This window comes from Erpetoichthys calabaricus, chromosome 14, assembly GCF_900747795.2.
Source record: "Erpetoichthys calabaricus chromosome 14, fErpCal1.3, whole genome shotgun sequence".
In the NCBI taxonomy this organism is placed as follows: domain Eukaryota; kingdom Metazoa; phylum Chordata; class Cladistia; order Polypteriformes; family Polypteridae; genus Erpetoichthys; species Erpetoichthys calabaricus.
In genome coordinates, this window is record NC_041407.2 from 13343318 (window position 1) to 13487496 (window position 144179).

At 40.6% G+C, this 144179-nt stretch overlaps 2 protein-coding genes across 9 annotated transcripts in view; one reads left to right on the forward strand and one right to left on the reverse strand.

Annotated features, from left to right (window-relative positions):
• The first annotated feature begins 9149 nt into the window (after nucleotides 1-9149).
• On the forward strand, nucleotides 9150-103892 carry LOC114665423 (CDP-diacylglycerol--glycerol-3-phosphate 3-phosphatidyltransferase, mitochondrial). Of its 3 annotated transcripts, none has more exons than XM_051936551.1 (10): nucleotides 9150-9319; nucleotides 40549-40753; nucleotides 46105-46182; nucleotides 46457-46544; nucleotides 50360-50549; nucleotides 50980-51158; nucleotides 76338-76832; nucleotides 96211-96359; nucleotides 98075-98233; nucleotides 103351-103892. In XM_051936551.1, the coding sequence occupies exons 1-9, from the start codon at nucleotides 9204-9206 to the stop codon at nucleotides 98192-98194; spliced, it is 1620 nt and encodes a 539-aa protein (XP_051792511.1). In that variant the 5' UTR covers nucleotides 9150-9203; the 3' UTR covers nucleotides 98195-98233; nucleotides 103351-103892. The 3 variants fall into 3 exon arrangements, with proteins under 3 accessions (XP_051792511.1, XP_028675820.1, XP_051792512.1); XM_028819987.2 differs by having other exon boundaries at nucleotides 9152-9319; nucleotides 40546-40753; XM_051936552.1 differs by having other exon boundaries at nucleotides 9152-9319; nucleotides 40546-40708.
• A 2794-nt stretch (nucleotides 103893-106686) lies between these two features.
• Nucleotides 106687-144179, reverse strand: part of cyth1b (cytohesin 1b) — a 226821-nt gene continuing 189328 nt past the window's right edge. For 5 of the 6 annotated variants that reach the window (XM_051918726.1, XM_028819988.2, XM_051918725.1 and 2 more), the window contains exons 3-13: nucleotides 140391-140455; nucleotides 135588-135654; nucleotides 135206-135324; nucleotides 132853-132933; nucleotides 132655-132767; nucleotides 128243-128391; nucleotides 123677-123788; nucleotides 118317-118393; nucleotides 117700-117771; nucleotides 110412-110566; nucleotides 106687-108991 (exon numbers count right to left, since the gene is read on the reverse strand). In XM_051918726.1, the coding sequence (XP_051774686.1) occupies nucleotides 108913-108991; nucleotides 110412-110566; nucleotides 117700-117771; nucleotides 118317-118393; nucleotides 123677-123788; nucleotides 128243-128391; nucleotides 132655-132767; nucleotides 132853-132933; nucleotides 135206-135324; nucleotides 135588-135654; nucleotides 140391-140455 (1089 nt within the window). In that variant the 3' untranslated portion in view covers nucleotides 106687-108912. Of the gene's footprint in view, nucleotides 108992-110411; nucleotides 110567-117699; nucleotides 117772-118316; nucleotides 118394-120267; nucleotides 120271-123676; nucleotides 123789-128242; nucleotides 128392-132654; nucleotides 132768-132852; nucleotides 132934-135205; nucleotides 135325-135587; nucleotides 135655-140390; nucleotides 140456-144179 lie in introns of all 6 variants that reach the window. The other variant, XM_051918723.1, reaches the window with a different exon arrangement.

Consider the following 144179-nt stretch of genomic DNA (forward strand, 5'->3'; position numbering starts at 1 on the left):
CCTCTTTTCACACTTACATTTATTGCAGCTAATTGAATATTTCCCAGAATGCATACTCGGTATGTTTCTACATCCATGTTTGGGGAGCCAGAAGGTGCAACTAACTAACACCCAGTGGATACTGAATTTACAAAAACTTGATACAAATTATGGGAGTCCAGCACCGGGCAGCTCCTCATGTAGGAGGTGAATAGATTAACATATTTGGCCTCTGACTTTCTGTTCCTATTACTGCTGGTTTCAAAACAAAAGTGGTCTCATTGTTCAGTTCTGGCAATTTGCTTGTTTCATGTTCAAAAACTGAGGTTGTTGTCTTGAGACTTACTGGAAACTAAACATCAGAACATGCTAGAAGTCAAAAGGAAATTGGTTTCAGCATATTCCCTTTTATACATTCATGAGTTTCGTGCTTGTTCTATTTATTTAATTAGCACAAAAGTCAAATTGCTGATCTACCCCGTGACTAGCTCTACTTTCATTGGTTTTTTGTTATATAAATGTTTTGTGCTTTTTCATTTTTACTTGTATATATTGTGTACATACAGTAGATGCAAAGGCACTTGGCACATCACTCTGAAGACATTTGCACATGTTATATTTTAGCTCAGATAATAAATGCAGTGGGGGCAGCACGTTGGTGCAGTGGGTAGTGCTGCTACCTCGCAGTTCGGAGAGCTGGGTTCTCTTCCCGGGTCCTCCCTGCGTGGAGTTTGCATGTTCTCCCCGTGTCTGCGTGGGTTTACTCCCACAGTCCAAAGACATGCAGGTTAGGTGCATTGGTGATCATAAATTGTCCCTAGTGTGTACTTGGTGTGGGCTGGCACCCTGCCTGGGATTTGTTCCCACCTTGTGCCCTGTGCTGGCTGGGATTGGCTCCAGCAGACCCTGTGTTAGGATATAGCGGGTTATATAATATAGCTGACTAATAAATACAGTGTGGTCAGAGGTATCAGATTGGAGGTACGGTGTGATTCTAAGCAAGTCACGTAACCTGCCATTGCTCTAAATGGAAAAACATGGAAACAAAGGTTCATTGTTCTGTATATTTGTAGTTTGCTAGTTGGTTTACATGAAGATTTTCTTTTGTTTTAAACTAAATTAATACATACGTGCATAAGTATTGCAGTGGCTGTGCCATATGGTAAACTGGCACCCTGTCCATGATTGAGTCCGCCCTGGCACCTGAGTGGAGGCAGTTGAGTGTAACACTGGAGTGAAAGGGACATAAGTATACAAACAACTCGTCTTACCTTGTCACGTATGGCATGTATCAGCCGGTGACCCAATACTGGCGGCACAACAAGGAGGATATATTGCAGAAGGCTATGAAAGACAATTATTGTACACTGGAGTAGTCTGACTACAGAACTAGAATATGGAAAACCCCACGAGGCCATGAAAGCATTCCGTGTCTACAACGCTGGCTTGTGTCGGCAGTTTAATTATGTGGAGTGTTTTTGAGATACACACTGGGTGCTGGGTTAAAAATACTTTAAGGTTTTCATTCAAAATGTTGCAGAATCCTGGGTCCGGGGGGAGTCTGTGTCAGTGGGCTTTCATCCGACTTCTCCAAAGACATACAAGTAAGGATGACTGACAATTCTAAATTGTCCCTGTGTGTGTGTGTGTGTGTGTGTGTGTGTGTGTGTGTGTGTGTGTGTGTGTGTGCGTGTGTGTGTGTGTGTCTGTATGTTTGAGTAGATTCTGGCTTATAACAGCTCTCTATCTGAGGTGGGATCCTGCCCAGCATATCCAAGGATGACGGCTGCAGAGATGGATAACATTACGTTTGTTTCTAGCTAGTAGCTATTTCATCATCCGATGAGGCAACTCTGCTTTTGTGCTCTCATGCCACTAGAACATTCTCACCTATATACAGTCATATGAAAAAGTTTGGGAACCCCTCTTAATTCTTTGGATTTTTGTTTCTCATTGGCTGAGCTTTCAAAGTAGCAACTTCCTTTTAATATATGACATGCCTTATGGAAACAGTAGTATTTCATCCAGCCATCCATTTTCCAACCCGCTGAATCCGAACACAGGGTCACGGGGGTCTGCTGGAGCCAATCCCTGCATGGAGTTTGCATGTTCTCCCCATGTCTGCGTGGGTTTCCTCCCACAGTCCAAAGACATGCAGGTTAGGTGGATTGGCGATTCTAAATTGGCCCTAGTGTGTGCTTGGTGTGTGGGTGTCCTGCAGTGGGTTGGCACCTATTTCAGCAGTGACATTAAGTTTATTGGGTTAACAGAAAATATACAATATGCATCATAACAAAATTAGACAGGTGCATACATTTGCGCACCCCAACAGAGATATTACATCAGTACTTAGTTGAGCGTCCTTTTGCAAATCTAACGGCCTCTAGACGCTGTCCTCCTATAGTCTTTGATGAGTGTCTGGATTCTGGATGGAGGTATTTCTGACCATTCTTCATACAAAATCTCTCCAGTTCAGTTCACTTTGATGGACAGCCTGCTTCAAATCATCCCATAGATTTTCGATGATATTCAAGTCAGGGGACTGTGACGGCCATTCCAGAACATTGTACTTCTCCCTCTGCATGAATGCCTTTGTAGATTTCCAACTGTGTTTTGGGTCATTGTCTTGTTGGAATATCCAACCCATGCATAATTTTAACTTTGTGACTGGTGCTTGAACATTATCCTGAAGAATTTGTTGTTATTGGGTTGAATTCATCTGACCCTCATCTTTAACAAGGGCCCCAGTCCCTGAACTAGCCACACAGCCCCACAGCATGATGGAACCTCCACCAAATTTCACAGCAGGTAGCAGGTGTTTTTCTTGGAATGCCGTGTTCTTCTTCCGCCATGTAAAGCGCTTTTTGTTCTGACCAAATAACTCCATTTTTTTACTCATTAGTCCAAAGCACTTTGTTCCAAAATGAATCTGGCTTGTCTAAATGAGCATTAGCATACAACAAGCGACTCTGTTTGTGGCGTGAGTGCAGAAAGGGCTTCTTTCTCATCACCCTGCCATACAGATGTTCTTTGTGCAAATTGTGCTGAATTGTAGAACGATGTACTGATACACCATCTGCAGCAAGATGTTCTTGCAGGTCTTTGCAGGTGATCTGTGGGTTGTCTGTAACCATTCTCACAATCCTGCTCATATGCCACTCCTGTATTTGTCTTGGCCTGCCAGACCTGTTGGGTTTAACACCAACTGAGCCTGTGGTCTTCCATTTCCTGATTCCATTCCTTACAGTTGAAATTGACAGTTTAAACCTCTGAGATAGCTTTTTGTAGCTTTTCCCTAAACCATGAGACTGAACAATCTTTGTTTTCAGATCTTTTGAGAGTTGCTTTGAAGATCCCATGCTGTCCCTCTTCAGAGAAGAGTCAAAGGGAAGCATAACTTGCAATTGACCACCTTAAATACCTTTATATCTCATGATTGGACACTCCTGTCTATGAAGTTCAAGGCTTAATGAGCCAACCAATTTGGTGTTGCAAGTAATCAGCATTGAGCAGTGACAGACATTCAAATCAGCAACATTACAAGCGGACCCACATTTTTGCACATCCAGTTTTTCACATTTGATTTAATTTCATACAACTAAATACTGCTTCACTGAAAATCTTTGTTCGGAAAACACCCCAATACTCAGATGTTCTTAGGAAATGAAAGACATACCACTGTTATCTTTTTTTGTTGAAAGAAGAGTCAATTATTATGTAGGCTAAGAGGGGTTTCCAAACATTTTCATATGATTGTATGTTTTTCAACAAATGATCTAAAGGATAACTCTCACCTGCAGCCCACCATTTTAGTCACTACAGTAGTGGCCAAAAGTTTTAGCAGCGACACAAATGTCATGTTTTGCAAACTTTGCTGCTTCAGCATTTTCAGATTCTTTTTTTACATGTTTCTATGGTATACTGAAGAACAATTATAAACATTTCATGCGTTTCAAAGGCTTTCATTGGCAAATCAAATTTATGTAAAGAGTCAGTATTTACAGCGTTGACTCTTCTCCTTCATAATGTCTGCAGTTCACTCTGGCATGCTGGATATCAGAGTCTGAGCCAAATCCTGACTGATGGTGACCCATTCTTGCCTTTTTAGAGCTTGGAGTTGATCACAATTTGTGGGCTTCTGCTTGTTCTCCCACTTTTTGAGAACTGACCACAGGTTCTCAATGGGATTAAGATCTCTGTTGCTGCATTCATCACTGTGTTTCTAGTTGTGTGCATAAATTAAATTGAATATATTAATATTACCATGGTTATTTATTTATTTTTATTACCAATGAAAATAAACAAGTCAAATAAGATTTCTTTTTTATTATAACACTAGCCATGCCCTGCAACTTCCCCCACATAATAGTGAAACAGGACAGTGAGCCTCTGTCTCGGATTAACTCTTTCAGGGCTGATGTCGACTTTTGTCAAAATTCAGGAGTAGAGGACAGTAATCAGCTGTAAACTGCAAAAAAAGCCACCCTTACATTTTAGTTCGACTCTCTTTGCTAGAAGAAAAGTTACGTAGCTTTGCTGATTTAACCTTGATTCCCTACTCGTGCATGAGTAGTGAAGAGTAAACAACCTCTAAAATGGCATCGACATCTGGCGAGAGACCAAAGCGAATGAGCAAAGCAAAATACTCAGTGGACCTTTTACGTAATTTCGTTGAATAGGACTCTGACTTGTCAGACTCTGAAATTGATGCAAGAGATCTATAGATGGATATCGAAAACGAAAGTGAGGTACCGGCATCATCTAATCTGTCCCCAGCTGATCGTGGTGCTGAACACTTTCATGTAGCTGATGCCCCTACAGCAGCATTTGCCTGGCAGGACCACCACTTATGATGACAAGAGGTACAAACCATATTGTGTCACACTGTGTTTGCCACCGCTCCACCCACCTGCTGTGCAAAGACAGCCATTTAGCCGGCTCACTGTGCATTCCTGCTGACCATCGAGGTGCCCCCCTGTGCAGCCTCTGCTGCTGGAAATGCCGAACATACGCCAACAGCAGCCACGGCACATAGCAGCAGACATTTTATGTTGATTTATGTGTGAAACCATTGCTCTGTGTGCTTTTCAGAAAACCGAGTTTATTGGAAAAAACATTCAGCCCTCAAAGAGTTAATGTAAGCGAACTATGATTCTTAGCGCAATGTGAGAAGACGCAAAATCAACTGGAATGTTCAAGCACATTCTAGAAAAAAACCCGATTGAAATCCGTTAAGTAGTTCTCTCATTCGCTAGCTGAGTGGAGGTAAGATACGCCCCGAGGCTGGTGGGCGAGTGAGGAAGGCCCTGCTCCCATCCCCTCGTCCCACTGCGTGTCTCTCGGATTCGTGCAAATAAATTGGTACCACAAGCAAACTATGATACTTAGCGTGATAAAATATATATATATATATATATATATATATATATATATATATATATATATATATATATATATATATATATATACAGTATGTATACTGTATATACCAGCCATCCCCCAGAGCTCCGCCGACGTAGTAGTGAAACAGGGCAAATTTTAAAAATCGATAAACAAAACGGTATCGCTAGCTAAGCAGAGGGAAGTTACGCTCCAAAACGCAGAGGTAAACCGACTCCCCACTCCTGATGTCACGCTTCTCCCTCCCCTCGGGCGCAGCCTCTGTCTTGGATTAGTATGAATATATCATTCCTGCAAGCAAAATATGGTTCTTAGTGCAATGAGAGAAGCTGCAAAATCAACCGGAAAATTCAAGCAAATTATAGAAAAAAAAATGATCCAAATCCGTTAAGTAGTCCATCCATCCATTTTCCAACCCGCTGAATCCGAACACAGGGTCACGGGGGTCTGCTGGAGCCAATCCCAGCCAACACAGGGCACAAGGCAGGAACCAATCCCGGGCAGGGTGCCAACCCACCGCAGGACACACACAAACACACACCAAGCACACACTAGGGCCAATTTAGAATCGCCAATCCACCTAACCTGCATGTCTTTGGACTGTGGGAGGAAACCCACGCAGACACGGGGAGAACATGCAAACTCCACGAAGAGAGGACCCGGGAAGCGAACCCAGGTCCCCAGGTCTCCCAACTGCGAGGCAGCAGTGCTACCCACTGCGCCACCGTGCCACCCCCGTTAAGTAGTTCTCTTGTGAAATGCGGACAGACGTACAGACAGACAGACGTTGGATTTTATATATAGAGAGATGTGGATGTTTGCCAGTTTTCATCAGGTCAGGTTTTTAAAAAGACTGTGATGATCTGAGAGTTGAAATAATTATACTCTTATCAAACAAAAACTGTGACTTTGTGTATTAACATTAAGCTACGTTACCTTGCAGATATTGTATATTTCAGCTTTGGAAAAAGTTCAGCTTATGACTTCAGAAAACCTAATAAAACAATAACAGACAGTTATAATAAAACAGAAGACCCAACAATAACAGACAGTTATAATAAAACAGAAGAGCCAAAGATGAAAATGAAACTTTGAATATAAAGAATTGAAAGCAACAAGTTCGAAATGTAACAGACCAAACGGATGAGTCAGAAAAGAGAAACACAGATTACAATTTTAATCCTTTTATTGTGATCAATCATTTACATAGTGTCATTAGTTAAATTTCAAAACTAATTTGCTTAAAGAGAAGGTTTTTTTTTTTATGTGGGTTCTAAATCCATTTAATCTCAGTGTAGCTGCCGGAATATAAGGTGTGGTTAAGCACGGGTAAAATGCGTGTCCAAAAGTTCGTTTTAAAAATATTTAGTGAAAATTAAAAGCAAATAATCCACACAAGAATAAAAGAAAAATAGTTACACACGTAGAATAAAAGGCAAAAAAAAAGGAAAAATGTATCTTCTCTAAACTTAGCTTTTCTTGAGAAACTTTAGTTATTCCTGTACTTAAAGGTTCTTTACTTCTTCTTCTCTACTTAAAGATTCTTAAATTCTTATATACTTAAAGATTCTTAGCATCTTCTTCTGTACACTTTAAATGTATGGCACAGCACATAAATTAAGTGCTGTTTACTTACATATTTACTTCACACACTCAAAAGGCCCATAGGCCGGTTGGCACACAGGCACGTGCCCAGGCACAATCACGAGCATGGTTAAAAACCGTATGCCTCTACACCTTACACATGGCAAGGCAGTCACTAACTGAAGAATAATGTTTACTCAAAGCTGTTAGAAATGGCAAGAATATACCAATACATTTCTATTTACGGGGGTTATAGGAACTTCCTATAGATTATGCATTGTCATCTAATAAATATTCATGAATCTTATAGAGCTAGGAAAATGGCTCTTACACTCAGCGAACAGGTAAAAAATGAGTTGTCTACGAATGAACAAGATTTGTTTAGTGGTCTTTCCCTAAGTTTTATGTTAAAAAAAAATCGAAAACAAAATGTTTACTACTTGATACATGTTTGGTAATAAGTGATGGTGAATGTGGTGCCACACTGCTCTACTGCCAAGCTGTTTGCACGCTTTTGGAAACATATGATAGAGGGGTCCTTGCATCGGATTGGCCGGCCCAGCACTGCCTCAACTGTAGAATGGCCAATAGGAGGGAGGCGGCTGGTTGACCGAGGTCTCTGACTGTGCCTGGCTTGTCTGACTCCTTTTCTACAATCTGGCTGTGGTTCTGCAGTTAGCTGATGGACAGATCTTGTTGTTTTTCATTTATAAAAATTTGTTTCTGTTTTGCTTTTGATGTATTTGAAAAAATCTGTCTCCTCATATGTGACTGCTCTGCATTTAGTGAATGGTACCATCTGTTCTTGCATTTTGCCTTAAGTAGTTTGTACTATTGTATTATATTTCTGAGGTGGCCATCAAGCTCTGTGAAGAGGATCACTTGTGTTCTGTTTTGTGTGTTGTATTTGACTTGTTTTTGACACCCATTGCACACCCAACCTACCTGGAAATGGGAGTCTCACTGAATTGCCTTTCCTAAGATTTCTTCCATATTTTCCCACAAAATATTTGGGGGGGGTGGTATTTCTTATTTTCTTAAGGAGTCAAGGCTGGGGGAAACTGTCAAAAAACAGGGCCTGTTAAAGCCCACTGAGGCTCGAGGTTGTTGTTTTTGGCTTTTAAATGAATAAACATTTAGGACCCTACTCCAGTTACTTCAACATAAATATGGGAAAGTAAAAGTTTGACTGTCACTGCAATAAAAAAGTACTAAAATTTCACTAAAGCATTGTATGTGACAAATTCAAAATTATGGTTTGAAATATTAAAAAATGCTAAATATGACACCTATAGTACATTAGGGTTGTTTTTAAGAAACTTTACACCAAATGTTAATGATTGGTGTCTTACAATGGCAGCACATCCATCTCATTTACTGTACACTTTTCATGCCTTACACACAGAGGCTTTTAATATTCCATCTTTTTACATTTATTTATTTGGCTGATGCTTATATCCAATATGATTTACAACATTTGAGATACAACTGGTTACATTTTTTTTTTTGCTTTTTTCAAGTTGGAGCACAGGAGGGTGAAGTGACTTGATCAGGGTCACACAGTGTCAATGGGGGGATTTGAACCCCCAAACTCAGGCTTTGAACTCCAAAGCCTTAAACACCACACCACTGCCTGTCTGACATCTTTTTTGCATATATACTGTGTTTACATGTATTTATATATATTTTATTGATTACATATTTTCACATAACTGATTATTTTGTTATTTCCATTATTTATCTTCATATGGGTTTTGCAGATTGAACTTTTTATATAGTGGTCCACAGCCCCAAAAACTTTTAAGAAAAACTGCATTAGAGAGTTTTAAACTTCGACAAGGTTATATTTTTGCTAAATACCTATTGGCACACTATGTTTGAATAAATGGTGTTTTATTATAAAAATACGAAGTTATAAGTACAGTACTCCATTCATCCATCCATTTCCCAACCCGCTGAATCCGAACACAGGGTCACGGGGGTCTGCTGGAGCCAATCCCAGCCAACACAGGGCACAAGGCAGGAACCAATCCCGGGCAGGGTGCCAACCCACCGCAGAGTACAGTACTCACAAAGAATAAACAGCCGCCCTTTTCATTGGCCCTTTAAGCGCTCCGCTTCGCCCCGCCCCTCTCTGCTCCGCCCCGCCCCGCCCCGCCCTCCTCCTTCACTCACACTCACATTTGGTCGCCTCTTCGTGTTGATAAAGTTAATTCAAAGTCGCGTCAAGCCGGGTAGTCATGGCGGCGCCCGTTCAGTGCTGGAGGTGGCTGTCCTCTGGCACCTCAGTGGCGATCGCTGCGCTTGTCAGCCGCATGATTGACAGAGCTTGTCGCATGAGGGAGCGCAGCAGCAGGTAAGCCTGAGCACCTGAGAGTTCGGGGATTCGGAACCAAGCCTGAATGAGCAGAGGCTCACGTGCAGCGTTGTTTTAGTAAAGTCCTGATTTGACTTTTTGCCCGGCAGTTGACTTCAGCAGTTTACATGCGGGGGCAAATGGGTTGTGTTTTGTGATTATTAATGTTATTAAAGAAGCTACACGAGAGGCTGAAGGGTTCAAAAACCACGCGTCAAACCGTCAATGCCGCTCGTGCGCTCACGGGGACGCCGCATTACCCGCGCCCGCCACCGAGGGAAGCAGACGGCGCCGTCCTTACAGGCAAACCCGCGGAATCAAAATGTCAGCGCGCCTTGCCAAGCAAGTGAGCATACTTTGCTGCTCCCGATATTGGTTGCACAGCGGATCATCTTCTTCCATATCTTCCTGTCCTCGTCACCATGCTCTGTCACACTCATCACCTGCATGTCCTCTCTCACCACATCCATGCACCTTCACTTAGGCCTTCCTCTTCTCCTCTTGCCAGACATATCTATCCTTAGCATCTTTTTCCCAATATACCCAGCATCTCTCCTCTGCACCTGTCCAAACCAACGCAATCTCGCCTCTCTGACTTTGTCTCCCAACTTGAGCTGACCCTCTAATGTTCTCATTTCTAATCCTGTCCATCCTTGTCACACCAAATGCAGATGTTAGCATCTTTAACTCTGCCATCTCCAGCTCTGTCTCCCGTGTCTCCTGTGCCACCGTCACTAAACCATATAACATAGCTGGTCTCACTACCGTCCTGTAGACCTTCCCTTTCACTCTTGCTGATACCTGTCTGTCACAAATCACTCCTTACACTCTTCTCCACCCATTCCATCCTGCCTGCACTCTCTTCTTCACCTTCATTCCCCATTACTCTGAATTGTTGATCCCAAGTATTACAACCCCTCCACCTTCGCAAACTCTGCATCCTCGCCACTCCCTCTCATTCACACACATTCTGTCTTGTTCCTGCTGACCTTCATTCCTCTCCTCTCTAGAGCAACTAACTCAGCTTCTGTGTTTGCTGATTTACATGTGAGTATAACATTTATAACGTAAAGGTTGAGCTTCAGGTCTGTCTTTGTCTGCTTGCCTGCCTTACAGGTATTGCGGTCTCAGTCCCCTGAGGCAATTTTAGGGACCCTGGGGACACCCTAACTCACCCTGCCCAGAGTCTTAACAGGGTGAAATTTTATTAGAGCAAAGTCTAAATTAATAATGTCAACTTGGGAATTTAATAATCCCAATTCCTTTTTTTAATTAAAAACTGATTATATATAAATAAAGCAACACAATACGTATATTTGTATAGAAAATAGGAAAATCAAAATACTTAAAAAAAAATGTCATTCAAAGTAAATGTAAGGTCTGCCTGGTATATTTAAAAGTAATATAAATGACAGTGACGGCCAAGTCAAAACTTTTCTTTCTTTTGAATTTTCTTGCTTTATAGTTATTCCAGTGTGTGTTCAAACCAAAGTGTGTGTGATTATTTATGTATGTATTTATTTAAAGAGCTTCTGTAAAAAGGCCATATTTCCCCGTGGAGACGCACAAAGTTCTATCTAAAGTGCACATAACAGAAATTTAAAAAAAAAACAAAACATGTCTCATAAGGTAACTTTTAAAATTGCTGTTTTCATGCTTTGGCTATGGCAAATGCAGCCCCTGTGTCCTCCAGATCCAAAAACCTTTAAACAGTGGGTACTTGTGTAGTAAACGGACGGCACTATTATCGTCACGCAAATCGGTGGGGCCACCGTCCCGGTTGCTTAATTTTTAGATTTTAAATTATTAGAATGGCCTACCCCTACCACAAATACTAACTTTAAAGTTAGTAGGGGGGAGCATAGTTGCCTATAGGTCCCTAATGTTAATGTCCCCTTTGGGTGCCTAATCTTAAAAACGAAAATCCGATTTGCGTCACGATAATAGAAATGGGTACTAGTCGTCCATGCCGTCTGTTTAGTACACAAGTACCAAACCTTGCACTATATTGAAATTAGAGCATAGGACTGAAAGCCTCTGCAGGCACATGGTAGATCTCAAGTAAGGCTAAATCATCTTTAAAGGCCAAATAGTTCTCTCATCAGAGGCAGCAGTGATAGGAAGAGTCAGGAGGTGACTTGCATAACAATTAAATTTCCATAGAGGTCCAGCAGCTGAAATGGCGGCATTGTGTAAACTAACCGAGTGAACCCAGTTATCGGTTTGCCTAATTGTTCTCCGGTTCCTAATGCTATGTGCTCCATCAAAGCGTGCGTTTTCCCGACGCAGTCTAAGTTAACTATGTTTTTGACAGGTGAAGACCAAAGTCGATCATTTTTTTTTTATTACTGTTTTATTACAAAGTTTGAGCTGCTGGTTTCTTCTCTTAGTTGAATGTCGGCTTTTATTCCAGCTGTAATTTTTGTTTTACTGAAGAACGTGATTACTTTTGCACTCTGGGTAACTTTATCAGGTATTCTCCTCTGTTGCTGTAAAGCACTCCGTCCGTTCGTTTGGAGTGTGTCAGACGTTCCACTGCCTCTGCTTTCGACTCAACAGCCCCCAACTCCTCATTTCAGTTTGTACTCCCTCAGAGCATAATTAATTGAATCAACATTACTGATTCTCTACTACAGTACTTGCCATTGTCTGTCGTCTTGTTCTCCTGTTCTTGGTTTTTTTTTTTTTTCCTGCTTTTTTTCTTCCATAGTTTATGAAAACGTTTAATGAAGTAACATTCGTCGCACACAATCTCACAATGCAGACGAGGGTGGAGGGGTTTCTGGACAAATCTTTGTAGTGTGTCAGTGTTATGCTGTGTTCCTGCAGATTTGTCGTGCAGCGAGGGCCGATATAAATGGATTCCTATTTGGGGCCCCAAGCAATTTCCTGCCTTGCCTGTCCTGTCACTACGCCTCTGTTTGTCCCTAGTAGTGGCGTTTTTTGGCTTGGAAAATTCTGATGGGGTCATAGCAGAATTTTCTTTTACTTGTGCAGACTTCTGCATTGTTAACATTCACTTACCTAACTGATAATGTGTGTCCCTATTTGCTATCGTCTAGTAGTGACGAGTGAACCCTGTGAAGTTTGCTTTTCCATGAGTTCGGTGAAGTCACAAAACTGTTTTGTGAAATTTGCTGAACTCTACAAAATGCAATAAAATCAGTGGGGAGGAGGAGCTGATCTAGTTTTGAGTGGCTTATAATGGTGCCATGGTGTTTTAATTGTCCAAGATGCCTAGGGAAGGGTCTGCCAGCTATGTTGTACTGATTATTGTTGTCCAAAATTTGATCTGAACTGTGAAGCATCCGTGCTAACCCCTGCCCCACTCAGACAGAAACAAAACAAAATAAATAGTTACAAATTAGCAATAAGTAAAAAGTATAGTGGTACTTTTATCTTGACTCAAATTGTATTGTCGTTTTTAAGATTAGGCACCCAAAGGGGACATTAACATTAGGGACCTATAGGTAACTATGCTCCACCCTCACTAACTTTAAGGTTAGTATTTGTGGTTGTGGTAGGCCAGTCTAATAATTTAAAATCCAAAAATTAAGTAACCGGGGCGGCGACCCCACTGATTTGCGTGATGATAATAGAAAAGTACCAAATACAGATTATAGCACTCAGAGTTCCAATCATGGGACACAATTCAGCCATGCAATGAAGTTGTGGCATGACGACCAGCTCATTCCATTGTATGACGTTGTGGCACCACTTTCTTGTTTCTAATCTATGTGCAGATGTTTTTCACATTTTCCTTCATTGAAGAACATAGAAACACTTTGTACATATGAATAAATCATTTGTTATTAATATTATTAGTGTTTCACAGGGTTGCATGTGTTTTTCTTCTCTCTCTTACTCTTAAGAGTTGTTTTAGGTCTTGCTTCAGCACATGGCTAATTGCACGCATAATGCTGCACTGCATGATCATTGTTATATAACCAGTAGCATAATGTTCTCATTATGGTCTGCTAATGTCCCCCTCAAATGAAAATACTGCAAGTATACATATAAGGCCATTCATAATCTTGCCCCCACATATCTCTCACAGCTCCTACAAGTCATTAAACCCTCTCGTATGCTCAGATCCTCTTCTTCCATCAACTTAAATAATCCACCAGCACGTCTTGTTACGATGGGATATCGAGCATTTAGCAGATCGGCACCTTCCTTATGGAACTCCATCCATCCATTTTCCAACCCGCTATATTCCTAACTACAGGGTCACGGGGGTCTGCTGGAGCCAATCCCAGCCAACACAGGGCACAAGGCAGGAACCAATCCTGGGCAGGGCGCCAACCCACCGCAGGACACACACAAACACACTAGGGCCAATTTAGAATCGCCAATGCACCTAACCTGCATGTCTTTGGACTGTGGGAGGAAACCCACGCAGACACGGGGAGAACATGCAAACTCCACGCAGGGAGGACCCGGGAAGCGAACCCAGGTCCCCAGATCTCCCAACTGCGAGGCAGCAGCGCTACCCACTGCGCCACCGTGCCGCCCCCTTATGGAACTCATTACCTGCTTATCTTAGGAATATGACTACCCTTAACCAATTTCAGGCTAATCTTAAAACTTATCTGTTCAAATTTGCTTATTCACTGTAACTGTTATTGGTGTTTTATCTGATGTTTTATTTGGATTTTAAATTTTCTAGTCATTGAATGTTTATTTTTTAACCTGATTGTACAGTGACCTTGAGTTTTTTGAAAGGCGCTTCAAATAAAATGTATTATTATTATTATTATTTTTAAGTTTAAATTTTTTTAAATGCATGCTTGGCAATGGCCTTACAGTACACAGGCATGGCAGTTTTGTGCATGACTGCTACACCTTTGTCATATCAAACTGACCTCACAACAAATGCATCATGGGGCTCTTGTAAAACATTTTTGTCTAAGCAAGTTGCTTTACAGGAAAATATTACTTGTACATCCATGTTGTTTTTAAGAAGTTAAAAAAGCAAAAACAAAATCGTGGTTGTTGACATTCATCCATTTCAAAGGGAGACTGTGCACTCTGCTCCGCCACCAGTCTTCTTCCATGGCATCTTTCAGGACCCGAGGGGTGTGGGTTCACCTTGCAGAGACCTCCCTAAACGCTGCTATTGATACCTAATGTTGATGCCCTGGTGTGAATTGATGTCTCTGTTCTATAGACAATTGGGCAATAATAACTGAGAAAGGCACACTTATTACAATCGCTTATATTCTTTCACTTAATGGAATGAAGCTTATTTATTTATTATTTTTATTTATTTTTTTATGGAAGCTTATTTATTTCGGCGGTGATACATGCTTCCGGGTACTCCGGTCCCCCATGGTCAGAGGCAACCCGTATGCCACTCTTTCCCACCAGCTCCTAATTGCAGCCACGCATCAGGATCACAATTTCAGTTGGCACGTTTCCTACCAAGCACGCAGACTGTATGCTGTGTCTGTGGTCTACGCCTTTGTCCCCCAGCCCTTGATGCTGATACCTGTTGCTCATGGGGCTCATTTTATGCTCGTTTCTATAGATAGCACAGAGTTGTCATTCCTGCCTGCATGTTCTCCCATGTATTTACAGATAGATTGTACAAACTGTCATTTGTACAAAGTGCAATGAAACTCTTATGCGCTCTTTTCTTCATGCTGCGCCTCATTGGGAGTTTTGCTGTGTAGGCTTTTTAAAATATCACAGATTGTAATGGGCGCAAAGTAAATGTCATTTAGGAATAAGAGAACTGTATGATGCAAGTGAGCATCTGTCTGTTATCACAATCCATGACAGAACATAACTTTTAAAACCATAGAATTTCTAAAGGATAATAAGCAGAATATAATCTTGGCAGTTGGTGCTTGTTGGGTTGTCACAGCTCCACCCATAATGGAGGCCGTGAACAGAACAGCAAAAGGGAAATGTATTCTTGTCTCAAGAAAAATAGTTGCAAGAATCCATTAAAAAATTGTTTCAAATTTTATTTCATTAATGGTGCCTCATTAACACAAAAGGCATCTTTTCTTAAGTCGAAACCTTTACAACTTCAAAGTGGGCATGTGATAAAATAATATTTATTTTACATGACATCTGATGGGGCTGTGCTCCACTGGTCCCTAATGCAGGACACCGGTTGTCCCTACATTCACTTGCTCTTAACCAAGCATACCGACATCTGTCTCTTGAGGGCCAAGTCTCCAGCCTCTGTTTATTGATTTATGGTTTTGGTCTACTAGGAAAAGGGGATTTTCCCAGAAGTGGTTTATTTAACAGTATTTCAGCCAAAATAAATGTTTTGGTGACGTGGTGAGCATGCAAGGGGATATCTGACACATGGATTATGCGACGAGGAAATAGACATTTTTCATAGATAGTTTGATATTGTTCACTATTTGTTCAGTTTTAGACCCCGTTGAAACCTACTGCATTAAGACCTTTCTCTGTTCTCCATAAAAACATGAGATTAAATTTTTTTCCCAGGCATTACTATAAACGTCATTGGATAAGGAACATGAAAAAATGATCCATTTCCGAGTGGAGTATTCCTTTAAATTACCCAAGGTAGCTGAGATAGACTCAGAAATTAGTGGATGAGTAATTAGGATCTTTTTATACCAGGTCTGTTTTTTGCCATTTTACTGACAGTTCTGGGTGGTGGGTGGTTTGTGCTTTTCCTGGCAGCATAGGGCAGGTGTGGCCTCTGCCTTGCACCATATCTATGGCAATACATATAGGAAAAATAGGAAAAAACAAAAAAAAAACAACAATGCAGGGGGCCATTATTTGGCCTTTTGTTATTCCAATCAGGTTGACGTCCTATAAGATTGTTGAGCTTTCTTCATTTGCATAAATAACGTGGAAGTAATGTTGGTTTAAAGGTGTGTCTAGTAAAATACTTACCTGAACTGCTTTCGAGCCTTCCTGTAATTGTCCACTGTGTGGTGCACTTCCTTCCGCACAAAATGTTCTTTTTTTTCCAGTCACATTCATGGTATACTCATTTACTGTAATTTGTTACACATGGGGGCCATCTGGTCTAGTTTATGTCTTTAGCAATTCAGGAGGGAGTCACAACTAATTAGTTATCGGACTAGTAGTATATTAATAGAAAATTAAAGAAAACTGCTTTATTCATACCAGGAATAGTGAAGCCGATTGGTGGGAACAGGGAATGTTATTTAATTTTTTTTTTTTTTTTTTAAAAAAGTACAAGACCTTGTTTATCATTTTTAGATTTTTGATTGCAATGGTTTATTAAATAGAATGGGAAGGGAGGAATTAAAGTTAAAAATATTATACAGTTAGAACAAATGTTCTCAAAACATTTCCATTCATACGAGTTATACAAATATCAATACCTTCTCATACCCACCTAATTCAGTTTAGGATTGTGGGAACCTGGGGCCTATCCCAGCAGCACTGAATGCAATACAGGAAATCAATCTGAACAGAGTGCCAGCTCATCACTGCCCATATGCTGTGTTTGTGCACATTGAGTGTTTGTGCTTTATGCACTGCTTTATGACTAGAGAGGCACATATTTATTCACAGTTAACATAGCAGCAGCTCATCAGTCTTCACAGTGAACGGAGATTGATTATATTCTGTTTCAAGACCGATAGTAAAGGTTAGGGTCAACTAATACTGTTGCGTATAATCTACTTTTTAGGACCATTGAGATTTTGCACCAGACTGTTAATTTGATTTACCTTTGTCACCCAACTTGGCATATTAAGAATCACTCCTCAGTTAGAATTCCATTCTTAGCATTATTTAAAAGATTGCTTCTCTAATATTAATAGATAAGGTATTGCAGTATTTTTCACAATTGGGTAAATTTTATATTTTAAGAAATGCATTTCATTCTTTTTGTTCTTTTTGCCCATGGATCAATGAGTTTTGAGAATCTGATGTATCGTTTTAGTTCCTCTGGTTCATGGCAAGACTTTTGTCCAATTAGTTCGTTCAGGTTAAGCATGATGCACTCATCAATAAAAGTGGGCAGCATACACAGAGTGGGGCATATCACAGGGCTTATTTTTGGCAATGTGGCACTTCCTTTGTAATGTATATTAGAATGTTGAGGATTCATATCCACATTGTTTCATTTTGAGTTTTTAGGAATTCTTTCTTTCTGGTGTGGAGACTGGCTCGGACACAGACAGGCAGACACGTTCATGTCACCCAACACACGTTTATTTACAATATATACATTGTCCATACTGTGCTCACAAGCCCCAAAGACCCCAAAGTCCTGGCCACAACACAATGCCTTCTTCAGGCCGCCTCCTTGTCCTCCTCCTGACGTCATCCTACTTCCTCCCGACTCTTGTCCTTGACTGGAGGGAGGCGGCTCCTTTTATACACACCCGGATGTGCTCCAGGTGCTCCCCGGCAATCTTCCACAGACACTCCCCAGTGTGGCGGAAGTGTCGGCTGTGTACCCGGAAGCACTCCGGGTGTCCCCTCTTCTCTTCCCTCCAGCACTTCCTGGTGTGGCGGAAGCGCTGGGGTCCAGGGTCCCCAAGGCATCAGGGCACCCCCTGGCGGTGGCCACGGGCCCCTACAGGGTAGAGCTTCCAAGGTCTGTACCCGTGGCCCCCAATACAACCAGGGAGGACGCCCCCTCGTGTCCTGGAGGAGGCACAAGCCCTCCTCCACTCCTCCTGGGCGTCCCGGCCGGGCATGGACATCCACCGGGCACCACACTGGTAAATTGCCATGTAATATTTTACTAAAGGCACTATATGCTTTCTTTCTTTCTTTCTTTCTTTCTTTCTTTCTTTCTTTCTTTCTTTCTTTCTTTCTTTCTTTCTTATTGTAACTTGCCATGTAAGACCTTATTAAAAGCACCATATGCTTTCTTTTCGAAATTTGAACATTTCCATTAGCAGGAAAGGTAGGGTTTATAGATTATTTTAGTTTTATGGTGATAGTGTACTTATTCATTTTATGTTATAGATGTAAAGGGGATTACTGGAGATGGAGTTAGTTAGTGGAAACAATAGCCATATTTTGTAAGAAGATATTTGACAAGCAATGAGCTACAAACTGTTATACTATGGGTTATTTGTTTTTTTTATGGATGTCCATGACTTATGTTTTATTGTACAGTATTTGTATAGTACTCTATCTACTGATTGTGTACATGCAATGAAATTACTACTGTCCTTTAGCAAACAATGAGAACAGAAGAAAATGAGTTGTGTGCTTAAAAACAAAATGACAACTAAAATATCTGTGAATCCGATAAAGCAGTATAGGAATGGAGGCAGGGAGGATGAACAGCATGGGAAGCCAGGGTGAATGTGTAAGGCAGCAGTCTAGCATGATGAATGGTGAGGTTAAAGATTAACTCTTCATGCAGTGCTTGGAGAATATGAGAACCTCGTTCAAATGTAGGTTTACTTTGCGTGTTTATTTGATTTTGACTTTCTGTGACTGAGCACACACGGATACACATGTCTGTGGTCAAAAGAAGTGAAATGTGTAACAGTAGGCTAGAACAGGTCTTTGATGCTGACTACTGTGATGTGTTTCTTGTAAAGATCTGCAGGAAATACAATGAGGAGGTCATTTGATAATATTAACATTTCTAACACATCTGTGTCTGTTGGTGTTTCCTGTAAGCCACTACATTTTGAATAGAAAAGCATTCAGTGACTTTATGTTGTGACGGTTGGGTGATTGTAGTAGGATATCAAGAGTGGGTGTGGACAGACGCCTACTGTGAAAGAATCTGTCCTGAGAACAGAAATGCTGAACCATAAAACAAATGATTATAAAAAGTTAGAAAATAATTTTAATGAGAAGTGAAGGCAGAGATCTAATAAATAGACCTGATTGGTGGTGCAGTGTTCCTGAAGTTCATAACTTCATAAAATAGCCGGATGAGCTGTACTGAAGTTTGATCCTTCCATTGTAAATGCATTCCTTATCCAGGTTTTTTGCGGAGGGTTCAGAGCGAGTCCTGAGCAGGAGTGAGAGAAGGGATGTATCGGCATGCATCAGCAAAAAGGGAGAAAAACTAATTTTTTCAATTTCGATTAGCAAATAAATGCTTTGATTTGAGTCTTTATCTGCTGTGGTTTAATGTGTTCCCCACTTCATTCTCATGTCCATGTTTTCCCTGCATACTCCAATTACATATCTGCATTTCCAGGTAAAGTTGATTTTCCACCAATAAGCCTTAAAATTCATTAAATTGAATTAAATGAAATAGCACATTTCTGTACCAGTGGGACTGACAATAAATGGAATAATTAAGGATATGGTAGAATAATACAGAAGGTGCAAATTGCTAGAGAAAAGCAATGACACTTAAATGCCAAATTAAAAAATAAATACATAAATATCAGATATAAACATGCAACATGTATCAGACAAAGTATGGCAGTATGGCCGTTTAAACACATTGCTAGTTAAAACTGAATGGTAGATTGAGTTCACCAACGGATTAGGATGTTTTATATTCTACTCCTCTTAAATGTTGTTTGAGACATCTTGACTTGTGAAAGACTGATGTCCTCTATGAATTTAGAGAAACACACTGACCTTTGGTCCTAAAATAAAGGTGGTTTATATTATAAAGCAAGGTGTCTTTTCTATTTTGACAACACATTCTTTTGGTTCCTCCATGTTAAAAATACATCATCTCACTGATCATGTTGGCAATCTAACTTTACTAGCAATTCTTGTTTGTTGGCTTGCAATTCTTTTTTATTCATCCTTGCATCTTCTGTGATATGCTTGATGCTAATGCATTTTTCTGTTTTTGTTGTTCCTGCATTCTGTGTTCATGACTTAACACTCGGCAGAAGGTACTACTCTTCTTTCTATTATAGTATTCTTCATCATGTCATTAGCCTCTGCTATTTGCTTGAAGCTCAGCAAATGTTGCTCTGGTGTTCTTCTTTCTGCCACATCACTTTGTCTGCTGATCATTTTGCTTTAAGAAACCCACAAGAGCAGGTCAGTTTATCGAGGTTGCAGCTATTTCAAATTTTTGAATTTCCAGAAGGCTAGAAATACAGAACTGTAAACTCTTTGCCATTTGTTTACACACCTAAGGTCTCGCACCTCCTTCTGAATTCTGAACATGCATACGGCCATTGCATGCATTTCTCGGTCTTTGTCATTCTTGCATTCTGTATCCCGCACTTGATGTTCAGCAGAGGGTGTTGTGTTTCTTCTTCCACTTCCTGTTATGGTGTTCTTCAAGGAAACGGCCTCCGTGATCTGTTTGACACTCAGTAGATTTCGCTGATGTTTTTTGTTTCACTCCTGTCACTTCATTTGATGATTGCATTGCCGTAAGAAATCGCCAGTATATATCTGGTCATAAACTTTCGATCAGGATCAAGGTTCTGGAGCGGGTAATTGTGTGACAGCAGGACAGGCCTTAGCATATACAGTATATATATATATATATATATATATATATATATATATATACACAGTACTGTGCAAAAGTTTTAGGCAGGTGTGAAAAATACTGTAAACAAAGAATGCTTTCAAAAATGGAAGTGTTAATCATTTATTTTCATCAATCAACAAAATGCAGTGAATGAACAAAAGAGAAATCTAAATCAAATCAATATTTGGTGTGACCACCCTTTGCCTTCAAAACAGCATCAATTCTTCTAGGTACACTTGCACACAGTTTTTGAAGAACTCAGCTGGTAGGTTGTTCCAAACATCTTGGAGAACTAACCACAGATCTTCTGTGGATGTAGGCTTCCTCACATCCTTCTGTCTCTTCATGTAATCCCAGACACAGCATCCCAGCATTGAGAACACTATTAATCCTGACCAAATCTCCAACTCCATTTGCAGAAATGCAGCCCCAAACATTCAAGGAACCTCCACCATGATTCACTGTTGCCTGCGGACACTCATTATTGTACCGCTGTCCAGCCCTTCGACAAACAAACTGCCTTCTGCTACAGCCAAATATTTTGACTCCTCAGTCCAGAGCACCTGCTGCCATTTTTCTGCACCCCAGTTCCTATGTTTTCGTGCATACTTGTCGCTTGGCCTTGTTTCCACGTCGGAGGTATGGCTTTTTGGCTGCAACACGTCCATGAAGACCACTTCTGGCCAGACTTCTCCGGACAGTAGATGGGTGTACCTGGGTCTCACTGGTTTCTGCCAGTTCTGAGCTGATGGCACTGCTGGACATCTTCCGATTTCGAAGGGTAATAAGCTTGATGTGTCTTTCATCTGCTGCACTAAGTTTCCTTGGCCGACCACTGCGTCTACGATCCTCAACGTTGCCTGTTTCTTTGTGCTTCTTCAAAAGAGCTTGAACAGCACATCTTGAAACCGCAGTCTGCTTTGAAATCTTTGTCTGGGAGAGACCTTGCTGATGCAGTAGAACTACCTTGTGTCTTGTTGCTGTGCTCAATCTTGCCATGACATGAAACTGTCTTCCACAACCTCACCTTGGTAGATGAGTTTGGCTGTTCCTCACCCAGTTTTAAGCCTCCTACACAGCTGTTTCTGTTTCAGTTAATGACTGTGTTTCAACCTACGTGTGACATTGATGATCATTAGCACCTGTTTGGTAGAATTGGTTGATCAGACACCTGACTAGAATCCTACAAAATCCCTGAATTTGTGCAAGTGGACCTATAAGAATTGATGCTGGTTTGAAGGCAAAAGGTAGTAACACCAAATATTGACTTGATTTAGATTTTTCGTTTGTTCGCTCACTTTGCATTTTGTAAATTGATAACAATAAACAATCATTATTTATATTTCTGAAAGCATTCTTTGTTTACAGCATTTTTTCACACCTGCCTAAAACTTTTGCACAGTACTGTATATGTGTGTGTGTGTGTGTGTGTGTATGTATTGTCACGCTTGGGTCACAGATTTGCACAGAGACACAGGAGGTTGTAGAAAAGAAAGGAACTTTATTCAAAACACTGCAAACAAACATTTGTCTCTTTTCAAAAGTTTAAACGTGCTCCTCCATGACAATTCAGAGATGACAGTTTCCCCAGGAGGAGAGAATGTCTGGGAGAGGGGTAAGAAGAAGCAAGAAATCAGTTTTAAGCAACTGAGAGAAGCCCGTACAGGCTTTTTGACAAGGCGGAGTACCGCGCGGGAGGCAGATTACGCGACAGAGCCGGCCAGAAGGGAAAGGAGAAATGTGAAGGTAGTCTGTCTGTGTTTCCTAGGGGTTTTTCCCAGGGGCGTCTGTGTCTTTTTGGGGGTACGATTAGCTTCGCAGCTCACAGTATGTATGCATATGTGTGATATATATATTCACGGCATTCGTAGTCTGTGTCACAATCTGATTGTATGGGTGGTTACCTACCAGGTAACGCTTGTGGTTGGCCAGCAATCTGCTAGCATCCGCCACGGTGCCCTCAGTTTGTGAGGAGCAGATCATAGAATGGTTGAAATAGTTTACTGTCAAATAAATGCAAAGAGTACGCGACACGTGTTTCGCCCTCATTCTGGGCTCATCAGGTGTACACACTCCACTGCACTCCCTCTCGGGAATCGAACCTCGGACGTCAGCGCCAGAGGCGATGCCCCTAACGTTGCGCCACGGCGTGTGGTTCGTTTATTTGACAGCATGTAGATCGGCACCGTGGCAGATGTTAGCAGATTGCTGACCAACCACAAGCGTTACCTGGTAGGTAACCACCCATACAATCAGATTGTGACACAGACTACGAATGCCGTGAATGTAATTACCCCGATCTACATGCTGTCAAATAAACGAACCACACGCCGTGGCGCAACGTTAGGGGCATCGCCTCTGGCGCGGACGTCCGAGGTTCGATTCCCGAGAGGGAGTGCAGTGGAGTGTGTACGCCTGATGAGCCCAGAATGAGGGCGAAACACGTGTCGCGTACTCTTTGCATTTATTTGACAGTAAACTATTTCAACCATATATATATATATTTGAGATAGTTGAAGATATCCCCAACTCTGGTCCTGGAGGGCCCCAGTGGCTGCAGGTTTTCATTCTAACCCTTTTCTTGATTAGTGACCTGTTTTTGCTGCTAATTAACTTCTATTGAATTAATTTTATTTGACTTGCTCTTGAAGACTCAGACGCCTTAATTGTTTTTTTCCTTAATTAGCAGCCAAACAATAAAGAGGTACAAAATGAGACAAAACACGACCAGCAGACTGTGTCCGTCATACAATATCTGAAAATAAAGAAAGGTGAAGGTCTTGGGAATGCTGATCTGCTCAGGTCCTCAAAACACTTGACCAGAGCTCTTAGAAAAGAGAAAATCAACAATTTTGGAAATGTCTGCTATGTCACAATGAGAGCAGCAACAAGGCATGGAATTAAAGAGAGAGAGAGAGAAGTTCGGAGCACACGCTGATACAGTGCATTGTCATACTCGCCATATGACAAATCAGCTCAGGATCCCAGATTAGGAACTAAGTGCAGCCATGCAATGGGTGACACCTCAGCACCACACTAATTCAGATGGAATGGAACTGTGTCAGGTTTTTTTATGGTGGCTAGAGTGCCAGTTCTGCCACCAACTCCCAGGTTTTTCCCTGCAGGTTGGAGGACCTGCTTGCAGGGCTGGATGCAGATTAACATCATACCCAGGACGCAGCAATTTCAGGTTAAGGGCCATGCTCAAGGACCCAACGAAGTAGAGTCACTTTTGCCATTTATGGGATTTGAACCGGCAACTTTCCGATTACCAATGCAGATCCCTACCTCAGAGCCACCACTCCGCCATTATGGAATTAAAGAATGGGTTTAATTAACGAGAAGACTCGATACCTAATTAAGCAACTGGTTGGAGTGAAATTGGTTAGCGTTTTGAGGCCCTGACTTAGTTGCTCTTCTGTTGGCTCACTCACTTCACATTTAATTTCTGTTTGGGTGCCATTTAAGGAAAGAAATGAAGCAATTCAGGGGAACGATGAAGAAATTGGGGGAACAAATCTTAAAAAAGCAATTCAATTAAAATGAATTCACAAGAAGTTAATTAGCACAATGGTAATATGCTGTTTCTTATATATAAACGTCTATGCGTGGAAGTGTGGGCGTCTGTCTGTCTGTCCCAGGAGTGAGAGGTGAAGTCGGGGTAAGAGGATACACAAGCAAGGCCAGCACGTCAGCAAAACGAAACCTCCGAAGAAAGACAGTCGCTTAGCTGCTAATGCAGAAGTGAGGCGAGCACATCGGCAACACGAAACCTCCTAAGAGAGGAGACGCCCAGAGTAGTTCCTTTCAATTACCTGACAACTCTGCATTTCAGTTTTTCTTTTCTGATGATTTCAATAGTTTCTAGGACCCCGGGCTTTTAACAGCATGGGCTTACACAGGTAGTTTGATTATAAAAAAAAAAAAAAAAGTTTCCTTGTGATTTACTGTCTTTATTCTGTTCAATAATTAATTAAAATACTAAGGTTTGTTGGCTTGGGATAATAAATGACTGTCGAGCACAAAATGTCTGATCTACTGAGATGATGTGTAGGCCTTTCCACTTCTCCGTGATTTGTCCAGCAGGCCTGCGTTGTGTTTTGAATGCTGTCTGCGTCACATTGTCTTAAAACTAGTTCAGACTGTCCTAGACTGTTTGTTTTTAGTGGTAACGCATATCAATGGTCTGCTGTTTCACATAATAGCAAAAAAGGATCCTTCTGCATTTTTTTACTTCCTCTAGGGAACAGATGAGCTGTGTTTGAAACTATATATCCAACAGAAAGAATGAATCCTTTATGTCCTTAAAGTTGCTTAAGGGGCTCTTCCTTTTGTTTTGAGATATTTATTTTCATTCACATTTCTTTGCATTTTGATCATGCATGTTCTGCTGTATTTTTATGTATTGTTCATTGTTATTGTTGGGCCCTTTGTGCTGAGAATTGGGTCAAGGTAACCTTGGCACACTTCTTCAATTACTGTTTTGTTTCTTTTTATTGTGGCTTAATGGATCGTGATAGACATTTCAGGGGGGCAAACTGAACCTTACCTCATGAAACAAATAGACTTCAGCATTCTTGCATTTGCAACTGCGTAAAAAGGATACAGCACAATATCTCAGCATGAATAATAATTGACTCTCCTTTCAACAAAAAAGATAACAGTGGTGTGTCTTTCATTTCCTAGGAACATCTGAGTACTGCGGTGTTTTCCCGAACAAAGATTTTTAGTGAAGCAGTATTTAGTTGTATGAAATTAAATCAAATGTGAAAAACTGGCTGTGCAAAAATGTGGGTCCCCTTGTCATTGTGCTGATTTGAATGCCTGTCACTGCTCAATGCTGATTACTTGGTTAGATGAGCTCGTTAAATCTTGAACTTCATAGACAGGAGTGTCCAATCATGAGATATAAAAGGTATTTAAGGTGGTCAATTACAAGTTGTGCTTCCCTTTTACTCTCCTCTGAAGAGTGACAGCATGGGATCCTCAAAGCAACTCTCCAAAGATCTGAAAACAAAGATTGTTGAGCCTCCTGGTTTAGGGGAAGGCTACAAAAAGCTCTCTCAGAGGTTTAACTGTCAGTTTCAACTGTAAGGAAAGGAATCAGGAAATGGAAGGCCACAGGCACAGTTGCTGTTAAACCCAGCAGGTCTGGCAGGCCAAGAAAAATACAGGAGCGGCATATGCACAGGATTGTGAGAATGGTTACAGACAACCCACAGATCATCTCCAAAGACCTGCAAGAACATCTTGCTGCAGATGGTGTATCTGTACATCGTTCTACAATTCAGCGCAATTTGCACAAAGAACATCTGTATGGCAGGGTGATGAGAAAGAAGCCCTTTCTGCACTCACGCCACAAACAGAGTCACTTGTTGTATGCCAATGCTCATTTAGACAAGCCAGAGTCATTTTGGAACAAAGTGCTTTGGACTGATGAGAGAAAAATGGAGTTATTTGGTCAGAACAAAAAGCGCTTTGCATGGCGGAAGAAGAACATGGCATTCCAAGAAAAACACCTGCTACCTGCTGTCAAATTTGGTGGGGGTTCCATCATGCTGTGGGACTGTGTGGCTAGTTCAGGGACTGGGGCCCTTGTTAAAGTCAAGGGTCGGATGAATTCAACCCAATATCAACAAATTCTTCAGGATAATGTTCAAGCATCAGTCACAAAGTTGAAGTTATGCAGGGGTTGGATATTCCAACAAGACAATGACCCAAAACACAGTTCGAAATCTACAAAGGCATTCATGCAGAAGGAGAAGTACAATGTTCTGGAATGGCCGTCACAGTCCCCTGACTTGAATATCATCGAAAATCTATGGGATGATTTGAAGCAGGCTGTCCATGAAAGTGAACTGAACTGGAGAGATTTTGTATGAAGTATGGTCAGAAATACCTTCATCCAGAATCCAGACACTCGTCAAAGGTTATAGGAGGACAGCGTCTAGAGGCTGTTAGATTAGCAAAAGGAGGCTCAACTAAGTATTGATGTCATATCTCTGTTGGGGTGCCCAAATTTATCCATCCATCCATTTACCAACCTGCTGAATCCGAACACAGGGTCACGGGTGTCTGCTGGAGCCAATCCCAGCCAACACAGGGCACAAGGCAGGAACCAATCCCGGGCAGGGTGCCAACCCCCCGCAGGACACACACAAACACACCAAGCACACACTAGGGCCAATTTAGAATCGCCAATCCACCTAACCTGCATGTCTTTGGACTATGGGAAGAAACCCACGCAGACACGGGGAGAACATGCAAACTCCACGCAGGGAGGACCCGGGAAGCGAACCCGGGTCCCCAGGTCTCCCAACTGCGAGGCAGCAGCGCTACCCACTGCGCCACCGTGCCACCGCCCAAATTTATGTACCTGTCTAATTTTGTTATGATGCATATTGCATATTTTCTGTGAATCCAATAAACTTAATGTCACTGCTGAAATCCTACTGTTTCCATAAGGCATGTCAGATATTAAAAGGAAGTTGCTACTTTGAAAGCTCAGCCAATGAGAAACAAAAATCCAAAGAATTATTAAGAGGGGCTCCCAAACTTTTTCATATGACTGTAGGTGTCCTCTTTGGAATAATTCTGTTAATTATAATGAAGAAGAGAAATTGTGATTTGCACCAGACTCTGCACCTCATTTTGATAGCTCAAAATATCCCTGCAATAAGATAAACTAAGACATCTACTTGCTTGTGCTGCAATACATTTGCACCACCTTACTCTGACTAATGGCCATGGCAAAGGGAAGACCCTGTGCCAGCAACATTTGGGCACAGGGCAGGCACTGTCTGTCTTTGGAATAAATGATTCATAGAGGGCACACGCAAGCCAGTTTACAGAACCTTACACCTATGGGATGTGCCAGGAGGTCAGAGTGCCTGCACAAAACCCATGTATACTGGGAGAGAACTTGCAGACTTCTACCCAAATCGTGCATGGGATGGGATTTGATCCCAGAACTCTCTGGGTGCAGGGTGGCAGCGATGGTAAGCGGTGTGCCGCTGAGTCAACAGGGAAGCTTTTTTTATATAGTAAATTTCACAATTAGAATTGTGACAGTAAACATTTACAAAACTGTGGAGATCACTGTTGCAAAATTAAAGAAGTCAAATTATGATACAGTACTTCTAGTAATCTAGTGCCCTTTATCCAATTTTTAAATGAAACATCTCTTGCATAAGTTTTGATATGCTGTGACATTTTTCTAATACTGTCAAAAACTGCTCATTTTCTGTTCTTGTCTTTATATTGGAGCTGTTGGACAGCCAGCCTCGACTACGGTGTTCATTGCCTGTGGCATGACAGCTGGCACGGATGTCCTGTGGCACTGAATTGGGAACTCCCCATAGTTTTTCTTTGTAGTCTGACAGCATTTGACAAGGGACACGCCATTCCAGTCCCTTAAGGGCAAATAGCAGAAACGTGCAAAAAAAACGATAATCCTATTTGTTTTTTGGTTGAACTGTTTCTATTAGAGAACTTAATATGCAAATTCTGAGTGGATAGCAAAGAATGGATTATGGGTTTGTCATATCTGCTCATTCCAACACTGATGATAATGTTCATTGTTGAAATTATGTTACTGTATTGTGCTTATATGCAAATTGTCAGTGACTGAAGTGACAACAGACATGTTAAAGAAAGTAAACACCTTTTTTTTTTTTTTTAACATTTTTTAAGCTTACAAATCGGGTAAAGTAACAAACACTTCAACTACTTTTTTGTTATTTCTTAGTTTTAAGCAGAAATACGGTGTACTGTAGAGAATCTTGATTGAATACCTTAACCTTCTGAAACAAAAGCAGCTCACGGGGCAGAAGAGTGGCAGACGATGGTAGAGACGAGGCAGATTTTCACTCCTGTGGCTTTGAGACGGGTCAGAGAGGCAGAGTACTTGTCCAGGTATTGTCCTCTTAGATAACTAATTAAACTTGCATTGAAATTTCTACTTGCTCAAGCCCAGGGGTGTCGAGCTCCGGGCCTGGAGGGCCGCAGTGGCTGCAGGTTTTCATTCTAACCCTTTTCCTAATCGGTGGCCAATTTTCCCCTTCATTTTAATTGCCCTGTTTTTAAGGATTCAGTCCTCTGAATTGAGTCTTTTCTTCAATAAATGACCGCCAAACAGAAGTGAGACGTGAAACGAGCCAACAGATGACCAGCTAAATTGGGGCTTCAAACTCCCAATTTCACTCCATTCATTTTCTTAACGAGAAGCTTGCTGTTAATTAAACTCGTTATTTAATTCCATGGCTTGTTTGCTGCTCTCATTCTGCCACAGCAGACCTTTCCAAAACTTTTTTTTTTTTTTAAGAACACCATCAAAATGTTGTTGTGACCTGAGAGAGAACCCTTACTGAGACCTTCACCTTTCTTTATTTTCAGATATTGTGTGATGGGCACAGGTGAGCTGGTCATGTGGCGGCTTGTTTTGGTGCCTCACTATTATTTGGCTGCTAATTATGGAAAAAGAAATGACAAAGGGGCCTGCATCAAGTTAAATAAAATGAAGGCAAACTAATTAGCAGCAAAAAGTAGTCACTAATTAAGAAGACTGTTAGAATGAAAACCTGCAGCCACTGTGGCCCTCCTGGATCAGTGTTTGACCCCCGTGCTCTAGCCAAGAATATAAGTGCTGCATACCATGAATTTGTCGTCCCTGGCATTCCTGGTGACTGATGACCTCGTGGCATGCATGTTCCAGAGCAAGTCATGTAGCGTTGAGAGAGGAGACCACTAAATGTTCGATAATACTGGTAATATTTTTGACATCGGAACCATTATTAATACGTTCCAGCATCACAGTTCAGTCATTGCACATTCAAGACTATTGTTTGCTAGATTATTAATAGAAGTGGATTCAAAGCTCTTCAGTAGTTGTGGTATGTCACAGTTCTGTGAGATGAAACCCCACGATAGCAGGACTGACAACCAGTCCTTCACAGTATTTGTCAACGTGTGGTGGTAGGAAATCTATTATTTTGCAGGATTAGGCATATGAAGGACGAAATCAGTCTGTGCAGACCACTCCCAGAGAACTTCCATTTGAGAAATCACAAGTCACCATGCTTTCTCTAGATGGCAAATCGTCAGTAGGTGCCCTCTCCCACTTCAAATGGACAAATGTAATGAATATAAACAAAAAAATGTAAAGATTGCCTAAGCATTGTTGAACTGAGCACAGCTGGAAGAAGAGGCACACAGTGCTATCTATGACAGACGCATGCTTGGGTGGCATGGTGGTTGGCGCTGTTGCCTCACTGTACCAGTCATTGATGAATGTCGGGTCTTGGTCTTGAATGTCTGTTTTGATATTTGATCACTCTTACAGTCTCGGCATGGCAGTCTGGTAAACCCCCACACCCCAAACCCCCCGAACGCATGTCAAAGAGGTGCATGTTGGATTGGCCTGATTTAGAGGTGCTATGAGCAGACCCTGTGATGTACCGGGGCTTCATACTTTTCACCATTTGCTGCAGAGACAGACACGTGCTCTCCACCATCCTGAAGTAGATGAATTACTAAGAAGAAGTATGGCTGCACTGAATGCACAAACATTTAACTACAGAAATCGTAAAAAAAAGAAAATAAAATAATCTAACCAATCTTCATACTTCTCCTTAATTTAAAAACCGCCAACAGCATCTTAATTATGAATTGCTAAAAGTAGTGGGGAACGTTGACATTTGAAGCATTTCCTGTGTTTGAATCTTTGCACAGACATCTTAATGGTAAGGGTCAAACTACGTGAGGTTTATATTTAGAAGGTCTGGCGGTGTTCAGTGAGTGGATTCTAATTATTCTTTTAATTGGACTGACTTAAGTAGGGAAACAATTTATTTTTCACCCCTTTTCACTATTTGGATAATTTTGTGCTTAAAAAAAAAAAGAAATACTTATTTACTCAGATGCCCTTTATCTAATAAACAGATTTTGGTTGATGATTTGAAACGTTCATTTTCAAAAATTGGCAGTGATGGAGGAAATCTTGGAGGGACAAGCACTTTTTCATGGCACTACATATGAAACATTCCATTCCAATTTCAGTTATTGATTAACAGGCCCCTTTCAAACACAAGGGCTTCTTTCACAAGGTTTCATGCAAAAGAGTGTATTGATGTGGATGTTGTTTACTGTAACAGAGTACTTCAGTCTTAATGTGCCGACTGCTCTGATATTTGAATTGCGTTTCCACAGTCAGAAAAAGATTGTAGTGGGATGAATGGAGTGAAGGAGTTTTGATATTAGGTGTAACATAATCAAACCTATGATTTCAAGTTTAATGTCAATCAAATGAAAGAGAATATATAATATACAGGGGGTCCTCGGGTTACAACGTCTCAACATACGACATTTCGAGTTTACAACGCTCGCTTCCATAAAAACTTAAAATTGAGATGTGAGAAGGAATAAAGGGAAGGATTTTTTTTAACATATTTTTTGTGTTACTACAGTATAGTATATTTATGTCCTTTTCCTTTTTCTGTTGCTTAGTTGTGTTTTTATGTTCTTGATTATGATTTTTTGCAAATGTGTTAGGAATAGGTAAGTGACTTAGGCTAGGGTGTGTTTCAACTTAAACCAAAATTCAGGTTACATAACTGTTGTAGGAACAGAACTGTGTCCTAACCCGAGGACCCCCTATATATAATAAATATATACAGTGTGTGTATATATATATATATATATATATATATATATAATATACCGTCTTTTTCCGAAAATAAGACATCCCCCGAAAATAAGCCCTATCGAGATTTTCGGAACTTTTTGTAATATAAGCCCTCCCCCGAAAATAAGCCCTAGTTAAAATAATGTGAAAAAAAGAATTCGTTAAAAAATGCTGTTGATGTATTAAGTATGTTTAGCTTCCCTAATACTCGTATTTCAGAGAAATGTTTGAAATAAAATATTCCGAGAAATTGATTGTTTACCTCTACAGTTCGTTTCAAATTAATTCTTGGAATTTATCTTAAAAATACAACATAAGGCAGCATGAATACATAAATATTGTGTCCGCTCTGCTCTGCTGTGTTGTACTGCGTCGCGCGTATCGCAGAGTATGGTCGAATGAGGTGGGGAGGGGGTGGAGGGGGGCATGCATATGCGGAATGCGACGGAACGCAAGGCAGCAGTCTACATTGAGCGACAGTGCAGATACAACGTTTGTTCATTTCAGTCTTGTAAGTCTGATTATTTCCTCATACGTCATTTAATTTTTTATAAAGTGAATAATTTTTAACCGCAGTTAAAATGAGTACAGACACTTGACATTGCAATAAACAAGCCATTCAAGGATCATTTGCGGATGGAAATCAATGAATATATTGAAAACAGAATGGTGAGAAATCATCGAGGTAATTTTGTAAAACCAGGCTTACAGGAAGTTGTGAATTGGGTACAAAATTCATGGGACAAAATAACTGATAGTTGTGTTTCCAATGCACTACGAACAGGCTACTTAGACAAGAAGTATTCATTTAACGATAGCTATATTGCAAGACATGAGAGATTCGGGCCAATGATTCAACAGGAAATGGATTTGGAGGAAAATCAGAACAGAATTCAGAATTTGATTTATGACGATGTTCCAGAAGAAGATGACATGACTGTAATTGAATAAATTTTAATTTCTGTATTCTGTGTAAAATAAATAAATATTAAATACAAATATATAAATATACTTTTATTTTTGTCCTCCCCCGAAAATAAGCCCTAGTGCGTATTTTGGACCAAAAAAGAAAGTAAGACAGTGTCTTATTTTCGGAAAAAGACGGTATATATAATATAATAAGCCAAATAGCACTGACTCAATCATCACGAAGTCTCTTGAACCATGAGGATGTGGGACTTGAAATTTGGTATGTAGGTTACCCTTGGCCCATAGGTGCTCGCTAAGAAACGGTTTTAAAAAGTTCATGGTCCAAGTGCAAAATTTCTTATCGTTTTTTAGACCCGTTTGTATCTGTCCGCTTTTCATGAGAGAACTACTTAACGGATATAGATCAGGTTTTTTTCTATAATTTGCTTGAACATTCTGTTGATTTTTGCAACTTTCTCATTGCACTATGTATCATACTTCGCTTGTGGTACCGATCTATTAGCGCGAATCCGAGAGAGACGCATCGGGCTGCGGGGACATCCTCACTCACGTGTCTGCCTTAGGCCATAACCATAAGTCCACTTAGTTAGTGAACGAGAGAACTACTTAACGGATTTAGATATTTTTTGTTTCTATAATTTGCTTAAATATTCTGGTTGGTTTTGCGACTTCTCTCAAAGCGCTAAGTATAATAGTTTGCTTGCAGGAGTGATGGAGGCTGCTGGCTGAGGAGAGGGGTAAGAGTGATGTCAGGTGTAGAGAGCTGGGAAGGGCTTCCTCACTGTCCTCTTTCACTAATACGCGGGCGAAGTCGCGGGGGATGGCTAGTAATAAAATATATTGAAGAAGTGAGCATCAGTACTTCAAAATAAATACATAAAAATCAATGTGGCTGATACAATGTATCTTGGGGTTGCAGACTATTCCAACCCTTAGTAAACAGCATAACATCTTAATAGTTAAAACATCACAATTTTGTAATGTAAAAGCAACCTAAATGGTTCATAGAGGCATTGATCAAGTCTCAGTGCTGTTGACCTGAATGTTTCACCTAGACATGGAGTATAAGCAAATCCAGTATAGTTAAGGTTTTTTCTTGGATTTTCCAAGCACCTTCTCCATTGCAATGCAGCACAAAGAGCCGGAGACCAAGCCATATGGTGAGATGCTGCACCAAGTCAGTGTGAAGCTGGAGTAACGCATGAGTTGATGTCCTGTGCAGATACAAACTAGAGAGCTGTTCTTTACCTCGAGAAGGCAAACAGCAGCGCTTATATTTTAGGAGTTTGATTCCCCCCCGAAAAGGGTTTTAATTTTCATCAAAGTTGCATTATATACTTTTTACTGATGAAGGAATGCCTTAATCCCGGTGATGGTCAGCTTCTGAAGACAAGGAAAATTAAATATGGGGATATTTTACTCCTAGCGTTAAAAAGCATTTAGTTGTTGTGTGAGTTTGTTTTCCCTTTTATTCATGTTTTTGCAGTGTACTTCTTTTCAGTGCCAGTTTACACCTAAAGCATTGTGAAGAAAACCTCAGCAACTCCTTTGCACCCTTCAAAATAAGATCACAATTATAATTTTGAGGAAGTTACTTGATTATTACTGGAATATTCTTGGGGGGGGGAGTAGTGGAAGTGAAAATGCTTCATGCACAATACAACAATCTTGGTAATGACATCCTTTGTTTAATGATGGTTTCCACTGTTCTTGACAGGGTTGTCACCAGCTACGCGTTTGTGGCGGAGTCTGAGCATCTTCCCTTGTGTTCTGACATGCAGTGCATTTACAGTATTGTCACCATTTGTAAATAAATTAAAAATATTAACATCCAAAACAACTAGTGGTTCAGACAGTAACTGGATAAACAGTATAAAACAGCTGCACTTGTGTTACTACACATAACGTAGGCCAGAGTTAAAAAGGAAGATTTAATCTGGTTCAAAGGTTTGCTGGGAGAAAAAACTAAATTATGGTGCATTGTTAAATCCCCTCTACATGAAAAAATACATTAAAAGTTTATTGTTCTATTTAGTCATCAGACAAAGCTATTCACAATATTTAAAGATAACCCATACAGTAATTAGCAGGCAGTCATCTTAAGTAATGTCAGTTCTTCATTGATGGTATTTTTGCATTTGTCTTAGCTTTGTTCGCACTACATGACCTTTTTAGGCGATTTTTTTCAGTCTTGGCCTTCATTCACATAATTTTAACAAGTTATGGACAGTCATAGTGTGACCCTCGGTCAAAGTGCTGTTTGACTAACCATCACAAAATCTTTCAGGTTGTTGCAAATCAACCACTCTGCCCTTCCAGCCACCCTGTCTACTTCTAAAACACCAGCGAGGGCCACCATCTTAAAGCTGCCTGTAGTAGTAAACCAAATGCTAATCATGGATGGACAATAAATCATTAGCTTTTGTGTAACTACTGCAAAGATCTAAAACTACTGAACACCATTCCCCACTTATTAAAAAAAAAAAAAAAAAAAAAACACAGGTCTACACATACTGTTTTTTTTCTTTACTGAATATGCTCTCTTTAAATTAAATTATATTACACTTTTGATCAATTTCCCAGGTGCCTTAGTACTATTGATTCCATATTTTCTACTACAGGAACATTTACGGGAAATATAACCTTATGCTTCAGGTTTTAAAGGCCCACACTGCCTACTGCTTACTTCTAAAAACATTTTACAAATTCAAGAACTTTCACAGTTCAATACAACCAGGCAGTTCAGCACAGTGTGCATGCTTGCAGGAAAACAATGTACAGGAAATAAAAGATTTCAGCAGTTTCCAAAACCTTCATACAGTAAATCAATGAATCATCACAGCTCTGCTGGAAACCAAAAAAATGACTTGCTGTACCTTTTGTCATAGTAGAGCTTTCAACACTGGTGTTGCCAAAATAGTGCTATTAAAGTGTACCCTTTACTTATTCATACATCTTACTGGCAGTGCATTATTTAAACTGTAGTAATCTGTTGTGACTAAGGAGATTTCAATGGACATAACTGGCACAGAGGAAAGAGAAAATATTAAAATCCTCCAACTGATAAAGCATAAAAGCATTTTACTTCAGAACCAAATCGTTGCCAATTCACCCCCTACCTCTGAGTCACTGAACAAGTCAACTAAAGTAATTTAATGCAAAATTGAAGCTGGATTTTTTTTTTTTTTTATTGTAGAATAATAATTTGTCTGTGCTTCACTTATAACCTGCAACACCCTGAGCAGTGATGAACAAACCCGGCAGAGTCCGCTTCACTGTGAGTTTGGCGAAATCCTGGAAATGTTTGCGAACTTCACTTAACTCTGTCAATGGGGAAGGAGGAACTGAGCGGCTTATGGTGGTGCAATGGTATTTTACGTGATCATTTCCTGTCTGCAAACTATTGTGGAGAAAAATATGATATGAGCTGTGAAGTAGTAGTGCTAACCACTGCGCCACCATTCCACAAACTAACAATAAGTAAAAGGAGTAAAATGTATAATAGATTATACCATTAAACAGTATTAAACATTATACCATTACGGTCACAAAGTTCCAATCTTTGGGAATACGTTAGCCATACAGCGAAAAGGAATCATGTTCCATTGTTTAAAGTCTCGGCCCAGATGTCTCTTGAAGTCTTTGTCTCTGATCTCTGTGCAGATACTTTGACTTTCTTTTTCTTCCATGAAGAAGAATGCCTCGTAAACAGTAATAAATCTTTTGTGGTTATTATTTCACTGAGTCACATGGGTCTTCCTCTTTCTTGACGAGATTGCTCCTTTAAGGCTGGTATCGTAGCTGAGAACATGGCTAGTTTGTATGTATAATTAGCAATACAGAGATCAGTGTAATACAGTCATATGAAAAAGTTTGGGAACCCCTCTTTGGATTTTTGTTTCTCATTGGCTGAGCTTTCAAAGTAGCAACTTCCTTTTAATATCTGACATGCCTTATGGAAACAGTAGTATTTCAGCAGTGACATTAAGTTTATTGGATTAACAGAAAATATGCAATATGTAATATGCATCATAACAAAATTAGACCAGTGCATGCATTTGTGCACCCAAACAGAGATATGACGTCAATACTTAGTTGAGCCTCCTTTTGCAAATCTAACAGCCTCTAGACGCCATCCTCCTATAGCCTTTGACGAGTGTCTGGATTCTGGATGGAGGTATTGTTGACCATTCTTCATACAAAATCTCTCCAGTTCAGTTCACTTTGATGGACAGCCTGCTTCAAATCATCCCATAGATTTTTGATGATATTCAAGTCAGGGGCCTGTGACGGCCATTTTAGAACATTGTACTTCTCCCTCTGCATGAATGCCTTTGTAGATTTCGAACTGTGTTTTGGGTCATTGTCTTGTTGGAATATCCAACCCCTGTCAGCGTAACTTCAACTTTGTGACTGATGCTTGAACATTATCCTGAAGAATTTGTTGATATTGAGTTGAATTCATCCGCCCCTCGACTTTAACAAGGGCCCCAGTCCCTGAACTAGCCACACAGTCCCACAGAATGATGGAACCTCCACCAAATTTGACAGTAGGTAGCAGGTGTTTTTCTTGGAATGCGGTGTTCTTCTTCCACCATGCAAAGCGCTTTTTGTTATGACCAAATAACTCCATTTTTGTCTCATCAGTCCAAAGCACTTTGTTCCAAAATGAATCTGGCTTGTCTAAATGAGCATTGGCATACAACAAGCGACTGTTTGTGGCGTGAGTGCACAAAGGGCTTCTTTCTCATCACCCTGCCATACAGATGTTCTTTGTGCAAATTCTGCTGAATTGTAGAACGATGTACAGATACACCATCTGCAGCAAGATGTTCTTGCAGGTCTTTGGAGGTGATCTGTGGGTTGTCTGTCACCATTCTCACAATCCTGCTCATATGCCGCTCCTGTATTTGTCTTGGCCTGCCAGACCTGTTGGGTTTAACAGCAACTGTGCCTGTGGCCTTCCATTTCCTGATTCCATTCCTTACAGTTGAAACTGACAGTTTAAACCTCTGAGGTAGCTTTTTGTAGCTTTCCCCTAAACCAGGAGACTCAACAATCTTTGTTTTCAGATCTTTTGAGAGTTGCTTTGAGGATCCCATGCTGTCACTCTTCAGAGGAGAGTCAAAGGGAAGCACAACTTGCAATTGACCACCTTAAATACCTTTTATATCTCATGATTGGACACACCTGTCTATGAAGTTCAAGGCTTAACGAGCTCATCACACCAATTTGGTGTTGCAAGTAATCAGCATTGAGCAGTGACAGGCATTCAAATCAGCAACCCACATTTTTGCACAGCCAGTTTTTCACATTTGATTTAATTTCATACAACTAAATACTGCTTCACTAAAAATCTTTGTTCGGAAAACACCCCAATACTCAGATGTTCCTAGGAAATGAAAGACACACCACTGTTATCTTTTTTGTTGAAAGGAGAGTAAATTATTATGCAGGCTGAGAGGGGTTCCCAAACTTTTTCATATGACTGTATGTCCAGAGTCAGCACTCCTGATATTCTCATTATGGTCTGCTCAGATAACCCCAAAATGAAAATACTGCCGGGAGTACCGATTGGGTGGTGACATTACCCATACTCCAAAGCACCACCACAGTGATCTTACAGTATGCATGGTCGCTGTAGCTCTGTGATGTCACGTTGGGGGTGCATCATGGGATGCTGTTCACCTCAGCTAGCCTCAGGAAGGATTTCCTGCAAAATATGGCATATTAGCTGTTAAGTGTTGATGGGTGGAAAGTGTTTTTATCATGAGAACCTCGAGGCTGTTATGTGGCAGTCAAGTAAGAAATATGTTGCTGTCAACTTTTTTCAGTGTATTCTTCCTCATATTTCAGAGTTCTAGTATATTGAACTTTTTTTTTTTTTTAATTAACCCTTATGGTTAAAACATTTAAAGTGCTAGGAAAGAAGCAAAGTCATTCTTAAGCATACATGCAAACTCTCCAGTACCAAGAAAGGTAAAGCACTTGAACAGAAACGCCATTTCACAACACCCCCCTTTGAACATGTAAGCCATGCTTGAAAGGTAACAAATATTTCTATGGGATTAGAGAATACCTGAGATGCCTCTCAATTTATGCCAGAAAACAGAGGCGTTTGAACGGACAAAGTTTTTACTGAGGTCTAAAAGCTGAGGTGGAGCTTCTTTTAGGAAGTGAGTATGGAATGATGTCCACCTGCACATCTCAGTCAGTAACCAGAGATGAGACTGTGGAAAATATCTTCATTTACTTAATGTTGATTACTAAGCAATGTGTGTTAGATTTTCCATGTTTAATATTGGTTTTGCTTGTTTGTATTTCTTTTTACATACATAGAAAGAATTAGGTGTGCAAGCAAACGTTTTGCATTGTACCGGGTGCTTGTCCACGTCCCCAGTGGCCCATTCTGTAATTACTCTACTTGGAAAAGTTAGATAAGAATTGAAATTCCCATCTGCCCAATACATTTTATTATGTGAAAAAAGTAATTGTCTGAGCTCTTCAGTTTTTCTAATCAAGTGGCTTCTCTTACTAAAGCATCCATACAGTAAATGCCTTTTTCTATTGCCACGTGTTTTTATTTCGTCACAGCCTTTTTGGTTTACTTTGAATGTGTTTTTTTTTATTATTGTAAACTGCAAATCCCCCCATCCCAGAAGCCATGTCATCTTTATAACTTGTCTTTATAATTCACAAAGGGTGAAAAAAATGTCCTGCAACTTCAACATGAAATTTCAGAAGAAAAAATATATTCCTCTTTAGTTTTATTCAATGTAATGACAGTAAGACATGGTAGGGTAGGAGGCTGCTGTGAGCTCGGAGCAGAGGGTAAGTCTGAAAAGCTTCTGCTTGTTGTCTGACTTGCTTAACTCATCCTTCCTCCGGCAGCCACCACAGCTCAGTAGTTGCCACAACTATACATTTCTCAACTCCTTTTCCACTACATTTCATTTTCATCTTTATCAGCAACAGTCATTGCTGCACCCAGGAAATCTGGTTAATCTTTTGAAAGATTTTTGTATTGATTTATGTCGTTTTTAATCTACATGTGTGCATTTCTCACTTCTTAAGAGCCGTAGTAGTTAAGAGCAGAGTTAAACCATTGCATCTGTGTTATGTGTCTGTAAAGTTTATGTGAAAGGAATACTGCAAAAATCACCACCAAGAAAGCCAGCCCACGGGTCAATATCTTTATATATTATACGCTACCGTGGCTGTCCGTTTGTCTGTCCAGGATTTAAATCACCTATAACTCGCAAACCGTTTCAACTATTAACCTAAGATTTGGTACACATATACTACGTGACGTCTATTATCCGCTTTCAGGGTGACGATTGACCTCCAAGGTTATTCCTCTTTATTTTATTTTATTGTAGAATTAACTCTCGGCGGCGGCCATGTGTACAGGCAGCGTTCTCATCCCAACCACCTTTGCCGTCACTTCACCTATCTCTTAAATTATTCTTGAGGCAGATTGAATAATTAAGTGCCAGCTTAAATGAAAAAAAATTAAGAAAACGTACTAAGTAATTGCAACACAAACACTTAATCAGTTTTAATGTGAAAAGATGCCGACAGAAGAAGAGAAGAAGCGGGCTGCTAGGGTGGAGAAAAGAAGAGCTACTCAGGAAAGAGCAAGCACATCAACCTCTGAGCAAACGAATGTTATACGTACAGAGAAAGAAACAGGATGAAAACTAGCAGTGCTTAAGTCAAGTGTATTCGTGCAGTGCGCCGTTACTGGTTGTTCATAATGCACAGCCCCCAAATCTCATTTCAGTAGATGATTATATTAAGGTAAGCATGTAGAGAATGGTAAAGTTGACGTATGTTTTGTTACTAAGGGCCTCCATCTGTTTGTTGTAAGACACTGGGTATGCTTCTGTGTTGATGTTCTTCTGCCTGTTAAAATCATCATTGGCCTAGAAACAGTCCCCACACTAAGGTACCTACTGTCTCCTGTGCCCCCTCCACTTCTGGAGATCTAAATGCCACCCTGGCCCTACTTCTCTTGTTATGTGTAGCCCATCAGTAACTAAATGTTTGTGTTAGGAAAGTGTGTGTTTGTTAAATTTTCTGTATTCCAAACAAGAAACCTACGTATTCTACTGCATTCATTCTCACGTTTTTAAACATGCATTGTTGAGATCACTCGAAAAAAATGAAATGGTGATTAAGCTTTGTTCTCTTCTTTGTTTTTCATAGCAGGTCCTCGTGGTTGCTCTTGGCTCCTTTGTTGGGAGAGATGCGCCACTTGCCCTCTATGTCTCCGCCACATAAACCCATATCCGTCAGCCATCTAAGTATCAAGGAGCATTTCAGCTGGATCTCTGAGGAGCTGCCTGCTTTCAATATCTCGGGGAGCCAGGTCTGCGTTCTCCACTCGCCTGCCGAATTCTACCAGGTCATGAAGGTCAGATAATGCAGCTGCTCGCTTTGTAAGCAGATCTTGGTGTTTTTTGGCTTTGGGATTGGCATTTCGTCTTTTCAGTGCTTTTCAATAACATGTCCACATTTTGGAGCATTATCTGGTAGAGTGTCATTGGCACAGATGGCTGATTGTTTTCAGTGAGATTCCATGCTTACAAATTTACAAACCTCCTAATTCAAGTGGTCCAGGTGTTCTTAGCTGTTCTTATCTCTTCTTAAAAAGTACAATGTTAACAGAAAGTCAAGTTCAAGTAAACAGCCAGATGTTTAATTATGCTACTTAAATATGCATTTAACCACAGTTTTGTCTGTCGCAGGAGTTCATATCCTGAACACATCATGTGATGTTTTTTTCCTCACTTAAAAACTGTGATAAGTAAAGGAAGCCAATTTTCAGATGTAATAATGTAACCTACTTTTTTTTTTTTAATAATATGTTTGAATCAACTTCAGGCAGCATGGTGGAGCAGCATTTAGCACTGCTGCTGGCCTTCTCACGGAGAGCACATTTTCCCCATGTCTGCATGGTTTTTCACTAGGTTGGTGCTGCTGCTGCCTCCTCAAAGCTTCAGGGAACTGGTTCTCTAATTAATTTTCACCCAGTTCTTATATGTTTGCCTGTATTTTTCACTGGATACTCTGTTTTTATGACATCTCAAAAATGTGGTACGTAAATTTGTTTTTGACTGTAAGTTGGACCACCGTGCATTTGTATGCTTTGTGACGACCTGGCATCCTGGCTGGCAGTGTGCTTTGGGCACAAAGATGCAAGGATAGGTTTCTGCTTCTCACAAACTGGAAAATAGATGGAGTTGTACAGTGAACTGCTCTATGCTGCATTAAAGTGTTACATGTATGTGTCCACACAACTCTCAAATCTGCAGAATCCAGTTAAGGTTCTCTGAAGGCTGGAGCCCGTCTAACTGGAAATCACTCTGGACACTTGTCCATTGCAGGGCCAACATACACTCTCTCACACACACACACACACACATTACCCACACATTACCCACACGTACACTCACACACACACACACACATTACCCACACGTACACTCACACACACACACACACACACACACACACACACACACACACACACACACACCCACCTTCCACAAGGGACAGATTGGAATTCATCTTTCCTGCACACTTTGGGGAATTTGGGAGGATATCTGCAGTATCTGATGGCATAAAATAAGTTAATTCAGTTTCCAAAATGCACACCTACAAGACCAGCTTGCTATAGATTATTACAATTACAGTATTGTTAACAGTTACATGCACCGCCATAATGCCAGATAACCCTAACCACAGATAAGTTAATTAAAGTGCCAAAACTTCAGATTTTGTATTTTAAAGTACTGTAACAGATGGGATCCACTATACTAATTCCTGTTATAATTTTAAACAGATAAATATGTCCTCTCTTAATCAGTGTTTGCTTAAATTGAAAAGGTTCAGCTAGTTCAGTGTCTCCTCCTATTACTCTGTCCTTACATCACCTTAGTCACTCTCCTCTGCACTGTTATGCCTCTTTGGTAAATATGGAGACCAAAATTGTTCTTCATATTGGATGAGGCCTCACTAATGTGTTATATAACCTCCTTAAGCAAAACCTCTTTTGACTTGTACTCCACACACCGTTATATAAAATCTAATATCCTATTAGCCCTTTTGGTTTGTTTCTGTACACTGTCTTGGTTGATTAAGGTAGTGAAAGGTCCACTATGATTTGTAGATCCTTCGTGTAAAGTATACTTTCAAGTTTCAAACCTCCCGCTTACATAATTAAATGTTACATATCTTCTTTGTGCGGTGGGCTGGCGCCCTGCCCGGGGTTTGTTCCTGCCTTGCACCCAGTGTTGGCTGGGATTGGCTCCAGCAGACCCCCGTGACCCTGTAGTTAGGATATAGCGGGTTGGATAATGGATGGATGGATATCTACTTTGTAGGTGTAATACCTTACATTTACTTACATTAAATTTCAACTGCCCCAAATCTGCCCAAACCAGTATGCTGTCCAGTTCCCTCTGTAATAATTTAGCAGATTCTCTACCCTTCCATATAGTTTGGTATCATCTGAAAATGTAACCATCTTGTTGTTTTTTTTTTTTAATATACTTAGCCAGGATACAGTGGTGTGAAAAACTATTTGCCCCCTTCCTGATTTCTTATTCTTTTGCATGTTTGTCACACAAAATGTTTCTGATCATCAAACACATTTAACCATTAGTCAAATATAACACAAGTAAACACAAAATGCAGTTTTTAATTGATGGTGTTTATTATTTAGGGAGAAAAAAAATCCAAACCTACATGGCCCTGTGTGAAAAAGTAATTGCCCCCTTGTTAAAAAATAACCTAACTGTGGTGTATCACACCTGAGTTCAATTTCCGTAGCCACCCCCAGGCCTGATTACTGCCACACCTGTTTCAATCAAGAAATCACTTAAATAGGAGCTGCCTGACACAGAGAAGTAGACCAAAAGCACCTCAAAAGCTAGACATCATGCCAAGATCCAAAGAAATTCAGGAACAAATGAGAACAGAAGTAATTGAGATCTATCAGTATGGTAAAGGTTATAAAGCCATTTCTAAAGCTTTGGGACTCCAGCGAACCACAGTGAGAGCCATTATCCACAAATGGCAAAAACATGGAACAGTGGTGAACCTTCCCAGGAGTGGCCGGCCGACCAAAATTACCCCAAGAGCGCAGAGACGACTCATCCGAGAGGTCACAAAAGACCCCAGGACAACGTCTAAAGAACTGCAGGCCTCACTTGCCTCAATTAAGGTCAGTGTTCACAACTCCACCATAAGAAAGAGACTGGGCAAAAACGGCCTGCATGGCAGATTTCCAAGACGCAAACCACTGTTAAGCAAAAAGAACATTAGGGTTCGTCTCAATTTTGCTAAGAAACATCTCAATGATTGCCAAGACTTTTAGGAAAATACCTTGTGGACTGATGAGACAAAAGTTGAACTTTTTGGAAGGCAAATGTCCCGTTACATCTGGCGTAAAAGGAACACAGCATTTCAGAAAAAGAACATCATACCAACAGTAAAATATGGTGGTGGTAGTGTGATGGTCTGGGATTGTTTTGCTGCTTCAGGACCTGGAAGGCTTGCTGTGATAGATGGAACCATGAATTCTACTGTCTACCAAAAAATCCTGAAGGAGAATGTCCGGCCATCTGTTCGTCAACTCAAGCTGAAGCGATCTTGGGTGCTGCAACAGGACAATGACCCAAAACACACCAGCAAATCCACCTCTGAATGGCTGAAGAAAAACAAAATGAAGACTTTGGAGTGGCCTAGTCAAAGTCCTGACCTGAATCCAATTGAGATGCTATGGCATGACCTTAAAAAGGCGGTTCATGCTAGAAAACCCTCAAATAAAGCTGAATTACAACAATTTTGCAAAGATGAGTGGGCCAAAATTCCTCCAGAGCGCTGTAAAAGACTCATTGCAAGTTATCGCAAACGCTTGATTGCAGTTATTGCTGCTAAGGGTGGCCCAACCAGTTATTAGGTTCAGGGGGCAATTACTTTTTCACACAGGGCCATGTAGGTTTGGATTTTTTTTTCTCCCTAAATAATAAAAACCACCATTTACAAACTGCATTTTGTGTTTACTTGTGTTATATTTGACTAATGGTTAAATGTGTTTGATGATCAGAAACATTTTGTGTGACAAACATGCAAAAGAATAAGAAATCAGGAAGGGGCAAATAGTTTTTCACACCACTGTATATACTGTGTGTGTGTGTGTATGTGTGTGTGTGTGTATGTATATATGTTTATATATGTATATGTATGTATGTATATATATATACACACACACAGAGCTCTGTGAAAAAAAAAAAAGAAATCACAAGCTTGTGGCATCATATTCAAAAAGACTTGAGGCTGTAATTGCTGCCAAAGGTGCATCGACGAAGTATTGAGCAAAGGCTGTGAATACTTATGTACATGGGATTTCTTTTTTATTTTTTTTTATTTTTAATAAATATGCAAAAACCTCAAGTAAACTTTTTTCACGTTGTCATTATGGGGTGTTGTGTGCAGAATTCTGAGGAAAAAAATGAATTTAATCCATTTTGGAATAAGGCTGTAACATAACAAAATGAGGAAAAAGTGATGCGCTGTGAATACTTTCTGGATGCACTGTATCTATCTAATCCTGCCAACTACACTAAATTCTCTTTATCTATCTCTCTATCTCCTTTATTGTTGTTAGGAGTGATGAGGAGCCAGACTCTTGAGATGAATGAGTACCAAACAGGAGGCGCCTGACCCAGACAAGACTCTATTCTGTCACTGTTCCTGTTCGGGGGCGATAGTTCCCTAGTTGGAATAAGTTCTTTTGTAATTGCGGCGTTTTAAGTAACTGAAAACTATCTAGATATGATATTAAAAGGCGATATCCCTCCCATAGTGAAACAGCGGTAAAAATCACATAAGAGAAAATAACTTAGCTTTCTTTACTGACGATTTATGCGGCATTACAGACGGGAAGCCATAGCAAGACAAGTACCAAGGTGGGATCTTGATCTATACAGTCTGCCATTTTTCGTCGCTGCGCTGGAAGGCTTTTCAGGACGGATGACAATATCGCCCATCCGTCCATCGGCTTCAAAGTTTTTGGCTGCTGTCCAAGTCTCATATACTGGTTCCTCCTCCTGCAGGCCCTTACTTAGGTTCCAAACAAGGAAGGAGAGGATTCAATTTCATCTCTAACATACGGATATAGTACAATGCCCATTTTTGTAGTTGTCCCTTTCTCTCTTCAAATGCTTGCCTAGCAGTTCTAAATGCTGAGAGCCCATGTGTGCTAACTTTGGCCTGGCCTGTACATGTGAGTGGATTTATAAAATAATTTTTTGTACAGAGCACAGTGACATTAAAGTTGTATTCTTATTACAGTCACATCTATCACATCTTCCACTGTTTTCCAGAGTTGCTATTCAGAAGCCTTGCTCAACAAAACTGTACATAGTGTATTGTTAAAATGTTGTTTTTACTTTAATGAACTCTCAGTTAAGAATGATTTGTCCCTGGCTGCCTTTAAAAAGGTGACATATTTGTTAGATTTAGATTGTGAATGAATGGTTCATTTTGTTGCATAATCAAAATAGTTTGCTTGTAAACATTAAGGCGTAATGTTTCTTGTGCACTTTGTGTCTCCTGTCATTTAACTGAATGTTTTAACAAGTGGTTAAGTGGTTATGGGACAACCTCTGAAAAGGGCCACAGAAGAATAGCGGCATTTGAGCAATTAGGAACGTTAAGTCACAATTATATTTATTTATTTATTTTTTTTTTTTTTAGGATTCTATCAAGTTGGCTAAAAGAAGAATTGTGATGGCTTCTCTTTATTTGGGGACAGGCCCGCTGGAACAGGAGCTAGTATTACATTTCTTACATTTTTTGTGTAACTGAGATGTTTTTCTTTGTGTTTGCTTCTTGCTGCTTCACTCTGTAGTGTCTCTTTCAACACTTCAGCACCTCTGCATTGATTTCCGATCACTGTTCTCTTCTTTTCTGTTATGAATATTTCCCTCTTCTCTCTTTCTCTGTCTCTCTTACAGTCTCATTGTTGCCTTTAATGTTACTTACTGGTTACTCTCAGTCTACTTTATATGTAATAGTGGTTTACTCATGTTTTATTTTTTTGACTTAGGTAGATAGTATTCAAGCAGTTCTTGAAGAAAGTAACTCTTCTGGCCTCCAGGTGTCTATTCTTCTAGATTACACTAGAGGATCCAGAGGTATGTTGACATCATTACCAGAAACTTCTTTGCTTGTGGATGTGTGTGTCAAGGTATTATCTTTAATAAATGCTATTACTGAAATCGTTATAAAAGCAGGGCGGCACGGTGGTGCAGTGGTAGCGCTGCTGCCTCGCAGTTAGGAGACCTGGGTTCGCTTCCCGGGTCCACCCTGCGTGGAGTTTGCATGTTCTCCCCGTGTCTGCGTGGGTTTCCTCCGGGCGCTCCGGTTTCCTCCCATGGTCCAAAGACATGCAGGTTAGGTGGATTGGTGATTCTAAATTGGCCCTAGTGTGTGCTTGGTGTGTGGGTGTGTTTGTGTGTGTCCTGTGGTGGGTTGGCACCCTGCCCGGGATTGGTTCCCTGCCTTGTGCCCTGTGTTGGCTGGGATTGGCTCCAGCAGACCCCCGTGACCCTGTGTTTGGATTCAGCGGGTTGGAAACTGGAAGGATGGATGGTTATAAAAGCAATTCATTAGTCAGAATAAGAACAAAATTAAAAGGTGATTGAAAAACATAAACTGAAAAAAATAAAATGTAGGGAAGGAAAAAAATGTTTTTATTAAATGTCCCAAGTGTTTTACTAACTGGCTATGTACTATATGGCTGTGAAGCCTTATAAGGCCAGTTAGCTGGAAACAGAACGTGGACACAGAACGAAGAATATGCCATAAACAAAAAGATTCCTGTCTGCCCCATATTCAATACAAGAGCAACTTTCTAATCAATGATATTTTAGGAGCTCAGTGAAAGTAAAACAATCCTAATAGCTTAAAAATACACACAAACTGCTTTCATAGAGGTGTCTATAAAGAGGCTTAGGACTTTGAGTTCTGAAAATGTACTAAAGAAGGTCAAATGATAGGCTGCATTGGTCAACTGACCCTTATTTGCAGAAAACTGTTTTTTGTTCACCTTAGTCGATGAAACTCATAAAGAGAGCTTGCAGTTACAGCTATTTACTGAATCAGAAATATCTGGTAGGTTGTGTGAAGTACTTCCTTTGTGAGGTGAGTGACACAAATTTTACAAAGAATTTGGAAGATAACTCTTTAGATGGGTGGAGTAAAAAAGACTCAAAGCATCTTTTATGGGTATATCAGCATGTTTCTGCAATCCCTGCGCTATGGAGATGCAGCATTCATACAGTGCATCCGGAAAGTCTTCACAGCGCATCACTTTTCCCACATTTTGTTATGTTACAGCCTTATTCCAAAATGGATTAAATTCATTTTTTTCCTCAGAATTCTACACACGACACCCCATAATGACAACGTGAAAAAAGTTTACATGAGGTTTTTGCAAATTTATTAAAAAAAAAAAAACTGAGAAAGCACATGTACATAAGTATTCACAGCCTTTGCCATGAAGCTCCAAATTGAGCTCAGGTGCATCCTGTTTCCCCTGATCATCCTTGAGATGTTTCTGCAGCTTCATTGGAGTCCACCTGTGGTAAATTCAGTTGACTGGACATGATTTGGAAAGGCACACACCTGTCTATATAAGGTCCCACAGTTGACAGTTCATGTCAGAGCACAAACCAAGCATGAAGTCAAAGGAATTGTCTGTAGACCTCTGAGACAGGATTGTCTCGAGGCACAAATCTGGAGAAGGTTACAGAAAAATTTCTGCTGCTTTGAATGTCCCAATGAGCACAGTGGCCTCCATCATCCGTAAGTGGAACAAGTTCGAAACCACCAGGACTCTTCCTAGAGCTGGCCGGCCATCTAAACTGAGCGGTTGGGGGAGAAGGGCCTTAGTCAGGGAGGTGACCAAGAACCCGATGGTCACTCTGTCAGAGCTCCAGAGGTCCTCTGTGGAGAGAGGAGAACCTTCCAGAAGGACAACCATCTCTGCAGCAATCCACCAATCAGGCCTGTATGGTAGAGTGGCCAGACGGAAGCCACTCCTTAGTAAAAGGCACATGGCAGCCCGCCTGGAGTTTGCCAAAAGGCACCTGAAGGACTCTCAGACCATGAGAAAGAAAATTCTCTGGTCTGATGACACAAAGATTGAACTCTTTGGTGTGAATGCCAGGCGTCATGTTTGGAGGAAACCTGGCACTGCTCATCACCAGCCCAATACCATCCCTACAGTGAAGCATGGTGGTGGCAGCATCATGCTGTGGGGATGTTTTTCAGCGGCAGGGACTGGGAGACTAGTCAGGATAAAGGGAAAGATGACTGCAGCGATGTACAGAGACATCCTGGATGAAAACCTGCTCCAGAGCGCTCTTGACCTCAGACTGGGGCGACGGTTCATCTTTCAGCAGGACAACGACCCTAAGCACACAGCCAAGATATCAAAGGAGTGGCTTCAGGACAACTCTGTGAATGTCCTTGAGTGGCCCAGCCAGAGCCCAGACTTGAATCCGCTTGAACATCTCTGGAGAGATCTTAAAATGGCTGTGCACTGACACTTCCCATCCAACCTGATGGAGCTTGAGAGGTGCTGCAAAGAGGAATGGGCGAAACGGGCCAAGGATAGGTGTGCCAAGCTTGTGGCATCATATTCAAAAAGACTTGAGGCTGTAATTGCTGCCAAAGGTGCATCGACAAAGTATTGAGCAAAGGCTGTGAATACTTATGTTCATGGGATTTCTCAGTTTTTTTATTTTTAATAAATTTGCAAAAATCTCAAGTAAACTTTTTTCACGCTGTCATTATGGGGTGTTGTGTGTAGAATTCTGAGGAAAAAAATGAATTTAATCCATTTTGGAATAAGGCTGTAACATAACAAAGTGTGGGAAAAGTGATGCACTGTGAATACTTTCCGGATGCACTGTATGTATGTATGTATGTATGTATGTATGTATGTATGTATGTGTATTTGCGCTCTCTCTCTCTCTCTCTCGCTCACTCGCTCTATGGGCTCTGGCAGACCCTTCCTATGTTTTGTGCAACTCTGGTGCTATGACTGCATCAGGCAATGCCCTGACAGACAAGTGACCTTTCAGAGTGACCAAGTGCACTTCTTATTCACTTTTTATTAATTTCTGGGGATTATAATTTTACAATATATCTTCTGCAAAGAATTTTTAAACAAGCCAAAACACACACACACACACAAAGTAAATACTGTATCTGTACTCCAAACAAAATGCTTGGTGTAGAAAGTGTTACCTTACGAAAACCGGTCCAGATGAATAACCGCATTTACGGTTTTATATTTCATATTGCCTAGGTGATGCTAATAAGGAGGCTGGTTAAGATCTATTACAAAATTTTCACTTTAAAATAAGTATGGACTTTACGGTGGTTTCATGGCTTTTTATCTTTAGATTAAAAACAACATGGTGGCCATGTCACCCTTTAGTTTAGAGAGTAAGTTATTCCAGCTATGGGCAGTACATCTTATTATCAGAGGCTGTGGAGGCAAATGAGGTTTAATATTAATGTGCAGAAGAAGAAATATCTCAATCTAAAGTGTAGGGATGGATAATATCTCACTCTTAAACAATAAATGGCACAGGTTTATCTTTTGTGGTGGTGGTGGTGGGGGGTGTGGGGGGGGCATGTATTCGGTATATTTCAGTGTTTGGATTTTGCCAAGTTTTAGATCTGTTATGATAATTTAAGTAGCCCTAAACTGGATGTATGGATCACACTTTTGTCTGAGTCCTTAGAAATTTCTCTGTCAATATATATGAGAATATACGTCCATTTTATTATCCTGTGAATCTTAGTTGCCCAAGGTTTCAGATGTTAACTTCTATAGAGATGTGTATATTAAGTACTTTTGTAATGTTTCCTGCAATTGTATTTTGAAGGTTTCTTATTTTCATATATAATATTTATTTATTTATTTTTTTTTAAGGAAAGATCAATTCTAGGACAATATTGCTTCCTTTACTAAAGAAATTCCCACACCAGCTACGAGTGTCGCTGTATCACACTCCTGACTTGCGTGGCCTTCTTAAGCTGCTTGTTCCTGAACGCTTCAATGAGACCATCGGCCTGCAGCATATTAAGGTCTATCTGTTTGACGATAGCCTCATCATCAGTGGGTGAGTGTGGTTTGACACATGGTGTTCAGCGTTTGTCTGTCTGTCTGTAGATATTTGATGCTGTAAATAGCTACATCACCTCTGAAGGCTAACCTGTTTTTTCTCAAACTATAAACAGAAGCATTTCCTCTTCCATGGCTGAGGTGTCAGTGGGGATTGGTCATTTCTACTGGCAGTATTAGTCAGTTTTTCTTTTTATATAAGCATGCAGATTTTTTTCCTTTTTGATCTACAGTATATGAAGGAAAAGAAAAATCTTGTCCTTTTGCCACAGCTTTGTTCATTGTCATTTTGATATAATATAGGCCAGCAAACTCCTTGTTATCCAGCGAGAAGCATAGTATTGGTTATTTTCATAATTTTTAAGCCATTTCTAATGACTTTAAAAAGTTACCTTTCTTATTTTTATTCTGTTGCTTGATTCTCTCAGAGCAAATCTCAGCGACTCATATTTCACCAACCGACAAGACCGTTACATTATGCTAAGAGACTGCAAAGAGATAGCCGATTTCTTTACGGAGCTGATCAAAGCTGTTGGTGATGTGTCTATGCAGCTTCAACCTGACGACACCGTGTGTATCCAGGAAGGTGCAGTGCATCCATTCAGAGGTGAGCGTCTCTGCTGATGAAAACATATTTGGGACCTTGTATATTAATCTGTTTGTCTGAGTAATGCAGAGATGAAATGTAATGCAGTTGTCATGGATAGCCTTTATGGGACAGACTGTGGTCAACGACTGCCGTAATATTCCAGCTAGAGGGCTCATTACTCTTGCTTCCCTGAACATAGCTATTATCAGTGGATCTTGCTGACTAGACAGGTATCTGTGGGGCGTTTAAGCACTCTTAAGATATAATAGTGTCTTGAATCTCTCAAAGGCTTATCTATATATGATGTGTCAAACTGTGATCTTGTTGGGTATACAGTAATCCCTCGCTATATCGCGCTTAGACTTTCGGGGCTTCACTCTATCGCGGATTTTATATGTAAGCATATTTAAATATATATTGTGGATTTTTTGCTGGTTCGCGGATTTCTGCGGACAATGGGTCTTTTAATTTCTGGTACATGCTTCCTCAGTTGGTTTGCCCAGTTGATTTCATACAAGGGACGCTATTGGCAGATGGCTGAGAAGCTACCCAACCAGAGCGCGTATTACCTATTAAATAAAACTCCTCAAATATATTGTGAGCACGGGGGCTGTTTGCACCCCTAGAAGATATGGCCACTCCTCAAAAAACGCTGAAAGATTACCTTCACATTGCTCTCTTCCTTGCTGGGCTTAAATGTGGCTGTTTTGTCAAGCGATATGCTTCCTGCACGGTGCTTCGCATACTTAAAAGATCAAACAGCACGTATTGATTTTTAATTGTTTGTTTTTCTCTGTCTCTCTCACTCTCTCTGACATTCTCTGCTCCTGACGGAGGGGGTGTGAGCAGGGGGGCTGTTCGCACCACTAGACGATACGGACGCTCCTCTAAAAAAATGCTGAAAGACTACCTTTACATTGCTGCCTTCCTAGCAGCTGCATTGTCCGGCGGTGCTTCGCATAATTAAAAGCCAAACAGCCCTATTGATTTCTGATTGTTTGCTTTTTTCTCTCTTTCTCTCTGACATTCTCTGCTCCTGACGCGCACTTGTTTGAAGAGGAAGATATGTTTGCATTCTTTTAATTGTGAGACGGAACTGTCATCTCTGTCTTGTCATGGAGCACAGTTTAAACTTTTGAAAAAGAGACAAATGTTTGTTTGCAGTGTTTGAATAACGTTCCTGTCTCTCTACAACCTCCTGTGTTTCTGCGCAAATCTGTGACCCAAGCATGACAATATAAAAATAACCATATAAACATATGGTTTCTACTTCGCGGATTTTCACCTTTCGCGGGGGGGTCTGGAACGCAACCCCCGTCATAAAGGAGGGATTACTGTATCAATAAAAAGTCTTTAAGAACCTCATGTTCAATACACTCAAATGTGCACAGCACTTTAGAGCATTGCTTAAATAGTTCAATTGTTTGTTGTCAGTGACTTTAAATTTGTTTCTGAAATTGAATGCTAAACCTCCATCCTGTGTAGTTTGCCGGACAAAATCTCATTAGTCTATTGCAAGTGCTCATAATACGAGGGTTATGACTTACTGTATATACTCGTGAGTCTTGAAACCTGAAAAATCGATCATAAACTCAGACACCAACTTATACGGTCATTCAAAAATGCGACACTTCATTTTTATTTATTTATTTTTTTTTTAAAACATCTTCTTGCCTCCTGCAATCTGTCGTCAGTTTCTCAGACGCATCGAATTTTATTGCAGCAGCACAGTTACCAATTTCTTTCGCTACTTCAATGACCTTTTAATTTAAAACCAGCTTCATATTTCTTCCTATCGAACACTCCATCGTCGATAAAGGGATGCTCTTACGATAAAGGTGTATGAGGGAGTGAGATACAAAAAACACAAATCAGTGCAAACTTTTCTTCAGAATAGTTCGGGTATCACCGTGTGGTCACATAGGCACAATACGATGGTGCACAGATGGGCGTTAGCATATTGTAATCTCTTTTCCGCATTCGACTTATACGACTGACATTATAAAATACCGGAAATTATACTGTAAAATCAAGCCCCGACTTATCCACGAGTATATACGGTAGTTGTTTTTATTTCTCTCGTGACAGGTTGAATTCTGTTTGCAATGTTTTTTTCATTAAAGCTCAGTACTGGAAAATTTTGAAAATACATCTTAACTTCTAGAGATATCAGAAATTAACTTGGATGACTTGGATTGTAATTTAATTTTCTGTGACAAGTAAGAGATTATCTGACCCCTTGAGCATATTTTGGCTGATAACACAAGAGATGAATTTAGTTACAAAAAAAAAAAGTCAATTTCAGTGAAAATAAATGTAATATATTCTTCATCTGCTATTAATAAGAAGCTGTGTCGCTGGCTGCAAGTTGGAACAGTGCTATTTCAAATTTTAAGTTCCGGGATAAAAAAAAAATATATGTGGATAAAAATGAAAGTAGCATCATAATGGAAAAGTACACTGAGAGAAACATGTTATTCATTTAAAAGAAAAGTTCAGAAATAGGGTTGATACACTGAAGAATAAAAAGCATGTTGTCTTGATTACACGTTAAAAAGGTTGTGTGGGTCAGCTGAGTTTTCAAGGCCCAGAGCATTGTGGCTGGAGATGATCTGTCTAAGGCAGTGCTTAATACACAATGAAAATCTCCCTCCATTACAGGCTTATGAGTATTTACCGAGATGGGTATCGCTGTGAATTGCTTTCCTTCTAAATTTGATGCATGTACGCTGGCCAAGATGAATTTAGTTTTACTCATTTTCTCATCTGTTATAGTGTTGTGGCCCTTCATATTTGGAGTTACTTTGGTAGCCATAAACAAGGATACTTTTTATAAATCAATTTTCCAGTTCCTGCACTCTTCCTGTCATAGAGTGAAACACGTAACCAGCGTAGACAGATCTTTGATATCTGAATGGGTCTCCTGCTGGGTGGCTACTTTGGGTTTTACTCATCTTAGATGTGGTACCACTTTTTTATTTTTAAATTCATTACTGCTTTTAATATTTCATCTATGATATCAAGTTTTTCTATTCTAAAATTAATGTTCCCTAATAAAAGAGGAAAATGTTTACCATATACAGTGGAACCTCGGTTTGCGAGTAACTTGGTTTACGAGTGTTTTGCAAGACGAGCAAAAATTTTTAATAAATTTTCACTTGATAAACAAGCGAGGTCTTGCAGTACGAGTAGTTTGTCTGCTGAGCGTCATGTGATCACAACTGAGCTGATGGTTCTCTCTCTCTCACTGCGGGATTGTGGGCAATCGTCTCCTATTCTCCGTCTGAGTCAGCGTGCCTCACTCATATAGTCAACATCCGTACGAGCTTATAGTGTTTACTACAGCATTAGCATTGTGACTGTGTGCGCACGCGTGTGTGTGTGTGCTGTGACGTGCGAGTCCCCATCTTGCACCCTAAAACACGAAGCTGAGTCTCAGTAGTTTTGCAACACAAGCTTTATTCAGCTTGAAACAGCAACAGCGCGGTTATTTATACACAGACACAGCAGTCAGGCAGGGCCCTGCACATTTATAATGTTCCTTGTTCCTTGTATCACCCATCGACTGCAGGCGCTTATAGCATGTCCACGATCTTTTCGGATTCGCTTTTACGGAGAACTGCTACAGCACTGGGAGACTGCGATTGCTTTGGGACGCTCTTCTGCGTGTCGTCCCGTTGGGTGCAATCCCACAAGAGTTTAGAAACTCACTCACACCAGCCATGATTCTTTTCAAAGGTAAAGTGCAAGTTAATTTGTTTTATGTATTTTTACTTTATATTTTGTATTAATCATTTTTATATGAATAGTTTTGGGTTGTGGAACAAATCATGTGAGTTTCCATTATTTCTTATGGGGAAATTCACTTTGATATACGAGTGCTTTGGACTACGAGCACGTATCCGAAACGAATTATGCTCGCAAACCGAGGTTCCACTGTATACTCACGTATAATTTGGGTCTTGAAACCCGAAAAATCGATCATAAAATCAGACCCCGACTTATACACCTGTTCAAAAATGTGACACTTAGTGTTTTTTTTTTTTTTTTTTTTTTTTTTTTTTTTTTACATCTTCTTGCCTCCTCCAATCTCTCATCAGTTTCTCAGACGCATCAAATTTTGTTGCAGCAGCGCAGTTACCAATTTCTTTCGCTACTTCAACGACTTTTAATTTAAAACCAGCTTCATATTTTCTTCTGATCATACCCTCCATCATTGATAAGGAATGATCTTATGATAGTGTATGAGGGTGTGAGATACAAAAAACACAAATCGGTGCAAACGTCACTTCGGAATAGTTTGGGTATTACCGTGTGGTCACGTAGGCACAATAGAGAGAGATGAAGGGGGTTAGGAGCACACGCTGATACAGCGCATTGCCGCACCTACATAGAAAAAAAGGCCGTGTGCTCCGTGGTGACACTCTCAGGTGGGTGTTAGCATATCATAATCCTTTGGACCAATAGTGCAAGTTTTCCACATTCGACTTATACAACTGACATTATAAAATACCAGAAATTATTCTGTAAAATCAAGTTCTGACTTATCCGCGAGTATATACGGTATATTGTTTTCGCTTCAAATGAGGCATTTCAGATGCCAATTCCTTCAACCTTACACTTCAGAATATTTGTCCAAATATTTAATAAGATGAATTAGGCTTGCACCCAATATTGTCCTTCATGTATCTTTAGGACTATAATCACCATATTTTCCAGCACAATCAACATTCTGGACATAGGTAATTTCCAGGAATTACAATTAAATTGATTAACTTAAATTCACTTGAAGTGATTAACGCTTGTTTGTTTTTAAGCAGAGCTGATATTTTTTCCGGATGTGTATATAGTAAATTTTTTTTTTTTTATTTGTTTTTTGTAAGTAAAATTGGTTTCGAGGCTTATTAAAATTGTCCTTGTGTTAGTAATATGTAGTATATAGTGTTTTCTCCCAGACCCAATTATGCCCGAATTTTTAACTAATTGCCCAATTAGCAGATGTCACGGTATGGATATTGTCTGTATTAACAAAAATAACCCAAAACCTTAGAACTCTGGAGTTCAAAAAATGAACAGTTCTTTATTGGTATTCATTAAGGATGAGGTGGACCACACCTTAAGCTAAACCATAACTTTTGTTGCTTCTCTCACAACAAAATGTGACCAGGCAAGGGTAAGTATTACGTGGTCACATGAGCTACTAAGCAATTACCATTCCATATTTAAGCATACTCCACGTGATAGTAGCAACTCATTCATTTTGTCAGTTTCTCTGACCTTATTATTTATACTGGCTTAAAAACAGTTTTTGTCCAGCCTGAATAATGCTTTGATCTCACCTGGCTAATGTATTTTGTGACTGTTCCTTTTGTTTCTTTTGCTTTGCCCAACAATCACTTTGTGTCCTCCCACTGAATGTCTCACAATTTCAGATGTACATGGAGCAGTAATTATAGTGTGTTCACAATGTCGGCTAAAGAAAGATACCGTCCTATTCCTTGTGACCTAAATGGGTTTGCTGTGGACAAAGTGAATTGCTAAGTTCTTCTGGGCCATTTTCACTAAGGACCACTCATGGTCACTCAGCATCACCTGTTGTGTTGTAAAGGTATCAGAGCACCTTTATTGTTGAGATAGATAGATAGATAGATAGATAGATACTTTATTAATCCCAATGGGAAATTCACATTCTCCAGCAGCAGCATACTGATATAATAAACAATATTAAATTAAAGATTGATAATAATCAAGGTTAAAAAAAAAAAAACAGACAATAACTTTGTATAATGTTAAATGTTAACGTTTACCCCCCCCCCCCCCCCGGGTGAAATTGCAGAGTCGCATAGGGGAGGAACGATCTCCTCAGTCTGTCAGTGGAGCAGGACAGTGACAGCAGTCTGTCGCTGAAGCTGCTCTTCTGTCTGGAGATGATCCTATTTAGTGGATGCATTGGATTCTCCATAATTGATAGGAGCCTGCTCAGAGCCCGTCGCTTTGCCACTGATGTCAAACTGTCCAGCTCCATGCCAACAATAGAGCCTGCCTTCCTCACCAGTTTGTCCAGGCGTGAGGCGTCTTTCTTCTTTATGCTGCCTCCCCAGCACACCACCGCGTAGAAGAGGGCGCTCGCCACAACTGTCTGATAGAACATCTGCAGCATCTTATTGCAGATGTTGAAGGGCACCAGCCTTCTAAGGAAGTATAGTCGGCTCTGTCCTTTCTTGCACAGAGCATCAGTATTGGCAGTCCAGTCTAATTTATCATCCAGCTGCACTCCCAGATATTTATAGGTCTGCACCATCTGCACACTGTCACCTCTGATGATCACTGGGTCTATGAGGGGTCTGGGCCTCCTAAAATCCACCACCAGCTCCTTGGTTTTGCTGGTGTTCAGTTGTAGGTGGTTTGAGTCGCACCATTTAACAAAGTCATTGATTAGGTTCCTATACTCCTCTTCCTGCCTATTCCTGTTGCAGCCCATGATAGCAGTGTCGTCAGTGAACTTTTGCACGTGGCAGGACTCCGAGTTGTATTGGAAGTCTGATGTATATAGGCTGAACAGGACCGGAGAAAGTACAGTCCCCTGTGGCGCTCCTGTGTTGCTGACCACAATGTCAGACGTGCAGTTCCTGAGACGCACATACTGAGGTCTGTCTTTAAGATAGTCCACGATCCATGCCACCAGGTATGAATCAACTCCCATCTCTGTCAGCTTGTCCCTCAGGAGCAGAGGTTGGATTGTGTTGAAGGCGCTAGAGAAGTCTAGAAACATAATTCTTATAGCACCACTGCCTCTATCCAAGTGAGAGAGGGATCGGTGTAGCATATAGATGATGGCATCCTCCGCTCCCACCTTCTCCTGATATGCAAACTGCAGAGGGTCGAGGGCGTGTTGAACTTGTGGCCTAAGGTGGTGAAGCAGCAGCCTCTCCATGGTCTTCATCACATGTGATGTCAGAGCAACAGGCCGGAAGTCATTCAGCTCACTAGGACGTGATACCTTTGGGACTGGGGTGATGCAAGATGTTTTCCAAAGCCTCGGGACTCTCCACTGTTTCAGGCTCATGTTGAAGATGTGCTGTAGAGGACCCCCCAGCTCCGATGCACAGACCTTCAGCAGTCGTGGCGATACTCCATCTGTTGAGGAAGCTGAAGAAAGACAAGTCTGTCCACAGGGTGCTCACAGTCCTCTACAAATGCATATTCATAGTTTCATTAAAGTCTGATATGACAAGTGCAATGTGGGAATCCTGCAGGCCTGCTGTAAACGGTATTGGCCCAGGTGGTCTCTGGGTCTGCACTCCTGTCTTTAAATAGAGGCACCTGAAGAAGGCGCTTTCTGTCATGTATTGTATCATCCTACACACTCCAACTATCTCCATGTTTATTCTGTCATTCACCCATCAGTTTCATAGCATTTGTTGCCATGCCTCCAGACCGTGTTTAACCCATTTGCTACTAAACTGCCATGTAACGTCTCGTCGTCTACGTGGTCTGCAAACAGGACTGTACCATGTCAGCACCTGTATTACCAGTTTAGTGGTACTGGCCATTCTGCAGCTCAAGTAGTATACTGTACTCCTAGTGTTTGATTCATGATGTATGTGTATGTCTGATAATTATTCATTTCAGATTTGCTGCTGTTGTTTGTCTCCTTTATTTATGTTTATTCATGTTTGCCCTCATCACTGTAATATATTATGTTGTTGACATTTTATTGTTTCTTGCACTAGCAAGCAGGTGCTTTGTAAAGTAAGGTATAATGAAAAAATGTAATTGAATTTAAACATCACAACTTTTTTTTTTTTTTTTAAATTCTGTTTTATTACCTTCAGTTACAGAAATGTGGATGATGAGTTGTTGAAATGTAGAAACTAAACAAACAGTTTTGGTAAGAATAGGCAGGTAAACTGATCACCGTATAGACAATGGCAGGCGTGCTTCTTACTTTGTGTTGCGACCTGCCTTTATTTTAATCCACAAAAGGCGTTTACATTTAAATGCAAAACGCAAGTAAATCCTTTAATGAGTGTCCTACCTTAGCCATGATCAGACAAAAGAATTACACTGTACTTGACAATTGTTGAACTTTCTAATGCCCTGTAATGCGTTTGTTATGTCTCCTGTTCTTTGTGATGAGTAAATGGTTCTAATATATCGAGCTGTAAAGAGGGATTTCCCAAGGATAGGTACGGGTTTGAAAGTCTGCACCAGAGGCTCTTCAGGTTTTATGAACCCTTTTGCCCTGCTTGCTGGCATTTTAGGGACTTTTTTTTTTTTTTTTGCTCTGACATATCAAATTTAATTTGAATCCGTGTTATTTACAGCGAGCACACACAGATCCTTTTATTTTCACTGTAAATGTGTGTTGTTTTTTTTTTTTCAGTCTTAATTAGAGACAAAAAGCCGAACCTTCTCTTTATTCTTCTGGCTTCTGCTTTTTGTTTTCTGTTCTACAGTGGGAGTTGTATGACATGTGTGCAGAGTTCAGTGAAGTTCTCCACCAACATCATGGTGCTCTCCCAGCACAACAATATATTTAATTTTATTGAAGAGAAAGTACAGATTGACTTAAGTGATTTTTGTTCCCAGTTCCTGAAATCTTCTGGGGGAAGAAAATTGAGAAAAGCTCCAGCTTAGTTTTAGGATGTCACAGTAAATAACTGACTGCTGTAGGATTAGCTACAGTTTAGTATGTGAGAGATATTTTAACGCAGCTGAGAGGATTAGTACAGTCCACCCATGTGTGTATGTGCTCTCCTTAACATGTTTTCCACTGTTTGTGTTTTGTTGAGCTAGCACTTGTCCTGGCAGTAACACATTTGTACTTGGAGCTGAGTGGTGTGTCCTGGGTGTCATGGCATCTCCTGTGTGCTCCTGCTCTCATTTGTTTTATGCACAATTCTAGTATCTTGTCATCACAGCTTTTATTCATTTTGGCTTATTTCCCCCAGTTCAGAGAAATTGTACACTGTGTGCCTTAATTGATTGTACTTTGCATTTCAAATTGGTGAATTGTCGCATTTTGTAAAGGTGACATCAGGGATTTTTGACAAGTGTAGCCTTTTAATTCTTAGGTTTTATTTCTGTACTAGGGGGTTCCCCCCCGCTTGCTTTGCTCACCAGCCACTTCACGTCTCTGCCGTTCGTGTTGTAAAGAGAGGGGCTGAACGCATCCCAAGGAGACGCTGTCGCTCCTCCGACGCCCCCTCTTAAACGGTAATACAATGGGAGACATGTACAGGGTGTTTTTTTTTTTAATCTCCTCTTTGCTTGGCTTGCTGCTGGTGCCGTGCCACGTGATCTGTATCTTGCACAGCGCATTTAAACGCCTGAACAGCAGCTGTCCTACTCTTTGTCTTTTATTTCCGGTGGTTAAGTCTCTTGCAACAAAGTCTCGTCTCGCGGGACGTGAGTTATTTATATTTTTTAGTTTATAATTTAAAAATGGAATAAGAATCTGAGAATCTAACAACATCACGTTAAAGTTCGATACATTCTGAAAAGAATGATACCAGACATATATATGTAGGTTTTAAAATAAGCCTGATTTAAAGCGTGGTAAAAAAAGTGACATAAAAATGTCACCATTGCATATATATAGATATATATATATTATCTATATATATCTATAGATATAGATATATAGATATATATATATATATATATATATGTATAGAGATATATATATATATATATATTGAGATATATATATAGATATAGATATATAGATATATATATATATATATATATATATATATATATATATAATATTCACAGCATTCGTAGTCTGTGTCACAATCTGATTGTATGGGTGGTTACCTTCCAGGTAACGCTTGTGGTTGGCCAGCAATCTGCTAACATCCGCCACGGTGCCCTCAGTTTGTGAGGAGCAGATCATAGAATGGTTGAAATAGTTTACTGTCAAATAAATGCAAAGAGTACACGACACGTGTTTCGCCCTGAGGGAGTGCAGTGGAGTGTGTACGCCTGATGAGCCCATAACGAGGGCGAAACACGTGTCGTGTACTCTTTGCATTTATTTGACAGTAAACTATTTCAACCATATATATATAGAGAGAGAGAGAGTAGATATCAATGAGATTTTACATTTCACAAAAACAGTCATTGCACATTAAGTTCAGAAATACTGTATTTTTGTAAGACATTATTACAAGTTAAAATATTACATTACTAGGGGGCTCACTCGCCAGCCCCAGGGTATGGTTTAACTTGATATACATTTTAAAGAGATTATTTTCATTTCATTAATTTTTTATTTCTTGATATTTGCCAGTAGTAAAGCTGCAGTGAATGAGTTATTCCCCCTCCCAACCACTTCATGTCTCTGCCTCTCGCGTTGTGAAGAGACCCAAAAGAGACGCGGTTGCTCCTCTGAAACCCCCTCTTAAACGGTGACACAATGGGAAACAAATACATTTTATTTTTTTTATTTTTTTTACCTCCTCTATGCTCGATCAGCTGCTGCTGCTGCTTGTGCTGTGCTGCGTGATCTGCAGCGCATCGAACATTTAAAAGCCTGTACAGCTGCTGTCCTTTTCTCTCACTCCCTCGTCTCGCAGGACATTAAAGTGTCTCCGAGAAAATCACATCTCGACCCAAGATTTTTTTTATTATAATAGAGAGATTTGATTACTCGTGGTAGATTACTTTTTTTAATCTATGCAGTCCAGTCTGGAAAAGCCAAAGCCGATTCTCATTTAGTCCTCAGCCACTGATATTTAAGGCTTCATTGGCAGCTACATAAGTCCAATTTAGAGTTATTTGTTTAACTGGATTCTCTTTATTTTAAACTCCATATGAAGATTAAAACACATTTTAGATGAAATGAATGCAGGAGTACAGGTCATTCTAAAAGGCTCAAAAGTATATTTTTCACCACTGTCAGTGTGTGATGTGAATTGCTTTCATATTTTTTCCTTTTTGTTGTGTTTTTCACAACTTTGAAAATGCTACTTGCATGAACGAGAACACACAGAAGCTTTTTAACTATAAATTAAAATTCGGTTTCAAATTGAAATTCGAAATGCAGAAATGACGGTCGTAGATATCGGGACTTGAATTGATATAAGAAGTAAGAACAGTTGTGTTGGTGCGATTGAATGTCCTATTCTGCGCTCCTCGCTCTGACACGTGCTGTCTGTCCACTCAGGCACTGCAGACACTTATGTCATTCGGCTGAACACATTGCATATTGTATACACTGCTTTTGATCGAAACCTTCCAAAACTTTATAACAGTATAACATTACAGACCAGATCTGATTAAAGATATCTTTTATACAGGATCTGCTACAGGATAAAATAATATAAAAATAATACTGAAAATTCCCATCATTCCTACCAATTACCAGTTTCTTTTCAAAAGAATATGGCTTCCTGTAAAATGGTGTTTTGCAGCAACTGTCCACAAAAGCCAAGGCCAATCACCAGGAAAAGCAGGAATGTTTCTCTCATGGCCATTTGTATCTAGCATGTTTAAAATAAAAAAGGAGCTCCATTGAACTAATATTAGCTCTTGGTTTAACAAAAATATATTATACAGACAAGCACCCGATTAGTAAATCTCATACATCCAGGTAACTGATGGCACTCTAACCGAGGACCATCGTCTTTGGAAGTAGGGTAACACAGATATATTTATATTTATTTGTTTCTAGTAGTATTTGTTTACGTGTTATACATGTGCCGATAGTTATCTAACGAGTTAATGGTTTCATTTTTTGCGAATCATGGTGTACTGGCAGCTATTTAACAAATTGGAAAACAATTGGAACTGTCAAGACACATTTTTAGAAATAAAAAGGCAATTAGGGTTTGTGAATCGAACATAAGAGTGAAGCTCAAAACAGGACATTTTATTAGCAAGAAAAGTGAGCTTCTGATTAAGAAATTTGCCAGAAAAAACACACAAGCACTAGGACTGCACAGTTAGGTTGGATTTTAGTTGTCTGTCTGTACCTGAGCCAGAGGAGATAAGATAATCAGAGCATTAAAATAAGCCCAATAATACATTATATTAATCCAGATATCTGCTAAATTTCCATTGTCACTTTTTTTGCAATTTATCTTCATGTCTCCTGTCTCATTCAGACTCCATGTTTATTTTAAACAGGACATGGTTTTCCAATATTCATATTCAAATTTTTAATTTATAACCTCACATAAGGAACACCATGGGCCGACAGTTTGCCAGGTTTTTCAAGTTTCTAAGGCAGTTTCAAATGTAGCGTAAATGATCAAACTACGAAGGGGATTGAGTCAAATATTTTGTGTGGAGAAGAGTTCATTTCATCACCTTGATAAACTGTTTTATTAAATTAACAATTGGGCTGTTGGGTGCTTATCCTGGAAACTCAAAACTTTGTTTGGATGCATTTTTGTTTAATGTGAGTTGTCTGAACCGTCATTTAATAATCCTGAAGCACCGGCTGTACTCCATTCATGATATCAATTAAATTTCTACAGCTTCGCTGGTCCACTTGGCACAGTTTCACTGCAGAAACTCAATCTACCTCAATGCCAGTAAAAAATAAAACAAAGAAAAAAATGTGTACTGAACTCTTTACTGGCATCTGAAACCACAGTAAAATTGAATAGCACATTTGAATACTGCTGACTTAGTCTTATTTATATAAAAAGGTATAAAATATGCACATATTTACAGTATGTATTAGTGCTGTCTTTTCCAACAGGAATGAATGAAACTTTAGATGTGTTAATTGTCTCGTTACATTTGACTTCATGACTTGTTTTTTTTCTTTCTTGAAGTAATTTGTGGTCAGTGCTGAGGACTGGAGCTACAGTAACTCTGGTTCAGTGTCTAGCTGTGTCTCCGGCGTAGCCTTTTTTTACACCAGTTCTTCTTATTCCTACAAGGATTCCAAGTCCATTCAGGTAAAGGTGACTGTCGGCTCTCTTGGCCCGAGGTGGGTGTGTAGGAGTGTGTCTAACGATGGGCTCAGGCTTCGAGTGACCTTGCAGTGGAAAATGTCAGTTTAGAAGTAAAGCATAAAAAATGTTTTCTCAAGAACAGAAGAAACAGTTATACTGTATCCTGAACTTTTAAGTGACCTCGGATGACTGCATGACACGATTGTACAGGAATAATAATCCAGTATCGCCCATACACTGTACCTGGCATTCCCACAACATTTATTCTGATCATTAGCCTCAATAACCAATAAAGAGAATGTGAAAACTTGTCAAGTTTGCCGTAAGGTTTTCAAATTTAATACAAATTCAAAAACTGAAATCTTTAATTCATGTAAGTATTCAGACCATTCATTTAGTATTTTGTAGAATCCCCTTTGGCAGCAACTACAGCTTCCAGTTGTCTTCTGTAAGTCTCGACGAGCTTTGACCGCCTGGATTTGGGTGGTTTGTCTCATTCTTCCTGGCAGACCCTCTTAAGCTCCATTAGATTGATTGGCAATCCTCTGTCAGCTGCCATGTTCAGGTCTCTCTGCTGACGTGTCTTAAGTTTGGTCTTTGTCTGGGCTTACAGACTCATACCAAAGTCACTCCAGCATTGTCTTAGCTGTGTGCTTTGAGCCATTAATCCTTCCCTCGATTCTGACCAGTCTCCCTGTCCCTGCTGCAGTTCCCCCATAGATTGATGTGGCCACTCTTTACTGTTGGGATGGTATTAGGCAGGTGATGAGCAGTTTCTGGTCTTCGTCAGACATAGTGATTGAATTTCAGCCCATATTGTTCGGGATGTGTCTCATCAGATCATAGAATTTTTTCCTCATGCTGTCAGACTACTTTAATGCCATTTAACAAACTCTAAGCAGGCTATCATATACGTTTTTACCTGAGTGGTTTACATCTCGCCCCTCTAGCATAAACACCGATTAATGGAGTGCTACTGAGATGGTCGTCATTCCAACAGGTTTTCCCCACTTCAGAAGGTGACTTTTAAGCTGTGTTAGATTGACCATTTTGTTCTTGGTCACCTCCCTGACCAAGGTGCGTCTTGCCCAGTTATTCAGTTTGTCCAGAGAGCCAAGTCAAGGAAGAGTCCTGACAGTTCCAGTCTTCTTCCATTTCATGATTATTGAGGCCACTGTGCCCTTGGGAATACCCAACAGATTTAGAAATGCTTTTATCCCTTTGTCCTTACCTGTGCCTCAACACACAGGCCTACAGAGAATTCCTTGTTAGACAGAACTTGATTTCTTCCCAGGGGGAAATTTTGCTTTTTAACAGAAGCTTTTTAAATAAATAAATAAAATACATAAATATGGAGGTAATTGAGTAAATAAATAAATATACACACAGAGATTATATGGCCTGGACGCACAATGTAATGACTATAAAGTAAGAAAATTAAAAAGGAACTTCTTACTTGGCTTTCAGTCATAGTGAGGTGTTATGCAGACGTATTGCTGTTGATATAAAGGAGCCCAGTAGCGTTTCTTGACACTTTCTTCTGCTGAATAATTTGTTGGCTGAAGGTCTTCAGTGTTTGTGTGTCATTGTTCATAATGGCATACAGTTTTGTTTTAATTCTCTCCTTTGCTACGACCTCCAGGGGGTCTAGCGTGAGTACTATAACTGAAGTAGTCCTTTTAATTAGCTTGTTGATTTACTGGGGCCTCTCCTGAAGTGATGTTACCGGCCCAGCACACCACACTGGCCATCACAGAGTTATAGAAGACTCCCCAAATTAAAGGATTGCAGTCTCCTAAGGAAAAAGAGCCAGCTCTCCCCTTTCTTATACAGTTCCTCTTTGTTCTGAGACCAGTCCAACCTGTCATTAATGTAGAGTTCTTGTAGGAGTGGACCACCTCAACATCCACTCCTTGAATAGTGACTGGACATGGAGGCTTTTTAGTGCAACAAAAGTCAATAAGCAAGCAGCTCCTTGGTTGTGGCTTAGACTTCAAGACTTGTTTTTTGTCCTGACATGGTATAATTTGCAGGACCTTATTTACATCGATACATGTCTGCTTTTCTAAATGATGTCCACAATGTTCACAGGTATATTCTAACTTCTAGATGCATGTCAAGGATAATTAAAGCAAACTGTATACACCTGACTACAATTCTGAATGCATCATACTGAAGGCTATAAAAGAATGAACCGTTTTAAATTTTTCAGCATAGTCCCCCTCAGCGTAACAGCTTTGTCTTGAATTTTGTCTTAGTAATGCTAATCTAATAGTCTACAAAAATATGTTTGTAAAATTATGTCATTTTTGTGCGCTGCTCTTTGTATTATGAGTTTACAACATGCCGATTAATTAATTTTTGGCATTAATTAATTTGACTTCCTTGTTTCTCGGTGCTAGGATTGCCCGTGTACTCATTTTTTCTGTTAATAACCCTTCGTGATGAAATTCTTCAATAAGATTTGGACATAATACGTCTTCTTTAATTGGGAACTTAAAGTGAGGAAAACAGTAAAATGTATAAGAGCTGACAGCGTAGAAAGTGTGTCTGACAAAAGCATTCACACGAATTAGAGTTGAGGTCTTGTTTGAGAGGAGGACGTGACTTGAAAAAAATGTCAAGGCAAAAGTCTCGTCTCCAAAAAGTCTCATTGTGTCGAAGGTTTTTTAAATTAATTTAATACAACAGTTTATTGTCTTTAGTTTGGATCTTTTGTATATCAAGACCTTCCTTTTTAATTGTTACTGTCAACAGGAGACATTTGGTGGAGCAGTTCATTATGAATTAATTTCCCATATGAACATTGGAAAGAAGGCAACTTAATATATATTAACCCTAAATAATTAAAGTCCAAATCAGGATGACACTTTTTGCAATAAGCCTAATTTAAAAAATAAAAGCACACATCCTCATTTTCAGCTGGTGAACTGCTGCTCTGATCCTTTATAGTCCCTTTAAAGGGGGCGTTCGCCTTTTTGGACTCATGGACTCTTTCGTTCACAAATACATACTTTAAGATGGACTTACCACCTGCTTTCCACCAAAGCAAGCTTAGATCCCCCCATGAAGTATATTGTCATATTTTCTGTTTACACTATGAAATGTAAAGAAATATTAGTATACGACTGTCATTGTGGGTTGTAGCATTTTTGAGTCAAAAAGCAGCTTGGTTGTAATTTTTACTTTTATCTTGTCTTTAGTTTCAATAATAAGTAATCAAAGTCAAAGTGAACTTTATTGTCATCTCAGCCATATACAAGTATACAGATAGATGAACTTGTGAAGCTCAGGGTCCACAGTGTAACAACATGACGTGCAAATAATAAATTAAAAATAGAATTAAAATTAAAATGTAAAATTAAAACACAAACAAGACAAAACATTGTGCAAAGACAAGACAAAGAAGTAGCAGCAATATTGATGTGTAAGATATGTAATATAATAAATAAATAATAGATATAGATAATACAGAGATGATCAGTGTATGATAATAGATGTTTACGACGTGTAAACAATGACAGGTCAGAATGTTTCACAGCAGAAGGATAACAAGAGTGTCAAAATACTTACAGGTCAGTATGAGATTTTCAGTTCTTCTCTACCCGCACACTCATCTTTACAGGACAGTGGCTCACATGTATAAAAGTTCTGTTTCTAGAGGTGGTTGAGGACGTGTGGAAGGTCCCAGGGGGCAGCCTGGTGTTAAGGAGTCTAACAGCTTGGGGGTAAAAACTCTCCTGCAGCCTGGCAGATCTGGCTCTGATGCTGCAGGATCTTCTCTTGGATGGCAGAAGTGTGAAAAGTCCATGTGAGGGGTGTAAGGGGTCCTGCACAATGCTGCAGGCCTTGCGGACACTGCGTTTGTAAAATATGTCCTGTAGTGAAGGGAGAGGCACCCCAATAATGTTCTCTGCTGTCTTCACTATCCTTTACAGGCACTTGTGGTCAGATATGTTGCAGTTGCCATACCAGACCGTGATGCAGCTGGTCAGAACAGTCTCGATGGTGCCTCTGTAGAACATGGTGAGGATGGAAGGGGGAAGACTTGCTCGTTTCAGCCGCCTCAGAAAGTGTAGTCTCTGCTGGGCTTTCTTGATTAGTGATGAGGTGTTATGTGTCCACGTAAGTCCCTCAGTTATGTGCACACCGAGGAACTTGGTACTCCTAACAATCTCCACATCTAAACCGTTGATGCTGAGTGAGATGTGGGCAGGATGTGATTTTCTGAAATCCACGATTATCTCTTTTGTCTTGTCGACGTTGAGAGACAGATTGTTGTCTTCACACTATGCAGACAGCCGTTCCACCTCATCTCTGTATGCTGTTTCATCATCCCTGCTTATCAGTCCCAGCACCGTTGTATCATCCGCAAACTTGATGATGTGGCTGTGCAGTCGTGAGTCAGCAGGGTGAACAGCAGTGGACTAAGCACTCAGCCGTGCGGCGCTCCAGTGCTCAGTGTGATGATGCTGGAAGTGTTGCAGCCCATCCGAACTGACTGGGGCCTCTCTGTCAAGAAGTCCAGGATCCAATTGCAGAGGGTGGTGTTCAGGCCCAACCTGCTCAGTTTTACAACCAGCTTTTGAGGGATGATTGTGTTGAAGGCAGAGCTAAAGTCTGAATAGCATCCTGACATGTGTGTCTTTTTTATCCAGATGTGTCAGAGAGAGGTGAAGGGCAGAGCATATGGCATCCTCAGTTGACCTGTTTGAGCGGTATGCAAACTGAAGAGGGTCAAGGGAGGCAGGGCGATTAATCTTTATGTGTGATATGACTAATCTTTCGAATTACTTCATTATGATTGGCGTGAGTGCAACTGGCCGGTAGTCGTTCAGGCATGTCACTGATGACTTCTTCAGCACTGGTATGATGCTGGTCAACTTGAAGCATGCTGGGACTGACGACTGGCTCCGAGATGTGTTGAAGATGTCTGTGAGGACACCAGCCAGTTGGCTGGCACGTTCTTTGAGCACACGACCAGGTATGTTGTCAGGTCCTGCAGCCTTGCGTGGATTGACTCTGGATAGAGTCCTCTTCACGTCATTTATGGAGAGACAGAGTACCTGGTCAGTGGAGGGAGGTGTTGCTTTTCTCGCAGGCTCTTTGTTCTGCGCCTCAAACCGTGCGAAGAAGTTGTTCAGCTCATCCGGAAGGGTGGCATCACCATCGCTGCTGTGTGAGCTGGGCTTGTAGTTTGTAATTACTTTGTTTAACCTCCTGAGTGTATGAAGGAAGCAAAAATGACTTTGGTTTGGCAGAAACTGTTTTTAAAACACTGAAGAAACAATTTGTTACAAATGAATGCTGCCATTGTATTTCCTGGTAATAGTTCAGCTAACCCCTTTGAAAACGTGCATTTAAGAAGAGACATACGCCAGCCATGTTAAATGTATCAATGATCCCTACGTGTCAAAGTTTGAAGTTTCCCTTGAAATGCACAGTTTTCCTTTTGACTAAAGTGGATGTCCTGAGCAGCTGCTGCCACCGTAGGTCCAGGATTGAGAAACCTTATTACAGAGGTTCTCCTTTCAAGTGCCAACAGCTACAGTTTCATCATTTGAAATCTCTGAACTGATAAATGTTGTTGTCAAATGTAAAGTGCTGGAAATTAGTCATTACTGCAAGGCCCAACATGCTGTTTTTTCCTAATAATTTGCATCAGAATTATTTTGCATAAACCGAGCAAGCTTTTGTAAATATAGGATGTCCTAAAACCTACACATACTTTGAATGATTATAATTAAAATGTTTATTAAGATACATTTGTATAATTGTAATGAGTGATTCCTGCAGTAAGTTCAAATACAGGGACACCGTTTGCAGTGTGGTCAGTGGTCCAGCTAAGCCCAATGATTACAGTCCACACCACATGGTAACCCCCTGTAAGTTCACGAGGTGTACCCCCAGAACAGGTAGCAGATTCTCAGTTGGGGGGGGTTTAACTGAGCCTTTGAAGTTAAATGTGACCCCATCGCTCCAAACCACTTCCTTCTTTATAATTTTTCAAAGTATGTGCACGTTTTTGGGACACCATGTATACCAGCAAATGTAGCCGGACTGACTTCAGAGTGAAGCAGGATTGCACTTTGTATGAAATGATTGAGAGTTCTATGATGGCATGCCAGTTACTATATTTGATTGCTTTGTATATGTTGTGGAAGCTGGTGCGGACACAGACAGGCGGACAGTGATGGTTCAACCCACACACGTTTATTATACAGAATTTACTATTTACAGTGCAGCACACAACCCCAAACAACTCCCCCAAAAGTCCAGGCCTTTAGCCAATGCCTCTTTCTTCAGACCGCCTCCACTCCTTGGTCCTCTCCTCACCCGACTCCAGCCATCGAATGGAGGGAGGTGGCCCCTTTTATCATCACCCGCATGTGCTCCAGGTGCCTCCCGATAATCTTCTGCCGGCACTCCCCAGTGTGGCGGAAGCACTCCGGGTGTCCCTGGTCTTCCTTCCCCCAGCACTTCCAGGTGTGGCGGAAGTGCTGAGGACCAGGGCTCCTCAGGCATTGGGGCGCCCCCTGGTGGTGACCACGGGCCCCTATAGGGTTGAGCTTCCATGCTCAGTTCCCGTGGTCCCCAAAGACACCAGGGCAGTCGCCCCCTTGTGGTCTGGAGGAGGCGCAATCCCTCCTCCGGTCCTTCCGGGCATCCCGGTTGGGTGCCACCCCCAGCTGCTTGCCACAATGTACATTTTTAGGTACACTTATCAAGTACCAGGTAGTACAGTAATCCCTCCTCCATCGCGGGGGTTGCGTTCCAGAACCCCCCGCGAAAGGTGAAAATCCGCAAAGTAGAAACCATATGTTCATATGGTCATTTTTATATATTTTAAGCCCTTATAAACTCTCCCACACTATTATAGACATTTCACGCACAATTATACAGCATAAACCCTTTGTATTCTCTTAGATATTAGGTAAGATTCGTTGAAATTATGTATGTAAACACAGTTTATATACAGTAAAACCTAAATATTATTTTAAAGATATCGAGCGTCTCCGATATCACATATGTTACAGCCATTACGACAGGCCACCAGCAATAAATACGTACAATGCAAGAAAAATTGTATACAGTAAAATGTGTGTATAGTGACACTAAACTATGTACATGTAATAAGTACTGTACGTAGATAATTAATTATGGTTACTCACCAACAATGACACGACGACTTGTCCGATAACGATGAGTTTAATTTTACTGCACAACAAAGGATAGCGTTACAGCTCTTCTAAAGGAGCTTCTTCAGGTGACTGTTTAGCACCGCCGTTGTTCTTCTTCCATCACTCTTCAATCCAGATCCCTAAAGCAGATTCCATCCAGACTACTGCCTTATCACGTCCACTTGCAACTCATTTTGCGCCCTGATTAAAGGACACTGCGGCTGTAGATCTTATATGCTTTTCCTCCTTTTTAATTAAAAATTATCGTGGACTCATTGATGCCGTAATGGTGTCCTGCAGCAGTGTAGCTGTTCCCTTCCTTCAACATATCCAAAACTTTTACCTTTTCTGCAATCATTTGCATCTTTTGTTGGCACTTGGGCACGGCACCTGAAGCAGTAGCAGGAGCACGTTAATGCTGAATGAGTGAGATGAGACTTCCTGGTTAATGCAGCACTCCGTCGCTGAGCCAATCAGCAGCACACAGGAACTTAACTGCGTGCTCTGATTGGGTAGCTTCTCAGCCATCCGCCAATAGCATCTCTTGTATGAAATCAACAGGGCAAACCAACTGAGGAAGCATGTACCAGAAGTAAAAAGACCCATTATCCGCAGAAACCGGCGAAGCAGCGAAAAATCTGCGTCATATATTTAGATATGCTTATATATAAAATCCGCGATAGAGTGAAGCTGCGAAAGTCGAAGCGCGATGTGGCGAGGGATTACTGTACTCCCGTATGCCTCTAGAGCAAGGGTGTCGAACTCCAGTCCTGGAGGGCCGCAATGACTGCAGGTTTTCATTCTAACCACCTTCTTAATTAGTGACCTGTTTTTCCTGCTAATTAACTTTTTGCCTTAGATTTAATTAACTTGACTCAGACCCCTTAGTTCTTTCTATGTCCTTAATTAGCAGCCAAACAATAATGAGACACAAAATGAGAAAACAGGTGACCAGCTAACCACATTATCTGAACATAAAGAAAGGTGAGGGTCTCGGTAAGGTTCTCATTTCAATAATCGGAAACAGAAAATCAACACTTTGGGAAATGTCTGCTGTGGCAGAATGAGAGCAGCAGCAAGCTGTGGAATTAAGTAACGGGTTTAATTAACAGCAAGAACTGGCTTCTCATTAAGAAACTGCTTGGAGTTTGATGTTCCAGATTAGCTAGTCATCTGTTGGCTCGTTTCACATCTCATTTCTGTTTTCCTGCCATTTAATGAAGAAACGAATCAATTCAGAGGCCGGAATCCTTAAAAACTGGGCTATTATAAGGAAGGGAAAAGGAGCTAATTAGCAGTGAAAACTGGTCACTGATTAGGAAAAGGGTTAGAATGAAAACCTGCAGCCACTGCGGCCCGCCAGACCTGGAGTTCGACACCTCTGCTCTAGAGCATTCCCGTAATCATCGTAGGGTTGTTACTGAATGTTGATTTTAGTGTTGTGCACTTCCTGCCAGTGTCCCCAAAGGTGCCTTATTTGATTGTGACCTGGCGCGGTTTGAGCCCACTGAAGTAAACTGATGTCACTGTCATCTGAATGGCACTTGTGTAAGTTTGAAAAAGGGGGGATTGTGTTCTAAAGAAATACACCTGCTCAGCAACGAGTATTGATAATGATTAACCATTATTTGGATAGCTTCACATCAAGAGTTTTAACTAAATAATGTTTATCAATTAAGATTACATTTATTTTTGGGAATGTGATCGCCTTGCTCCATGGCCAAATCTATTGGACTTAATCTGAGACGTGTTCATTTACGTTGACACGTAAGGCCAGTGCTTAAGCAACACATCAAAGCATTTCTAGAAGGAGAGTAAACCACTTCAACAGGAGCGCTTGGAGCGTTTCAAGCCAAAGCACGACAGTTTTCCCCAAACACGCTGTAATACTGTGCCGAGATACAAACGTAGCACATCAATAAGGCATTCCAAAAAATACTTCATATGCAAGTTTGAACCGCAGCAACCTACGATATCCGTAGCACTAGCAGCAACAACTTGTACTGAATGACTGGCATCAAGAGGAATCTGCACATGGAGTGTTGAAGTGAAACAGGACACGTTACAAATCAGGATGGTCGATGACCAAGTTAGCTGTTCTCTTTTTTTGAGACTGCTTTAGGTAAGCACTTTTCTGAAAATCTCCCAATCCAGCAACAACCAGTAAGCTTGTGCTTACCAAATGCCTTTTTGGACAACAAATGAGAGGTGTGTGTGTCCCAGGCATGTGCCACTGCTTAGATGATAACTGAAAGATGCAATTGTTTGTATTGCAAAAATGCCGTTTCCCAGCTAGCTAGGCATCCAGCTGACAAGCTAATGAACGTGTTACAGACACGAGAACCTGCCGGCAAAGCAGTTGTATGTGTTTATGAAATCACACAAAACACCATGACTGCTGTTTCACCCACCCTTGTGGACCGGGCCTCAGTTACATGTTACACCCGTTCACCACAAGAAAAGTAAGTCTTACCCACGGTAATGGGCTCCCTGAGGTCATCACGACTGGTTTTCTCATCTGCCAACTTGGGGTCAAATTCCTACTTTCTGTGTATGTAGAACTACACTAATGCACACAAACAAAGTGGCAGAATTGCTGACAACTCGCCTTCATTTATTCGGACTGCGTCCATTGTCTGCACAGGTAACGTGGGAGCCCTGTTCATTTATTAAGTGTCTCCACTTGCAGCTGTTCCTAAAGAGAAATGCATAAATCACTTTTCATTACAACCAAGAAACAGTTTTCATAAAATGTCCAAAGTCATTCTTGCATTTGCCCACAAATATTTTATTTATGTATTATGAATCTCTGAATGGTTGTCTGCTTGAGACACGTGCTTATTAAAAGATTAACAGTTAGTTATTAATCAATCAGAATGACTTGTTGATCAGTTATGAAATATGATCACAATTTACAGCCGTATCAGCAGCAATGCTAAGGTGTGCCCTGTGACATTCGGGTCAGGCTTGGTTGTTACGAGACCTAAAACATCCCCACACTAACACACCACCACCCAGTAGTACCGTTGGACTAATCCATCAGTTCATAATAATTTCAGAATTCTGTTCCTGCCTGAGATACAGTATGTCAGAGCTGACAATTTTGCTGAGATGCTGAGACCACCACATTTGGCACCAACAGTCGCTCCATGGTCACACGCCATACCCGTTCTAAAGCACTAAGCTACAGCTGATCGACATGCTTTTGTAGAGTGCGTGGTAACCATGTGATTAGCCGTATGGATGAAGAACACGCAGTTTGTGTAAATGAGCAGGTGGACTGAATCCAGGGGCCATTTTTGTTATGGCAGTGGACTCTGTGGTTAACATTGTCACTAGCTGGGATACCCTGACTGCGATAACAAGTTTGCTAAATGTTCATATTGAACTTTATAGTACAGTACATTGCTATAGGTGTTTACTCTTATAGCGCTTCGATTATTTGGTAATGTACAACTGTAATTTTCTCTCCATTTCCTTAATTTCTTTTTTGCATTTTTATTGTTACTGACAATAGTTACATAAATAAGGATTACAGTCTTCTGACTGTCTGTATAGCACCAAAATCTGAACTTCAGCTGACCATTACAAAACCATGGAAACCTTTAAGGAGAATAACGTGAACGAGAAGGTACAACTAATTGAAAAATCAGCCCTTGACATTGATGCACGTAAAAATAATTCCCACTATTTTTAATTTCAATGGTCAGCAGTATGAGAGTAGGCTTTTATACTGAAACTGTCCAATCTCTCTATCCTCTTTAATAAAACCCTGTGTGCGTCCAGTGTCCGTGTGTGTGTGTCTTCTGGTGAAGTGCGCATGCGCGGGGCGTGGTGCGATGCTTCAAAGGCCGCCTGACGCGTCACACGACAGAGAGGGCGGGGCCTATAAAATATCGCGCGGCCAATCCAATCGGATTTCAGTAAATGAGGTAAGACCTAAAACATAAAACACGTAAAATCCAATCAGGTACTGAGACGCGGAGACCAGCTTCTCCATTGTTGTGCCCGTGTTCACTCTGAGGATGTCAGATTTGCGATTAAGAAGCTTGGCCCGGTAAAGTGTCAGTCGTTGAATGGGTTTTCCTAAATATACGAATTTTCATGATATTACAATATGATGACTTTTAAAAGTAGACTTATTTTTGTGCACATAACATCAGTTGCTGGGGAAAATCTGCTGATTGCCCACCGTTGGGACAGAAAATTAAACGCATATTACGGACAGCAGAGACAGTATTACTGTCAGAGAAAATTACAGGCATTTTACGGAAAAAATTTAATGAGGTAAAAGGTCCCGTGCCATTTAATATAGACTGTTCCTACTAGTGTTTATGGACTACTGTTCTAGCACCCGTTATTGTAACCGGCTTAATGTCTAGTTATAAAATTAAAACCTTGGGAGGGAGACTAGGGAGCCGAGACGTGATCACCTTGGAAGACAATCTGATGTCCCACGAGAGACACTTAAACGTCACGCGAGATAAGGCAGTGAGACAACATTTTAAACAAGTCCACGGACATCTAACCTAGCAGTTGTTGGAATGCTTTTGGTAGACATGCTTCATGTGCTCCCAGCTCTTAAAACCACGACAAGCAAAACACGCAGCTCGCCAGCAGCAGCAAAGCCAGCAGATGATCCGACGGCATCTCCTTAGCGTGCATTCAGCCAGCCCACAACCCACCCCAACTTCACAATGTGAGCGGCAAAGATGTGAAGTGGCAAAAGAACGACGTGCAACTCGACGAGCAGAACACACAGTGCGCCAGCAGGTGATCCAACCGCTTCTCCTTAGCGTGCGTTCAGCCGCACCCCCTTCACAACGCGAGCAGCGTTATACGTCCTACGAGGAGGAGATGTAACCACACACGGGGCTGGAAATAAAGGACAAGTATTGTTTTTACAAAAGTTTTAAAGTAAAAGTGAAAATAATGCATATGTAACAATTCCCATGAAAATAACAATCTCTTTAAATTGTATATCCGGTAAACAGAACCCGGGGGTGGGCGAGCGAAGCCTGCTAGCATTACTTTAAACTCAAGAGCTCATTGATGTTTTTAAAAATGTGTTTTTTTTTTTTTTTTTTGTTTGTTTAATGCAGGGAACAGGAAGGACTTTTGCCATACAGCTAATAGAAGAATAATGGAGGTTGTGAACACTGCCCGTGCCTTACAATCTAATAAAACTGCTGTGGAGAATAAGAGTTTAAAAGATAGCGTGGAGAATGATCAGTTGGACACTTGGATTTTCCCTTTAATACAAATGAAACCATTTGGAATCCGTCTTGATGAACGGGTCACAAAAAGGCTGCTGGTGGAGGCTGCTGATGATTCTCGTGTCTACCTCACCTCGGGCTACTTTAACCTGACCCACGCCTACATGGACCTAGTCCTTGGCACAAGGGCAGATTACCATATCTTAATGGCATCTCCTGAGGTCAATGGATTCTTCGGTGCCAAAGGAGTCGCTGGTGCGATCCCAGCTGCCTACGTTCACATCGCAAAGCAGTTTTACGACAGAGTGTGCCAGCAAGGTCAGCAAAACAGGATTCAGCTACTTGAGTATTTTCGTAGTAACTGGACATTCCACGCCAAAGGTAAGACGTTTTTGTTACAGCAGAGCTTTGATTCTGACATTTAAACTTCTCACTGTACAAATCAGTAATTATAAGGTAATCTATTGTAATATAGCCTGTGCTGGGAAGAAATTGAGTTGCATTCCACGTCATGGCCGTTATAGTCGGGTGTTCTTCTACAAAACGCTCAGCTGACTTGTTGCATGTTGATTAGCACAAGCAAATAAGAATTTGACTGAACTCTGCACATACGGCAATAAAGACTATGAACACACGATACGCAATGGCAGTCCCTCCAGGATTTTGCAGGCTTAAAATGCCTGATTTTTGTGGCAGCTCTTTCAAAAAGTTGTGGTGAAAGTTGCAATGTTTTGAGGCTTTATTTTTTTTTTCCTATAACATTGCAAGAACAAATGAATTTTCAAAAGTAAAAGTTAAAAAAAAAAAAACATTTGGTACAGATCAAATGCAGTAAAACTGGGTAAGATAAGTTACCCTCACTAATTATTATATATAATATATAATGTGTGTATATATAATATGTAATGTATATGTATTTATACACTGCCTGGCCAAAAAAAAAGTCGCCACCTGGATTTAACTAAGCAAATAGGTACGAGCCTCCTATTGGATAATTACTGCACGGGCGATTATCTTTCAGCTGGCAACAAGTTATTTAACCCCAACTGGTGCAATGAGTTGCTTCTCATTTCTTAAACAACCATGTCGAAAGACACATCTCGTGGAAAAGATGTTAGTCCGTTTGAGAAGGGTCAAATCATTAGCATGCATCAAGCAGAGAAAACATCTAAGGAGATTGCAGAAACCACTAAAATTGGGTTAAGAACTGTCCAACGCATTATTAAAAACTGGAAGGATAGTGGGGACCCATCGTCTTCGAGGAAGAAATGTGGCCAGAAAAAAATCCTGAATGATCGTGATCGGCGATCACTTAAACGTTTGGCGAAATCAAATCGAAGAAAAACAACAGTAGAACTCAGGTCTATTTTTAATAGTGAAAGTAAGAGCATTTCCACACGCACAATGCGAAGGTAACTCAAGGGATTGAGTGTGAACAGCTGTGTAGCCGTAAGAAAACCACTAATCAGTGAGGCAAACCGGAAAAAAAGGCCTCAATTTGCTAGGGAGCATAAAGATTGGACTCTGGAGCAATGGAAGAAGGTCATGTGGTCTGATGAGTCCAGATTTACCCTGTTCCAGAGTGATGGGCGCATCAGGGTAAGAAGAGAGGCAGATGAAGTGATGCACCCATCATGCAAGATCTTGGTGAAAAATTAATGCAACACTGGATGGAACTAAATCTTGTGACATTGCAGAAGCTTATCGAAATAATGCCACAGCGAATGCGTGCCGTAATCAAAGATTAAAGGCGGTCCAACGAAATATTAGAGTGTGTGACCTTTTTTTTTGGTGGCGACTTTTTTTTTTGGCCAGGCAGTGTATATGTATATGTACAGTATATGTAATATATAATGAGATAGATAGAAATTGTCATACTCCAGCAGCAGCATAGTGATAAAAAACAACATTAAAGAGTGATAAACTATATATATGCCAAATACCAGACTCACTCATCACAAAATCTCTCGAACCATGAGGACTTGGAATTTGAAATTTGGGATGTAGGTTACCCTTGGCCCCTTAGGTGCTCGCTAAGAAACAGTTTTAAACATTTCATGGTCCAAGCGCAAAACTTCTTATAATTTTTTTAGACCTGTTTGTCTGTCTGTCCGCTGTTCACGAGAGAACTACTTAACGGATTTAGATCTGATTTTTTTCTATAATTTGCTTGAACATTCCGGTTGATTTTGCGACTTTCTCATCGCGCTAAGTATCACAGTTCGCTTGCAGGAGCGATTTATTTGCGCTAATCCGAGACGGAGGCTGCGGGCCGAGTGATGTCAGGAGTGGGGAGCCTGGCCGGACCCTCCTCGCTGTCCTGTTTCACTGCTACATGGGCGGAGTTGCAGGGGACGGCTAGTAAAACGTGTGTGAGCTTATGAGTGTTTGCTGTTTGCTCCGCGTCAGTGACATACGACACACACACACTCGCACATACATCTTTAAAACATTAAACAAAGCCCATACAGCATGTTTAATCGCTTCACTTAATATTTTTAATAATAAACATGTTTATTTCTCGCATACTCGCTTACACACACACATCATTTGAGATGCAGACTGACAAGGATGCCTCTGTAACTTTATAATTATGCGCCTTTAACATTTTCCATAAACGTGTACAGTAATCCCTTGCTACTTCGCGGTTCACTTTTCGCGGATTCACGACTTCGCAGATTTTATATGTAAGCATATCTAAATATATAACGCGGATTTTTCGCTGCTTCCCGGGTTTCTGCGGACAATGGGTCTTTTTACTTCTGGTATTTGCTTCCTCAGTTGGTTTGCGCAGTTGATTTCATACAAGAGATGCTATTGGCGGATGGCTGAGAAGCTACCCAATCAGAGCACGCACTTAAGTTCCTGTGTGCTGCTGATTGGCTCAGCGACGGAGTGCTGCATTAACCAGGAAGTCTCATCTCACTCATTCAACATTACCGTGCTCTTGCTACTGCATTCAGGGGATTATCACCTTCAATCGTCATCATTTTTACTGCGCAGCATATTCATCACCATCATCACGTCATATATAGCTACGTGTACTTCGCTATACAGTAAGTGTAAACTTATCTACCGATTTCATATTGCTTAGCAGTTGTCCCTGTTATTAATGGAGTAAAGGGTGGGTTGTAAACAATACAGGGAGGGTTTAAAAACGTCCAAATAAACGTTAAATAATTAAATAAATATGGTGTCCCTACTTCGGTGAAATTCAGTTATCGCGGTCGGCCTTGGAACCTATCTCCCGCGATAAGTGAGGGATTACTGTATTTTAATCTCGCTCGCCTTGTTTCTTTCAGCACTTGTAACCGATGTGGATGTGACAGCCTCTGCCATGGTCACTTGTCGTGTCTGTAGTCCTCGCTTTTCAGCCATTCTCTGGACGTGTTTTGCAGTAGAGAAGTGCCTGTCAGGCGATGAGTCTCGTCTGTGTCCTACCACAGTACTGCGCATGGTGCGAAACAACTTACCGCCACTTTAGTGTAATACTTCAGCAAATTGACTCGCATGGACTTCAGCAGAGATATTTGATGGCAGATGTGATCTTTTTGCGTAGCACATCGTGCAGACTTGGCAGGGGGCTAAGATGAGTAGTCATATTTACAGAAAAATCACACTGATTGGACAAAATCGCAAGGCTGCACAAAATTTGCAGGGATTGGTTGAATTTGCGTTAATAGTTGTGATTGCGACAGTGAAGCCTCCTGGAGGGACTGCGGTAACTTCACATCCATTATTAGGAAGTCGAATGTCACGAGGTCCTCGTCATGTGCAGTTACTTTACCTGCCTGGTGGGTTTGGCAGCATCCGCACTTTCTGGATCTTCACTGGTGTTTTGTTCCTACTCTAAGGCAGCACAACGTCGGCGTGTATTTGTGGTTACATGTATGCTGTATTCAAAGCAAACCAAAACTAAAATAAAGATAAATACTGAAGGAAGTGGAAGTGAAATTCATATATACAAATAGAACTGGCATTTAAAAAAAAAAAAGAAAACAAAATACATAAAAAGTACATCCTATATATTACAAAAAGCAAAGCAGCATTTTCTGTTTGCAAATAGAAACCCTGCCATAAAGAATAATATTGAGTTTGGCAGCTTCACACGTGGCGCTCGTTTCTTTTTTCCATGATAACAAGCGTATGTAATTGTTACGCCGACCCGTCAGTTGGTCTGTTTCTACACACATTTCTAGAGCTGATCGTTTAATATGCTAAGATTAGTGCATTACTTTTGAACAAACCGCTTTAGTTTTGTATAAGAATTTGAACAGTTCCTGACGTCACCAGACCCACTGACCGCGTCACTTATGTTTCCTTCCTCGTGCCCATTGCTGTTCATTTGTGGCTCTCGCCATTGGTCCATATAGCAGTCTGTCTGCCACACGTATGGTAAGAATCCTTCTAATCGGGTAGGATGCCCCCGGTAATTATTACTGTTTATTGTTATCATGTAACTGGCAGAATCCCAATTTAATCAGCCTGTCTCTATTCAAAGAACTGGTTATAAATCTTCAACTCTAGAATCCTTTTTGTTACTCCGGTCGGTGGACCTTTGGCTCCAGTTCATGTTCTCGTCGCAAGTTTTCCTCCATGAATGCAAATCAAAGAGCTGGAGAATAAAAACTGCCAAGTAAGCTCATGCGTTCATTATTTGGGCTTCCCTAACGTTTGTGTCTTCAGAAGCATAATAGACTTTTACTGGAACTGGGGATGGAACAGAACAGGCCTAAGGCAAGCGCTTTAGTGCAGCTAATCTCCTCGGCATTGAACAAACCTAATCCTCTTGGTAAGGAAGCACTAAGGTACAATTATTTGTTGCTTTTTGTTTTGTCCTGGAAATAAACTGTACGACATTAGGCTAAAGACCAAAGGCGCATTTTATAGTCTTCATTTATAATAATCTGCTTAGGGCTAGGGACCAGAAACACAATATATAGGAGGGCACACTGTGTAACTGTGCCATCTGCTACCTTATTTACCATTCTCAAATGTGTAGGGTATACGCTCAGCAGCCACTTGGGTGCACCATGCTAGCACCGGGTCGGGCCTTCAGAACATAGATTCAATAAGGTCCTTGGGGATTGTGGTCCATATTGACATGATGGCATCACACAGTTACTGCACATCCATGATATGAATCTCCTCTTCCAGCACATCCCAAACGTGCTCTATTGGATTGAGGTCTGCTGACTGTGGAGAACTCAAGAAACCAGTTTGAGGTCACCTGAGCTTTGTGAAATGGTGGCTTATCCTGCTGGAAATAGCCATCTGAAGATGAGTACACTGAGGCCATAGCGCAACAATACTCCTGTAAGCTGAGACATTTAAATGATACTCATTTGGTACTAAGGGGCCCCAAAGTGTGCCAAGAAAATATCTCCCACACCATTACACCACCACCAGCCTGAACCATTGATGCAGGGCAGGATGGACCCATGCTTTTGTGTTGTCGACGACAAGTTCTGGTGCAGGGGATTAGGGAGGACTGTGGTTGTGCACCGTGAGAAGTGTCAGGAGGTAACCAAATGCTTGTTCCCCACCACGTGCCATCTCTTGTGTGAGAAGTAACAAAGATGGCTTCCTGATGTGCTCTGACATGGTAAATATTTTTACCAGTGACTTGTTTCTGCCCGTATACTGCACAACGGGCAGTCAGAAAATCGAGAGTACACCTTATGAGAAGGATTTAGGAGTCATAGTGGACTCTAAGCTATCGACTTCCCGACAGTGTTCAGAAGCCATTAAGAAGGAAAACAGAATGTCAGGTTATATAGCGCCTTGATGTGTGGACTACAAGTCACAGGAGGTTCTGCTCAAGCTTTATAACCCACTGGTGAGGCCTCATCTTATCATATATCACTAGTATTAGCCAGCTGCTCAGTGGCTCAGTATTCAGGCCTGCCTCTCAATGGGCCTCCTGTGTTTGGCTTGGTGCTCATGAGACGTTGCCACTGAGGTTCTCTCGTGCCATTACTGTCTATAGCACTGGATTTTGCGATCATAATGATTATGGTGGTCTGTCTTTGTTGCACGTGCATTCTGTATACCGCACTTAACGCTCTGCTGTTCTTGTTTGCCATAATAAAGACATAAACCCCAATAACTTCATGGAGTTTGCTGCCACCCAAGTTTGAGGGTCACCAGTTTGTATCATGTCAAAAGCTTTCAATCTAATCCAAAGTCAAGATGCTAGCCCCAGTGGCTCACGAGTGATCATGTGATAGCATTAGCATTTTATAAATATACTAGCAAAATACCCGCGCTTCGCAGCGGAGAAGTAGTGTGTTAAAGAGGTTATGTAAACATATATATACATAAACATATATACATACATATCTACATATACATATACACATATATATATATATACACATACATATACACACATAAATACACACACGGACACATATATACATATACATATACATATATATATATATATATATATATATATATATATATATATATATATATATATATATAGAGAGAGAGAGAGATACACACACACACACACATATCTATCTATCTATCCATCCATCCATCCATCCATCTATCTATCCATCCCCGCGAAGTACTGCTTTTAAATTTTTATTAAGAAGAAAAGAAAACCTTTTTAAATTGAGGTAAAATATACCAATAACAATTTGTTAAGGATCTGTTTTTTTGTGAAGCTGACTTCACACAGCCTCTCCGCTGTTTTATAAACAAATGCCATATAAGGTCTTCCTTTTTTGTTGCTTCGCCAACGGAAGCAGCCTTTTTATTTAATCCACGGGTTGTCCAGTGTTTTTTTGTTCGTTTATTACGATTGTTATAGTTCTGTTTGTATAGCACGTTGTCAGTTCAGCACTCTGGTTGTAATATGACCAAGCCGTGCAAGCACAGTCTTGAGAATGCAACGTATAGTTGTACAGGAGAAAAGCAATCTTGCCTCAAATCAATGGCAACCTTTTGTAGGTCTATGAACTTAATTTAAACTTTAGGTTTACATGGTGCTTTGTTTCCGACGTGCTGCGTTCAGTCAGTTCACGTGAGCCACTGTCTTATGTGATGTTGCGATGTCCACGGCTTTATTTAATGTTAGCTAAGACCCGGCACTTAAAAGTTTCTCGCTACAGCAATTTTTAATCCGTTACAAAGTCATCCAAAATCTCGTTTATACCTCGTGTCTTCTCATTAAACTTGTATCTCGCGAATATGGTATTGCAAACGGGAGCGTTTCTATATACTTAATTTAAACTTACGTTTTACACCATGCTTTGTTTCCGCAGTATCGAAGTGATCACTCGTGCTGCATTCAGTCAGTTCACGTGAGCCGCTCTCTTGTGCCTTCTCAATTGTGTAATGAATGTTTTCTTCAGCGCTCTTTGGGGCTCTTCCTTGTTTTCAGTTCACGTGATTACGTAGGAGGCGTGATGATGCCATACGTGACTCTGCCTCCTCCATTACAGTATAGATGGACAAAAAAGAGGTTCCAGTTATGACCATTACGCGTAGAATTTTGAAATGAAACCTGCCTAGCTTTTGTAAGTAAGCTGTAAGGAATGAGCCTGCCAAATTTCAGCCATCCACCTACACGGGAAGTTGGAGAATTAGTGATGAGTGAGTGAGGGCTTTGCCTTTTATTAGTATAGATAGATTTCATTTTGTGTAACATTTTACCATTAAGCTTCATCTGCCCAAAAGTCTCAATGCTGTCCAGTTCTGTTTCTAATGACTTTGATGACGCCGGAGTGTCCGCCAGTCTACCACTTGTCAGTAGCGGCGTTGGTATGCGTATACAGTATGTATGTATATGTTATAGAAATTAATAATTCTTTTTTACTCTTCTAAAGGAGACGGTTTAACATCATACCCTGGTTTATTGTTATTATCATCTCAGGGTTTGCTGTGCGTATCCAGTTCCACTTTTTCACCCCATTCCCTGGGCTTACTATTTTACTATCTCAAGATTGTTGAAGATTACATTTTATGCTTACAGTAATTGGACTGTATTAGCAATAGATATCGCAGTTGTGTTCCTTGTGTGCCACTGCTGGGGGGCTTGTTTTGTTTAGGACGTGCACCGTCTCAAGGTCAGTCAGAGGACTGGGACTGGGGGGGACAGAGATAAAGTGATCTCTAATCTGTCCTTTTAATCCTTATAATTATAAGTGCCAACGTAGCAATAGCCTTACAGCAATAACTCTTGGGAAAATTGGAAATTAAGGTCAAAGCCGTCTTATTTTCAGTTAAGACTAAAAAATGACAATAAAAGTACAGAAGTAGCAGCGTTGTGTACGTCCTCATTCCAAATTAAAACGTCTGGCCATCCCTCACGTATCCCTCCAGTCCCTCACCTCATACACGGCACTTTCCGTTGTCTTCTGCGTTGGCGCCAGTTTTTCTCTTCATTTGTATTACTGTTATCTTCAGCATTTTTTCTGCAGCTTCATAATTTCAACATACCACTGTGAAAACTTTTATTACTTCATAAAATTCAGTAATAACCTGTGAGAAACAGATCAGGAGACTATCGTGTCATTTCACAAATACCTAATAGCTGCGGCTTGACTGAAGTTTTGGTTACATTTATTTATTTATTTAATCAGGTCCTTTTCAATTTCGGTGCAGTGATGGATTCCAAGCCCCTGTGTGCATTTAAGCACTTTTAGCTCGGACAGATGATCTTCTTGGTGTGTTTCGTGCTGCCTTGTCTTTGACCACCTGTGGGTTACAGAAAATGATTTCTTATTGCAGTGTCAGAGAACAGGAGGCCCCCGACTTGTCTCATTAACTTTTTAAATGTATTTTTTCTGAGTTGCTTCTCTTTGTTGTTTGATTTTTTTTTTCCTTTGTAATTTCTGTGGCCTTATACAGTCAGACCACCATGATGTTAGTTGGTGCCCAGGGCTGTCCATCAGTGTGCACAAACGTCAACCTTTGGGTTTATCTTTCATTTTGAACAATTAAGTGCAAGTGCATACGTTAAAGTGTAAAAATGAGCCATCAGCTTGATTGTGTGTGAGACGCCACTCTTGGGGTGAGTAGCTCCGTCTGTTATATAGTGCCTTTCAGTTCTATCTACCAACCAACCAACTGGAAAGTATTCCCAGCGCATCACTTTGTCCACATTTTGTTATGTTACAGCCTTATTCCAAAATGGATTAAATTCATTTTTTTCCTCAGAATTCTACACACAACACCCCATAATGACAACGTGAAAAAAGTTTACTTGAGGTTTTTGCAAATTTATTAAAAATAAAAAAACGGAGAAATCCCATGTCCATAAGTATTCACAGCCTTTGCTCAATATTTTGTCGATGCACCTTTGGCAGCAATTACAGTCTCAAGTCTTTTTGAATATGATGCCACAAGCTTGGCACACCTATCCTTGGCCAGTTTCGCCCATTCCTCTTTGCAGCACCTCTCAAGCTCCATCAGGTTGGATGGGAAGCGTCGGTGCACAGCCATTTTAAGATCTCTCCAGAGATGTTCAATCGGATTCAAGTCTGGGCTCTGGCTGGGCCACTCAAGGACATTCACAGAGTTGTCCTGAAGCCACTCCTTTGATATCTTGGCTGTGTGCTTAGGGTCGTTGTCCTGCTGAAAGATGAACCATCGCCCCAGTCTGAGGTCAAGAGTGCTCTGGAGCAGGTTTTCATCCAGGATGTCTCTGTTCATTGCTGCAGTCATCTTTCCCTTTATCCTGACTAGTCTCCCATCCCCACAGCATGATGCTGCCACCACCATGCTTCACTGTAGGGATGGTATTGGCCTGGTGATGAGCGGTGCCTGGTTTCCTCCAAACGTGACGCCTGGCATTCACACCAAAGAGTTCAATCTTTGTCTCATCAGACCAGAGAATTTTCTTTCTCATGGTCTGAGAGTCCTTCAGGTGCCTTTTGGCAAACTCCAGGCGGGCTGCCATGTGCCTTTTACTAAGGAGTGGCTTCCGTCTGGCCACTCTACCATACAGGCCTGACTGGTGGATTGCTGCAGAGATGGTTGTCCTTCTGGAAGGTTCTCCTCTCTCCACAGAGGACCTCTGCAGCTCTGACAGAGTGACCATCGGATTCTTGGTCACCTCCCTGACTAAGGCCCTTCTCCCCCGATCACTCAGTTTAGATGGCCGGCCAGCTCTAGGAAGAGTCCTGGTGGTTTCGAACGTCTTCCACTTACGGATGATGGAGGCCACTGTGCTCATTGGGACCTTCAAAGCAGCAGAAATTTTTCTGTAACCTTCCCCAGATTTGTGCCACGAGACAATCCTGTCTCGGAGGTCTACAGACAATTCCTTTGACTTCATGCTTGGTTTGTGCTCTGACATGAACTGTCCACTGTGGGACCTTATATAGACAGGTGTGTGCCTTTCCAAATCATGTCCAGTCAGCTGAATTTACCACAGGTGGACTCCAATGAAGCTGCAGAAACATCTCAAGGATGATCAGGGGAAACAGGATGCACCTGAGCTCAATTTTGAGCTTCATGGCAAAGGCTGTGAATACTTATGGACATGTGATTTCTCAATTTTTTTATTTTTAATAAATTTGCAAAAAGTAAACTTTTTTCACATTGTCATTATGGGGTGTTGTGTGTAGAATTCTGAGGAAAAAAATGAATTTAATCCATTTTAGAATAAGGCTGTAACATAACAAAATGTGGAAAAAGTGATGCGCTGTGAATACTTTCCAGATGCACTGTATTTATCTATCTTATCCTGCCTACTATACTAAAACTAAAATCTATCCATCCTCTCTCCCTCTCAGCTGTCATCCCTCCGCTGTGGCTCTGATGGCCGTGTCAAGAGGGTGAAGTGTTCAGTGTGACATTTCACTTTCTTCTTCTTCTGCTGCCACCCTGTTGCCACAATGAAGACAAAGGGCAATGCCAGCTTGATTCTGCAGGGGTTACCGTAACTCTGTGCTCTGTGTCCTCGCTGCCTTTGATGGCAGAGTAAATCACAGGAAACCGCTCTTGACCTGATGAAGGGTTTTAGTTGTGTCTTTAACGTCTGATGCTAAATTGTATTTAATTGCATTGAATGCTCGTCCAGTAATGCATTTTGCTGCAAACAAAGACTCCGAGTATCGCACAATTAAACCAAGTACAAAGACTAATTGCGTTTGTTTTGGCCTGATGCACAACTCCATGGTGGCTCAGGGCAGCACATGTGCCTTTTGGATTTTTTTTTTTTCTTTTAATTATTTTTAAATGTCCCAAAATAAGCAAAACAACATTCATTTATCCTCTTCCTTACTGTCTGATTTTGTTTTATTTTTTTTATTTTATTGGACATTCTTGGAAAAGAAAGAAAGAAGAGCGAGTTGCCCTCCCGTCGTGCCCCTTATTCCCGCACATCCTAACAGTTTCTTCCAGTGAACGACGGCCTCCAAGCAAATCTTCTTCTCTCAGTCGAGGATTCTGTTTAATTCCTTTTGGGAGAATTGCCGGAGCTGATAAGAACTTCTTTTATTTATTCAATCAAAAGGGCATTTCTGGGTCGTTTCTAGTAAAAGCCAGCACTTTGAGAAGACTGGAAATGGATTAAAATACATTTACACAACAATCAATTGCCATTAACAGCGTAACATTTTTACTTAATGCTGTGTCAAGTTAATCTTCAAAGAGAAGGGAGACGCCACTAAGTAAAAGATTTTTCTTCATTTCTTTTGTCAATACATTAACGAGGATTTATTTTATATTATGGTAAGTGAATAACAGGAGTTATTCCCCATAGAGTGGGCTGCGTGTTTTGTTTTTTTTTTTATATTCTGCTAAGTCTCCAGACGTGAGGGCAGCTGGGGGGGGCCGACAGACAGACAGACCACCGCAGCACAGGCTTGTTTTCCCAAAGCCCGTCTTAAGCGGCACGTCACCGTCAGATAAAGGCCGGTGAGGCTCCTTCCAGTTACTCCGGCCACGTCATTCAGACGGAGCGGCGCAGCAAAGTGACATTTCAGTGCAAAAAGAAGCACTTGTGCCTTTCTACCTAATTAAAGCTTCATGTCATGGCTGAAAGAACACTGATCCCATTCACAGACACGCCCGAGGTTGGGGATTGAATTCAGTTTGATTGTTGGGACTCCACACCACCGTGCAATTAATGAGGCTAATGCAGATGATGGCCGAATGATGCTGTAGTGCACGTGACTCGTCCTCAACCACATTTACAGTATCTCTGTAGTCAGTAGACGGACTGGGAGAGCACCGGGGGGTCACGAGGTCACTGGAGAGGGGGGGGGGTGGCGGTCCGGATGTCTCTGTAGGAGGACGAAGGTCCAAGTCTTTAGAGGCCTGGTGCTCCTGTGTCTCTTCAGAGAATCCTCGGCTCCCGCTGCTTTGACTTTGTGTTGCTCACGGAGTCCCGAATGAGGCACATGACCCGCATTGTACGGAGAGTGACCCGGCTGACAGGACCAGGCCAAGGGGTCGCCCACGTAACACCTGGCTGCGGCAGATAGCGGGCCATGTCCGGGGGGTGGTGGGACTGGCCTGCGTGTTGCTAGCCAGGATCCCGCGCTGTTTGGTCGTATGGTGGGTGCAGCAAGGCGCTGTAGCAGTGCAGGCCCCCCAACCTGACCTGGAGTGCAGCTTCATGCCTCCGGCTGTACGACAGGTCAGAGTTGTTCTGTGGTACTTAATAAAGAATTGTGCGTTAGAGGTGTTCAGTATCTCAAGATGGCCACCGCTTTTAAACTTGCATACTGCAGTCTGTCTTCATGTTTTTGGCACAGTGGGGCCCTGTAAGAAAAAGTTCAACCCCCAAAATCCCAATGAAAATATAAAAGGGGAACTGCAAACTAATCAGTTCTGTGAAAAACAATTTAGTCAAGAAAATATATTTCTAAATCTATGCATTTCAATTACACAAACCGATGCAACGATCGTGTCATGTTTGAGGTGTGAGCTGGAGGTGTCACCGCGGTGGGACGAGCGTCATCAGCGTTTGGTGTGAAGTTTGTTGGAGGGTCTTAAGGTCGGGGGTCCTGGTTTCAGATTTGGTTTTTGTATGTAGAAGCAGCGGCAGTGGGATCCTAAATGCTCTTTCGTTTTAAAGACCCCACTCACTGTGATTTGTCAGCTTCAATTTATGAAGAAGTTAACTATCCATCCACCCATCCATCCATTATCCAACCCGCTATATCCTAACTACAGCGGCACGGGGGTCTGCTGGAGCCAATCCCAGCCAACACAGGGTGGGCGCAAGGCAGGAAACAAACCCTGGGCAGGGCGCCAGTCCACCGCAGAGAAGTTAACTAGCGAGATGAAAGATCAGCCGACAAATCGAGTTTATTCCTAGACGGGTCTTTCCTGATGTGTTCATTCAGATGAAATGGATCAAGAACATTATATATATAATATAAAAAATCTGTCTGCTGTTCACGAGACAACTACGTAACGGATTTAGATCGGTTTTTTTTCTTCTAGAATTTGCTTGAACATTCCGGTAGATTTTGCGATTTCTCTCATTGCACTAAGTATCACAGTCCGCTTGTAGGACTGCATTATTCACGCTAATCGGAGTCAGAGGCTGTGGGCCGGGGGGGGGGGGATGGGGGTTTAACGCGTGACGTCAGGAGTGGGGAGCCAGGCAGTGCCCTCCTCGCTACGTGGGTGGACCCCCAGGGGGCGGCTAGTTCATTATATAGCACAAATAGTGGGGAGCCACTTGAGCCTCCAGCAGTGCGCAGCGTCCATGCCAGTCCACTCGACTCGCCACACAGCTATATGGTGGTGAACGGGTGAGAGAGAGAGAGAGACAATCGGAGAACAGGGGATGATTAGTGGGCCGAAGTAGACGAGCCAATGAGGGGCACCCGCTACTCTTAGGATTGTTTTGACCCCAGAGAGTCTGGACTTTGCTTTTCAATCTCATCCGGAGGACAGCACCATCACTTCACTGGGACATACTGATCAATGCCCAGACCTCGGGGTCAGTACCCCCGCTGGCCTCACCCACACCCCTTCCAGTAGTTAATAAAGAACATTTGGCCGAGACGTTCTCTGATTTAGTATCCACTCTTTCCATGTTTTCGCGCCCCCTATGGTGGTGGGTGTGTGAGGTCCCGTTTCCGTGCATTCTTTTAGGTTTCACCGTATTGCTTTGCTTCAGATGTGACAACAAAGAGTAGAACTGGTTGTAGCCATCGTGGCCCCGCTTGGACACATGAGATTGTCCTCAAGCCCCTCTAGATGACGTGTGTGTGTGTAGTGGGACTTCAAGGGGTGGACCTCCACATCTCCTGACCCTCCGCTGTTGTGTGGTGTGGTGGCCGACGGCCGTTCAGTCCGAGATAATCTGGCCAGTCCTGTTAGTTTAGGCAGCAAATTTAAAAATGTGATTTCTGCTATTTCTTGTGATATTTTATTTCTCTCCTATCGTGTTATTTTGTTAAAGACCTTCATTGTTGGTCTCCTCATACCGAGCTGTTTGTTTTAAACCTGCTTTTTCATTCTGTGTGTTTTGTTTGTTTTTGACTTTTCTCTCTTTAGTTCTTCATGTTTTTCTGGGAAGGAGAGATCTGATCTGTTTTCCTGGCATACTGCCTGGCTATGGGGGGGGGGGGGGGGGTGTTTTCTAGAAAAGGAAGGAAGGAAAAAAAGCACTATGAACTTTGGAGGTCAAAGTTCACTTGATAGCTGCTGTCACTGCTTTGCCACCAGAGACCAACCAGGTTGAGGAACGTCTTTAGGCCTGTGAGCCGGGGACTCAAATTCAATAGCAGCACTTAGCGAAACGGGCAACAAGTGTTGGTGGAAAGGGTTCAGATATTTCTGGGGCGACAGACGGCGTAGTGGTTAGCACAGCTGGCTAGTGGGTCCTGGGTTTGAATCGTGTGCGCTTTGCATTTTCTCCTTGTGTCTCGCTGTCCTGCTGGGGTGAGGCCCTGCCGTGCTGTCTCCTGCTTTATTCCCAGTGCTGCCAGGGTGAGCTCCAGCTATCCGTGAGCCTGAACTGCAGGTGGTGGCTTTGAGGTGATGCTGACGTGTTCCTTTTAGATGATTTCTGGATGTTACCGCTGGGATTTTTTGGCCCCACAAAGTAGTGAAGCAGGTGAGGCCTTCAAAAAGAGCAAACGAGAGCAGGCCAGAATCCACAGTGAGCCGCCCCAGGCAAATGGGAGCTGTGGGCCTTTTCAGGTCCCAACATTGGGAATGAGCTTTTAAAGGTTGCTGTTTGTGTTCTGCAGACTTGCACTCCAGGGAAGTCCTCCTTGTGCTTTCAGTGGGTTACTCATTAAAGATGGCGTTTCTGCCAGTCATGAATCCATCAGGTTTGACCAGCCCCCCTACACCAGTGGCTGAAATGTGCCCCCACAGCACAGCAGAGCTGCCATGGTTGCCCACAGAAGGCAGATGTTGTACTGCACACTAACTCTTGTGACATGTTGATGCGCTCCATGCAGTGCCATCTTAACGTGTGGGCACAGTGGCCACTGGCCAGCGGCTCACAATGTTTCTGTTTTGCTATCAGTGGGGGTCAATGATGCTGTTAAGTGGGCCTTTCTGCCTTGCTTGATGCCATGTTGTGCTGGTCGCTGTCCTGTCAGAATGGTTTCTCACCTGCGGCCCACCTAACAAAAGCCTTCTTTTCTTCTTCACCGGACGTGGAGTGACCTTTCAGTCTGTTGGTGTGTCTGCCATTCCTAAACTTCTTGTCACGGTGCCCCAGTGTCTGTGCTTGCCATCCATTATGCCCGCTTGTTTAGTAACGTGTGCTGCTCATGCACTTCATTATTTCAAATCCAGTTTGCCGTTTTTAGCATTTAACAAATACGTGTAATGGCTGAGGGGATGTCGAGGAAATGTTCTCGTTTTCATTTTGGGAATTAAGCCGGCGTTGTTCAAGCCCAGGAGTCTGGACAGTTGATCCCGGAGGTTTTTCTTGCAGCCCAGTTACTTGTTTATGGACCAGTCATTGCCGTCAAGCGGTTCTTTGTAGTCTGATGGCCTGTGAGTGTTTCTCGTCCTTAGATCTCACGTTTTTTCATTTCCATGGGTCTCGTGCAGATGACTGGTAGTGGATGACGAAGTCTCGGCCCTTCACGTTTTCCTCTTTAGTATTTTATTAGACCCGACAATAAAGACGCGCAGGTGTAACAGGAAGCCCCTCAGATGGAGGACTGCTGGCTCCTTTGTTGGTTTGCAGCGCATCGCTGATAAGGGGGCCGTCAGAACGGTGATGAGCAGTTTGGGGGGATCTGAACGAGCAAGATGACCAAAATGAAGCATAAAAATGTGAGGTGAGCTTCAACAACAGGAGACAGTTAAGAACGTAAGAAACTGCGGCCGCCACAGCCCCCCAGGATGGACCGTGCAGACCCCCCGTTTCAAATATTTCATGACATGTGAATTTGTTTCTGGAAAATGCAAGATGATGTTTGTTACTTTTGCTTCTGTCCTTTTGTAGTTGGATTTGTTTTGCTGTTGTCTTCCGATTTCACAGTCGAATAGCCAGCTGTCTTCAGGGAAGTCTCTCATGCAGGCGCTGACACTCCATACGGACGGGGGGGGGGGTAGCAGAGCCACTGACCCGCCACATGCGGTGGCTTGGAGTCCTCAGGATCTTCTTGGATGGCTGCTGCTTGGCCTCCAGCTGGCCGACTGGAACATCCAGGACGCTTGAGAGAAATCGAGATGAGTGTCATCTGCCATGACGGCGTTGTGTGCCACTGACAGATCAGCCGCCTCTCGTTTATTTCCCTCGTTTTCTTTTTAACCAAACTTGGTGAGGTCAAACGTTCATGTGGTAAAAGACAACAGAAACCCACTCAGCTCCTTCGTGTTGTTATCATTTATAAGAAGAGGCCTGGGCCGAGGTGACCTGCGGTGGTCTTACGTCCCTGAGCAGTTCAGCAGATGTTCATGCTGACGCCGTTCTGGAGGGACCCGGGATCTCAAATCGTAAGAAGTTTGACCAGCTGGAGGAGACCCCTCAGACGGGTCTGTTTAGCTGATCACTTGGCTCTCCCAACATGTCATCCCGGCCCCTCTTTAAGGTCGGCAGGATTTCTGTGCCACTTGGTGTAAAGAAGTGTTTCCTGAATGCACAGCCCCCCAAGTGTTTTAGGGCAGATGTCTGCTAAAGTCAGGAGCTGTAAACGTCACTAAAGGTTCACGTTATGTTCTAGACAGACCCTCACTGCCTTGGGTTCCGCATGTCCGTGAGTAAACGACGTCTGGAATGGCAGTGACTTTGGGCGAGAGACCAAAACAAAATACTCTGTGGTTATTATTGCTGAATCGGACTCTGACTTCTCGAACTCCGTGATCTGCAGATTGAAAATGAAAGTCCGGTGTGTCTGACTGGCTGCCCTTGCCTGGCTCCTTCGAGGTTGCTGCCCTCTCGTGTCCTGGAGGACCACTACAGCACGTCCCGACTCTCTCTTCCTGGACCTCCCTCTGTCTTGAGCCCCTCTTGCTTGTCCAGCCTCTCAGAAGGACTACGGTTGGTCCCTGTGGTCTCTCCACTTCTCTAACTTTGGACGGTGAATCCCGTGAAGGCTCACAGTTCTTTCATAATGCACTCTAAGATAACGTGGAAGGAGACCAAAACAACCTGACGTCTTAGTTCAATGTGCTGCTGCTGGAGTATGGGAATTTCCCCTTGGGATTAATAAAGTATCGCTCTATTTACTCACATGGACCCCCAAAAGGGTCGGCTCTGCCTTTTAATTACACATCCGACTCATGAGTCCAACTGCCAGAGTTGTGGTTTTTAGTGAGCAGAGGCTTCATAGCAAAAATGACATTTGGGCTGCCAGCCTATTTTTAGGCTGCTGGACGCAGAAAGAAGTGGTCCGAGTGGTGGGCGCTCAGGCACCTCTAGTTGATGGCTACCGGCCCAGGACAAATCGCTTGTCGTGCCTGAAGACCCTCCAGCTCTGTTCCGCTCACCACTTTGTCTGACAGCCAGTAGTGTGCTATGTGATGGAGTCGGTGCCGCTGTGCCCGCAGTTAAGCTTCAGCCTCCTGCCCATTCTGTGGTGGTATGTAAAACAGGAGATGTCGGACATGGGGGGCTCAAAGCATCTGCACTTCTTCATCGCTGTTGCTGCACTCTGTGCTTGTACTTGTTAGTGAGTGAGCACTCGGTGGTGGTCTGCTCTCATGCACACCCAGCTTTGGAAATGCGTCACGCGACGTGCTGGACCCTCCTGTGATGACACCTCAGCGTGTTGTCCGTTCGTCTTCCCCTGACCCTGAATGAACTGATCTTCTCCATGTGTTCCATTCATTCACATAAGAAAATGTCCATCCATCCATCATCCAACCCGCTATATCCTAACTACGGGGTCACGGGGATCTGCTGGAGCCAATCCCAGGCAGGGTGCCAGCCCACCACAGGGCACACACACACACACAGTAGGGACAATTTAGAATCACCAATGCACCTAACCTGCATGTCTTTGGACTGTGGGAGGAAACCCACCCCAGGTCTCCTTACTGAGAGGCAGCAGTGCTACCCACTGTGCCGCCCTAAGAAAACGTAAACGGAGCCAACACCACGTAATCGTACAGAAGACGCCGCCATCCTGACACGATGTACCACTGTAGAGCCCAAGAAGACAAATGTGTAAAACAACCTCGTGCCATACGGACCTGAATCAGCGAGTGGGCTGAACCAGAGGGGCTGCTTGAGGTTTAATCTTCTGATGGCTTATTTCTGGATTGTTTTCAAAATATTTTTTGTTGTGTTGACCTCAAAATTGCATTACTGTGCACATATTAGAGTTCCATAAGTAACAGGTACTTTGTTTTATTCTCTTAAATCTTGTGTTTTTTTTTTTAAGATTTACGTCCCTTTCATTTTGCAGTCGCTTTGTAGTGTAGTGTAAGTGTAGTGTAGTGTAGTGTTAGTGTAAGTGTAGTGTAGTGTAAGGTAAGTGTTAGTGTAAGGTTAGTGTAAGTGTAGTGTAGTGTAGTGTAGTGTTAGTGTAAGTGTAGTGTAGTGTTAGTGTAAGGTTAGTGTTAGTGTAAGTGTAGTGTAGTGTTAGTGTAAGGTTAGTGTAAGTGTAGTGTTAGTGTAAGTGTAGTGTAGTGTTAGTGTAAGGTAAGTGTTAGTGTAGTGTAAGGTTAGTGTAAGTGTAGTGTAGTGTTAGTGTAAGGTTAGTGTAGTGTAGTGTTAGTGTAAGGTAAGTGTTAGTGTAAGGTAAGTGTTAGTGTAAGTGTAGTGTAGTGTAAGGTTAGTGTAAGTGTAGTGTAGTGTAATGTAAGGTAAGTGTTAGTGTAAGTGTAGTGTAGTGTTAGTGTAAGGTTAGTGTTAGTGAAAGTGTAGTGTAGTGTAAGGTGTAAGTGTAGTGTAGTGTTAGTGTAAGGTTAGTGTTAGTGTAAGTGTAGTGTTAGTGTAAGGTTAGTGTAGTGTTAGTGTAGTGTAGTGTAGTGTTAGTGTAGTGTAGTACAGTACGGCCATCGCAGCCCACCACTGTTTCAAAAATATGGGCAGGCTGGATAACGAAAATGGGGGGAAAAAAAAATGCCAACCTCCCATTCTAATTGATACGTCCAGGAGACCCTCTAAGGCTCTCAGAGCTGCAGCCCCTCCTGCCAGGGTCGAAACCAGGCTGGTGACCCACCACACTCAGATTTGGACAGTTTAGGGTCGCCAGTCAGCCTGAGTGACAGCTTTGGGCCCAAGAAGAGTTCCGAATTTTACACAAAGTGTCTGTAGACTGTCCTTTGACATTGGGGTGGGGCGTGTGTGTGACCCCGTGTAGCCCCCTGTCCCATCTTCTTTCAGTTAACTTTGCTGAGTCTTCTTGTCTTGCAGGTCTCTGGTATTATTTGAAGGAAACTGACCGGCCCTGCCTCACTTTGATTGGCTCTCCCAATTTTGGCTATCGTTCTGTGCACCGAGATCTGGAAGCTCAGGTTGCCATAGTTACTGCAAACAAGTCACTCCAGGCTAAGCTACAGCAGGTAGGCCATTGTCACTTTGGATTTAGGGGGTCTGAACCACATGGGCTTGTCGTCATCCCCGTCTCCATTTTGTTACGTTCTGATGGCTTTACAAGTGCTGAGGCCCGGCCTGGTGCCAGTGATTGCTGTCACTGTGGCACAGTGGGCATCAGCGGACACACACAACCATGAAGAAAGGTTCCATCTTTTATGGAAGGTGATAGGCCGGTGATCCTGACTGAAATCCCCCTACCACATTGCCATCATCCCCAGCTCCTCGGTCTTCTGCTTACCACAGCAGTGTTCAGAGCCCCCTCTGGAGCTGGGGTTGTCCTGGTGGTCATTGGCTCAAGTTTGTCACATCTCTGCTGTAGAGAACTCCTTTGCTTCCATGTCATCACTCATAGATGGATATGTGACTCACTAGTGCTGGGCATGAGACAGTCAGGGCTGTAAGGGACGGTGCTGGGGGGCATTCACCCTCAAAAAGTTGCTTTAAGAGATTGATGGTTAGGGTTCCTGAAACGTCCACTACACTTGTGGAGTGTGTGACAAGGTGACAAAGAATCAGACAGCAGACCGTGTCCTCAGCCTTTATGGGGTTATTGTAAAGAAATGTGAATGGTGGGTTTCGTTGGAGACAGACCTGCAAGTCGTTTTTCAGAACATTTTCCTGTAAGGGTCTTGTGAGCTACAGGCCTGTCCAAGGCAAGAACGACACTTGGGTGGGCTGCCAGTGCGCTAGAAGCCCCAGGCCTGCTACTGTGAAGTGCACACCTTCATGTTCCACCGCACACACACAGTGACGGGCTGAGGAGGTGGTGCACAGCACTAACAACTGTGTCGCCTTGCCACCCGTGTTAGTACAGAAATGACAGGCTGCACTTTCTGTTCCAGGCCCCAAATTCCCTTTTTACACAATTCACGTTTATAAATAAAGCCAATCGCCTGCCTACATGAAATTCAAAAGAGCCGAGCAGGTTTCACTCGTGTTTTTCCCCGACTTCATGTTTCCATTTGTGGTTTCACTTTTTCTGGAGCTTCCCAGGGCGTGTGATTTTTCGAGTTAGCACTTGGCTAAAGTCTGTCAAATGACACACATGCATTTCTGAGAAGTGGACTTAAAGCAGCAGTCGCCTGCCCGATTTAGACACGGCTGCCGAAAGTCGTCCTGCGCCTGTTTACATAAATGTGTGAGTGCGGCGACCCGACTCGACCACAGAGGAGATTGAAATGGAGCCCACTGTTTTTGGTGTGGCAGCAGGAGGGGATTGCAGATGACTGATGGGCTGAGCACAGTGTGACACAGACACCTTTATCCAAGGTGACACGTTTGACCAATCCATAATGGTCACAATACCATCCTAGGTGGTGGTCTGCTGGGGGAATAACACAAGGCACCTGAAGATGACCTTGTCTGAGGCTGCCCGTCTCCTCCACAGCATGATGTTCTTAAGCTCCTTTAGACCCTGACGTGTTACTCCATGGCATACTGAGAGGTGCTCTGGGGGTCCTATGGCTGTCTAGGGCCTTTCCTCCTTTTTGCCGAGCCCGCGGAGTGTTCTTGAGGTGCCATTTCCTTCCTCCTCGTGCTGTTGCTCAGGCCCCATTTGACTTTTGTGTTGTGTTGTTTCCTCTCCTCTCGCCTTTACTCAATTCCCCGTATTTTCTCTTGTCACATTTTGCTGCAGTGCTTGAGGGTCTCGTGCTCTGACCAATCAAATTGTCTTTTGCAGGAGCAGGAGCAGCTTTACGAGAAAGCAACTGCAGTATCGGCCTCCACCTTCAAGCACCCAAACCGCTATGTCAAACTGTGGGTGAAGCTGGTGACGCCCCTCATCAAGAATTTCTTTTAGCTCTTCAGTGAAGGGTCGCATTTTCAGCTGAGCCCACAGGTAAGAGAACTGAAATCATCAATGCCCTGGCTACGCCAAGCCCACTTCACTTTGCTTTTCACCTCTCTCACAGTTTGCCCCACTTGCCATCCGGTTTCTCCTGTACCAGTCAAACCCGAGTCCACAGTAGCTGCCAGTTTCCACTCCTCCATGTTACTTATCTCTATAGATTATTTGAGCACTCCTCTGCCACTGGTCCTGGGTCACCAGTTAGGTCAGAGACCCCTGATTTTTACCAGATGCACCTCAGAACAGGCCCTCCTCACATAGCTCAGCAGGTTTGGGCCCAGTTCGTACTTGGATTGGAGACCATCTAGGAAAAGCTTGGGTCGCTCTGGAAGAGGTGGTGGTGAGGCCAGTAGGAGGTACCTAACATATGGGGTTTGGGTGGGTGTGTGGGACCCCCAATGCCCCAGTGCAGTGTTGTAAAGTGGTGCTGTTTCTCAGATAAGACTTAAAACCCAAGTCCTGACTCTTCCTGGGCATCCTTTGAAAAGACAAGGGTGGGCTCCAGTGTCCTTGTTAAACCAGCACAAGAATGGCTGCTGCATGTTGGTGGGGTGGTGCAAGTGGCATTGGCTCTGTAAAAATGCTTTGAGTAGGTTAAAAAAAAAAATATAATTATTAATGAAGATTTGGTAGGCAAGTAGCCAACCTGGCTGCACCTAGAAGATGGCCGTCGAGTCCACTGGGTGAGTAGAGGGTGCTGGTGCCCCCCCGCACTCTGGTGGATCCTGGTCCTTTTTCCTTCTCTTTCTTCATTCCAGTATTTAGTTAAAACTGAACACAGAGGTGTAAACGAGACCACCTTAGCCAGTTGACCAAAATGCAAGCAGTTGTGTAGCTTAATACCTATTGGTCCGTTTTCAAACCAGCTGAACCAGTTTAGGGAAGCCCCAAATCCCCCCCACCCCAACACAGGCCCAAATTTAGACTCTCCAGTCAGTCAGTCCGCTCTGCACCTTTAGGGTTGTGGAGGCCAAAGGTAAAGTTTTAGCTCCATTAATGGCAGAAGGCAGCCTGTGTGAGAAGGCCAAAAATTAAAAAAAAAACAACAATCCACCCCCCCCCCCCCCCCCCCCTCCAAGCCTGACAGGCCCGCCTGTGCTGTGACTCCTCTCTCAAGTCCCAAAACATTTTCACAAGGAATTCTCAGCCCCAGCATTATTTTGAAACAATTTAAGAAAACATCTGTTTTGTCACAATTGTTACTGGAATGTGAGTCACCTCAGAGGAGTTTGGGGGGGGGATTGGGGTTGGGTTGTTCACAGCAACCTGTTGGCCTGCAGCGCCGCGTGTTTGAGACGCACACACACACACACTTGTGAAATTGTCAGTTTTGTTTTTTTTAAAGTTGATTCAGTATTTTCTTAGAAGCTCCGCTATTACCAAGAGTGCTTCTCGTAGGAGAAGTTCATGTGCGATCGTCAGAGCCCACCGTCAGTCATGTCGGTGGGCCGATGGATCTTCCTGAGATCAGCTGCCTTGTCCACAAAGTGTGCCAGCTGGCCCCCTGCTCTCGTGTATTGACGTTGAGAATGTCCACAGCGGGGCTGTCAAGCTCCGTTCCTGGAGGGCTGCAGGTTTTCATTATTAATCCACTCCTAATAATAATAATGGAACATTCTTAGTTGCCTTGATTTTAATTGACTTCCATTTAAATTTTTTGGCAAAAGATGACGAGGCCAATGGGGATCTCACTTCCATGTGTTTCATACAATAGCTGAAAAAAGTGGAGGGCTGAGGAATACTTGTGTGCTGGGGGCCACAAAATATTGGGGGGGGGGGGGAAATGGCATCAGAATGAGAACACAAACAAGGCATGTGATTAAATAATGTGCTTCATTAACAGCTAGAGAGGAGTTACAATAGAGACCACTGAGATAGCTGGCCAGCTGTTGGCTCGCTTTTTTCCCAATCCATCCATTCATTTTCTACCACTTAACTGGGTCCGGGGCAGCAATCAAAGCAAAGATGCCCAGCACCCCCCGTTACCCTGCCACATCCATCAACTCCCTCCAAGTGGACACGAGGTGATCTAAGGAGTTTGTGTCCAGAATCGGACTCCATTCTACTCGGATGTCCATGGATCAGGCCACAGGACACTTGTCCTTGACTGGCAGCCAAACTCCAGTATACCTCACTGGACATTACTGGAGTTCAGGCCTGTGCCCGGCCAGCTCTGTGGCTAAAGGCCTAACTCCCCCACTCCTGGCCTGCTCTTTGGTACAATGGCTCATTAAGCGTTGACTGAATCAAAGCTTTTAATCTCAAATAAACAAGTTAATTAAGGCCTGTGAGTTATGTTAGCAGCACTAACTGGTTACTAATTAAAGTGGCTGACATAAAAACCTGGAGCCACCGTGGCCCTCAAGGATCTGAGATTAACGCCCCAGCTCATCCTGACGCTTGTCACACACCACTACTCCTTTTCATTAAAAGCCGTCATGGCCAGACTGGTGGCCAACAAATCGCTTCCCCCTGTCTGTGTTGGACCAGCATGTTTGTGTGTGCCCTCCTGGTTTCGTCATCCACCTCCCATGACCTTGAACTAGAGACGTATGGACCGGCTCTAACTCTAGCTACAAGCTGCTGGGGTTACTTGTGCTGGATGCCATCACTTTGTCCCTTTCGTTTTGTGTTTCGCATCACAGGTAGTAAAGTCGTGAACATTTCCTATGTGCCAGCCGGCACTAGCGCCTAAGAGGGCCACTTTGGGTAGACACTTCATGTCACATTAAAAATTGTGAACAGTGTGTGTAACGGTAAGGATTGTAATGGATCTCCATTTCTAAGAAGCACTAGGTTAGAAATTTAGGATAAACAGTTATCAAGAATGTTAATTTCCCAAGAACCTTCCAGATGAGTCAGCTGACTGTAGGCCCCTTACCTTCCAAAGTTCATGAGGTTAGAAGGAGCCCTCGCACAAAAGCACCTGACAGCCAGAACTAGACATTTAGCCAGAAACAGAGAAGAGGGCCGACTCGCTAACTGGAAAAACTTCCTAAAGAGAAGTGAGCAATGGCCAAACTCGCACTCTGTACCTCCTTCCTAAAAGAGAGGGGCCAGCTGAGGGGGGCAACAGCTTGGTACACGAGAGTGCAGGGCCTACAAAAGAGGATCTGCAACTGGATCCTTAGGTACAGGGAAATCCAGCAGAGACTACACAGTGTGTGCACAGACTCTCAAGTCCTACAGATAGGCAATGAATTTATTTTAAAAAGTAAATAACTATCTTAGAACAATAAAACAATTGTAATGAAGAGATTAATAATCAGTGTGACAAAGCTAGTCAGTCTGTTCACTTTAAGTTCATGACATCAAGTCGGGTTTTGAAGGTCCCTCAAGTACAACCGTCTGCCATTCCCTTAGTAATTTAGACACTTCAGTTGTGTCCCCTCTAGTTCAGCTCCCTCCACCACTCCTCACAGCTCAGACCCCTTCAGTCAGCTAGCCTCTCTCCCTGCACTCTCTCTGCTACTTGTACTTGTTTGTAATGAGGAGACCAAAACCACACCCAGTACTCCAGGCGAGGCCTCACAAAGCTTTAGTGTCAGCTCTCTAATGGAGGGCATGGGCTATGGACACGCGGCTGGCACACATGAGCAGTTTTAGTCCAAACAGATGGACGGTGGTTGGTGACACCACAACAACATTTCTTTCTATAGCACATTTTCATACAAGTGATGATGAAGAAAGAGAACAAAGACAAAATAAATAAGAATTAAAATAAGGGAACACTAATTAACAGAGTAAGTGTAAGTTCTGATGGCCAGGGAGGACAGAAAAAACAAAAAAACTCCAGCCAGCCGGAGAAAAATAAAATCTGCAGGGGGTCCGAGGCCACGAGACCACCCAGCCCCCTCCCTCTAGGCATTCTACCTACCATAAATGATCAGTCCTCATTGTATTCAGAACTTGATGACGACGGTCATGTGGACTTCTGGCCTTTAATCCACAGACTACATGCAGAGCTCAGTAGAAATGACTGTGACTGGAATGGCTTGACAACGTTATGTTACGCTGGACACAAAGCTTTGGTGCTTTAACTGTCACTTATTTTCTGGACTGGCTTATTCTAGGTCAGTACATGAGCCCATGAGACACATTCTCAAAGGACTCATTTAGAGCCCGTAAAGCATTATGGAGTATATCAGACTTGCTGATCTTGGTGCCAGTCCCTGTCGATTTAAACGACTGAAAATTGCTGCGCGTGTCACATTTGCTGACCTTCTAGTACATTTGTGTACACCTAGATGAAGGGTTAACAAGTATGGAGAGTTCAGGCACAATTGTCATTTTTATTCACACTGCCCCCCAAATTCTGTTGTGGTATGTGAAACACATGATGTCACAGAGATGAGCCTCCTCTGCGTTCCTTATTCCTCCTTAGGTGTCACCTGTCCTGCACACAGAGCTGCCCCTATGCCTAGAGACAAAAACGATGGGTGGTCACTGGGCACGCCAAAGCTACACAACCGGCCTTCATGTAAATAAAGGCTACAAGTGGAAATCACTGGAAAAGTCGCCTAATGTGACAGGACGTTCAATTTTTAGGATTCAGGAGAAATCAAAGTACCCAAAGCAAACTGCACATATTGTACAAATCCTAAAGTAGTGGCTGGGCTAAGAGGTTGTGAGGCAGTAGAGCTTCACAGTGTGCCCGGACCACTTACTTGCTATGGCCACAGTATCTGGGAATGCGCTGTTCACGTCTTTCACCTGTCCACTGCTCAGATGGACAATCAAGCTTCTGAAAGAACAGGCGGTCTTGTGTGTGACATTCGATTACTGTGCCTTTAACCCTACCTCACATCATGCTCGTCATTCCAACAGAGTGCACATGGGGTCCATTCACATGTTTGGACCTCTTATCCTGGCTGCCATCGCTCTTTGATGTGCAGTACAGCCGGGTGTTGTCTGCCCATGGCTGCTGCTGCTATGTAGCTAAAGCACAGCGAAACCTGAATAAGCCTGAGAGACACCAGAGGAAGCAGCAAGTCCTGAATCAATTGTCAAAATGGCGAGATTAGCCTGACCTTGTGTTTGTATCCTGGTGAGCACACAGCTCTGTCACTTTGAAGGTCTCACTTGAATTTTCATCTTTTGATTTTTAGCTTGCACACTGGAGAAGACTGCATTTCTTCAAGTGACGATCACTCCTGGAATGACCTGTGAATGGCTGCTTCAGCACAGAGGCACAGGTACTACGACGTTGCAGCAGTGGCCCTTGTCACTAATTTCAAAGTGTCATTCATTTGCAAAGCCAGCTGTTCAAACATTAGAAATTTGAAAAGCAGCAAGTAAAAACATCTTAAGACCTTTCCCTGGCTCTCTGACAAGTGCAGATGCAGCTCATCCTCTGAGCCCTTGGTCCAAGAAGATAAACAAGTAGAAGAAGTGACAAGTTGAAAAAGAGACATGTTAACTGCCGGACATATTTCAGCCTGATTATTATTTTTTCTCCTGTAAGATGTGATTTAATCTTGCCTTTGATTGTGAATTTGTGTTGTACAGTGCTATGTAAATAATGGACAAAACAATGGATGTACACTTTAACACTGCTTTGTCCTCTGCTTACTGTGTTTTTAAACTACAAAGTTCAATAACGTCTCCTGTTATTATTAAATAGTTGAAAATTTGACATTTTATTAAACATTAAAATGATATTGTAAATGTGCAGACTTGTATTTTAAAAGCATTTCTACATTACAGGATCAATAGGCCGTAATTAACCAAGAATGGCCTAACCCATTCATTCTGTCAAACGGGGGGCTACTTAAACACACCCATCGTGAAATACGGAATTTGCTTTGATTCTTAAAACGTATTCCCACTTAAGAGCCTAACATGCCTTATAACAATTACAGAAAAAGTGCAGCATAACACCCACTTTGGACTTCTGTCTCACACACACACACACACACACACACAGACTGTACTTCAACTTTGCAGTTAACTGTAAAATGTTTACAACACATAGGCAGTGACAGGCAAGTGCTGGTCAAACATCATCAATAAGCAGTGACTTACCGTTTATCTGTCACCCTAAAGCTGGGTAGTGTTAATTGAATTAGGATATCACAGTGGATATTTCCCCCTATCCCAATTGCACATTTCAGGACGCTGTCATTTACTTTCCAGTGCAACTCAATCCACTTAACCCACCAGTGCTCTTTAAAAAAAAAAATTACAAGAGCTATTATGACATTTTATGTTGAACCCTGCCATCTAGTGGAGAGGACTAGTATTACCTAACTAATATACAGTACTTTCAGGTCATCAGATAAAAGTAAATAAAACAGCATCTCATTCCGCAAATGTATGTATCACTGGATGTAATACAAGTTAGAGATATCTGCAGCATAAAACATTAAATACATTTTATTTTAAATCAAAGACATACTTACCATATAAATGTGCAACTGCTTTGGAACACTGTCCTGTTTCAAGATCCATATTCTGCTCTGCTTTTCGGTCTTCATCCTCAAGTCCCGCTTGTGTGTTCTCTGGCACACTCTGCTCTTCACAGTTGACTCGATGACAGCAGGCCACTCTGGCACCAAAGCTGCCCCAAACCCTTGTGCTGCTACCACCACCAGGAACAAAGCACGCAGTCTTAACATTTTTATCATATGGCAGTGCCAAATGTAGCTGCAAGATGCATATTTTACATGAAACATTTTCTCACTGGAGGCAGCTAAAATTTTAAAGGGATGGACTGAAAGCCAGAGACGCAAAATGTCTGTTCTAAAAATCTGAACAGCACAACCACACATATCCAACTACCCCTGAAACGACTGCTTAGCTAGAGGGGCCATGTCCATCAATAACATGTCCTGCCCCAGTGACATCAATCCACTGTTCTCTGCCCACCATTCTTTATTGCAGGCTCCACGACTCAGCCACCCACCTTTTTAGTCTTTCAGCCCTCAGCCTGCCATTTGTGATCATTACTTCTCCTTTTGTGCTGAAAGTACATTTGCAATACTGTGTGAACATCAAGTGTTGCTCAAATAGCAAATTTCCATTTCCCCAAGTAGTGTGACCCGATAATCACGAAGGATCCACAACACATTGCAGCCCTTTTTTGGTATAAATAAAAGCCTGGTCATTTTACGATAGGATGGTGATCAGATATTACTCACCTTTTATGAGCAGAAACTGCATGGTTTAGACCACAGACGTCACACTCTATTTCTGAAGGGTTGCAAATTTAAATCTGGCCACTTTCTCCATTATTAGCCAGTTACTAATGATGATGGAGCACGCGAGGTTACCTTGATTCTACATGATTTCCATTTTAATTGTTTCTTCTTTCATGAGCAGCCAAACAATAGTGAGATGCAAACTGAGCCAAAAGGTGACCGGGCCATCTTCAATCTCATTTGCACCTGTGCTCTTTCATACAACATCTGTCTCAATAAAAATACAGGAACAGAAAAACAAAAAGTGAAGGTCTGAAAAATACTAAGCTGCTCTGGTCCACTAAATATCTGGATTGTGATCTGAGAACAAAGAAAATCAGCTTTGGTACGGCACAATGAGAAGAGCAACAAGTCATGGAGTCCAAGAATGTGCTTCATTAACAGCTAAACAGGAGTTTACAGCGACAATGGTGACCCCTCAAGGACTATTAGTTGGTCATCTGTTGGCTTGCTTTGTATCTCGGCAATAAACAAGTACGTACATCATAATTAAGGCATGAGTGTTATGTTAAATTAGCAGCAGTAACTCGTCACTCATTAAAAAACTGGCTGGGACCCTCCAGGATCGGAGTTTGACACCTCTTGTTGAAATCATGAAAATATTGTCAAACAAAATACCATCTTTATCACAGTTATATTTGGAAAACAGGAGACCCGGGGGGATGTTACAAAGGTTTTCACTTTAAAAACACAGACTGATAATCCTTTTATAAAAAAACACACACATTACAAATAGAAAAAGTTTAACTACAACAATGGTAAGAAAAAATAAAAACCCAATCCCCACACCTTAGTGGCAGCAAACACGGGTGCAGAGCCTTGAGAGCCATGGAGCAGATGGCAGACGCACAGTGCCCATTCTGCTTTAACAGCAGTGCCATGTGGTGTTACAGTGACATCTACTGCTCCACCACCTTGACTGCAGCAGACTAAACAGATTTAAGATTTGTAAGCCTGCTACAAAAAGCACCGCACAATCACCCTGCACAAATCGAGACATAATGCAGAATGGACTCTGGTGTGTGCAGGGAGATTTGCCAGACCATTCACCAACCCGACAAACAATACAATAATTAAAATTTGATTCAAACTTACGTACATCAATTTTGCAGTAATGTGGATTGCAAAAATGCAGCTTCCTAATGTAAATTCTAAATGTTTTGCAGATTTCCCCATTAGGACTGAAGATTCCCATTTTCAGCTGCAAAATGCAAGAACTGGGCAGTGAAGGAGTCAAACACAGCGTTCTCTGCTTTAGGCAATTTGTTTTAATTCCAGTTTAGCAGACCAAGATTACAGGATGCGGGCAGAAGTCAAAAGAATTATTTTGGGTGAATAAAAATAAAGAAAATTATACATACAAATTAAAAGAAACTATACATTTAAGTATATACAACTCTGATAAATAGACAGAAAACATCTAGTCTCAGAAATCCTTTAGTCTTTCTTAATAACTAGTGCATTGAACAAAAACAAAAAATTGATTTAATAAAAAATGCTTTTACCTTAAAAATACCCGACTCCTTTATAGCGACACCTCTGGCAGTATACAATCATTTTAAGGTCTACACAACTGAACGAGCAGACCTCTTCCTAAACTGACTTATCTGTTTTTAATGGATTCTGATCCATTTGTGCTGCTCTCCTTCACGTCTGATGACACGGGGCCACCAGGTCCTTGAGACACCCACCTTAGTATGCACCACTACCCTTGTGTGGCCACTTTAGGAGTTACAGGTTTACTTTGAACTTGCAAGGCAGGTGAACAGAGAATAAGAAATATGAACACTGAAATTTGGATAAAGCTGGCCATCAAGTAGACCACCACCAACAGCATGTCAAGAGGACCGAACATCCCGATGATCACACCGTTATTTCAGTCTTCTGGTTTTCAGAATAAGTAATGGCAGTGTGCGACAGATATAGACAACTGTCTACTAAGTGAAAACGCATTTTGGAATATTTGTCATTTCAGATGCAGCAACATGACACTTCAAATACGCATCTTCTTGGTGCTGCAGCCTTCTTCTATCTTGAAGAATTTTATTTTTCTGTTCCTGACCATAACAGAACTTCTACATTTTATAAGGCGAGTCCTACCATCAGGTATCTGAATGCCTGCCCAAGTGCTAAACTGAAGCAAGCTCAGTAAGAAGCTGAAGCAACATTAAAATTCTTTTGTTCCAAAGGTAAAGAAATTCTCTTTGTGAAAATGCGAAGACTGTTTCAGTGCTCAGCTACCACATATGCATTTTGTGCAATAAAAATAAAAGCCGGTAATGACTTTACTTTGACTGTTGCTCTGGTGCTGCCCCTTTGCACAATTAAAGTAGTTGTTCACAGTGTGAAAATGTAACTGACAACATGATAATAAAAAATAAATAAAAAATATCCTATAGCAATGCTACAAGGCTAAAATCTGACCCAAAAACACTGCTCTGTCTCACAGCAGCTTGTGCAGTCGCATTTTATTTAGAGGACTGTAAAAACGCTCCTTTACTGGGAACATGACATCTCTGAAGGCAACTGAAGTGGGACCCTGTCCAGAATCGAGCAGAAAACTGCCACTGGTCGACTGTCAGTCACATTCTGGATTTCTTTATAGTTTGCAGAGGAATAAACAAATAAAATCACAATTTCTGCAAACCTTGCTTCAATTGCACAATTCCAGTCTCACCACCAAACCAGCCAGTGAGTGGCTGTCTAGTGCTGGTACTGTCACATCCAGAACGCACGGTTTTTTTTTTTAAGAAGCAAATGGTCCTATACTATGTATGCAAAAGAACTATCAAAAAGTGTCTGTAGTTAAGAAAATATCTTAGTAAACTACAAAACAACTCCTCAAGTAAAAATTAATTCTCTTTCTCTGCCTTAATCCCGGGCAAGTAACCCAGTGTCCATCCGACACCTTTTGGTTCACCACATCAGTTTAGCCATAAACATTTTCAAGCGGCAAGAAAAAAAAAATACACTTTTTCCAAATTATTTTGGGGGTGGAGGGTACAGAAGAAGTTCCTGATGACCAAAGCACAAAAGCAAATTTCCATCCAACTTCCTCTTCCAGAAGATTTCAGCAACTTAATGTCTTTGCATTTTGAAAAATAAGCTCACACAGCATAGATTTTTAAACAGTGTACATTGAATTAGTTTCACAAAAAATATTTTTGGTGGAAAAAAAGGCTGCAAAGATGCCACATTCAGACCTGCTGAGTCAAAAATGTAATCAAAAGCCAAATGCGATGTGGAACTACCCAGTCCCATCTCTTAATTTAGAGGGTATAAAGGCAATAAAGGCAGCCTTAGGAGGTTTTCAATGGTTGAAGCCAATAGAAAAGGCAGCTCCTAGAATCTTGAGTGTAGTTGTCTGCGCACATGACCACAATCCACCATTTGTTGAGAGAACAGTCTGTGGCAACAGACAACTCAATACTTTTTCTCACAGCAAGTGCCAAATAGTCTCAAAATGTTGGGCTAGTGCCTCTTCGTAGATGATACCTTTTTCTTTCGGGCTGCCAGCATCTCATAGAAGGGATCTCTGCTAATGGCGGCTCTGAAAAGAAAAAACAACTTAGACTGGGAAAAGCTTCAACACCAAACGACTGGGAAAAGCTTCAACACCAAACTGTTGTGACTTCTCTAAGAAAGCTGCTGTAAACTGGTAAGTCCCAGTGTTTCATGAAAATGTTACTGTCCTTCTGCCATTTCTGGTAAATGTAATCATTTCAGAGAGTGGCGATCTTTTCAGATCGAAATTTCTCAAATAGATATTAATGCCAGTGTCACATGACTTCTAGTTGAAGGGGGTGTCAAATTTTAACAGTTGCTGGATCTCATAACCTTGAGGACATCAGATTACATGACTAGGTATCAGAGGGGGTGACAAATTACACAACTTGTGGCAACTTTTCAGCAAAATTTCACATTTCTAAAATATTGCAAGCTTGCTGCATTTGCACAGTCAATTAGTGTCATGCCAGACCACCTTATCCGAAGGCCATTCCACATGCAATTCAGAACATCTGAAGCCAAACATGTTCAGCCTGGTACAGTACTTGGATGGGAGACCATCTAGGAAAAGCTTGGGCTGCTACTGGAAGAGGGGTTGGTGAGGCCAGCAGGAGGCGCTTACCTTGGGGTCTATGTGTGGATCCCAATGCACCATTGCAGGGATGGGGACACTATTCTGTAAAAATGGCACTGTCCTTCAGATGGATGGATAGATTTGTCACCAGGGGGAAACTTGGTATTGGATGTAAAACCAAAGTCCTTATTCTCTGTGGTCAAAAAGATCTTTGGGAACCCTTTGCAAAGGGGATGTATCCCGATGTTCTTAAATTGCCCACCATGGCCTAGTCATTCTGGCCTCCCAATCATCTCCTTTCCTTAATTTGCTAATGATCTCTCTCATGCCTTCACCACCTAATAGCTAATGTGCAGTGCATGTATTGGCACAAAAATGGGTGCAGTCACATTATCCTGCTGGATGCTGTAAATTGGTCGTGGTTGAAGTTAATAACAATAATAATAATGTCAAACAAAATGACTGGGGCACACAATATCTGAAAGATTATGTAAATAAGGACGAAGAAATTGTGTAGTGTGACAGGGACTTAAACAGACACATGGTTATTAGCAAGTGGAAAAATAGTCTCTCGTACAAACTAAAAGATACTTTAAACAAACTGTATATTTTACATTACAAAATAAACTTTTCCAACTGATATTTTGTGAAAAGATCTATCCCAGTAATAGATTTGTAAAAAAAAAGTAAGAGCTTAGGTGCAAATTAAGCTTAGTTGTCTCATTTTCAAGAGTGATAAGCATTAGTTAGTTTATTCAAGAAATTAATTTTCAGTTTTACAAAATTCACAGGGCTAAGCAGAATAAATCCAGTTACACTATGAGACTACCTCAGCTGAAATTTCTAGATGGTGCTAGCAACATTACAAGCATAGCTTCAAGCTTCTTACTTGATGCATTTTATCCACTCGTCCTTCTCCTCTGTGGTAGGTGCTGAAATTCTGTAGAAGGTATGGTTTCCCTCGACCACACGACCATCTGCTTCCGTTTTACATGCCTTGATTACTTGATCTTTGTTGTCAGGGATGTAGAGTTCAAAGCAGTTCTGGGAAGTCAAAAATCACACATGAGAAGACTCTGGCCAACCTTACTGGCACAAATCAAAACCCAAAAAACTTAATCATCATAAAACTGATGCGTTTAATATTTTAAATGTATTAAGTATTATTTCTTATCAGATTTGCATTTGTGCCTAATGCGTTTAATATTTTAAATGTTTTAAGTATTACTTCTTATCAGATTTGCATTTGTGCCTAGGCTGAAAACTCTAAAAAAAACACTGATACACAAGCAGGCCAAATATGGTTTATGACGGATAAATTGATCTATCCGCAAGAACTGCAAAATCCCTTCCTTTATTTGAAGCCAATACTGCCATACCAGACGCTAAATACCAAATTAGTATAATGACTTACATGATGAAATGGCAAGTGCAGATTATATATGCTCTTTTAATAAAATACCTCATCACTCTGCTTCTCACTTTCTTAATTTGAGATATATATAGATTTAGATATAGATATATATACACACACACTCTCTCTCTCAAGGGTATCCTACTTCAAACCTCAAGGGCCACAGTGGTCGCAGGTTTTCATTCTAATTAATTTCTTAATTAGTGATAAATTGTTGCTGCTAATTCACTTCTTTTCTCCTTATTTCAATTGACTACTTATGACTCAGACCCCTTAATTGTTTCTTCTTTCCTTAATTAACAATCTAACATTAATAAGATACAAAACCAACTCATAAGCAGCTAGCCTGTGTCAATCATAAAATATCTGAAAATAAGGAAAGGTGATGGTCTCAGTAATGTTGATCTGCACAAGTCCACTAAGCACTCTGACTGTAGATAAAGGAAAATCAATAGTTTTGGAAATGTCACCTATGGCCGATGGAGAGCAGCAGCAAGTCATGGAATTAAACAACATGTTGTTGTCGATTTTTTATTGTTAGTCAAACAATACACACCTCCACATACATATACACATTTTATATATTATATAAAATACACAGTGCATCCAGAAAGTATTCACAGCGCATCACTTTTTCCACATTTTGTTATGTTACAGCCTTATTCCAAAATGGATTAATTCTTTTCCTCAGAATTCTACACACAACACCCCATAATGACAACATGAAAAAAGTTTGAGGTTTTTGCAAATTTATTAAAAATAAAAAAACTGAGAAAGCACATGTACATAAGTATTCACTGCCTTTGCCATGAAGCTCAAAAGTGAGCTCAGGTGCATCCTGTTTCCCCTGATCATCCTTGAGATGTTTCTGCAGCTTAATTGGAGTCCACCTGTGGTAAACTCAGTTGACTGGACATGATTTGGAAAGGCACACAACTGTCTATATAAGGTCCACAGTTGACAGTTCATGTCAGAGCACAAACCAAGCATTAAGTTAAAGGAATTGTCTGTAGACCTCAGAGACAGGATTGTCTCGAGGCACAAATCTGGGGAAGGTTACTGAAAACTTTCTGCTGCTTTGAAGGTCCCAATGAGCACAGTGGCCATCATCCGTAAGTGGAAGAAGTTCAAAACCACCAGGACTCTTCCTAGAGCTGGCTGGCCATCTAAACTGAGCGATCGGGGTTGAGAAGGGCCTTAGTCAGGGAGGTGACCAAGAACCCGATGGTCACTCTGTCAGAGCTCCTCTGTGGAGAGAGGAGAAACTTCCAGAAGGACAACCATCTCTGCAGCAATCCATCAATCTGGCCTGTATGGTAGAGTGGCCAGACGGAAGCCACTCCTTAGTAAAAGGCACATGGCAGCCTGCTTGGAGCTTGCCAAAAGGCACCTGAACGACTCTCAGACCATGAGAAAGAAACTTCTCTGGTCTGATGAGACAAAGATTGAACTCTTTGGTGTGAATGCCAGGCGTCATGTTTGGAGGAAACCAGGCACCGCTCATCACCAGGCCAATACCATCCCTACAGTGAAGCATGGTGGTGGCAGCATCATGCTGTGAGGATGTTTTTCAGCAGCAGGGACTGGGAGACTAGTCAGGATAAAGGGAAAGATGACTGCAGCAATGTACAGAGACATCCTGGATGAAAACCTGCTCCAGAGTGCTCTTGACCTCAGACTGGGGTGAAGGTTCATCTTTCAGCAGGACAACGACCCTAAGCACACAGCCAAGATATCAAAGGAGTGGCTTCAGGACAACTCTGTGAATGTCCTTGAGTGGCCCAGCCTGAGCCCAGACTTGTATCCGATTGAACATCTCTGGAGAGATCTTAAAATGGCTGTGCACCGACGCTTCCCATCCAACCTGATTGAGCTTGAGAGGTGCTGCAAAGATGAATGGGTGAAACTGGCCAAGGATAGGTGTGCCAAGCTTGTGGCATCATATTCAAAAAGACTTGAGGCTGTACTTGCTGCCAAAGGTGCATCGACAAAGTGTTGAGCAAAGGCTGTGAATACTTATCTACATGTGCTTTCTCAGTTTTTTTATTTTTAATAAATTTGCAAAAATCTCAGGTAAACATTTTTCACGTTGTCATTATGGGGTGTTGTGTGTAGAATTCTGAGGAAAAAAATGAATTTAATCCATTTTGGAATAAGGCTGTAACATAACAAAATGTGGAAAAAGTGATGCGCTGTAATTTAATATATATACATACATACATACACACACACACACATATACATGCATACACATACATATATATATATATATATATATATATATACACACACACAGGTACTTGTCGACTTACGACCGCGATTGGTTCCGACTGACTGGTTGTAAGTTGATCTGGACGTAAGTCGGCCTATGTTAATTTAAGGTAAGCATATTAGACTGGGTAATAATATTGTAATCATCTTAAAGTAATATTTTATCAACATTTTCTTACTTTCTAAGACAAACACAGCATACTACAGTACAATTTGTTTAATATGTGGAAAACGTACAAAACAAGAAATACTGTACTGTACATTTAATTCCTGGCACCACTGGTGCTTGGCTGCGGGTTGTCGATATCGCCTTCATCAGATCAGGCGAGGCTGCGGACGGGGTGATGGGAGGAGTTACTCTTTTCATAAACATAGTGAGCTTCGTCTGAATTGTTTGTTTTTTTTTCTCTTCATAAATTTCGCAATAAGGACGAAATGTGTTGCATGCCATCCGTTCAATCCTTGCAAATCGTTCAATATTTGGGTCCATTTTTTCAAAATGAGCGAGGAGTTTATTCGGTAGAGATAAATCTTCTGACAATCCCTTTGTGGTGAACATTCTTTGTGGCACCTCCTCCTCTTCGTCTTACTCCAATTCTCTTGTTTCTTCTTCCGCCACTCTTTTTTCTTCCAATTCTATCAGCTCTTCATTCATAAGTTCACCTGATTCCCGGTCTAGCAACTCCTCGACATCTTCCATTTCACATTCCAATGAAAGGTCTTTTGACAGTTTCACTATTTCTTCACGAATCTCATCAAGTTCTTGTTCACTGTTAAATCCAGCAAAAGTATTTACATAATGCTTAACACACTTCTTCCATACGCCATTCATACACTGTGAGTTGACATTTCTTGCGGGGAGGGCTTCTGTATTCTCTGATCTGAGTTCACCTCTGTTATAGCGCGTCTTTATTTGAAAAGAGCAGTGTCATATCGGGGCAAGTGTGAACGCTAACTTTGACAAGCACTATAAATTTACAGCGGTTGTTACAGACGTAAATCAAATGTATGTTTTTATTGTATAATATTAACAATAACAGCAGCTCTCTACTCAAAGCGGTAAACTCGAGAAGCTGCTAGCATCGAACCCAGAAGCTCTTGATTGGGAGTCAGCAGTTGTGTGTGGGAACTGTTAACATTTGAATGTGATGATTGTATATAAAACTTGTGCACGAACGAGACTGGGATAACTGTGGATGTGGATGTGAGTGGTGTGTGTGACTGAGAATGACTGGTGTGAAGCCTGAAGTCCAAATATCAAATAAACACTTTCACAAGTACAACAGAACAAGTGCGCTTTTATTCAAGAAGAAAAAAGAAAGCAGGCTGCGGTAAGCAGTTGATGCGACTGCTTGCGTAGTGCAATCCTAAGAACTGCCCAATCAAGAGCTTCTGGGTTTGATGCTGGCAGCTTCTCAAGTTTGCCGTTTTGAGTAGAAAGCTGCTATTAGTGTTAATATTATAGGGTTATATGTTAGGGTTATATTATTATCGAAAATTGCCAAAACAACAAGACACAAACACACGTGGGGCAACACTGCTGCGTATATTTTTACTGCTGCGTAGCGAGACTTGAGAGTGCGGGAAACTGGCGCTGCCAACAGCTGGCGGGGGAAACAGTCAAACGCGTCGTAAAGTCGAACAGTCGTAACTTGCATAGGTCGTATGTCGACGAGTACCTGTATATATATATATATATATATATATATATATATATATATATATATATACACACACACACACACACACACACATACAGTGGTGTGAAAAACTATTTGCCCCCTTCCTGATTTCTTATTCTTTTGCATGTTTGTCACACAAAATGTTTCTGATCATCAAACACATTTAACCATTACTCAAATATAACACAAGTAAACACAAAATGCAGTTTTTAAACGATGGTTTTTATTATTTAGGGAGAAAAAAAATCCAAACCTACATGGCCCTGTGTGAAAAAGTAATTGCCCCCTTGTTAAAAAATAACCTAACTGTGGTGTATCACACCTGAGTTCAATTTCCGTAGCCACCCCCAGGCCTGATTACTGCCACACCTGTTTCAATCAAGAAATCACTTAAATAGGAGCTGCCTGACACAGAGAAGTAGACCAAAAGCACCTCAAAAGCTAGACATCATGCCAAGATCCAAAGAAATTCGGGAACAAATGAGAACAGAAGTAATTGAGATCTATCAGTCTGGTAAAGGTTATAAAGCCATTTCTAAAGCTTTGGGACTCCAGCGAACCACAGTGAGAGCCATTATCCACAAATGGCAAAAACATGGAACAGTGGTAAACCTTCCCAGGAGTGGCCGGCCGACCAAAATTACCCCAAGAGCGCAGAGACGACTCATCTGAGAGGTCACAAAAGACCCCAGGACAACGTCTAAAGAACTGCAGGCCTCACTTGCCTCAATTAAGGTCAGTGTTCACGACTCCACCATAAGAAAGAGACTGGGCAAAAACAGCCTGCATGGCAGATTTCCAAGACGCAAACCACTGTTAAGCAAAACGAACATTAGGGCTCGTCTCAATTTTGCTAAGAAACATCTCAATGATTGCCAAGACTTTTGGGAAAATACCTTGTGGACTGATGAGTCAAAAGTTGAACTTTTTGGAAGGCAAATGTCCCGTTACATGTGGCGTAAAAGGAACACAGCATTTCAGAAAAAGAACATCATACCAACAGTAAAATATGGTGGTGGTAGTGTGATGGTCTGGGGTTGTTTTGCTGCTTCAGGACCTGGAAGGCTTGCTGTGATAGATGGAACCATGAATTCTACTGTCTACCAAAAAATCCTGAAGGAGAATGTCCGGCCATCTGTTCGTCAACTCAAGCTGAAGCGATCTTGGGTGCTGCAACAGGACAATGACCCAAAACACACCAGCAAATCCACCTCTGAATGGCTGAAGAAAAACAAAATGAAGACTTTGGAGTGGCCTAGTCAAAGTCCTGACCTGAATCCAATTGAGATGCTATGGCATGACCTTAAAAAGGCGGTTCATGCTAGAAAACCCTCAAATAAAGCTGAATTACAACAATTTTGCAAAGATGAGTGGGCCAAAATTCCTCCAGAGCGCTGTAAAAGACTCATTGCAAGTTATCGCAAACGCTTGATTGCAGTTATTGCTGCTAAGGGTGGCCCAACCAGTTATTAGGTTCAGGGGGCAATTACTTTTTCACACAGGGCCATGTAGGTTTGGATTTTTTTTTCTCCCTAAATAATAAAAACCACCATTTACAAACTGCATTTTGTGTTTACTTGTGTTATATTTGACTAATGGTTAAATGTGTTTGATGATCAGAAACATTTTGTGTGACAAACATGCAAAAGAATAAGAAATCAGGAAGGGGGCAAATAGTTTTTCACACCACTGTATACAGACAAATGCATGGCTAGTCGTAAATGTGATAAAATTTTAAATACATGCAGCACAGTTGTAATCAGTAAGTGAATTTAAAAGCTCACTGTACAAGATATCACAAAAAAATGTTCTTCATAATGAGTAAAATGTACATTTTGTAACATCCATTGGAATAAACAATGGGGGATTGGCTTAATCTCAACCCCTCAATTTCCTCCATTAAAAACTCTGTGCAAAATATTCTAGGGTTTAGCAGGTAGTAGGTAAGGCAAGTGTGCAACTGCGTATCCCCCCCGGCCATTTGAGATGACGTAACAGTAGCTGTAAAAAAAAAAAAACATGGGGGGTAAAATACTGAGAAATAATTGGACATTTTTCCTAATTAATATCATAGAGTGGCACATGAACTCACTCTTAAATTAATGTATTTCCATGACTGGTCCTAAGTACTATTTTCAGATACTGTGAATACCTGTTCTATAAAGCAAACCTCATATAGTGCACCATCACACAATATTTTACAAAACAAAAATGGTTACAATTTCTCTATTAATCTTGTACATAATTATAGTAGAATATTTTTATAGCAATATCAACTTGCATTGCAATTTCTTTATTTGTGAAATTTTACCCTTAAACTTCCAGTTTTTCAGGCTAACCTCAATGTTAACACTCAGAATAGTCAATGTAGTAAAATAAACAAGGTGCAGTGACAGACATCACAACCAATTACTGTTTTGGAATTTACAGATGCCTGATACACCTGAGTGTAAGCAAGCATAAAATTAAAAGATGTTGTTTGTCCCCAAAATGCTATAATTAACTGAAGCATTGCCATTTTCTCTTTATTTTTCATAAAGTGCATTTTCCACATTTTTTTTGTTTATTGGCAATTGTATATAATGCTTTCTATTGAAATCCCATGTGTTTTGACATATTTAATAAATTGCTGAACAAGTAGAGGTACACACTATAAAACTACTAGTTTCTGGCTCACTGAGAGAGTTACAAAAATTAAAATCAAACTAAAAATCCTGAGGAAGCTGCTTAAGCAGCCATACTTGTGTTGAAATGTTACTGTATGAAACCCAGCTCTCATCAGTACATCAAGTCAAACTCTTAACATTTACCGGCTTTTTGGAGTCTTCCACTTCTCGAATACTTAGATTTTCTAAAGGAATAATTCCTCTAGGTTCCTTATCCTTTAATAAAAAGAAAAATAGTAAATTGCACATCTTTCCTTGGCAAAACAGTTTTTCTCTCCAGGAGCCCTGTCCACTGGCATTACCCCATGTAATTTACATCTTGCATTATCATATATCTGTGACTTTTAAAAACTCAGCAAAGCAACAGATCCATTCTAGGGTTGCAAAATTCAAAGATGCTTTAAGCTTCAGCTTTTGGTGCATCTTAGAATATATGAAAATGTTTTTTTTCACAAAGCTGTTTCACATAGTAAATGTTAAATGAAAATCTCACACTGACTGAGAAAAATGTAATAGTCCTTTGGTCAAATGGAAAACAAAACACTGAAATACATTCATCAGCCACTGTATTAGATGTAATGTGTCCTTCTTCCCATCACTATCCTACAGCCTAATGGGAATCACAAAGGTAGTGAACAATAACTTCAAATGGACTCCAGTTTATTCTAGATAAAAGGCTTATTAAGACAGCTGGCCTACGTATCTATCTATCTATCTATCTACAGAACCGATGTGTTGGCAGTTTCACAAGCTGTACTCACTGTGGTGTATTCAAAATAATACAGGCAGTTGTCTGTGAGGATAAACCACCGCCTCTTCCATGTTTTAACACGACCACCTAAGAGGCAAAAACACTGAGTCAGGGCAGGACTACATTCTGTGATAGACAGCAGGAGTAAACGCAGACAAGGACAAATGAAAGCTGCTACATATAGCAAAGAGGCTGATCTGCAGGTTTGCTTTGTAAAAAAGAACTTCTGCTCTCAGTCAACTTTTCTTCTCTTCTTGTATCAGTCCATATAAATCAGAATTTTCTGAGCACGATCATATAGATAGCACGTGCATCAGCAAAAGAATAGGACTATGCTTCAGAGGGCACGGATCATCTTCCTCTCTCCAAAGTAAAAAAATTCTGAAAACCAATTGTTCTCTTGAAGTCAAGCAACAATAAATACAGTTAAATAAATACACTCTACAACACCATCCGCATTTGATTTAAAAAATGCACTTGCAAAACTGTAAATACTTTTCAGGTTTTGTTCTGTGGACATATATAGTGAAAGCCTAGTTTTATTCATTATATACTGGACTGCTAGGCTTTACAGATGTCCATTCCAGACCTAATAACAAAAAAAAACCAAAAAAAAAAACACAGTCATTAATGTCTTACAAAAGCCCACAAAAGGGGCTCCCTGTTTTAATGCTCTTGACAGTTGACAGAACATTTGGTCTCTTTCATACATCATGCATGAAGAGTATGAGCTGTTCCCTTAATGGAGTGTATTTAGCAGCCAGCCATTTGTATCTCCAATCTGGCATGACTTACTGAATATATCCATGCATACACTGGTTTTACTTGTGTGGATCAGCTGACAACATTCTCCAAAATGAGGCAGTGTGCTCAACTTCTATTCTTTAATTATTCAATTTCTGCTAATCATAACCAGAGACATATGGTGAGAACCACAAGTGTTTAATTTTGAGGTAAATGGTTGCGCAATTGATATGTATAAGCAATCAGCCTCTGAACATATATGCCTAACTCTAAAGATTTCTTCCTGCAGAAGTAGTTTTTACAGAATATGCAGCTGACAGTTAACCCACTTGCAAGCAGGCGACACATGACAATGATAAATATATATAAAAAAAACACACAAAAAAACTGCGATCAAGGACAAAGACAACACAGTGAAAAAGTAAACACTTTTAAGTCAAGATTGAGTTGGAAATGTGGTTAATGATCATTTGAGGTTGGAAAAGTTGTTACTGGACTGGGTGCACCACCCTCAGCCCCACAGGAGGGTCTGTAATTGAAGCGAGGTTCACACTGAAGTGTTAATATTTTGTTACATTTCCACACTTCCTCAAGTTACTGCTCTCAACCTCCAATTTCATTGTGACCCTCCCACCATGTCTCTGGTACAAGCTTTTATTCTTCTTCTGGCCTGAGGCCTCCAGATGTTATGCCACCGTTAATTCCCAGCAGTCCAGTAACATACCCTAAGAAATTACGATTTTAGTCCACTGTAGCGTCAATATAGCAGAGCTGTAGTAAGAGAGGCATGGCTGCAGTATTATATTTTACAAAATGGGCACATTTGACAATCAATTACAACATGAGGAAGCTGGGATAAGTAACAGAAAAGCATCTGTGGGGCTGTGGTGATGTCTGAAAAGCCCTGTGGTGCACCATCCTAATAAAGGGGAATACTACAGCTTCCAGCAGAGATCTACAGTCACCATCACAGCAACACTGAACAGCTATGAGGCCACCTCGTGCCTGAGACAAAGAAGCAGAACATGGACAACCACCAGCTTGAAGAACAACATAGATCTGAATAAAAGTATTTCTCAAACATAAACCAAAAAAAAAGAAGAAAAAAAAAACCAAACTGCTAAACCCTGCAGTAAGTAGTAAATTGTCAAAAGCATGGCCGACCACCAAAGCACCCAGGAGCAGAGCTATGGGCTACAGAACAGGTGTGTACATACCTCCTGAAGATTGGGGGAAGTTAGAGAACACCCAAAATCATGGAAAAAAACAAACAAACAAACAAATGGAGGAAGAAAAGAAAAGAAATTAAATCAAATCATACCCTGCTAACTGGTTCTAGAACATCATGACAGATACACAATAATAAATATAGAAGGTGCCCATAAAAGCAAAATATAAAGATAGACTGAAACATAAAATAAAATCCTGACAGAGTTATGAATGAAGGCAACTGACAAAGAAAATTGTTGAATTCCTAAAAGTAATCACATCATTGACACACTTTTGCTTACAGTTCAAATGTCATTACACATACTTCTAAGAATGTAAATTCAAACCCCTATAAAACCAAACTGGCTTGAAGTTCCAAAGCCCTTAATCCAAATTAGTGATTTTGCAGTACATGGTCGGCACCAATTGGCTTCAAGCTCTAAATTCACTGATTGCAAATATGCTGCTTCTGCTGACACACACACAAAAAAACGTGGCAAACTGTATGATTCTGAAAATGTGAGCAAGCAAAATCCAGTATAGTTCATTGTATGGACTGCTTGCTCTTGAAAAGTGTAATACTTTTAGGAAAACTGCAATACTTCAATACCTTGAAAACTGCAAAACATAAATTCACACCATCAATAGCAATGTTTACTATACCTAGGTACTGAAACACTACCATTTCTAACTTTTAAATTTTAAGTAAACACATGATTTGACTACTACTTGGAACAGAAGTTTCATTACAGAAATACAGAGTGCAGTAGGAATGAACACTACCAATGTGTGCAAAGAACTGCTAAGATCACATATCTGAATTCTTGGATAACACTGGGTTTTGTGGAAAATTACAAATGATGTAGTCTTGGTACATACGAGGGTTGTCTGGGTTCCGCGCGGAATTTTATCGTTTGTCGAGTGACAGCCTGTCGAAACCTGTTCTGCTGTGTAGAGGGATTATTCAAGTGGTTGTATGTTTTTGTTCAGATGTTTTGCTCCCTCTCTTCCTTCAGAATGAACACGAGAAGCAAACGAACTGAGAGTGCACAGCCGGCGCTAGCGGCGAAGCTCCCGACTCCGTGCGTGCGTGACTTTCGAGTGATGATTTTTTATGACTTTTCTGATGGTTTAATCTGCTCGGTGGAACGCACCATGTTTGCCATCTTTTTCAACATCAATGGCATTGTCGCGTCAATTCCGCTGATGGAGAGGAAAACTGTGACCTCTGAGTGGTACACCACTCAGTGCCTGCCTGACGTTTTTTCTGCGATGGCTAGAGGCCAGTCCAAGAACTTGCGAAGGCACTTTTTGCATCATGACAATGCGCCAGGCCACACGGCTGATGCGACGAAGCATTTCATTGAAGACAGTGGTGTCAACGTTTTGAACCCGCCACCCTACTCGCCTGATCTTGCACCATGTGACTTTTGGCTCTTCCCGAAGGTGACAGAACCCCTGCGAGGCCACAACTTCGAAACTCGAGAGGAACTGATTGCAGCTGTCAAAGAATAGCTGGACAACCTCCCAAAGACAGCCTTTCGCGAGTGTTTTGCGGCGTGGGTCAGAAGAGCCCAAAAGTGCATTGATATTGGCAGTGAATACTTGGAAAAAGTTTAAAAAGGATCGAAGTACATGAGAAAAATAGAAAAAAAAATCCTTGGCTACTTATTTCGAGTGATTCCGCGCGGAACCCAGACAACCCTCGTATGCAACAATTTAAAAGTTACAATAATTTGAGCTAGCATATAACACAGATAATGTGACTTATCTTTATTTCTGTTCTAGTACTTACAAAGGGTTCCTTATGTGCTATACATGTATACATTTTGTAAATTAATATTAAATAATACGTCCACAGAAAAGCTGCAGTTCATAAAGTGAATGACAGCAGCAATATGTGAAAAGTGTTATAGGTCTACTGCAGCTTGGACAAAATGAGACACTATTGGTTAGGGACCTTCCCGCTCATGCCAGCTACAGGTTTTCACTTCAATCAATTTCTTAATTAGAACCCATTTGTTTTCTGCTAAAGCAGTATATTTTTTTTTTACTTAATTTTAGTTAGCTCACTTGTTACAATTTAGAACCCTTGTCTACTTTACTTTTAAGCAGCTGCATTTAGGTTTTAATGGTTTTCTGTTTTATTAACCAGCCACAGTTAATAATGAAATGCAAATAAAGATACCACCAGCTTTCCAGCTAACTTTGTTTTATTTACATTTGTGAATGTGCATCATGAAAGTGTGCTAATAAACTGTTTATAAAAATATTTGAAAGAAGAGGGAGGATCGTGAAGAGCAAACATGTTCCATTTCACAAAACATATGGATAATGTTCTCAGAAAAGGAAGCTACAATGAACTTAAATTTGCCTTGAATGAATGAAAGCCCTAACAAGCAATATAGTTACATACCAAGTTTCATTATTACCAACAACTGTCTCCTAATTAAGAAACTGGTAGTTGGAATGAAATTATATAGCCACTGCAGCCCTCCATGACTTTGAGTGAAGATTCCTTCCATAGATGTTCTTTGGATCGATGTGACGTGGTTGAGTTCAAGAAAGAGAAAGAGGGGAGCAAAACTATAAAGTACAGTGGCTGTTATTGCTGTTTCAATGTTATCTTTTGAGGATTGCAATAATGAAAGATTACATGGAAGGTCTTGTGAGAATTTCAATTAAACGCTTGCCCAATGGAATCTTTCACTTAATACCTTCAACCCAGTTTAAAAACAGACAAATGAAAGGATGGGCAAGAGCATGCCAGCTTTTTCTTTAATGAGATATTGCACCCTTCCCAATTTATCTTTTCTCCTATTTATAGGTTTACAATTTGCTGACTTTTATACTCTAGTAACAAAAAACTGCAAAGCATTTGGGCTGCGTGTTATGTATTTTAGATCTTTCCTTTCAGAAACATAGCATCATTATTACCTTTTCTCCTTGTTAATTTCACAGAAACAGCTACTCCTTTCAAAATGTAAAAATATGTAAATTTCCTCCAGTATCATGTTATGATAAAACCATTAAAAATATGTAAAAGTTCCAAATTTTAACAGTATTACTTCCAAACAACAATAACACTGAAGAAAATCAGTGACCTGGAAATCTGTTTTCTTCTAAAGTAATATGGAAGGTAATGACTTTCATGTGAAATTCATGCGAAGATAATGCTTAAAAACTTGCTTGAAGAAAATTGTGTGTTTAATAAATGAGCTAGACCAATGAAGACAGTACTCCAAAAGTAGTACACACAGGGTGGAACTAAATCGGACACTGTTATGATCATGTTCTGTGCAAGCAAACAATCCTTTCACCTGTGACTTGATAGACAAAATTAAGATAACCTAATTTCAGAATACTGGTCAAAAGTCACCTCATAGCCTCCCAATCTTTTCTTCTGATACCACTTACCAAGCTTCAGAAGCCAACCCTCTCTGTCAGGGTTGAAGAATGTATGCGTCAAGTCATTCCCATCATCTTCTGGGATTTTAAAGGGTTCATTTTTAATGCTCTCATACAGATTCTGAGGAAAGATAAAAATATTAATTCTAAATTTGTTGGAGATAAAAGATAAAAAGAAAAATAAATTCTTAAAATAAGAAACAAATGACTTGTGGACTGCAGACTCTTCTTTTACTAGGACTGCATTTTATGCACATAATCTAAATCTTTTAGTGTGAAAAGGGTGCAAAATAAAAAGGCTAAATAGATAAATTAATATTACAATGCAATACAATTATCTCCTGCAGTGCATGATTTAAAGGCCATACCTCATTAAGCCAGGTTTATACTTCACACAGTGATACGTGTGTGCCTGTGGATGCTACTGATACGCAAGCAGTGTACTATTTATACTTGTACATGCACTAAATTTATGTACATCTGGAGGATTCCACGAGGTGGCAGTGCAAGATATCATCACGGTAAGAAAACAACATTTGGCTTCACTGTGTTGTGAATTGCAGAAGCATCCATTAAGTTCCCAGGACACCTTGCCATCTCTGAAAAGGATGGATGTTTAATGATTGCATCTATCAACCCAGAGATGCGCCCATTCCAGCTTGCATTAGGCACGAGGTAGAAATAATCTCTGGACGGGGAATCAGCTCATGCAAGGCAAATATAAGCGCACGCATATAGTAGCGTCATTTTAACATCACGAAATCCCCAAACCTGCATGTCCTTGGAAGGAAACTGGAGCACACTATGGAAACTGTTGTCTGTGTCAGAAACATGTTGCTCAAAGAAGGTACACGAAGTTCCAGGAAGGTAGCAAAATCCAATTTTATTGCGTGGTGCATACACGGACCGAAATCAAATCAAATGAAATGAGCAATTAGCAAATTCAGCGAGCTTGCATTTATTACAATTGTTATCACTTATGCAAAATACTCATTACCTAATGTCCATCACTTGACAGAAACTGCCATCATTACTTCATACCTTGTGCAGGTGTCCAAAACTTATTTATCAATCTATTCCCAACAAAAAATCAAAATTAGGCGGACCCACACATAAGATATTGGGCTAAAGGTTGGGGTAGCTGCACCCCTAAAACAAGAACGCTGTTTCTTATAAACTACATTTTCCTTGACTTGTCATCACCTGTCCAGGCAGGCAGACAGAGAGGAAGAGGCCCAGCCACTGCATATGGAAGCAAACGGGCTGGTTTTCTCTCATGGCCAAAGCCTCAATGGCTGCATTTCTTAAAACAATGGCTTGTTTTAGCCCTCTAAAAGTACACAATGTCCTTGAGTGAAGTTTTTAAGCTTAGCAGCAACACATTGGTGGTTTGCAGCTGCAAAGAGAAAATTAATAAAATAGACAGGCAGAGGATGTTTATGGTTTAACCCTTACTATACTAGTGTGCATTAGGATATAACACCTATTTTCATATATGTTTACGATTCTCTTTGAATATATGCAAATCATGAACTTTAAGAATATTCTTTTCTACAAAACCCACAGGAAAACATACAAACTCCAGGCAGGGAACACAAGGGATGCGACTCCCTACTGCAAGGCAGCAGCACAACCGCTATGCTACCAAGCCACCCCCAAGTGTAATTATTAATAGGGATGCACCGATACCGATACCAGTATCTGGTATTGGCCTCGATACCACATTTTCTAAAGTACTCGTACTCGTTAAAAGTCCCCCGATACCGGGGACCGATACCATGGTCTGAGAAATGTCTATGTTTGAGCGGCGTGTAAGGGGTTAATCACAGGCGCCGAGTGCCCGCCCCCAGGCCACGGCTGCAGCTCAGAGCAGGAAGAAGGCGAGGCGAGACATGTCAGCCGTGTGGAACTATTTCAAAGTGAATGAAGACGACAAAACAAAGGCGGACTGCAAATTGTGCTCAGCGAAATTGTCCAGAGGAGGCTCAAAAGGTAGCGCATTTAACACAAGTAATTTAATCAAGCACCTAAAATCCCAACACGACAACGAGTACAAAGAGTTCACCCACGCTTCTAAACCAACACAACCCACGCCGCAGCAAACTCTTGCAAGACGAGAGAAAATGTCCAGAGACAATCCACGTGCTGTGAAAATAACACAGGCAATTATCGAGTACATTGCATTGAGTGACCAGCCACTCTCAGAGGTAGAAAATGTGGGATTCCTGCGTCTTCTCCATGTTCTGGAGCCCAGGTATGATTTCCCAAGCCGCCGCTACATGACTGACACGGAGCTGCCTAAACTACACGACTCCGTGAAAAAACATATCCACAGCCTACTGCAAGCCTCCTCTGCGTTTAGTTTCACCACGGATATTTGGACAAGCAGTGTTAGCCCCGTGTCGCTAATTAGCCTAACCTCCCAGTGGATAGACGAGAGTTTCACGCCGCAACAAGCCATATTACATGCGAAACAATTCCGCGGCTCGCACACCAGCCAGGCTATAGCGCATGTGTTTGAGGAAATGCTCCAGACAGGTTGCCACTCGTCCTTTAAAATACGGAATCGTCCCGTATTTGAGAATGAAATTGCGTGTCCCATTTTGAATCAATACGGGACGGGTTTTGTCCCGTATTTTTTTTAAAGCAGCGTCTCATGCAAATCATCCCACACGCATTTTATGAAGATGCCTCCTTTCCTACTTTTGATTGGGTAATACGGGATGTGGCCCCCGCTGCAGTATGCGTCCCTTATTTTTTTGTATTAAAAGTGGTAACCCTAATAATCATGTTTTTATTAAGTACTCGGTATCGGCGAGTACAGAAATGCAAGTACTCGTACTCGTTTTCCAAAAAAGTGGTATCGGTGCATCCCTAATTATTAAGAGTATTAATTATTTAAATGAACTTAATGACTTACCTGTAAAATGTAACATACATGCTTCAACACATTTCACCAAGAAAGTGCTATGAAATATAAATCTAAGGATTATAAACATGTAGAAGTTGGAATATCATAAGTTTAATGTGTTCTGAGTGGCAATCACTGCCTGGCATTGCTGTCGGCGCAGGAGGAAGCCCCAGGAACACATAGTGATTAACAACTGGGTCAGTTTTAAGATGACGCTCTACTTTAATGACAAAATAAACTACGTGATTGAAGTAGAAATTTCCACTTTAATCATGAAATAGACCTTTTTCTCTTCACTGTGTCCTTATTTTTTTTTCTTTGTAGCTCTGTAGCTCAAATACACTGCCATACACTCTGATGCTGCAGAGAAGGTGCAAAAACAGATGGAACAAAAGCACAAAATATGGTGAGACATCTAAAATGTACTGTGTCATTACGATGGGGAATATGCAATGCTTGTATTGCTTATGCGAGAAACAGATGAAGAAAAGCACCACGAATACATTTGTATGTCAGGATTTAAGTTTGCTGATTTGCTTCACCACATCGAACCATTCATCCAACATTGAAGAACACACATTGCAGATCCTACAGGATCAAAGTGGCCTGCTGTCACATTCCAACTTGAACACACTACACCCCTCAATGTTTTGATGGTACTGCAACTCGCACATGTGTCATGTTCATTTTGTTCATTTCTGAGGAGGTGCTCAGAGAAAGTGTCAAATGAACTCTGGGAACGCATGGCAGACAAGATATGTGTGCATACACACTCTGAGCATGTGGCATAAACCGGCCCATATAGGACTTTACCTGGGATTTTCAGTCGTAGCCTTCAATTACATAATCTTAGTAAGTCTGAGGCAGTCAGAAGTACACTTCCATGAAGACAGTATGTAATATGACATGCCAAACAACTCACTCCAATTAGTCCACAATGCTCTCCAAAAAAAATCAAACATGTTTGATTATGTCTTTTGTCGTACAGGTGGGATCTGTGAGCATGACAGCTGACAACCAATGAATGCTCATGAGGAAGTGCAATTCATATAATGCAGCAACAAGGAGTAAGGAACACAGGTATTTTGGACCTCACAAACAGAAGAGAAGCTCATCTGTGTGATGTCTTGTGTTTTTTATGTACCACAAAATAATGGAACAAATATGGGCAGAGATTGAGGCTGAACTTGGAATCTGCACTTTATAAAGGGTTATCAATTACATCAGGCAGCATGTTATTGCCGTTCACAAAATGGGGTGAGTACAACCGTGCTGGATGGTCGACACAAAGCTACTAAACGGGCATGCAAAGTTATTTTCAGTTGTTTAAATCGACATGCTCCAGGCAAAGAGATCAGCAACTGCAGTAGGCAAGCATGACTTGCACAAATGACAAGTCGAGTAATATGATATTAGCTTATGTTGTTTGCAATTCACTTTCAGAAATTTTGTTCTATCAGATACTATCAGATATATTCAGAGATGTCGGAATATAACATTCATTGGTTGTCAAAAAGTAAATGTTACAGACTTTTTTTGGGAAGAAAGAGTAGATTGAACTGAAGCGACAGTTCCAGAGCCTGGCTGATTTAAAAAAAAAAACAAAAAAAACCCAACAAAGATAGTTGAATATTATGTATAGCTAACATAGCAGCACTACTTACCCTGAGTAGATCTTCTGGCAAGTCTCCACCATCATTGATGCCCCGGTTCATAGCAATGAACCTCTCTACTGTGGGCTTATCCTTCACATTGGGATTGTGCAAACTGGTGTTAAGCATGATGATTGCAAAGGAGAGGACATAACAAGTATCTAAGTGATAAGAAGAAAAGTTAAAGCTTGTTTCTCATCTGGAATGTGGATTCCAGAAGCCTAGACCATTCACTCATTAAATATTCTAATCATATTCAAACCCACTGAGCCAACATTTTTATATAGCACATTTCACAATGAACCTAATACAGTATTTTGTACAATTTTTAAAAATATTTCTGAGTTGCAACCTAGGCATGTACGGCAAGGTATTTTGGATAGGGTTACTCTATGAATTGCTGAGATTGCAAAGTTATGGTTTACCTTACAACGTATCAGCCAAACTACCTGTCCCAAAACACAGTGAAATTCATTCAAAATTTAATGCATATGTGGATTTGCATTTGACAAACAATACTCTATATAAAGCATATGAAATTATATAAAACCACCTTAATAAACCTAATATCTAAGTCAAGGATGCCCACACTTTATCAGCTTGCGAGCTACTTTTATAATGACCAGGTCGAAATGATCTACCTACAGTACATTAAAAATGCTATATATATATTATATATACTGAGTATACTTTATACATAAAATATATGTTGTCGTACCTTGCATAACTGAATAACCCCTATGGCACAATAACAATTCAATACATTTATGGTCACTACAGTATTAGGATTTAATAATCTTCATGTGGGAAAAGGCTGACTCGCATAAATAAGTAGAGCCGAATAATGCAATCAAGGAGGTAGCACATTTCCTCATGTTTGGGTACTTTTCCTCTGTGAGTAAGTTCCAAAACTGTACATGAGCCTCACACTTCAGCTGAATGTCATCCTGTAGTGTCAAAATCTCATCCTCCACTGTAGAGGAGTTTTAGGTGAAACAGTGTTGCAATTTTTGATGCACCCTCAACATCTTCCCTAAATGGATAGCACTTAAATGTAGCGATTGGCTCAAGTAAAGCTGAGTCTTGAAACCGTCTGTCAAAGTTTTGACACTGTCCTTTGTTTCTGCTTTCATATTCTGTATCTTGCTCTGCACGTGTTTCACACCTACATATTTTTTTTTTTTTTTTTTTTTTTGAGTCTTTTGAATTCCAGTTTTCATTATCTCTAACCAGCTCTGCATGTGTTTGCCCCCCTTGTTTTTTAAGCTTTTTATGACATTTTACTTTGTTTTCTACTCTGTCTTTTATTTCTGACCTCGCTTTATCCTGCCTTTTTTTAATGACACCTGGTCCCGGATGATTAATTTCCCTTTTTTGAGTAATAATTTCCATTTGCACTCCTGCGATCTTTACTTTCTTTTTTTTAATACTTTCTAATTTTCCTACTTTTGTATTCTTTAACTTGTGTATCGCGCCAACTATTTTTTTTTTTTTGAGCCTTTCGAATTCCACTGCTTTCATAATCTCTAATCTGCTCTGCATGTGTATAGATAGATAGATAGATAGATAGATAGATAGATAGATACTTTATTAATCCCAATGGGAAATTCACATTCTTCAGCAGCAGCATACTGATACAATAAATAATATTAAATTAAAGAATGATAATAATACAGGTGAAAAAAACAGACAATAACTATGTATAGCGCAAATGTCCCGATTGGACGTGCTTTTTTTTTTTTTCAATTCAGTTTTTGTAGTTTTTATGAACAGTTCGAAAGTGCCTTTCCACATTTTCCTTCTTTGGAATAGCAATGATAGATTGACAGATCAGACAAACGCACTTTGATTGTAACATTGTGAGAAAAAAAATCCTCTTCCAATTCCACATCCAGCCCATACCCCCCCCAAACAAATTTTTTTTTAATCCCTTCTTTAGTCGATATAAATTGGAAGGCTAACTAGATCACAGCCGGAGTTTTGCAGTAGCTCGCACATCCGATCGTGCATTTGGGATGACCTGTGTGTTAGAAGAGATCTCAGACTGGCCGCCCTGTATGTCAATCAAGTGGCAAATGCCATAGGGAGGATATATGATAGACTAACGGTTAAAAAAAAAAAATTTTTTTTTGAATGCAACGCGATCTACCTGCACTACCTTTGCGATCTACAGGTCGATCGCAATCGACACATTGGGCACCTCTGATCTAAGTGTTACACTTAATCAAAACAATTGCTTTGATATTTCCACAACTCAAGTACATTCCTGTGATTAACTGGTGGGGGCTGGAGCTAATCAAACATCCACCCTTCTGTCACCCTAACTTCTTGACCACTTAGCCACATTAACTATGAAGAAGTAGTTGAAAGTGCAACTTAAAAAATACAAACTTCACAGTTTCCTTACCTTATATAAATATTTATAGAGTAATGGTGCTTGACAGGACTGTTTAATTAGTACTTGATTGTTTACCAAGAGGCTTAAAAGATTTTATAATGAAAATTAATGGTCCATAATTTAGACACTGTGAATCAAGTAACAAGATCTTCACCTAGCATCTTCAAAGTGTAGTTATTCAGTAATGTAAACCCACACAAAGATATGCATAGCTATCAACAAAAATTATGCTTTATTCCTGTCATTAATTTATTACCTTTTTTTTAAAAAAAACTTTTCTTTAGTTGAACAATGGAGTCTGTGAAAAAGACCATTGTTAATGCCACTGAATGCCCATCATGACACAAGAAGGCATGGTTTCAAATATAATGCATGCAAAAAAAAAAATCATGTGTGAAGAAACGGAGGATTTGTTTGCCCACCATAGCAGTTTTTTATTGACGATATATAATAATTATCTGCTTATAAATCAGGGTGGTGATGATTCAGTCTTAACAACCAGTATCAATGTAACATGGGAGCATTACCTTTTCTTTATATATTTATTACACTAAAGTTCATAAGTTTGGAATCACCCAGAATTCATGTTTTGATAGTGATACTTTTTTTTATCAAGGTACCATTACACTGATTGAAAAATATAATTAAAAATCTCTATATCAGGGTACAAAAATAACCAAAACCAAACAACATTTTCTTGAAACACAACAGTATATTGTTTTACAAAATGATGGCTTTTTATGCAATGACTTGCCAGGAAACTGAAGAATTCAAGCGAAGGTGTCTACTACTGTTTTAAAGCAACAGGGCAAATTAGGGTTTCATTTCATTACTACACAAAATCTGCAATTTTGGCAGGTGTGTGTAGACTTTTTATATGTATGTATATGGCATCTAATGTTCTAGGATGCCTAAAAGGGGATAAAGTGCAGTTGCTACTGAAGTTATCTTTTCTAAAACCCTATTTGGCACAACTTTATGGCAAATGCACTGTCAAGTTTAATGACATTAATGATATAGAAACACAGTTCAAAGATGTAAAAGCAAGCCGACGGAAGCCATGTGTGAAAAACAAAAGTGCAGCCTTGCTTATTCCATGTCAATTTAAGAAGGTTATTACACCCAGGTGCTGCTTATCATACATACTTGAATAACTGATAATCCATTTTAACTGATGGTCAATGCTATCACCTCAATAAAAAGGGCAATTGCTTTGGTAATTAGAATAAATGTTTGGAAGATACTGTTATCCTATAGATAAAGTTTAAAAGAAAACATCTTAATTAACCTGGGGTATACAGCTTTGATATAAAGAATACATAAGAATTGGAGGTGTAAATTCTTTTCTTCCACATATGCTGCTGCACAGCTTAAATTAATGTACATAACTCACATATTTTTCATTGTCTCTGACTGCCTCAATCTCTCACTCCTTTTTTTGAAAACTGTTTTTATTACTTCTGCATTCATACCAGTTATTTCTTATTTTGAGTGTGCATTTATTTTGTGAACATCTGATTAAAAAGTCAGACTCTGGCATTAAGAAAATACAGTACTGATGGATCGCCAGTTATTTGGGCAGTGCCTGCATGCTTACCTATAAATATGAACGCTTTTGTCAATAAGTAAAGATAAACACTAAAATTTTGAGGGGTACAAAACATGCATCTATTACTGAGAAAAACCTCAATTGGTTAAGATATAAAAATGCATGATTTAATATACTTTAATGTCTATGCTTTTCAAATGTACCTTCATTTCTTTATTAGAGAATCATGGAATACTGTCAGAAGCAGTATTAAAACACTAATTTCAAATAAATAATGTAAAGGTAGCTGTTACGTTTTTGCTTTGCGAAACGTAAATTCAAATATTGTGGCACAGACTCTTTGGTCATTATCTTCTCAAAAACAGCGATGATGAACTCATCTTACAAATACTTGTAAACAGTAGATTAAACACAGACTATCTATAACAAGGAACAGCAGAGTAGAGTGTATCAGTGTACTTCTAAAACACCACTCACCTGTTGACTGGAAGACCCCTGGGTTACACTGGCAATATCTTTGTGCAAATGCTTCCATCATCCGGTCAATTTTCTGGGCTTCTCCTGGTAACCGAAAACTCCACAGAAACTGCCTGCATGGTAAAGTTCGATAAAGAGGTTTTATTCTCTGAAGTTATGGATGTATGACTTCAAATAAAGCAACTAGTACCTACTTACCTTAAAGCCTGCACCAAGTTGAGGTCTGTAAATTCATGGAGTTCCACAAATGCATGAAGAACTTGAATATTAAAATCATCCCTAAATGGGAAAAATATAATACAAATAAGGATAAAAGATTAACTTGTATCCAAATTTCTAAGTATACACATCTTCACAATACTACCTGGCGTTAGATCACTGTCCCAGAGAGACGCTAGAAAAAGATCAGTGATTTAATTTTAGTATTAGTTGGAAAGGCAACTGTCTCCATCTTATCAGACAAAATCATATTGCCTCAGCTATTAATTAAATTTATTTCAGATTTGATTAAGATTTTACTATATTAGTTAAACTTCCTGGCCCTGACAGAACATATGTCTGAAGTTCTTGTGTGGGGTACTCCTCCAAGGTTTCACCTCAATATATGCTTTTTGAATTATGTTTTTGCTATTTATGGTATATTAAATTATGTAATGTGACTGAAGGTTGGAACTGTGATGTAAGAAACTAAAAGAAACTTCGGTACTTTTCTATTATCGTGACGCAAACTGGTGCGGCCGCTGCCCCGGTTACTTAATTTTTGGATTTTAAATTATTAGACTGGCCTACCCCAACCACAAATACTAACCTTAAAGTTAGTGGGGGTGGAGCATAGTTACGTATAGGTCCCTAATGTTAATGTCTCCTTTGGGTGCCTAATCTTAAAAAACGATAATACGATTTGTGTCACGATAATAGAAAAGTACAGAAACTTCTTTACAGTTATACATATCAGGTGCAAAGCATACCAAAGTATTCCTTAGGCTCTTAAAAGGGAAACATCAACCATTTTCGCCATTACCTAGAAAGCCACCTGTCCAATCGAACTTTCAAGAGGAGAGAGTAGGCAGCCTATTAATTTTGTCAACAGAAGAGTGTGAGCTTGGGACCGAGACGGCAGCATACATTTCTGTAAGATTTACAAAATGCGTGTCAAATTTCTTCTCTGTAATAAAGTGCAATATGACAATGCATTCCACGTGTTCAGTTTCAAATGATTTTAACATCATCAGTGACTCTCTGAGCAAGTCAAAAAGGGTCACTTAATTGCTTCTCTGTCCCTGATCCAAATCCTACCATTGGAGCTTTTGGTTGTTGATGGGTCATGTGGTTCCAGACAAAGTGCATATATAGTAGTAGCACACACATATATAAATATATACAGTATAAGAGAACAATAGATTTAGAGTAAATTAGGAGTAAAGCAATTTCTCAAATCAGGCTACAGAAAGGTGAGATCAATGCTCCATTGTGCTGCAGAAAATTATTCAGAATATGTAAAGGGAGAATGTGGAACCTTGCATAAGTGAAAACCATGAAGAATGCAGGACAATAACACACAAGGATCAGACATGCGCTTGTGTTCCACATCTTATTTCAGCTATCCAAGAGGAATTGCAAATGATACAACATTGGAATAAACATTGTAAGAAAAAAAGCTGTCTAAAGTTTATATACTTTCAATATAAAGAGACATGGCAAAAGTTTGGTTTGCTCAAATTTATGAGAAAGTACAAAATGTGTACATAGCTGAAAAAAGTTCAACATTGCCTAATTAAATTAGGGATAGAGTATAAAAATATATCCCTTCAAAAAACTTGAATAGTTATGTATCTGTGTTTAAAATACTGTATTTACACACTGATTTCACAATATCTTCCCAATACTTCCCTAATGTTTCAGATTTTGTATATTCAAAGTAGTTTTGGAGGATTAGAAGACTGGGCTATGAATTCTGAAAATTGCTAGACTGGCACTAGGTGGTGCTGTGTGTCAAATGATAATTTATTTTCATTTTTAAAAATACTTTAAATGCAAGATCAAAAATGTTTAAATGATAGGACAGTTGCCTTTGTTTCATTAGGAGAAGGTTGACGGAAATGAGAAAGTAGGGTAATTTGCCAGCAATTAAAATAAAACCAGTCCTGCCATTTAGGAAATGTACACATCTTTCAGATAAAAATAAGTTTTGTATCAACATTGAATTCAGACCCCAAAAAGATTCAACTATAAACTGGAAATGCAATTTATTTTTACTAGAAAATTTTCTTCATTAGTAACAAATACATCAGCAACCTCTAAACTCCTTTTACTATTGATTTAAATCATAGCAAGCATACATATATCTTGTATATTTTATTTATAGTCAAAAAAATTGCCTGAAAGGTGAAAGTAAATAAGGAAAGAAGCCAAATTCACATAAAATCATGTTAAACCAAGCACTATGCAAACAGCATAACTTACCTCCCAATTAAAATGAGGACTAATATAAAATAAGCACGTGTGCCATTGTGCTCGTCTATATACAACAAACTATCTTTGCTGCACCCACCTCTCTCCAAGGTAGTCGCCTATTGCAGTTTTATTCAGGCCTTCCCCTTTGTACAGGAACTGAGCAATGTCACCACAGGTATTTTTCAGCAAGTCATTCTCTATCAAGAACTGAATCCCCTGAAAACCAAGCCACATAGAAAGTTTGAAAACAAAAGCAGTTTGAAGACTACAGATCAACAGAGTATGATAAATTTCTCTATTTCCAGAACTTTGTTACAAAATTTGAAGACATTTATATAATGCTAAATTGTACAGATCAAGCAATGTGTGAACTAAACACACACATTATAAACAAGAAAACACTATTCAAACAAAAAAACGTAGTTATGGAATGGTGATCAAACAATGGAAAAGAAATACATAATGCCCCAAAAACTGACCTTTTTGGGATCCATATTAAATTTCTTTCGACCCATGGCTACCTGCTTGTTCCTTTGCATGTTTTTTCTGAGAAAGAAATAGGAGAAATTAATTGAATGCTTCAGATTTCTAGATATTGAGGACAAAGCACGACTTGGCTTTCACAAGTGTCCAATTCGATAAAGATGCAGGGAGTCAAAACAGCAAGCTAAGATTTTATTTGAAATTTTTCAACTTGCAGTACTGACTATGAAGGTGACACGCTTTTCTCAAAAATTTAAATAAAATAAAATACATCAATTACTGTACCTAGGCTGTATAGGACACTTTGATGAAATTCTAATTTCAGATTTCAGCTTTACTTTTAATATTTTTAAATATATTTTCTCTGCAGCAGACACATAAACTGCTCGTTTAATGCCTGAACCCTGAGTTAATCAGTGAAATTACCAGAATAGATCTAGAAAGGCCAGGTCTCCAAATGAGGCACTTTACAGGAAAAAACAGGTTTTTAAATCATAATTTAATCGCTTGACAATTAAAGAAATGGAACAGCTCATATTTAAACCGCATCATCATTATTATGAACACAGAGAGAGAGAAAGTCAATAAGAACTTAGCTCAACAAATCCACAAGCAGGAAGTCTGGAATGCATCAACACAGAGAGAGATAAACTCATTTGACTATAAAAATATAACACACATTTTCAGAGAGTACTATAAGTCCTTATATTTTACTCAGTCTAAAGCAGATAAGACGCAATCTAATGAGTTTGATTCAATATCGATACTACAGCTAGATACTCTTAGTGCAGTGGAACTGCAGTGGATAAACCACTTTTAGAATTACTAGATGCTATAAATTCACTTCAAAGTGGGAGAGAAGCAGGCCCTGATGGCTACCCAGTGGAATTTAATTAAAAAAAATTCAAATAAGTTAGTTCCACTATTATTAGCGACATTCACAGAAACGAGAGACAACAACAAGTTTTACCTTCAACTTTTCACCAAGCATTAATTACTGTCTTTCCTAAGAAAAGGGCTTAATACAATGTGCATCATACACACCAATCTCACTCCTGAATAAAGATACTCTCCAAAGTTCTAGCCATAAGGATTGAGAAAGTGCTTCCTTCTGTAATATCACAAGTCTAAACCAGATTTATTAAAGGAAGACATTTAGCTTTTAGACTTCAACATTTGTTTAATACAACATATTCAATTAAATCTAACAGCCCGGAGATCTTATTATCTTTGAATGCAGAAAAAGCATTTGATATTGTTGAATGGGAACACCTTTTAACTACATTGCACATATTTGGGCTCGGCGCAAACATATGTGCATTGATCAAACTACTCTACACTAGTCCAGAAGCCTCAGTTTGTATTAACAACACTATTTCAGATTACTTCAAACTAGAACATGGTACTCAAGAAGGTTGCCCCCTTTCACCATTGCTCGATTTTCAGAGAAGAACTTATACAGAAAATAAAATAATTTATTTTTAATTTAAATTAATAATAAAATTCCATACCAGCAGTCCTATCTGGATTCAAAATCAATTTGAATAAAAGTATGCTTTTTTCTGGTGAACTCTCTTGCACACAATATTAGACTGGGCATCTCCCCATTTATCTTAGCAGATCAGCTTAAATATCTTGGGGTTTTAAATACCACACTATAAATCTCTTTTTCAACAAAATTTTGCTTTCTGCCTGGAAAAAATTAAATAAGAATGAATAGATGATCTTCCCTCCATCTGACATTAGCAGGGAAAATCAACACTATCCTTCCCAGGCTTCTATTACTATTTCAAAGCATCCCCATATAAGCAAATCATTTTTTAAGAAATTGGATTCAATAATAACCTCATTTATTTGGAATTCAAAATATACACGCATCCAAAGGGCGACACTGCAATGACCTAAAGCAGAAGGGGGCATGGCACTACCTTTCAATTTTATTACTGGGTGGCAAATACACAGGCCATAAAGACCTGGACATAAACATAAATTGATGAATATACATAAGCCTGGCCTGCAATATTGCTCTGTGCTCCAGTAAATACAAATTATTGTCAATATACTAATAATCCAACTGCCCTTTATTCACTCAGAATATAGAACCAGTGTAAGAAAGCACTTTAACACAGAGACGCTCTCTGTTGCACCTCTACATTGTAGCGTGGCTACATAATAGTAGGTATTTTTTGTGTTTGTACTGAGTCGTGTTTTGTTCACATCATCCTGTTTACTATCGTGTGTGTGTAAGTAAATGTCCCCGGGAAATGAACGGGGAAAGACAATGAGGGGAGACTGTGACCCGGAGACTGGAATTTCCTGTTTCCACAAACATTGCATCCAAGATATTTGTTATTTAACGAGAGGAGGCAAGGAGATCGAGGAGCAAGGAAAGGCGGAGAGGAGAAAGGAGTCATTTTCACGCTCATCTTCCAAATCATCACCTGCAATCAGTGCATAACTTTACTGTTTGCTTTTTTCATTATCCGTAACATCATAAAGACAGCCAGTGCGGAGAAACCCCAGGGTTCAGACTTCATTCAGCCATTTCCGAGGAATCACGTTTTGAATTTTTTCGGGAAGGAGCAAAATATCATTTCAGCCAGTATTCGTTTAATTCAGGACTTTAATAACTTTGGACTCAGATATCACATACATTTCTACTGATGTTTATTTTTGATCTGTGTTTCGTGTTCTGTGTGTATTCATTTATTGTTTAGGGGGAAGGGAGGGCTTTGCATTGTTTTTTTATTACAGTATATTCATGTGCTCGGGGTAAATAGGATATATATATATTGAATTTTTTACAATCTTGGAGACTCAGATAGCATCTCTACAATATATAAAAACATTTTAAAGTACATTCCTTATAAAGTTCCTAGGGTACAATGGGGAAAGGATCTTTCACTTAACATTTCAGAAAAGGAGCGGAAGACAGTCATTCACAGAATACACTCTACCTCCATATGCTCAAAGCACTCGATCATTCAACTTAAAATCTTTTATTGGCTGCATTTATCTCATTTCAAATTCTACAAAATGTTTCCAGGACAAGATTCAACCTGAGAATGTTGCAATCTAGCTCCAGCCTTACTGGGCCACATGTTTTGGGCATGCATCAAATTAACATTTTGGACAAAAATCTTTGCATGCCTATCAGACAGCCTTGGTATCACAATCACTCTGAATCCATTAACAGCTGTGTTTGGTGCACTCCCAGAAGGGCTTAAAGAGGATTAAGGCAAACAAATTATAATGGTCTTTACCTCACTACTACCATGTAGACTTACCTTGCTCAAATGGGAGAATCCCACCCCACCACTTTTAAGTCAGTGGGTAACTGATGTTCTATACTATTTGAAAGTGGTAAAAACATCAAATTCTCCCTTAGATAATCTGTTCAATAACATTTTAGAATAAGCTTCACTATCGGGAGAAAAGGATACTCTTCCATCCTTGATTCTTTTAAAGCGCTCTGGTTGTTGGCTTTCCTCTCTTTCTCTTGAGTGGGGGTTGAATTTTGGTTTAAGTTTGACTTGACTATATGGATTGTTATTTGCTTCTAATTAAAATCAATAAAAAAAACCTGATTTAGTGATTTACACTAACTGCTTAAAAGTTTTATCTCATAAAAATTAAGCTGTATTTCTTGAAGTTATATATTATACTAGTAATAACTATAAGATTGGCTTATGAGTAGATAAGAATACAAGCATCAAAAACATGCACATTCAAGATATGCATGAAAATGTTAAAGGAATACAACACCCAAAATTCCCCTTTATTTACACTGTGGTGCAGTCATTGACCAATCCATATCAGGTTCCTAGTTATACATTGACAACATGCAAAACAAGATGTATTTTTGCTAAAATATTGTAAAATACTGTAAACCATTTCCAGAAAATCCTCTCATGAATGAAAGTGGAATGCATTCAAAGAATAGGCTTTTGAAATGAAAACAAAAGTCCAACCAACCCCTTTTCCCCCCAACTTCAGTGGTCATCAATCTTGCACAGTAATAGCTTATTAACCGACTATCATCTGCTTTATTTGTTATGAATAAAGTGAATGTGTGTATATTCAAGAATCTCCAACAAGAGAAGATTAGTTGACTGCTGCAGTCTTTAAACAGGTGAAAAAAATGAAAGTGACAAATTTGGTGCTTATTGGCCAAAGAATGGAGAAACAGAAGGGCCAAAAATTCAAAAACTTGTTTCTTTTTTAACACACTCCTGTTGTATACAGTACAAGTGAATTATTCAGAAGTGGTTTAAAAGTATTTTAGACAACATACACATGGAACGAACATACAACTGTATATCTGACATACAAAAAGTTTTCATTGATATGCTGTTGTTTGGCATTATTCCTCTCTCATTATCGTGATTAAGTTAACTGTGCTCAATAAAAACATAGGCGACAACTACATGTAACACTGGGTAAATGACATTAAAAAAACATTTTTCGGGTAGAATACTCTTAAGGTGCTTGTTCCATTTCTTATGCTCATGCTTAATTAAAGCATGGCATGCAATTCAATCCCAAGCGAGAGTACACAGAATCAAACATAATTTTCGCTACTAAGAGTTTTTTTCCCAATCAGGATTTACTAAAACATTTATAAAGCACATTCTCTTGCATTCATATTAAAAGACAAGATCTTAAAGCTTTAGTCATGTTCAGTTTAGACTAGAAAATATTTTTTTAAATTCAGATAAGTAAAAAAATGAAGCCATGGGAAAAGTTTTATAAAGATTTCTCTCTTGCCTTTTTCAATTATTAAAAATATTACATCTTACCGCTCCTCTGTGGACCCCAGATTTTCAATTTCATTCGTGACTTCTGCTATCTCATCTTTCAGACGCTGAAATAGTTATAAAAAAAAAAAAAAAAGTAAAAAAAAAAAAGTGTCATGCCTTTCTCCATTAAGCACTGCTGATAGTTCCATAAACCGATGGGACAGAAAACATAAACAAGTCCAAAGCCATGATATAATTTCTCATACAAAGAGGCAAAACCAAGAATTTAAATAATGGCATACAAATATGGCAAATGTTTAATGCAAAGGCTTAGAAGACCATCATATCCTTATGTTGAAAAAGTGTTCATTCATTAGCAAGAAAAGGGATTTGGCAGCTATTAAGAATTACCCATTAAGTCAAAAATATTAATCCATTCTATACATTTTTTTGCATCCAGCATTTCCCAGCATATTGTAATAAAAAGACAGAATTTAATACAGTAGCAAAGGGTGCATGCTTGTCACCAGCCAATAAAAACACCAAGATGTCATTTATATCAGACAACACACGGTGACAAATCAACTTAAAACATGTAAATAAAGGTAAACAGAGAAAAAAATGCTGATGGAACCCAAACCTGACAGGAAACTGTGTCTAGCAAATTGTTACCCACAACACCACCCAAAATTATACTGCAGCTTTATCTGATGGAATACCACTTATATACTCAGAACCTCATCTGCAACTCAATAACTGAGACATGAATATTTAATGAGCCAGAAATGTCTATTTTGGTTCTAACCACAAATAAAAATTACATTAAAAATAATACTTTATTTGTTTACTAATAACATATCAAAATTGGGAAAAAAACATTACATTTAGCTTTTAACTGATGTAACGGTCTTGAGTGAGTGACTGGTTATGCACATCTTTTGGTATCTAACTTGTTAGTATGTCTGAACGACCCACTATTACTGGTGAAGCCCCATTAATTTGTACTGAATTCTGAAAGTGAGGCTCTTCAGCTGTTTCTAGTGTTTCACTTATTCATCTCAGTTGATGCACTGGTCTCATTACCTGAGCTTTGGACTTCTGAGATAATGGGCTGGAGTTTTTGATTGTCCTTAGTTCGTTATACAAAAACAAAATCCATATTTATAAGGGAGAGTAACACAGGCAGACACCCACACAAACAAAGATAGGCATTGTCTGTTGTATCCTGTTCTTGTGAAACTTAATTTGCGTTAATTTCAGCCTTTCAGAACCTCCCAAAATATCTAACCCTTAGTTCCTCTGACATCGGGAACAATTTTAGTTTGAAATAGATATCCATACGAGGGCAACATGCACAAGCATTTTTCACAATGATTTTTCAAATTTTATATATACAGTATATGCTCAAACAAAGATTAAGGATGATGTATACTTCATACTGCGCCCAATGTTGACTGCACAATATGGTGACATCGCAAAACTACTGGAATAGAAGTTCACACCAAGGATATGTTCAATATTTTATGTACATGGGACTGCGGTAACTAAGCATGAAAGAATCCATCTAAAATTCAAAATGAAAAACTCCCTTTAATATTGTTCACAACTGGTGAACAATGTCACACACATCTTGGGCCTATGACTATCAGTATGCTGACAGAAGGTAGAATACTTAATGCTACTATGTCACAAAGTGGATCAGACCAAAAGCCTAGCCTTATGGTCAAAGGAACTGTCTGCAGAGCTTAGAGACAGGATTATGTCAAGGCAAAGATTTGGATACAAATAAATTTTCTAGCATTGAAGGTTCCCATCAAGGATGATGTTTAGAACTACCATGACTCTTCCAAGACCTGGCCATCTAGCCAACCTATGAAATCAGGCCTTGGTAAGAGAAGAAACCAAGAACCAGAAAATCACTCTGGCTAATCTCCAGAACCCATGTTCTCCATGGGGCTTTATGGCAGAGTGGCAAACCAGAGTATGAAAAAGGCACCTAAGGGATTATCTGCCTATGAGAAACACAATTCTCTAGTCTGATGAACTCAAGCTTAGACTGTTTGGTCTCAAAACTAAGCATCATGTCTAGGAGAAACTAGGCACAGTTCTTCACCTTCATAATACCATTCCTACAATGAAGCATAATGGTGGCAGCAACATGTTATGGGGTTGTTTTTCTGTGGCAAGGAATCTAGTTAGGCTCGAGGCAAAGCTGAACACTGCAAAGTACAAAACTTTCTTTAATGAAAACCTCAGACTGTCTTGAAGGTTCAGCTTTCAGCAGGGAAATGACCATAAGCACAAAGGAAAGACAACACAGGAGTGATTTAAGAACAACTCTGTGAATGTTTTTGAGTGGGCCCAGCCATAGCAGAGATTTGAGCCCCATTGAACATCTCTGGGCGAGACCTGAAGTATCAGTCCACCAATGTTTTCTGTTCAACCTGACAGAGCTTGACAAGATCTGCAGAGGTGGTGTGGGAAGCTTTTCACGTCATGCCCAAGACTCCAGGCTCTAAACTCTGACAAAAATGCCAGAATTAAGTATTGAGTAAAGGGTCTGAATACTTGCATTACATAGCAGGAGAAGTTACTAACTGGGTTTTGGCAGGATAAATTGCCAGATTTTAAGAAAACAGCTAATCGTAAAAAATTTTTTAAAAAACCAATCAATCAATCAATAAAAACTGAGAATCATCTGAATTCCTGAGGGAATGGATGATGAAAATCCCTTTAAAATTAGCCAGTGTTGTCTAAAAAAATTATAGAAAATGTTACTAAAGAGAAACTGAAAAAGCACATCACTTTACTAATAAACATTTCACAAACATGTTCATGGTCATATTCCTGACATTCCAGAAAAAAGAAAATGTGACTTGGCACTGGTAGAAGGAAATAGTCTTTAGTTTGAGGATTTAAAAAAAAAATCTGTCTCAAGTTTGTCCAAAATGCAGTATAAACAATCTTAACAAAAAAGAAAACATGAACAGTATAAACCAGTTTTAATATTGCTACACTGACTGCATATTAGAACTGATTTTAAAATAGTCCCACTTGCATATGAACAAGGAAGCACCTTCTTATATTTTGGAGTGTCTGTCCCCCTACATTTCTAATCATAATCTTCGCTCTTCCTCTGCTTAATATTTCAAGAGTGAAACATAAAAGAATCTTGGATTTAGGCACCAAAATGGTAATTGGCTCTTATGAAAAATAAATTGTTCTATAGTCACTAATTACTATTGCTGTGTACTTTCCTAACCTGGTATTCAATGGTGGCAGCCAGTTAAGTACTATCTAACCGAAGCACACTGTGGCATTAGCGGACATATTTATTTTTGTTAGAATGTCCAAAGGTAGTTGGGCCATCTTTGGATTTGGAATTCAAGGCATTTATTTCCTCTTGCATCCTCGCTAGCTGGAGATTTTGTTTTCCTCTCCTCCTTGGCTATCAAATTATAGCATTTGTTTATTATGCTAGACATTTATAGTCTCATTCTTATAGTCTTAAATTGTTCTTTAGTGTTTAACTTAATTTTTTATTATCTTTTATGATCTTTCTATTATTATTGAAAAGCAACTGAACCTAATGTCATGTATTAAAATGTGCTATATAAATTAATCTTAGTTATTATTTTAACAATCCAAAAGTGGACAATTCAACCTCTCAAGTCACTCATGTCTTCTATACCTTCAAAAACTTTTCCCAGAAATCACTCTGAAGAAATTCTACAATATGTCAGTCTGTGTACAAACATACCTCCCATTTGTTACATGAGTCACAAGCGGAAAAGGCACAGAATACAAATAAAATAAACTAATCCTTAAGCCCGTAAAGGCGATATACAG

Coding starts and splice junctions, on each gene's coding strand:
- LOC114665423 (XM_028819987.2), top strand. CDS start 9,204: ATGGCGGCGCCCGTTCAGTGCTGGAGGTGGCTGTCCTCTGGCACCTCA. Junction 46,183..46,456: donor GCCCGCTGGAACAGGAGCTA/GTATTACATTTC, acceptor TTTTTGACTTAG/GTAGATAGTATTCAAGCAGT. Junction 50,550..50,979: donor GATAGCCTCATCATCAGTGG/GTGAGTGTGGTT, acceptor TGATTCTCTCAG/AGCAAATCTCAGCGACTCAT.